Consider the following 123,546-nt stretch of genomic DNA (forward strand, 5'->3'; position numbering starts at 1 on the left):
GTCTTTATCCCATCAAGAATATATTGTGGTCTTGGGGGTCAAATGATGCTGGTTCTTATTTCCTTCCAGTTAGCCGATGGTGCTGATGCACATATTAAGTAATTGTATCTCTTCCAGTAAATTAAATTATCAGTGCTACTGTATGTTAGCTTCTCCAGGACGGGAAGCTGCCCGGTCTTCTGCAGAGCTGTTTCTGTCCTTTGCACGGTCTTTGTGGACTGTCTACCTGGCCTCCTAGCAGCATCCGCCTTTGCTTAGACAGCTCTCCTCTGTCGTTGCCCTTTAGGATCTTGGCTTTTCTCAAAGAACTTTCATCTTCTCTAAAATTTCAAGACCCATGAAAATCCCTGTAGGTCTGCTAATTGCAATTGAGTTAAATTTACAATAATAGCATTAGAAATGTGATACTTTTGTGATATTAAGCCTTCCCATCTAAAATTATAATATGCCTTTCCATTTATTCTTATCTTTTATGCTTTATGTCTTTTAATAAGACTTTACAATTTTCTTTGCTATTTATAGCTTTTGTTATTTTCATTTCTAGGAACATTGCTAACATAGAGAGCGATTATTGATAATTACATTTTTATCTCATATATGAAGTCTCATCATATTAATTCTAATAGTCTCTTGGGTTTTTTCATATACGATATCTTCAGCACAAAAGATGTTCTTCTGTCACTTTTCTCAGTGTTTATGCCAATTATTTTACTTTATTTCATTACTCTATTTTTAGAACCTCTGAGAAATGTTAAATAAAAATGATAAAACAGGCATTTCTGTTTAATTCTTGGTTTTAATTAAAATTGTGTAGATATTTTGCTACTCAAAATAATATTGCTGGTGGTTTTTAATAGGCAGTGTTTGTTGTAGCTAAGCTGTTTTGTTTTGCTTTTTCTTACTATCCATTTGACTTTAAGTTTTTAGTAGAGATGCCAGATAAGTGTTATCATCGGATACATGGCCACTTATTTATCATATGGCTTTTCTCCTGTAATATATTGATATAATGAATTATGTATTTTGTTTTAGGTTGGGATTTTGTTTTGTTTTGGGAGTGCTGTGAACCTAAGGCTTTGCACACACTAGGCAAGCATACTACCACTGAGCCTCACTCCCAACTCAGAATTATGTATTCTTAGACATCGAGGTCCCTAACACTCTTGCTGAAATTTGTTGGTTAAATAACATGATAATATATAATGATTGTTATATAATATATAAGTAGATAGATAATCCTATAACTGTGATATAATATTGGTATCAAGATCATAAAATGAATTGGGAAAATGTCCCTCTTTCCCTACTGCCTGTTCAGAACAAGCTGGGAGGCCAAGACTTGGTCCTGGGCCTTGGTCAATCACAGTCCCATCTCCTATGCAAATTTGCAGATGCAGTTTTTCTTTCATTCTTTGTGCCTGGTCCCCTCATCGCCCCCGATTCTTTGCCCTCCCCCAGCTGTGCCCATTCCTGCACCTACTCCAGGCACATCTGCCTTAGTGATCTCCTGAGATCTCACCTTTTGGAATGACTTGTCCGTCTTGTTCTCCGCTTCATTCATTTCATCTTTACATTAACTCCCATTCTCTGTTTATGAAGGCTTATTTTTTTCTGCAAAATTTGCAAAATGATTGTCTTCCTTTTTATGGCTTTGACATAATAATTTTCCTATTAATCTCTTGCTGATCCAGGATACACAAATGTGTAACTTATTCCCAGCCATGTTAAGTTTTTGTCACCACTTATTTCCAGCTTCCTTGGTTTATGAAGGTGGTCTGGCCACTTTAATTTTTATAATATGATAGGGTTTTCTTTCCTGCAAAATATTTACTGGTTGGTTGGTTGGTACCAGGTTTTGAACCCAGCAGTACTTAACCACTGAGCCACAATTCCAGAATTTTTTTTTTCCCCTGAGACAGAGTCTCACAAAAAACTATAATAAGTCTTCCTTAGACACTTGGGGGATGTACATTGCCTTTCAACAGCCTATGGCTCTTTATAGCTACTGCATGAAGTTTGTTGATGGCACTTTTCAAGTCCTGGATATCCTGACTCTCTTTGCTATTAATGAGATCTAATTCTGAGAAAGGAGTATGGGAATTCTTAATCATGTCGAGGAGCTTTTGCTTATGTGTGTCTGCTCTGTTTTTTGCATACAGATGCATCATGATGTTATTCCACCAATTCAGGTTTCCATCCGCACACAAAGTTGAGCACTTGCATTTACACAGGTAGCACTTTTAAGCTAAAATTTGAATTTGGGATTGTTCACTGGATTCTACTGCTGTCACTTCTGCCCAAATGTCTTCCTGCCCAATCCTTTATCTCAACCTCCACCTCTCCAGGTGTGCTTCTTGGGGTTTGTTGGCTAAGCAGTGGTGCGGGCCCTCCAGTGGTCCCTCCATGGTAGATCCCCACCCCAGGAAGTGCCAGGCCCGATGTTCTGGATCTTGCTGCTTCCGTCCTGGTTCCTTGGTGCTGATTTGGACGGCTGTTCTCTCTTTTTCCTTCTCACTCCTGCTGCCTCGGCCGGATGCCTTTCACCCAGGTCTCTCCTTGTTGGCCTGGAAGGCCTGCTGGGTTCCCCCTCCCTCTAAAGGTCACTGCCATTTCTGCTGTCCCAGAGAGGTCAGCATGCTTGTCCTTCAGTAAGCAGCATGTCACCTAGTCTCCACATGGTGACTCTTTAGATCTCCCCTTCCCTCTTGACTATGGATTTTCAAGTGTTTTTCTTTATCCCTGCCACTGTCAATCCTATTCTTGATTTTTGCCTCACTATTGTGTTCTTGGTAGAATTTCCCTTATAAGAACACTTTTCACGTGTCCTCAATTAGCAATCACGTTACATACTTTCACACAGTCTGTTCATATACATGGGACCCTGAGCTCAGCCCACATGAGTCTCTGGAGAGTCCCCTTCTTCTTCAGTGTTCCCTGCCAGGGGGCTCATGGCAGATTCTCCCTCAAACTGCCCCACACTGAGGGTATTCCCTCACCCAACCGCGGACCTGGGCCATGGGGCTGTGGACTTGTGGCCCCTTCTCTAGATGCTATCCCCACACCAGGCCGACAGTGCTGTCATTTAGGGATCTGGGGTCAGTCTGATGTCCTTTCTGTCACAGGAATCTTTCTCTTTGGCCTAGAAACTTGTAAATGTTTTTTGTCTTTCTTAGGACTTATAGGGGTCTGAATAGTGCCCCCCAAAAGATAATCCAGGTCTCCAGCACCTGTTTGAAAATAGTCTTTCAGATGTCATAACACTTCAGATCTCAAGATGAGAGGGTTCTGGGTTTGGCTTGGTCCCTAAATCCAATGGTTGGTGTCTTTAAGAGAAAGGAGCAGGGACAGAGCTGAGGGGCCTATGAGGACAGATAGACGGGCTGTCACCGCCAAGATACCAAGAAGCACCAGACGCTGGAGGAGGCAAGGGAGGGCACTCCCCTGAGTCTCAGAGGAATTTTGTGTCCTGTGCTGGGAGAGAAATAGGAAAGGGCCATCCAGAATGAGTCTGCATCTGTCCTAGAACTTCCGACAGCTCCCTGGCCCACATTCAGGCCGAGGGCCGAGGACGACAGTAGCCTCTTTCCCCTGTCTTAGCAGGTGGGCCTCGGGAACAAGCTGGAACAAGAATGGTGTGGAAAGGGGTGCTGGCCCAGGAGAGGGAGCCTGGACTACATGGGCCTCCCCCAAGGCCTGTGCCCCAAGTGTGGAGAGGCCTCCTGCCACAGGGACCAACCCCATGCCACAGAGGCCAGTAGTCCTCCTTGCTGACTCTGCCTCGCTGGATGGACCACCACAGACGGACAGAGGTTCACCAAGAGGAGGGAAAACCAAGGGCAGCCACTGTTACCAGCCTACAGATGGCCTCCCTGAGCTTCCTGCGACCTCGTAGGTGCCCTTTGAGAACAAGTCAGCCCACAGATGCTTCTGGGAACAACCCTTCCCCCACGGAGTCTGCCCTCAGCCTCCTCAGTTCCAGGCCAGAGCCACCGTGGGTCCATCTGAGAGGCCAAAGGCTCATCCTCAAGGAGCCAGAGTGAGAGGTCACACAGAAGAACCAGAGGGTCATTTGAGAGGGAGCAGCAGTGAGCCCAGGACTGGCAGCCAGAGTGAAACTGGGGAGCAGACCAAGCCCCCTGGGGAGTGGACCCCAGGATGGGTCTCCTGAACCTGCAGAGTGACCGTCTCCTGCTTCTCTCCTCCTTGGGAAGCAGCCTGCTGGCCCCAGGGGCCTCCCGCTTACCCCTGCCCTGGCTGACCATACCTGGACTCCAGGCTGCTGTCCTCAGGTGGATGGAGTGTGAGGATTCCCTGGGAAGGAGACATCCCAACAGGACACGTCCCATGGCCAGGGGAGTGCAGGAGGGAGTCAGGACCTTGACCAGCTCCCTGAGCAGCCACACCCTGTCTGCCACCTCCTTGTCACTTGATTCGGGCTCTGGGTCTTGGCCAGCCGGCTGTCTAGACACTGGGGCTCTGGCCAAGAAGAGCCTTTTGGAGACTGTTTTGCCAAAAGAGATTGTGGCTTTCTTGGCAGAGGTGGAAAAGAAGGGCCTTTCTGTCGCCCAGCCTGGTAATGCTCTGAAGAGCAGCTGACATTAGGACTCATGGCCAAGGGCTTTGCTCCAGCTAATGCTAGAGAACTGGCTTCCCTGGGAACCAACCTTGGCTCAGACAGTCCTGGATGCAGCAAATGGAGGAGGTGGGACCTGGCTGGGCTCCAGTTCCCTGGGTGATGTCGCCATGCGGGTAGGTGGGCATGTTCTCCGAGAACACGTCTTGTGCCCCCAGCCCACGGGGCTCAGACCAGCTCCTGGGGCACTTGGTGAGGAGCGGCAAGCTTCCTGCTTCTCCACAGGCTGTGCATGTGACAGTCAGCTCTGCTTCACCCTAGCTGCATGGGGCCCTGGGAACACTCATTTTCCCTCAGAATGTGGCCCTGCTTCAGAAGGAGTTAAGTGTCCATTGGCAAAGTCTAGGGAAGTGGACACTGGACAGGTCAGCCACAGGGTCTGCCCCAAATGCCAAGAAGACCCTTCAGCAGCCCAGTGACTCTGCAATAGAGGGCACAGGAATGCCAGGCTTCTGTGAGCTGAGGAGCAAAAGCACCCAGGAGGGGCGGGCTGTGTCCTCAGGTGGCACAGGAAGGTCAGATGAAGGACATTTGTCTCTGAGGATGGTGAAGGGTGGCATCAGAGCTGGGTATTGGGAAGGAGCTGGGGGAGGCAGTTTGAGGGTGTAGAGGGCTCTGAGAGCAGAGGGGCTGTGGAGCCCACCCCAGGGAAGGGCAAGAGGCAGCTGGGCCTCATGGGGGTGGTGGCTGGTGAAGGCCCTGGTTGCTGCCCACCAGCTTCCACTTCCTGCCTGAGGTTGGGGTGAATGTTTGAGGTCAGCCCAGAAACGAGACCTCCTCCCATTCTGTCCTCTCCAGTCCTCTACAGCTGAGCAGCCGGGCTCCAGCCCAGAGCCCGAGGCTGGGCTGGAGAGTGGCAAGCACCTTGCCATCTCTGGGAGGAGTTCAGTCAGGACTCAAGGCCCCCAGGCCAGACCAGCTCAGGCACAGGTCTGAATCACCAGCCTGGCACCTAGGGACTGACCGGGGACCTCGGCTGCGCCCTTTGTCCACTCTGACTCAGGGATCGTCCGCTCCCAGCCCTTGCCCTTCTCCTCCCCCAGACGTCCAGGTCCACAAAGAGGCAGGATCCTCGGTTTTCCAGGGCTGTGAGATGACTCCCCCATGGGCCCTGGTCCACCTGCCCCTCACCAGGTCTGCTCTGTGGTGGGAACAGCCCCTGGAGCCAGGGCCTGCTGGAGCAGGAGGGTGAAGTGATGGCCACCTCTACCCTGCTGTGATTGCCCACAGTGTCCTCGTCCCTAATGCCAAGCTGGGAGCCTCTGACCTCCCAACAGGCTGGGAGGGGCCGATTGGAGGGAGCTGAGTCCCCTCCCGGTCAGTCTCCTGAAGCCTTCCAGGATTCCCCAGGGAGACCAAGGCCCTGCAGGCTCTGGGGCACCACAGGGATCACCTGCCAGTGCATCTCACAGGCACAGGAACAAGCATGGTGTGTCCTCACAGGGGGCTGCAAGCTGAGGGCCACCCAGATCACTCTGTGTGGGCCCGTGGCATGGTTTTGGCACCAGCACAGGGTCCAGCATGTGGGTTCACTGGACACTCACTGGACAAATGAAGCCTAAACTTCCTGAAGAGAGCCATCCAGAGCTGTGTGCCGCCCCATGCGTGTTCCCTGTGCCACATGCCATTCCAGGCACAGCTAGCTCAGTTGGCAGAAGCGCAGTCCCCCCTTCTCTTAGAAGCCGCCCACGAGCCCTCGTGGAAAGTCCTCCTTGCCTGAGGACGCCCCTTTCCTTCTTGTGCACGTGTTCTGTCCCTGGCCCTGCAGGACCCACAACTCCCAAGCCAGGCCTCGAGAAAGAGGAAGCTCTACCTCCTGGGTCTTGGCACTCGCCCCTGGCCCAGCTGCCACGCTTTCGGGAAGCCATGAGGAGCGGCTCTGGCCCAGGGTCCCAGCTGACGTCAGTCCCCAGGTGTGAGTGAGGATGCCCCTGAGACCACTCTGTCCCATCACCATCTGACTCAAGAGATCTCCTCTTAGGAGCCCCCAGCAGAGCCCATGAACTCCCCAAAGGAGCAGGAGGAAGAGGGAGAGGGGAATAACATGATTAAAAATAGTAATAAAATATTTTAAATGAAATAATTTAAAAGTAAAATGATTAGTTTTGCTTTAAGTCACTGAGGTGTGGGATGACTAGATATTCAGCAATAATAAGTGGAGCACATGGTAGACTAACAGGGGCTGTCAAAACCCCGATGACAATTCAACACCTGGACATCTTCAAATAAGCCTGCCCAGACATTCTACCTTAGGAGAAAGCGGTGCACCTCTTCTCAGAGAAACCGCCGTATTCTTTTTTATTAAATCATTTTGAATCTCTTCTGAGAGATACTGCCATCCTTCGCCAACATCATGTGCTGGAGCAGAAAGAAGGGAGGTCATTTAAAGGATCATTAAATTTTAAAATGTCCATTTGCAAAGCATGCCCTGAGGGCCACTCGCTAATACCTGAGAAAGTCTATCCAGTTTGTTCATTAGCATCATGTTTTCTGTCAGGTTCTTTCTTTGTTCAATGTAAAACTGTTTGCTCAAAGACCCAATATTTGAGCTTGAGCAGGGTGTTTTTAATAATTGATCATTAAATAACTTCCACATAGAGTGTAAGTCAGAGTTAAATGGATGAATAAAAATCAACTGGGTTAATAGTATCACTGAAAAAGACATCCAGATGTCAAGCAGGCTAATGTGCTCCCATGACAAGGAGAGTCAGTCACCTCAGAACTCCTTAAAGGGGTCAGCCTGGGTCAGCCACCAGCAGAGAACAGGCCGGGGCTGGGTAGTTTTATGGGAAGGAAGTCCTTGGCGAGGGAGCAGAGATATCCTCAAACCATCCGGTGTTTGCAGAGCCTGGTCTCGGGGCCTCAGCTATACCATACCCTTGGGGATGCAAGGCTCCTGTCTGTTCCCAGAAAGATAGAAAAAATCAAACCTGTTTCAGGGAGGTTTTTCACAGTTGCACAATGGCTCCATCCAGACTCTGAATCTAAGTTCAGGACTAGCGAGGAAGAAAAGGTGCACCACTACGCGAGGATAATCAAGATTGTTGGAAAGACTTCATTGCATTATATTTCAAGACTCTGAAATTTTTTTTACAATATGCCCCTAGAATCAAGAGTGGGTGTCGATCTTGGAAGATGGATTTTGAAGTTGAGGCCAATCACAAACTTTATAAAAAGTGCATTTGCTCCTGAGATTCTTGGTAAGTGACAAGTCAACTAAGAAGAGGTTTCCATTCTCTTCTTCTTGCTTTTTTCTTTTTTTAGAGTGTGCTCAGATGAACATAACTGGGGTCAGCATAGTTTTCGATTCACCTTAAAACATCAGTGGGGCCCTTCACGTGTATCTGTCCATATCATGTATTGTGGCGACACCCTTGGCCTGCCACTCAACCCAAGGAGGAGAGCTCTGCAGATAACCACACCTGTGTGCTCTCTCCCCAGGCTCTTAATCTCTGTTCCCAGAGGCAACCATTATCTGGAATTTGGAGTTCTTTATGCCTTTGCTTCTTTTTAAAGTATTAGACGTACATATCTTTGTTCAAACATATTTTGTTTGTCTATGTATTTTGAACAATTTGAACATCCTAACCAGAACACCAAAGCAAGAAGAATCTCTTTTTGCAAATGATATTATCTCATTTGTAGAAAACCCTAAAAATCACACACCCATTCATGCAAAAACACTTAGAGCCAATATCCTTCACCACACCCCATCTCCTAAAGGTGCCACCACCTCCCCACAGTGCCCCAAGCTGGGGCCAAGCCGTTAGCACACGCGCCTTGGGGAGACATTCAAGAGCCATACTATAGCACCAGGTCGGAAACATTTACTATTAATCCTGGTTTAAAATAAAGCTTTTATTTTTTATTAGGAATGGGTAATTTTATCAGCTGCTTCTCTACATTTACTAAGATGATTTTCTCTTTCAAAGTGATGATCCTTTTTGGATTTTCTTATATTAAATTTTTGGGTTCCTAGGCATCAATCATCCTTAGCTTCCTAAGCGATTCCTAAGTATCAATTATGACCATCTTTAACACTGTAGGGTACAGTTCGCTAATATTTTTTTTTTTTTTTTTTAGGATCATTGAATCCATCTTCCCAAGGGAGACGGGCCTGCAATTTGACTTTCTTGTACTGATGTTATTTAGTTTAGGTGTCCAGGTCAGACCTGGCTCATAAAGTGAGCCACCGACGGGAAACCTCAAATAATTTTTTCTGTTTCAGCCCATTGGTCCCACAAATTAACCTACCCATCCCAGTGAGCAAGATGGGAAGAAATTCAAAACAAGGCAAGAGGGCATCTTATAAATTATCAATCTATGAACCAGCATCTGCTTTATATGAGCCCAGTGTTCTTCAACTTCAGCTGAAAATCAGAATCACTTGGGGAATTCTTTTTAAAAAAATGCTTCTGTGGCTGAGGATGTAGCTCAGTGGTAGCAAGCTTACCCAGCACGCCTGAGGCCCTGGATTGGATTTCCTTCACCACTAAATTAAAAAAAAAAGAAAAGAAAAAAGAGAAAAGATTGCTCATGAGGGACCCACCTAGGCCAGTTAAATCTGAGTCTCAGGGTCGAGCCCAGCCATTGCAGTTAGGCATGGCAGCCTGAGGAAATCCAATCTGCAATTAGGATTAGCAACAATGGCTCATAAAAATCCAGATTTTTCTTCCTCGTAGCACTCTCACAGATTTGCCATCTTATAGTCCATGGATTTATCAGTGAGCATTTGCCAACTCTGGAATATTTCTGGAAACACTTCAGGCTTGATAGTGCTCCTGGGATAGGGTCTCCACCTCCGAGTGCAGGCTCCCTGGGAGGGAAAGCCGCCTGAGCTTTAGAGGACAAGCACTGAAAATTCACTGTTACAGGGAAGCTGGACACAGAACAGACTTCATGATACCCTAGAATAAGTGAGGCTCATGTAGTCAGTGAAATCTACACAGTCACAGAAAGTTACACCAGGATGTTCACAATCTGATGTTTCTCCAGATTCCAAACTCTGGGTGCCAATAGTCAAATAACATTTTGATACAGGAGACAAAGTTAAATGAATAAGAAACAAATAGTATGTTAATTGATTTGTGCTAAAAAAAAAGTGATATACAGTGTCAGACAGAAAAATAAATTTTAGTGATCAATTGCACAGCACGGTGACAATAGTTAATAACAATCCATGGTGTATTTCAAAACTGCTAAAGAAAATATTTTAAATGTTCTCACCAAGAAGGAATGATAAATACGCAAGATAGATACACAAATCAGCTTGATTTAATCACTTCATAAGGCATACCCTGTCCTACGATCACATTGTATCACATAAATATATGTAATTGTTACTTGTCAATTCAAAGCAAAAAAAAAAAAAAAACAAGAACTGTTTTAAATTGTGTTCCTGTTTTTTCCTCTTTGTAATTGGACTTTGCATTAGAATTTCTTATGCAATGAGGAAAATAAATAAATGAAAAAAATATAATGAGACAGTAATCTGGTAGTTGGTTTTATTTAAGGTACTTTATTACAAGAAACAAATTTTCCCATTGTAACTCCAGGTAGAAAGTTGAGGGGAGGGGTACACAATCTCCACAGACATTCAGAACTAACTAGGGCCAAGTGTAGACCCAGGGACACTGAAATTCAGGGTGGCACCGTCTCTGGGCAACTCTGAGAGCCGACTCCTTCCTCTTTCTCCTCAGAAGTCATTTGCTCAAGGCTGTGCTTAAGCATGAAGGGACAGACTTCAGCCATGACAATGTGACCTTCCAAACCCAGTGCCCACCCTTTAGGCAAGTTGCAAAGTTCTGCAAACCTTCATTCATCATGTGTAAGTGGGCATGGAAGAGAAGGGCCGCGAATGCAGATACCGTGCAGAGGCCCGGAGCCCAGGGGGCCTTGTGAGAGGAAGCAGACGTGCAAAGTCCCATCTGGGGTAAGGGGCAGGTGGGCCTGGAAGAGTCTGAGGCCCAGGCAGAGGGTGGTCCAGACCCCATCCTGGGGCTGAAGCCCTCCTGCACCTCCACCCTAGGACAATCTCACTCTAGATTAACTCGCAGTCAGTTCATGAGGAGCCGAACGGGCATGCCTCCTGTCACATCCCTGGTTCTGCTTGCCTTCCAGAGACAGGAACGATGCAGGGTCTGCCCCACAGGGGCTGGGGAACTTGGGGGCCGTCTCAGAACGTGGTGGCCCACACATCAGAGGAGTCTCACTGACTCTGATTTACCCTGAAAACACAGCGATGAGGCCGGGGCCTGAGTCCCCAGCTCGGCTTATTGAGCCTGGTGGCAAAGACGAGTCCACTGCGAGAAGTCAAAGGAATAAAAAGGCGTCCTTTCTGGTGGCCTCAGCCTGTTTTTAAGACCTGGGGAGCCTCACTGATAAGACCCAGGCAATTGGAAGGGCCAGCACCAGCCCTCCATCTCCCTGGGAAGGGGCCCCTTGTGGTTTTCAATCAGGCTGTGCTTGCTGCTTAGTAGTCAGGCTCCGGCTGCTGCCCAGTCATGAAAGGCGTAAAACTGGGTCAAGCGAATGGTTGCAGGCAGCCCAGCAGTAATTTCCACTAACCAGCCTGCCTGTCTCTGGATGCTATCGGTGCTTTGAGGATGAGCAATGGTTCCCCAAGGGTCACCTCTCAGGACCTCTGGAGACCTGCCCACCCAGCCCTATCATGACGGATTCTCTAGGTTGGGCCCAGGGTTTTCTCAAAGACCTGCGGGTGATCCTAGTGGGCAGGCAGGGTGAGGAACAGCTGGGTTGGATACTCATTTGAGGAACAACTTCTAATCGGATAAAACTTAGAATACAAGTTGACTTCATTGAAGGAGTATTCAGTTTATTAAGCAAGAAGGGCAGCCCTGCAGGGAGGGGAAATGTGTGTTGGAAAGAAATTGACTGAGTGCAGCTGGGCAGGGAATGGCCTCTTTCTGGACATGCGGACTCGTCTGATGGGCACTTACTGAGTGCTTCTAAGTGCAGGCCGCTTGACCTGCAGCCCATTGTGCACCAGATCGACAGGGGCCCTGCCTCTGGGAGCCTTCAGTCTCCTAGAAATATGCATGATGTGCCCTTTAAGATGCTAAAAGCCTGGGTTTCTTTTTAACTGGAGCATAACAGGATTCAGCTCTCCTGCCTGGCACTTTGTTTCAGGTGAGAAAATCACATCAAGGTTGTTAAGTCAAAACACATCCTGTGCTCCTTTCTCCTCGAATTTATGAATGGAATGCTAGGAGGTGCTTGGGGTGACGGGGAACATCTTCATGAACATAACAGGATCATATCAAGCTGCTGCCCGTTGGGTGACGGCCACATGACCCAGGAGGTTCATTATACCATTCCCCCAACTTTCGTATGTTTAAAGTTTTCCATAATAAAAAAGTCAAAAAAAATTTAATTAAATCCATGAGTAAAGAGACAAAAAGAAGTCTTTAAAAGGCTAAAGGTCAATTAAAAGAAAAATGCCAAGAATTCAAAGTGAAGCAGAGGAGTGTGGCTGCACAGGGCTCTCTGCAGTGGGATTTCGCGTGTCATGCTTGGACCCGAGGGGGAAGTGGAGAAAACAGGTGGCCATGAAAGTCCGAGACAGGCTGGAGGCTGCACCCTGCCTGGTGCTGCCAGGACCTGGTGACTCATGGCACAGAGAAGGCCGCTTCCAGGGTGTTCCTCCCGCTTAGTGGGATGCTCATGGGGCTCAGCATCGGGACCCCACATGCCCCCACCACTCAGCAGGCAGCACAGAGAAGTGTTGGAAAACTGGTGCCGAGTCGCAGAAGTGACGTGAGCACTCGTTTCTTCTGCTAAGTCCTCTCAGGCTCTTGTGGAAAATGCTTGTAATTTGGGGATCCACATTTTGAGAGGCCATAAGCACACTGGAGGGGGTCCAGAGAGAAAGGCCCAGCCACAGGGAAGACTTACAGCAAGAGCACAGGCCTGTGGCCGGTTCCCCACAGAGCACCCAGCAGGGGGAGAGGGGTTTGTCTTCTCAGAGACGCTCCCTGTGAGTGGTGGGGGCTCCAGGCGGGGATGGCACCTCTCTGCTCCAGGCCCCGCCCCCAAGCCAGTCACACTAGTCAGGGGGCAGGCTGGGCACAGAGGGCACATGGAGGAAGGAAAGAGGGAAGAGAAGTTGTCCAACTTCTGAAGAAGATAAAAAGCCTTTGGGGCTGGGTGCAGCTGGCACCCACCTGGACTCCTAGCAGCTCTGACGACCTGGACAGGAGGGTGGTATGTTCAAAGCCAGCCTCAGCAACTCGGTGAGACCCTGCCTCAAAATTAAAAACAAATAAAATAAATAGGTTGGGGATGTGGCTCAGTGGCTCAGTAACCCTGGGTTTGATCCCTGGTACAAAAAAAGAAAAAGAAAGGAAGAAAGCCTTTTGGGATTCGGCCCCTGAATCACAATACTAAAAATGCAGGACTCAAATCCGTCCAGGAAGACGGACTCTAGAAAGAGGTTGGAGGCCCGCAGCACACCCTGATGCACAACCCAGTGGCAGTTCCCGGCACCAGGAAGCAGGCGTCTCAGCACCTGTGTCACACCTCTCCACAGTGGGGACCTCAGGGCCCCGGGTGAGAGCAGGGGAGGCCTGGGGACGGCTTCTTGATGTCAGACTAGGCGGGCTGAACTACACGTCCCTAACCCTCTCCCTGGGCCTTGTGGGGTGGACAGTGAGGGCCATTGTCCTTGAGGCCTGGAGGGAACCAAAGGCAGAAGTTCTGTGACTCGCCTGCCTGGCCAGTCTGGCCACTCACCTGGTGGCCCAAGCAGTGGCAGGGGTTGCCATGGTCTGACCCGCAGCCCCACCGTCCACCTCCACTCCTTCACCCTGGCCAGGCCAGGCGTGTTGACTCTGGGACAAGCCTGCCACTGCAGCACAGTGGCCACTGATGGAAGCCAATGCGGTCACTCCTGGGGGCCAGGAGGGAAGAGCTGAGCGTCCCCCGCTGGCTGCCCTCCCCAAGGTCTACCTGTCAGTCGAGCCACCCGCGGGCGCCAGTGGGTGCAGCCTGGGCTCTCTGGTTCAGGGAAACCACTGCCATCCTGTTGTGCTGCCCGTGGCTCCTGCTCCAGGGCCCTCAGAGGCCACCCTCTGCCCTGCCTCCTCCCCTGACTCGGCTCCTCAGCGCGAGCTGACTCCCCATGAAGGCCTGGCTTGGCAGCCGGCCACAGAGGTCAGAAGTGACCCACAACATCTGTCACTGCTCAGCCTCCCTCGTTGGCTGCCCTCTCACCTCTGCCCCAGGGGGTGTCCCCACAAGGCCCTGCCTGTCTTCCCACGCTCTCTGGCTCATCTTGTCCCTGGCACCCTTGCCACACACCTGTGGCCCTGCTGGGCTCACGCTCCAGAAGCCTGGGGACTGCCTGCTTCATCCACGTCATGGTCCCCCTCCTGGGATACACAGGTGTTCGAGGGCAGGCGTGGACTAGTGAGGGAACAAAGGGGGGGCATTTTCCTCCGTGTGCCCCGGGGGCTCGTCCAGACCGCTTCTGAAATAAGATCAGAGAACACCAACAGTGACGCTCGTCCTTTGTCCCAGGGAACCTAGTGTTTGTGGCAGAGGTGCCATGAAATCCAGTGAGTGACTGGTGGACCCAGACTTGGAAGATCGAGAGCTGGGCCACCAGGACCGTAAGCACTTGGTGTGGCTGGGGATGCAAGCAGGGTGAGGTGCTCCATCCTGGCCTTAGTGAGAGGCCACCCTCGAGCTCCTGGTGGCTGGGTTCTCTGACCACACGAGGCACCAGGACAGCTGTCTTCATCTCAATGGTGAGGTGGCCCAGAGGTGAGACTGGGAAGGTTGACCTTTTTGGCAGGAATCTGGAAATTTCAAAGCACTGGTTAGGAACAGTGTGTTTTGAGATGGGCCAGAGGTGGGAACTGGGTTTCCCAATGCCTGGCCCAAGGGGAGGGAGGACATGGCCTTTGAGCAGATTTGAACACTCTGTGGGGTGCCCGGTGCGCAGCAGGATGTTTAGGGCCATCTTGGCTTCACCTGGAGTACCAGCAGCGTCCCCTCCAGGGAGACTGCAGTGCCTCTGGGTGCTACCACACCCCCGGGGGCAAAACCACACGGTGGGCGCTGTTGCCCTAAATGTGCCCTAGACAAGACAGCTCCCTGGCTTAGCAGGCTAGGCAGTTCCCTCTGGGATGCTGAGTGATCTGTTCATCCTCTCCCGAGCCCACAAGCCCACAGTGACGATGCAGAGAGGCCACAAGGGAACAGGAAGGCATTCCCCAGGTGCACACCGCATAGGGACAGCAGCACGTCTGCCCACTGTGCCGGGCCCCCCCCTCCTCTGAGGGACTCCTTCTGACCAGCCTGGCTCTGTGCCTCCTGCTCTGTCCTCGTCCGCACCCTGCACCGTGCCAGTCTCATCAGTTGACACCACCAGCCTCAGGGCCCTTGGGGTTGTCTCTGAACTGATTCCTCCTTGGACCCTGAGACACAGGAGATTTACAACCTGCTGCAGGATGCCAGCCAGGGCTCCAGGTGGCTCTCTCCAGGCACAGACCAGGGCGCTAGACAACAAATGGCCTCAGACGGCTGGGACTTGATTAGTAACTGACAGTTTCTCTGTGTTGTGTTCCCACTTCCAGCTCAGGACCAATGAGACCCATGCCATTGGACACCCTGCTTCCAGGTGGACCGCATGCAGCTCCCCACTCCACCCGCCCATATCTGGCACACCTGGAGCTGTGCCTTCCCACATCTCGGCCTGCCTCTGAGTCTCTGCCAGGGCCATGACAGGGCTGAACCCCTTGTGCTAGCAAGCTCTGGGCGAACAGCCTGTGCTTGTCTCCTGTGGTTAATCTCCACTTCTTTTTACAACCCTTGCCCCAGACTTTCCTCCCACTGGGCACACCGTGTGGCCAGCCCTGGCCTCCGGCTTCTCCTTGGCTGCCTCTCCACAGGCTGCACTGTCCTTTATGGTTTGCCCCACACTGAGCCCTGGAGATCCTGAGCACAGCACCCCTCTTCCCGCTCTCCCTCATTCTGTTCTTCCTGCTCTGACTGGTCCCAAGGTCAGGATCACCAGAGAGAACACAGTATGAGAGTTAAATCTGAATGTCAGATAAGCTACAGACACATTTCTAGTGTAAGGATAGCCCAAATATTTCATGGTACATACTTATGCTTACCAGATCTATCTGCAAGCAAGTGTATCCCAGCACCATTTCTCCCATGGGCTGAATAAATCTCTGTTCCTCAAGTGCTCATTAAGTCAACTGGACCGTCCCGCCACTTCACTCATCGCTGAGTAAAACGAATCTTCAAAGCATCATTGACACACACTTACTAAATCCTTCTCTGAGATCTGCATTTTGAAAAATTCAAATGATACTTGGGCCCCATGATGGCATATGTCTTAGTCTGTTTTCTGTTGCTATAACAAAATACCTGAATCTGGATGATTTCATAAAGAAAAGAGGTTTAGGTAGTTCACATGTGGAGGCTGAAAGTCCAAAATTGGGTGGGCTCCTTGGTTTGATCTCTGGTGAAAGCCTTACAGATCATGACAACATGGCGGACAGCGTCATGGCAGGAGCATGTACAGGAAGGTGAGATCACATGGTATACCAGGAAGCAAGAGATTCAGGGCCTAGGCTTGTTCTTTATACAACTCACTCTCAAGGGAACCAACGGGGGTCCCATGAGAACCGTCAACCCCTTCCTTCTGAGAATGCTGCCCCCAAAGAGCTAATCACCTTCCCCCAGGCCCAGCCACACTGCCATGCTGGGGATCTGGCTTCTGGCACATGGACCCTTGGGGGCACACTCAAGCCACTTCCAAACCAGAGCAGCATGCCTGTGCTTCCAGGTGTTAAGCATACTGCAAATCAAGTCATGCTTAAAAAGCAAAAAATAAATTAAGTAATTAAAAATTTAAAAAATCCCTTGCATTTTTAGTATAGGTCTCACATTACAATTCATCCTCGGATGAGCCATCGCTGCAAAACGTCCTCTCGGGTCAGCTACCCAGAATGGCAGGGAAGCAGCCCACAGGAGGGTCTCCGGCCCTGGGCCAGGAGACCTGGGCCAGTGGGCAGGCAGCTCTAAGACCAGGCATAGGGAGAGTCCATTTCAAACTTCTAGAAGCAAAGTCCTGTTGTCCCTCAAAATTATCATCAACACCAAAAGCCAACAATGCTCCAGGAGGCCCTGTTCTCGCAGGCCTTGGCCATCGCATAGTGCAAGGAGCGTTTCCTCAGGCAGCCTCCCCGTTTCCTTCTGCCCAGCACCGGAGGGCCAGTTACCTAGACATCACTCTTGTTCTCTCCACTCACTTCTTCCTCGAGCAAATTTGTTATGATTCATAGCAATAAGAAAAAGAAAAGCCATTTCCCCTTCCCGTATGTGACACAGAGTGGCAAAACATGTAAGAAATAAACAGCATGTGCCTTGAATTACAGATGAAAACCAAGGTGCCCGTGTGGCCCGTGATGGCCCAAGGCTCCATCAAGGACACAGAGGCCAAACCCAGTAGCATACACAGCCAGGTGCCACGTCATGACCTGTCTGTCAACAAAGGGCCCCACGTGCCATGTGGGCCCCATAGATTATAATGGAGCTAAAAAGCTCCTGTCACCCAGGGACATTGTAGGACCACAGTGTCATGGTGCAAGGCATCATTCACGTGTGAGTGTTGATGCTGGTGCTAACTGCCCTCCTGCATGGACAGTCATATAAAAACACAGCATAGCTGGGCACACACCTGTGATCCCAGCAACTCGGGAGGCTAAGGCAAGAGGATTGTAAGTTTGAGGCCAGCCTCAGCAACTTAGCAAGACCCTATCTCAAAAAAAAAAAAAAAAAAAAAAGGCTAAGGGTGTAGATCCATGGTTAAGTACCACTGGGTTGAATCCCCAGCACCAAAAAATTTAAAAAAATTAAAGTACAGCACATATGATTATGTACTGTTCATCATACTTGATAATGATAGTAAATGACTACGATGCTGACACTACACTTTACCTTCATCTTTATTTTTGGGGTTTCCTTCTACTTATTAGGGAAAGGTCCACTGGGAGGTGTCTGCCGTCCCGCCAGCAGCAGCGCCCCCACCCTACGTCCCCTGCATCATTTCTCTTGGGCGTCTTCCCACGGGCCCTGAAGCATTTCCCACTCTGCACTGTGACCACAGTGCAGTGGTGAACAAGAGGTCACTAAAATGACCACCAGCTCTGAGTAAGCAACTGGATAATCGTTCTTCATTATGAGACGTGACAGCGAGCCGAGAGCCTGCAAGCTGGTGAGAGAGCCGTTGAAGAACTGAACAGGACAGCCGGGTATGGTGGCACACGCCTTAATCCCAGTGGCTTGGGAGGCTGAGGCAGGAGGATCATTCAAAGCCAGCCTCAGCCACGGTGAGGCACTAAGCAACTCAGAGAGACCTGGTCTCCAAATAAAATGCAAAATAGGGCTGAGGATGTGGCCCAGTGGTCGAGTGCCTGAGTTCACTCCTCAGTACCCGACCCAAAAAATTGAACAAGGATTATCCAAGAAATTCCCCAACTTCTCCTAGCTCAAAATCCTTCTACTGCCAGAATCATCCATCAAGTGTTTGCATTTTTTATAGCAAGCACATAGATTTCAGGCCAGCTGGGGCCTGCGATGCTCAAGGACGGTCTTTCCACGTGCAGCAGGCACTGGTGTGTACGCGGGGCCTGCTGCTGTCTGCCCGCTCGATACTCCCTGAGGAACCAGGAGAAGAGGAAGACCTGCCCGTGCCCTGCCCAGCAGCCCCCACCTCTGTGCCAGGACAAATGCCCTCTGGGTCAAGAGCCAAGGCCTCACCTCTGAAGCCAGGAGGGAGGGCTGGTGGGGGAGCACAGACGCTCCTGCTGGAGCTTTGTTTGGTGGCTTTGGTTGGGTTTCAGCCATGATTTGTTTGATGTCACATCCTTGGAATGTCAGGGACCCTCATCATTTATACCATCTCTATCCCCATGGTTCCTTGGGAAGTGCTGCCTGCTCTCCAAGGCAGTTTCTAGAAATGCACCGCTGCAAAGCGCCTGCAGGGCTTGTCCCTCGTCCGTCCCTGTCAGCTGGAGAGAGCTTTTGCTAAGTCAGGAGGATCCATCTGAGAGTCCTCTGCCGTCCCAGGCTCCCTACAATAATGCTCCAAAGGTGCAGAGGAATGGAAGGGTTGGAGGGAAAAGGCCCTGAGGTTATGCCATTTTAGAGTCACCTCCGTGTCACAGGATGCCATGGTGGAAGTTTGCAAGCCCTTCTCAAAACCACACTTAATTCCAAAGCAGTCAGTCCTTCAGAAAGCTCGCAAGGGTCTTGGAAGTCGTTGGAACATCAGCAAGTTGCAGCAAAAAACACAGTTATCTTGGGCCAAATAGAGGAAAGTCTCTGACCCATGGCACACACTGGTCCTGGTGTGTGTGGGACCTAGGACAAGCGCTGGTGGCCATCACCACAGGGGTTGTGTGGGCATCGCTGGTTAGGACTGAACCAGACTGTGAAAGGTCAGAGGTCAGAGGTCTGGATCTGACCCCTCTTGCCTCCATCATGCCTTTCCATCCCAGGCTGCTGCCAACCTGCCAGTGTGTGGGAGCCACAGGTGAGTCCTGATACCTGTGGTTGCCAGGTAGCCCTGTCCAGGGCAGGCCCAGGTGGCCAGGACATCACTCCTGAGGCCGACTTGGTGAGGTCCAAGCAGCATTGGAAACACATGACACAAATGTGCCATATACATTCATTGTCCCTCTAGAAACATGAGCGCCAGCTCACCACAGGCCAGTCCAGCCACCCTGCCGCTGGGAGCAAGCAGCAGGCAGCATGTGGGCTGGGCAGGAGAGGCCGGGCTGCACTTTTCCCGAGTCCTCTTCTTCCTCCAGGGCTCAAGGAAGGCGTGGTCTGTCCAATGCCAGTACAAAAGCTCCCTCAAGATCCCTTCATTTTGGCCACATGAAGTGTGTTGCCCTATGAATTATTCTAATTAAATGCTCTGTTATTTTTAATAGTGATACATGAGCATGGAACAAGATTTAAAAGGAAACAATGTGTTCTGGATTCCAGTGCACCAGACGCCAGCCTCTTTCCAGACCAGCTGCGTACACACCCTCCAGCATGGGGTAGGAGCCCATGCTGAGGCTCCTGGTGCTGCCTGGCACCTTGCTGGTTTGCACTTACTTACTAATCCCTATAGAGAAGCACATCCAGAAACAGGGCCCCCCCCTTGGCAACCGCACAGTGTCGTTTGCGTGCTGTGGATGCGTGAGGATGGATTCAGTCAGCTGCCTATTAGCATTCCTTCCTTTGCTCTTTCAACACTGCAGTGATTAGCTCTGCACATCTGCCCTCTCACATTTACCAACATGGATGCTGGGAAAGTTCCTAGAAGGATAATTCCTAAATCAAAGGGTATGAGCACGTTAAACTTGACAGGTATTGTCGAACTGCCACCAGAGAGTTTTGTCAATGCGCACCCCCATGGCCAGTGCTCCAGGTTCCCAGTCAATACAGTGTGACAGGGACAAAAGCCAATTGTTTAAATTTGCATTCTCTAATGAGATTGAGCGCATTTCCACATGGTTACGGGCTGATAATATTTATACATTTTGTCTGTTTCTCTGTTTGGTGATCTTTTTCTGTTTGATTGGGAGGCAGTCTTTACTTATTAAAGAAATTAGCCCTTTGATATAGCATGCTTTTCAATTTGTCTTTTGTCTTGACAATTTTATGGGCCATTTTCCAAACAGGAAATTATGATGTAGTTGAATTTATTAATCTCTTCTTTCATGTTTCTGGGTTTGGGGTCATATTTTAACAATCTTCACCACTCCAAAATTGTAAAAATCCCCAGCTCCCTACCTACCCCACATGAATAAAATGTAAGTACTGCAGTGAAGTTGCTTAGTCCCACCCAAAGAATTGCTGATCTTCTGAGCTGGAAAGGGTATGGAAGATCAACAAGTCCCGCCCCCTGATTCAGCAGTTGGAGACCCCACGAGGTGATTGTTGTTTCTAGAGGCCACCCAGGGAGTGACCCCCGCAGCAGGGCTGTGGGGCTCCAGCCCCTGTCTTCTCCAAGTTTGCACAGCCTTACAGCCCTTCCTTGATGCTCTGGGGAGACCCAGGGAGCAGCTCTGCTGGGTAATGTTCACATACTAGTTGAAATTCAATTGATTTTAAAATGACACAGTGCCTTAGATCCTGACTTTGGCAGGAATTCCTAGATACTGGTAATGTTCTGGAGCAAAGGGGAGATAGATGGTTCCTGTCAATCTTTTCAGGGACTAGAAAAGAGTGTCCTTGGGAAGACTGGCCCTGGCCTGGCTCTCCCTAAGAGAGCAACACATGCAACAGACAGCATGGGGCAGGAGCTCAGGAGCAGGCCCACACTGCACCATGCGTGGATCCCAATCCAAGGTGTCTGGGTGCCTGACAGCTATGGGGGGTGGCACAGGGCAAGATGGCCCTTAAGGCTGATGGTTGCAGCTCAGTGGTGGCCATTCTTCAGATCACCTAATTGTGGTCTGAGAGGAGCCCCCAGACTGGAGTTGGAAGGTCACCACATTGCTGGTATGCTTTCCCTTGCTCCTCTATAAGGCAGAGCCATCCATTACCCCCACCACCACACACACACACACACACACACACACACACACACACACATATATACACAGAGACACATGGGTAGTTTCTATGTGGCTCCACTGGCCAAAAAAATTCTGATGAGCTTAATGTTCTGCAGCATATATTATTATTTTAAAAGTTTTTAGTTTCATCTTATGAATGCAGAATTTATTTTCCTTAAGCTGAATAAACATGTTTGTAAAACTACATGCCCTAAGACCAAGAAATCTCCTCTAAGGAAGAAGACCCTCCCACAACACCTGCTCCCCACCCATTCCTGAAGCCCTGGGAGGCAGGGATTAGGGGATCGCCTCCCAGAACATCACTCGATTCCATCATCACCACACACGGTTTCATACACGTTACACGATATGTTGACTTTGTAATTCGTTTGGCTACCCAATGAGCCACTTTCGGGGAGGGCCACCTTTACTGATAGTGCCACGCTGGGCTGTGGAGGACAGGAGGGGAAGGAAGGAGGGAGGGAGGGAGAGAGGAAAACAAGGAGAGGAGCCTTTCCTAAACAGTGAGTGGACCAGGCTGTGCCCGAGTCACCCCCGGCCAGTGGGCCCCAGATACAACCCTCCCCTCCAAACCAGACCAAAGGTGTCTCAGTCTCAGAGATGATGTGGCTCAGCACCTGGCCTGTGGCGATGGGAACAATCCTTATTTGTGTCATCATGATCAGAGGTTTCTGCTCTAGGGAGATGCCTCAAAACAGGAAAGAATCTGAAGGGAGGAGCCTGCGTGGCTGGGAACCCAGCAGAGGGATTCTGGGGTGTAGGATGGGGTGGGGGAGGCTGTCTAGGCACAGAACTGCAAAGTTCTTGGCTCAGAGGTAGAGGCCCCAGAATAGCTGAATCAGGGATGGGACAGCAGGAGAGTGGGTGGGCCCGCAGTGGTGTGGGCGCACAGGACAGCTGTGGTGAGGTGGTGGCCTTTGTGGCCACAGCGAGGAATTTTGACATGCTTGGAATGTCTTCATTACCACCTCTCCTTCAACTTCTTCTAAAAGCTTCTTCATTTGGAGAGAAAACCTGAGCCCAAGAATCAGGATTCAGATCCCCCTTAAATCTGCCCTACAGTCTTTGATTTCCTCCTGGAAGCCAGAGGCATCTCACAGGACTTGAGTGAAAATAAAAGTAAACACTGCGTGTGAAAAGCCCTCTGGAAGGTTCTGCCGTCCAAGGAGAGTGAGGGGCCAAGCCCACCCCGGGTGGTCTCCCTGCATGTGTGGTCCCTGAGAAGCCCAGAGTCCTGGTCCCCTCCCCTCCCTCTGCTTCCTGCTCATCCAGGCCAGGAAGTGATGCTGCCTGGGCCTAGGTGTTTGTGTCCCTCACATGCTTACGTGGAAGCTTAGCCAACAAGGTGGAATGATCAGGTGGGGCTTCGAGGGTTAGGTCATGAGGTGTCGTTCAGCCCTCATGGATCAGATTTGGTCATGTAGAAAAGACATCCAGAGCTGCTGTGGCCCTTCCGCCACTGAGTCCTCAGTAAGAATCACCACCTGTCACACAGGATGTGGTCCTCACCAGAGCAGAATCGGATGGTGTCTTCTCAGACTTCCAGCCTCCAAGAACCGTGAGAAATGATTGTTGTATCTAAGCCACCAGTTTATGGTGTTTTGTTAAAACAACTAGAATGGACTCAGAAATTTGTCGGAGCAAATTTCCATGTTGAAATGAGGCACTAACACTAAGCTCTAATGAGATACTAAGCAGATGTTCAGGGAAATTCAAGAGGGGAACTCCCCCTCCCCGTAATCCCACCAGAAGACGCAGTTGAGGAGCACCACCTGCGTCAGAGCCGGACTCCTCTGACCAACAACGTTCTACTGTGCTTTTCTCTTGTTGGAGTAAAAGCATGTTTACCTGGGCATTTTTACTCCCCCCACACCTTCAAATCCACTGGTGTGAAAGTAGATTTAGTGTGTTCTTGCAAGCTTAGGTTTCCAATGATGGAATGGACCTTCTCTCTCTTACTGAGAAGTTACCAAAGACGTGATCTTCTCTTGGGCACAATGCCTTTGTTTTCATGTGGTGCTAAGGAAAGAACCCAGTGCCTCACATGTGCCAGAAAATGCTTTACCACTGAGCTACAACCCAAGCAAAGGCTTGATCATTTTATTGGTCTTTTGTAAGAATGAGCTTTTGAATTATTAATAACCCTTACTGAGCATGTATTCTATTTCATGTCTTGGTGTTTACTGAAGCTTGCTAATTGGTACCCAAATTCCTACATTCTGATTTGTTATTTTCTGATAGATGCTATTGTTAAAGTTTTTAGTATCACTGGGTTTGTCTTTTTCTTCTTGTATTGTTAACATCACTTTTCTCCATATGTCATTGCAAAGCGTTTTAAGGTTAAAGGCAGTTACATGTTTTTGCTGGGTTATTCCTTTTATAAATATAAAATACATATAGCATTTCCCTGTTTTCCCCATTTACCGTGTCTTGCCATAAATTCTATTTTATATTAGCACCCAATACCTATCATAATTTAAAATATACATACTCCCATTTATTCCAACCTCCACGTGTGTTATGTTTGAAATGAGAGGTACAGTGTCACTCCCTGCAGGCTTTTGGAGAAATAACCAAAGCCTGGGAACAACCCCAATGTGCACTCACAGGGGTCTGGTTAGGTGGGGTAGCCTCTGTCACTCTGAGAATGAAGCTCCTCTGTACTTGACAGGAAATGATCCTGGAGATCTCTTATTGAATAACATAATAAAAAGTCTAGAACAGAACATTCTGTGTACATGTCAACAGTGGTAGAACAGGGGGACATTGTACCTAGCCATCTCTATCTGCCCATTCTATCTATGGAAGGCCAGGCAGGAAATTGCTGATGGGGTCGGGGGAAGGCACAGAAGGGAGGCGGTGATTGACTGGAACCTCGGGTAGTGAACTGTGTGAATGTTTAGCCATTCAAACATAATTAAAAATACCATACCCACATCTGCATCTTGCATTAGCAAATTCGAGCTGTTTTGCATTTTTATAGTTTTCTTGCATTTCTACCATTCTCCCCTTGTTCCTTCCTTAGACTGATGCAATTTGGCTACTTTTTCTTCAATGGTTTGGAAATTATGCTTCCTATTTCTAATTACCATCTCATTCTACAAAGGGACATGCTGAAAAGTGAGTGGACGCGGTGGTGTTGGAGCGTAAAGCTGTCCTCGTCAAGCTGCAGGTATTCAGGAGCCCGTGGTTGTCACTCTGGGGGTGTTGCCCTAAGAAGAAGGGTCTCCTTTTCCCAGGGCAGCTCCCACCTCAGGACTGGCTTGATGGTGAGATATGAAGGCCCAGATCCCAACCTGCAAAGCCACGCCAACTCCCCACGTGACCCACTAGAGCTTTGTCAAGTTGTGACGGCCTCTCTCCCTGAACCCATCTGCTCCAACCCTGTTACATTCGAAGTCCCAGGTTTGGATCCAAACTTCCTCTATGCAAACTCCCAGCAGAATCTGGTTTCTGAGGAGCCTGACTTCTCCAAAGATTGATTTGCCCAACAAATTCTAACACAGGCAAATGGTACAATGCTGGTCATGGGAGGTGCCCAGTCATGAACAGGAACATGCATCTATTGGTTCTGGTATAGCCTCGGTAGCACACTTGGAGAGCTTCGTATAGCTTTATAGTTGTTGCTATTTAAAAACTGGTTGGGGGCTGGGGTTGTAGCTCAGAGGAAGAGTACTTGCCTAGCACATGTGAGGCACTGGGTTTATTCTCAGCACCACATATAAACAAATAAAAGGTCCATTGATAACTAAAAAAAAGTATTAAAAACAAAAGACTGGTTGGGTAAGTAGAGATCTGTTACTGGAATATGCTTTGTTGTAACCAAAATCCACCCAGAAAAAAAACACAGGTATTTGTTTCTATTATTAAAATGGTCCTTCTCCTGACATCAACAATTTTATAAATAACCAAAATGGAACATGAATTAATTTGCATCATGGTAGTTTCAACAGAGGACCAATGGTTTCTAGTTTTTATTATTTTTCTTTATACTTGGAAAAATCGATAATATGGAGGTTTAGCTTTAAGGATGAGAGAGGTAGGTGGCAGAAATCCGTGTTTGAAATTCAGAGTGGCTGTTATGTAATTTCATAGTCCCTGCTGTGTCCAGCTCCTGATTTTCTGCCACTGGCAGCTCAGGAAGAGTCACGAAACATCCCCTTCCCAGCAGATAAAAAGAAATTAGATTCTAAGGGCTTTGACTCAATCACTACCTCAGTCACTGCCAGTATTAAAAATTTCGTAGTGGTAGAATGTGAGCAAAAAATGACAATTTAAGCTCTATACATTTCTCCTAATCAAAAGGTTTTGTTCACTAGCAAAAGAGAAGCCAGTGATTATCAAAGTGCACTGTCTTAGCAAATCCTCTCCCTCAAATCGGCTTCCACTTCAGAACACTTGCTGCTGGGCGCTGGCCTCTCTGCTGCCTGTGTCTGCTAACCAGGCCACGTCAGGGGACCAGCACTACACCTACTTCACAGATGAAGAAATGGAGGCCTAGAAATTTGCCCAGGGCCACTCGGTAGGAAGTGGGCAACTGTATCTGTTAGCTATGGTGTCTCAGTGAATGACCTCAGGATTTAGTGGCGTGAAACGGTACGGCTATGTAGGTAGGAGAGCCTGCAGGACTTGAGGGTCTGTTTTGAGGTCCCTCGGGGGTGTACCATCCCAGGGCTCACCTAGGCCAGGTTACGCTTCCAACAGCTGTACAGGGGAAGCCAGCAGGACTCAGCACCAAGGGCGACCTTGGGCTGAGGACCTCAGTTCCTTTCAAACCAGGCATCTTGCTGTCACCTGGGGACCTGAATTTCAGGAGTGCTCCCACCACAAGCTATTTAGGCACCTTATGCCTAACACCTGCTTTTCTCCTCTGGGTCTGCAATTTTGGATGTGCCATGTAGAAGGAGCCCATGATCCTAGCAGAATCCCTGGAAGGGACTCTACCGAGCCTCCCCAGAAGACGTTTCACACATGTTGTCACAACTTCCCTGGGAGGACTCCAGGATGCCCCCCCCACCCCCGGGTCTGCTCTGCACACCACCATCTTTCCCTTTTGCCACAGCTGCAAGGATGCCTAGGCCGAGTCCTCCATGGCCCCCTGGAGCAGCAGCACGGAGGGGTGGTCTGAGAGATCCCGACACAGGAAGGAGCGTGCTGTCAGCAAGATGGGAACCAGTCTCCTGTGACCTCATCTTCACAGAAGCACCCACCACTACTATCATCCTTGCACTAGAAGCAAGTCACAGGTTCAGCCCACACGTGGGAAGGTACGAAGGCATGAGCCCCAGAGCTGGGGATCACAGAGGGGCCACTGTTGGGGCACACAATGCCTCCCCACACCAGCTACTTGGCATTACCCAAAGTGAGCAAGAACAGATGACAGCCCAGAGTTCCATTTACTGAAATGAAGTATGTTCCAGAAGCCGTGGACGCCACTACAAATTCTGTCCTCTGGACTCTCATGTGTGCACCACACGTTCATCACTCACTTATTCATTTATCAAATAGGCTGCAGACAGCCTTGGTTCAGCTTTCCTCCACCTGGTCCTGGCCCATGCAGACCCCCTCCTGGGAGGCCAACCCGTACTGTCAGCTTCTGTGTCCTTCAGCTGTTTTACACAAATTCGAAAGGACATCATGTGCTTCTGAGTGCAAGACTTCTTCCCCCATACAAGGGGCGGCACCCTGCCTTCTCAACAGTCACCACTCTAGAACAGTGGGCAGCTGCAGTGCTCCACGCAGTGACCAGGACGGACTGGACACCAGGGGTCTTCCTGGTTTTCTGTTGTTATAAAGATGCTACATCAAATGACTTTGCTGACAGATCATTTTGCACATTTGCCAGTCTGGGAAGTGGTTAGGGCTATGCGTATTTGCCATTCTTTTATTCATCTTCTCAGTATCATCCACAGTTCAATGGGAACAAGAGGCTGTAAGTAAAGTGTCTCCCTCAGTCCCCACCCACCAGGTTCCTTTGGTGAACCCCCAGCAAACACCAGCCTGTATGAAAACCAGAAACCCTCACCAAAACATTAATTCAAATGAGAAGAAAACCTCCTCTTTGTAGGTGTTAAGAATATCTTCAGGAGGACAGTCACTGACTCCCCACACCTCTGTGGCCCCAGGCCTTCCACCTCACCAGCAGATGCATCTTAAAAACCAGAGTCCTTGACAGTTAGGTTTGAAAATATTTCAAAGGCGATATTCAGAAGATGCATCAGTCAAGTGAGATGTGTGGCCGGTGTAAACTTCCATAAGAGACTGGGGTCAAACGGCCAAGCTATCAGCACTGAAGAGTGGTCCTCTCTTGGTGTGAGGTTACTGGAGAAGGCTCCTCCTCTATGGGAGGACAGTGAAGTGAGATAGGGGCAGATGCTAATAAAGGAAGACTGCTGGCAACTGCTGAGGCAGGTGACAAGTCTTTCTGCTGAATCTTGATAAGCAGTGTCCCACCCTCAGCACCCATCAGCAAGTGCAGCCATTTCAAACAGGCTCCTGTCCACCCAGCATCAGTGACAGGTTCCCTGTCAAGGCCCTCCTGGGGCCTCGCCCACATGACCCCGGCTTCTTGCTGAGCTGGAACAGTGAGGAGCAAAGCCATGGTGAGGTGGCTCAGAAGACATTGACAACTTCACAACAGTCTGCACCTGAACATTTCTTTCATCGGGCAAGACAAGAGGGTTTTGAGTTCGACATTTCCATTAGCCAAAAATAAGTTTTTCTGCCTCAGAAGGGCAAAAATTGAGTTACCCGCATATATGCATCATCATTAATAGCTCTTTATTTAAACATCTCAAGGGTTCCCAACCTCATTTAAAATAAAAAAAGACCCCAACCCCATTTAGAAATAAAAACTGAATAAAAGCACGTAAAGGCCCCGTAATTAGTATCCCAGTTCACAACAGAGTACTTACTCTGTAAAGTTATATTCCACCTTTTATTAAAAAGGCACAGAAGTCATCTGAGGTCCAGATAACAACCCCACTGCACATCCTCTCCACACTGCTCATGTGCAACTCAACACTGCTAGGAAGCCAAGGGACGTCCCCAAGACTTTATAAGGAGATATAAATTCTTCCTATAAATAACTTAAGAGACTGGACCTTAAGACCAATATAGGTCTACATCCTACAGGGGCAACTTTCTTGAGAGGAGGATGGCTTAAAGGTGAAAGCCTGTCACCATGACAGACAAGTGACTAGGAGGGGACCTAAGACACTTTCTCACGACTCCACCCAGAAGCAGTACCAATCCTCCCAGACTGCTCCATCGATCTTCCCATCAGTTTTCAGTTTTAAAAAATATATACTTTACAGCTCAAGACATTCTTAATTTAGTTTGTCACCAAGGGCCAATGGAGACCGGCCCTTGATGATATATGCATCATCATTAATAGCTCATCACGGTGGATCGGGCGCTGTGGGGTGTCCTCATCGGGGTGGATTGGGCGCTGTGGGGTCACAGCCCGGGGTGGCATCCGGAAGGCCTGCCTCCTCTGCTCTCAATTCCTCACCCAGCCCATCCTCCGGCAGTTCAGTGGTGGCTGTGCTGTCTTCGGTGAGAGCAACCCCCTCTTTCTTCTTTTCTCCAGACACCTCCAGCCCCATCATCCTGAGGTAATGGAGTCGTTCATTCTTGGGCACGAAAGTTCGAATGGAGGCCTTTCCCCGCCAGCCACACAGCACAATGGGGCACTGCAGGGCATCTGGATTCCTACAGAAGAAGACAGCTGCATGTTACATCAGCTGTGCTCATAACTGCATCCAAAGAGACATTTGCATGCACACTACACCCTCAAGGTGCTGGAAGGACACTGTGTCTGGTACTATGGCAGGTCTTCTTGAAGAAGGATCAGGAGATGACTTCCTCCTCCTCATCCTGAAGCAGCTCACCTAAGCAGGCAATGGGATGGCCCCACCTCTGCAGGCTGCACGCTAGCTCTGTGCTGGAGATCTACACCCCTCCCCTGCCTCGAACACGCTCCCCCTGGGCCAGCACACTGAGGTGAGGAAGAGGCCTCTCCCCTGGAGCCCTCCTGCCCACCTCATGGAGTCAGTGAACAAGCTTTGGGCCTCAGAGGCTGGGTGACTCAGGAGTGGCAGAACCCAGCCAGGGACCTGGTGCATGTTCTTTCCCACTCCAGGCTTCACGTGACGTGGTCTCTGGTGAGCACATCATGACCTGAGCCCCACGGCACACCGCACAGGTCTGTTGTGTCACCACCTCCCCAGGCCTGCTAGTCCCACCTCGCAGTCCCCACTCTTGCCACTGGGCACCTTGCCCCCTCCCTCCTTGACCCAGACAACGCCCCCCAGCCAGGGTTGTAGGCATCCACGGGGAAGGCTCCCGAAGGCCATGTTTAAACACAGGCTGAGGAGGGGATGCAGAGGGTTTGACTGAATTTTTAAAATAGGTGAGGAGAAGGACCCAAACAAGAAGGCGGGAACCACTAAAAAGAGTAAGAACCACATCAAACCCTTCCCATTTTTCCTGGTATAAAGCACAGACAGTAAGTTGACAAAAACCAAGAAAAATGCAAAAAATTCCCCAACCCCCACAAAACAAGCAAACAAACAAACAAAAGCTAATACTTTCTGAAGCTGTCATTTACCTGTGTGGAAACTAGTATTTATGTGTGGAAAGTGTATCGACATGTTAGAATACCCCAGTGTTTTCCAATCAGGGCCAGATGTCACCGCTATTTTTTTTTTTTTAAAAAAAAACATTTCTGGGTCTTGATTCAAACTTTAAGAAAACTGCCTCATTCAAAATATGCTGGTGGGCCGTGCTCTGTTTCCCCAGCTTGCCTACGAGCACATCTAACAGTCCTCCTTTTTACATCTTCTCCTGAGCCCACAAAACCCTTCCCATTACACAGCAGACTGCTAGCTGCCCACATCAGCGCTGCACTCCTCTGCCCCTTCCCCAACTGTCCGTGGCACCCATCCACCCAGTGCCATCAGGTATCACAGACCACCTTGGCAAATTGCAGGGACACCCCGATGTGACTCTGGCACCTACAATGTCCTCACTTGTGGCTTTGCTCCTGCCTCCCTGACTACTCCCATCTTTACTGACTACTCTCCTAAAAACCCAGCTCCTCTAAAGCCTAAGTTATCTCATCAAGTGCCAGGACTTGGAAGAGAGCTGTATGCTCATGAGACCTGGAGCCTTCTTTCCCCTTAATTCTAAAACCTCTACCCAGGAGCCTGCCCTAAAGTCCATTTCCATGTCCATTCAAGCACCTCAAAATGAGTGTTAAGTGCACCCTGTTTCCAGTCCTGGAGACAAGAAATGCTCAGCTGTGATCTCCACGTGCTCCTGCCCTTTCACTGCCCATACTCTACCCACCTGGTATCAGGCAGGGCCACCTGCAGTGCTCCTGGCATCTAATCCCTAGTCACCTGCTCTGCCACCCAGCTTATCTGTTGTTCACCCACTCTACAGTCTCTCCTTCTACTCCTTAACTCCCACACCAAGACCTCCTTTTCCCTACAGAGCACACACCAGACAGCAGTCAGTCTGAAACCTGGGAACACCTCAGACCTTGGCTGTATATCCATCCTCTCTCCCTCGCTCCTTGTGGCTGAGCCCCACCCACACAGCTCTCCAGTCTGCTCCTGCCTCACATCTGGGCTTCAAAGGTTTTTCCTTGCCCTTCAGAACTCACAGAAAACTACACAATGGCTCTACACAGCCACTCCCCAAATCAACTCAGCCCTGGGCCCCACGGTATTCCTTCTCTTGGAAGTGGTCCTCTATTTTACAAAGAAGCAGTGTTAGAGGTGAGGCTGAAATGCTACCACTTAGGAGGAAGCCACCTAACTCTTCACCCCAGTTTCCTCATCTGGCAGCTGCTGCCGATACTGGGACCTATACCTCCAGGGATCCCCGTGAGGCTCCAGGGTGAGTACAAGCACTGGACAACCTAGAAGTGAGCAACAGCAGGGCTCAGCCTGTCTTAACTAGCCTTGGAACCACGCCTGAGTGTGATGGGGACCACACCCCAGCTGAACCAACAACCTGACCTCACTGTGCAACACTCCAGTTTTCCACATAAGTCAGAAGTCAAATCAATTCCCAATGCCTAGAAAGTGTTACGTATTTTGTTCTCCACAAACATGAACATATCACACCTGCCTCCCAGCCGACTGTCCTACAAAGAAGTATCCTCATGGTAATCTACAAAGACAGTATTTCAGTTCTGAGGTTTTCATAGTCTTACCTTCGGTGTAACATTCTTAAAAGGCTTTCAAGGGCCCCGAGGTTCCCACCACCCCTCAAGGGTTCCCCCGCCTGAGAGAACGCAGCACAACCAATAGCAATGGGGTGCGCTGACTTACGCAGAATCCGGCTCATACTTCAGCACGACACTTCCTTTTGCTGGAAGAGAAAGAGACCTAAGTTTGCCAAGTGCCCGAGTCAGTGGACACAACTGATTGTGCTTCTACATTATGCTGTTTTGAGGAAATAGCAAATAATCCTCTCTTGACTACGAATCTAGATACAGTGGATAGGGCTAGGGATCAGTGGTAGCACACTTGCCTGGCATGTGTGAGGCAATGGATTTGATTCTCAGCACCAAATAAAGGTCTATCAACAATCAAAAAAAAAAAAAAAAAAAAAAAAAAAAGAATCTAAATGGGATCCTATGTGCATGTATAATTACATGGCCAATGTAATTCTAATTCATGTCCAACCAGAAGAATGAGAAGTTTTACTCCATAGAGTATAATGTCAAAATGCATTCTACTATCATGTATGACTAATTAAAGCAAAATATTTATCATCTTTAAAAAAAGGAATCTGGATGGAGAAGCCCTTCTGAATATATACAGATGCGTTGAGAACACAGCAAGGACAAGGGGACAGAGGCCCAATGAAAACAAAGGAAAACAGAATTAGAAGACCTTGCCAAAATTATTTTTATGCCTTGGAGAAAATGCCCCAAAGAAGGACCTGAAGTGGAAGTTTATGAAATATAAAAGAAAAATGTAACCAAAAACCTATCCTGGTGGGTTAGCAGAGCAATGGCCTGCTGGCCAGATGGCAGCATTTTGCTTTAACAAGGTTGGCAAAGATAGCAGGTGACAGATACCCCATTAGCTGGTCCTATGTGCCTTACAACACAGGTGAACTCGAGCACCAGAGCCTGTCCCCCTGGCTACCTGCTGATGAGTGCTGGCTGGTGGCATGGCCCAGGACTCCTGAGCTCAGCAAGCTGCCCCGAGGGCTTGCTCATGAGGCCAGCCCCCAATGCCCACAGACTCCTGTGGGTTCTGGGCTGTACGAGGGATAGGTAAACAGAACAGCACTCCTAAAGATGACTTTGATCTTTAACATCTGGAGATGCCAGATTTCTCCAAAGCCCTCCGGAAACTGACAGAGTCAGTAGAGAGTACTGTGATGCACAGTCCCCTAGTCTATGCTGATGATGGGTTCTAGGACCCCAGCAGAGACCAGAATGCCAGGACACTAAGGCCTCCATACAAAATGGCTCATAGTCTGCACAGAAACCACACACATCCTCCTACATCCTTTAAGCAAGCTCCAAATTACCTAGAACTCTTAACTGCTAAGTCAAAACTTTTGTTTTGTTTTGATACCAGGGATTGAACCCAGAGGTATTTAACCACTGAGTCATATTCCCAGTCTTTTTTAAATGTTTTACTTAGAGACAGGGTCTTGCTAAGTTGCTTAGGGCCTTGCTAAGTTTCTAAGGCTGGCTTTGAACTCGTAATCTTCACATATGACAAGTGAAAAGGTTTTGTGTTTATCCGTAACTGGATAAATCTGAGGATATAAAGCAGAAATGGAGGCGCACCCTGAAATAGTGGTTGAGAAATATGCCAAAAAAGAAGAAACACCTGTATATATATATTTTTTCATTCTCATAGAGACAACCCAAGTTGTGCCTCTATGTCATCCAAATCACTTACTCAGGTCCTTGGCTTGACTGTATGTCTCATTGCTGAGTTTTCTAAAAAATGGATTTTCTTGGGTCAACAATGTCTTCACATCTTCCATTGATATCGTAATAATTCTTGAATTAATAAATGGATACAATGTATATATTCCCTGTGGGAAGAAAGATCACCATGATGCAATCCATGACATCATCACCTGCTCACAGACCTGTGTGTGGCGTGCCCCACAGGAGGAAGCCCAAGCCCTAGAGGAGCTTGACAACCGCCAAGGTCCAACAACAGGTGGTAAGTGCAAGTCATTCAGACCCTGTTACCTGGCCAGAGCCCAACCTCATTCCCAAATGCTTTGCCTAGAATTACCTCCTGTGCCAACCGGAAGGCACAATCAAATTCTTCACCACTGTTATTTCGACACCAGACCTTTATCCCTGTGTTAATAACCTGTAAGAAAAAATATATATTCATGAAACACACAAACAAAAATCAGGATCATCAAAACATTCCCTTCTACTATGAGGTGGTGAACTGTATATGAGCAGCTCCAGGGAAGGAATGGGCCTCGCCACAATGGGTTTTCAAGAACCCACCAACAGCTGCAAATGGCCTGTGTCATTGGCTCATGACAAATAATTAGAGATAAAAACTGGACATTTTGGAAACGCAAGAATAGGTCAGCATGCATCCTGATGGCCATTTAAAGCAAGGAACTGTCACAGCATGTAGTCTTTGACAACCTAGCAGAACCACCTGGAGAGGAGCGTGCACAAGGCAGATCAGGTCTTAACAATGCTATAAAAAATGTGTGACCTGTGAGACTCAAAAGCAGGAAAGGAAATAACAAAAGGTCTACAAATGGCCAATATAAGGAAAAAGTACAACAGGACAAAGTACAAGGGCCCGCCTGAGCACAGCCAGAGCCTCCATGCCCTCACCCTCCCACCCAGAGGACCAGCTCCAGGAGGATACAGTAGGGATCCAGACTTGTGCCTGCCACCAGCTCAGAAACCACAGGCCAAGCGCAGGGGCCTCAGCCACTCTGCACACGGGCAGAGCAAGTGCCAAGATCTTGCACACCCTGAATCACAGTCACAAGCCTGCACGGTTTTACCTTCATCCTTTCGCTGTTGTTCAGCAGCACATTCCTCAGCTCCTTAGAGACCATGTAGAGTTGCCTTTTCTTCCCTTCTGTTGTTCGAGTTAGCAAATTCATTCTTGGGAATGACGGATCCAAAGCATAAAATTTCCTTTAACAAAATAAAATTGTTACACCTTACTCTCCCCAACAGCGTTCAGCTTCCACAACTGCAGAGTGGGTTAAGAGCACCCAAGCTCTGCTCCGGACTTCTACTGCTAAACTTATCTACCTTCACCTAGAACTGCCAGACAGTACTTGAGGTACAAGGTCAGGGTCCTAAATTAACAAGGGCAGCTTCTCTCCTTCAAGTGCTACTCCAGTGACAGGGACATGAGACACCTGCACTACACAGGAGCCTCAAGGGATTTTTACAGAAATGCAAAGGACCAGTTTTCCAAAAGGCAGTGGAGTGACCATCTAGTGAATGCTGCTGTGCTGAGTGCACACGTGAGCAGGGGTGCATTTACCACATGAAGCAAAAGAAGAATTAAACAGGCTGAATTAATCCTTACTCAATAGGTGGAAACAATGGGTCATCTTCAGGAATGAACACAAATGGATCCTCTTTAAATCCAAATAACTTCATTTTCTTTGACGGAGGAGGACTAAAAAGAAAATAAGGATGAGATAAATGAATGGGTACCCCGCACAGTAACCAAAAGCACAGGGGTTCCTTAGCTGAAGGCTGAAGGCAGAGGCAGAAGTGGAAGGCTTCTAGTGCCCAATGGATCCCAGCAATCATGGTGCATGCCCACTAAACTAAGGCCTGTGTGTGCAATGTTCTCACACCCCACCTGTACAAAGTCCCCACAGGAAAGGCCCTGGGCCCAACAACTCCTTAGAAGACCGTAAAGGCACCAGATGATCAGGATCACAGAATAACTCACCCACACACACCATCTTTCTTATTTTCATTATTCTCTAAATTCTCAGGTGTTGTTATTTCTGAGTCACCAGTTCCAGTGACCAGCTGACTTTCTGGCTCTAAGGCATCCACAGGTTTCCCCTCTGTGGGAGTTGCAGTGCTCAACTGTGTGGCTTCTCTGTTCTCTACAGATTTACCCTGTACCTAATGTAGGGAATAAATTTGTTTTATATAAAGATATGTAAACTTTTCACTGTTTCAAGAAAATAAAAGTTGTCAAGTTCACAAAATCAATCTGCTGTAATTTTCCATAGCACTGTTAAAAAAAAAAAAAAGTTTTTCTAAAGTAGAGCTTTTGACCTGTCTGCTGTTATAAATGGAGTTCAGAGGCAATATGCCCTCAGGGTTTAAGCTGGTCTCCTAAGGAGCAAACACTTCCTGATCCTTGGTAGGGCCCACCAGGCCTGAAGTACCAGTTCCTTCTCAAATTATAAATGCTTCCTGTGCATCAGCTCATGCAAGGCACAGTGAAGTACAGAATGAGTCAAACACAATTCCTGAACTACTAGGCAGGCGCAAAAAGATAAGCACATAAAGAAGGGAAGCAAGAGAGAGAGGAGACGAGTTTCCAGGGCATCTGGAATTAGGTAGAGCACACACCTTAGGGTCCAGGAGACACCTGATAAGAAGCACATTGCCGATTTAGGGCAATAGTATAATTTAAATTTGGTTGAGTATCAACAAAACGTTTCACTTATACTAAACTCTTCTAGGGCTTGGGCACAGCTCAATGGGAGAGTACTTGCCTAGCAGGCACAGGGCCCTGGTTCAATCCTCAGCACTCAGGGAAAAAAAAAAAAAAAAAAAAGATTTAAAAAATATGTATCCTTTTGATCCTTGTGAAGTAAGTTTACAAATTAGGATACTTTTAGGCAGACGAGTTTTATTTCCCCAGGGTCACAAAGCTATTAAGCAGAGGAGCCAAGACTCGACTCAGGCCTCAGTCCAAGCTTTTAAAACAGCTTAGCACTGCCTCTCAGAGCACCTTCCATTTCAGCATGAAAAGCATGAAACCAACCCCATGCCCTGGACAGAGCTGTCTGTCCAAATCTTGAAAAGTGCCTTCTGTCTCTTGGCCCATTTCAGATGGCCTATTCTCCACAGTGCTTCCTCTGTTCCACAACCTTCCACTGCCCTAGAAATACAGATAGCTGGTATGAATTCCAGGAGGTGACTCTAACTAGATTCTAAGACCCCACCTCATCACCAGACAGCACACACTATGCTTGCTAGCAAAACTACTGCTGAATTGAGTAAGGAACAGATGAAACGGCAGAAATTGAAGAGCAGTGTTAACATTTACCTGAGCCAGTAACACTGAGATGTTCTAAAAAGCAAGACAGTAATCATGTCAGGCTAAATAAAGTCAAAGTCAAAACCCAAGTACGTGACAAAGACATGAAGGCAGCCCTTAATGCAAGCAGGCTCCGAGCCTCAGCTGAGAAGTCTGAAAGCCACTAGCCAGTTGAGAATATACTGACCAGGTAAAATATACTAGTGCAAGTCACATGAATCGTTATACCTAAAACATGCTACCAGGGCTGGCATGTAACTCAGTGGTAGAGCATGTGCTTAGCATGAGTCCTGGGTTTAATCCTATCAACAAACAAGCAAATAACAAAATATGTGTTATTGTTAGAACATAGTATGGAAGAATGAAAAGTTTTCTCAATAATAATTTCCTATACTGGTTACTCAAAATTAACATTTTAAATATACTGGGACAAATAAAATACATTAGTAAAATTAACTTTGACTTTTTAAAATATGGCTATTAGAAAATAGATTACACATGTGGCTGGTGCATTTCTATTAGAAGCACAGCTCTAAGCATGCAGGGGCTCTACCTCGGAAATGGGAGCTGGGACACCCCAGCATTAAGATCCCAGACGAGGCTGAATCAGAAAAGGTGCCCTGGAACACATGCCCAGGAATATGGGGACCCCTAGAGAAAACACTTCCTGTTTCTCCAAAGGCTAAGCATTGTCTGTCCTAATTTTCAAGCATGGGTCTTAAAGAAACACTCATTTTTACCCTGATTCCAGGCCATGTTCTATACATGGAAAGCTGACTTATGAGATAACTTGTAAAACAAAGATAGGAACAGCACATGTCAAATGGCACCACGGGTGGAGATGAGGGGGGTCGCCTTCTAACCCCACCTGCCTCCCAGCCTCCTTGTTAAGGGTACCAGAAGGCAATGAGGATTCTTACAAACAGGCGAGGCCATGTCTCCAGGGCGGGATGAAGCCTCCACAACTCCTCACAGTCAGTGAGACGCCTTGTGGTGAAACAAGTGCTACAGACAGGCAGTGGGCTGGGGTGCTAGAGCAGAACCCAGGGGCTTCAGGTTTGGGACCATAAGGCAGCCTTCATGTTTTGTCTTTTCAACTATTTTTAGGATGTAGAAGCAACGTGTTCCCCCCAAATAGCCTTTTCCACTATCTATCTCCAGGGAGAAACATCTGCTTTTTGGAAAACTCCAAATTGAAATGAATTCTCCTTGTACAGGTTCAGACCCTCTTAACTCCAATGCCCCTGCCTCCCCCTAACCTCCCCTTTGCCTCTACACTTCTGGCACTGGACTCCTGTTACTTTTTGTCCTAAATGTACAAAAAGACACAAATGTCCTATCATGCTTTTTGGAAAAAAGCCCTTACCTTTGGTTGACGTTTATTCCATGGCATGGAAGATTTTTTCACTAATACTGCCACAAAGAACCCTCCAGTATTTTGATGATGTGGTAATATTCTAAGGCTAAAAAACACAGAAAATTCGAGTTTTATGATTGATTCAAAATTCGTTCTCTTTAGTATTAAAATAAAGATGATATAACAGAAAAATTCATGTCTTAACTGCAAACACTCACAGCCTATCCTCATAATGGCCAAAATGCAATCTTTAAAAGCACGGGAAATTTCCAAGGGAAAACTTAACACTGTAGCTCAATCAATGCCACTATTTATAAATGCTCCATACCACAGCCAAGAGACACTAGGAACACCTTGCTTGCTGGAAAGTTCCTATGTGAGGATGGCCACACTGTAGCCAGGCCTCACAGCAACATCACCGGCTTGCCTCCAACCCTCCTGCCAACCTCACGGCTCTCCAGGAGAGCACACCCCCTCTTCTCCAAGCCCTGGAGCCCACACACCTACCACCGCTCCAAGTGCATCGCCTCTAACTTCTCTGGTTCCTTTGGTGGGAACATGGTAGGTCGAATCTGAGTATGCCTGCTGTGGGGAACATCGGCCCAATCCGCAAACCACTGCCCATCCCTGGTCATAACCTGCAAGAGAGGGCAGCTTTCTAGACTAAAAGCATAACCAATGCTAAGAAAACCACAGGTGCAGGGAAATGCCCCCCCGCCAAGAGCAACTCTGCAAGACTGGACGTTTGCAAAGTCAGAAACAAAACCACCACCACAAAAGAACCATTTTCCACACAGGTTTCTTTTTATTTTTAAAACAAGCCTGACTGTTTCTGACCTAAAACTGTAAAGTGAAATTATTTCACATTGAAACAAAGCTTGAATTCCAGACCATCAAATAAAAGCAAAGTTGTACTTATGGAGACGATGACAAAGGTTTCTGTACAATAAATAAAGGCAAGAAAACTTTTCTACTGCCAGAGAAAGAAACACAGATAATACCATTTGTCATTAAGTGATTAACTGATACTAAACCACATAATAAGATGTAGGATTCTTCACATTACCCAAACATGGTCCTTGTAGCAGGATTACCTTCCACTGTGTAACGCCTGGCATCCACTTCAGCCCTGGCAATTCAGCAGACACATCAGCGAGTTCAAGAGCACCTTCACAGAAAGAAAAAAATTACCAAAAATGCAAGGCACGTTATGCCCAGTGAAAGAAGCCAGACACAAAAGATCATATGCCATGACTCCATTTATAGGTAATGTCCAGGAAAAGAAAATTCACTGACAAAGTAGATTAGCAGCAGCTATGGGCTGAGGTGGAGCAGGGAATGCATGTTAATGAGCATAAGGAACCTTTTGTGATAGCAAAGATGATCTAAAACTGGTGAGGGGTACTCAACTTGGTAAGCTTCATTTAACTGAACACTTAAAACAGATGCATACAGCTCAACAAAGTTATGTATATGAAAGCAAGGCTAACCTCTCTGAGCAGCAACCAGTACCCAAAGCAGCTAAAATTCATTATTCCCTCTTCTTATAGCTACACACCAGTCAGATGACTGGGGTCTTCATGCTGTTATATCTAAAACACACCCCAGAGCCAAAGAGAAACTCTTAAAACTGAACTATGGAAATTTTTTAAAACAGTTTTAGATCAAAGTAAATTTTCTAAAATTGCCAGTCAGGACACGGTCACCCCAATGTTAAAAATAAAGGGACAACTGTGAACACACACTCTGGCATTAAGTGTTTATAATAGTGACATTACAAGAATCTGTAATGTGGGCCCTTTTGGGAAACGATTTAAACCAGTTAGTAGGCTCAGATCACCAGTGTAGATTTTCCAGCTTCACAGAAGAGAAAAACCCAATGAAGTAAAAGAATTCCCAAGGTGGACGTGTGTCAATGAGAAATGTTATGTAAGTACCTTACTGACTTCCGTCATTTCTGAACATTCTTCCATTAAAGTTTAAAACACTCAATAATCACACAGGCACTAAAAAACCGCTTTCCTGAACTGAACCCTGTCCTGAGGCCCCATGATGGACCTCAGGGTGACCTCCAGCTGCCAAGAAGGTTAGGAGCTGCCAACACTGACCCACTATTTGTAGTCTACATAGTACTGGCTGCCTTCTTCCAGCAAAAGCTTTGAGCACTGTCGGCTGGGGAACAGACACCTCCAGTCAAGACACCAGTGACCACCAAGATTGAACCTCTGCTCTCTTAGAGGAAGCCCTATCTCTGTGTAGCGCCTCTGGCAGAGGATTAAGGCAAAGCACCCGAGTGTGGACTGAAAACAACCACACGCAACAATTACCATCAGACAGGAGCATGCGGGAAACTCACTTTCCCAATAAGAAACACCTATAGAACAGGACACTCAAGTGACCAACAGCAAGCTGCAACAAACCTGTTCAGACCTTTGCTAACAAAAAGAAAAACTTGGACTACATATCAGGTAAAAAAAAAAAAAAAAAAAAAAATCACAGTATAAAATTTAATATACATAATCCAAACTCTTCAACACAGTAAAGATTAGAAGAAAATATTGCAAAAATCAATCAAGTTACTCTAAGAATTCACACACAAACACACACACATATCCCCCCCGCCCATAAGAACTCTCCAAACAAAATGAACTGGGCCAACAGCACTGACTGCTCTCTGAAAAGTCCTCCAAGGAGGCAGAAGCCAACTCCCTGCCCCACCACAATATCTGCCCCAGGACCCTGGAGAGCTAATGATTCTTAAATGTGGATGAAGGAACACACCCCTGGGTTTGCAGAAGAATGAAGCTGTGCGGCAGAGAGAGCCCTGTGGGAAGAGCCAAAACTGAAACTCTACTTTGAGAGAACACTCTCTCACCTGGGCTGCTCCTGCAAAGGCTGGCGCATTGGAAATGAATGATGTCAGAGCATGTGGTGTTCAGGTGAGAACCTGCCCCTCTAAAACAGCAGCTATGGAGCAGGCAGGTTGGTCCTGAGAGGGGATGCTCTTATAAGACATGCGGACAGGAGTGCAACAACAAGTACTGCATGTAAAGAAATGCCACCACTGCGAGTGAAGCAGACTCGCTGCTGCAAGAGCTTTCTTCTCCTGTAATCAGGGATCCTGGCTGTTGGTCTTAGCCATGAGCTTAAAGCAGAAAAAGGAATAACCGTAATGACCCGAAGTACTCAGGCAACAAGAGACTTTGCAGAAAACACCAAATAGTTTAAAAGAATCTACAAAAACTTTACATAAGCAGCACAGGATGGGGACACGACCACCCATTCTAAGTTGAGAAAACGTTCACAAAGAAACCAGAGAAAGTCATTTTTATACAAAGGCACCAGCAAAAGAAGCATTCGAGAACCCTCGCACAAAGAAACCAGCCCTCAGGTTTAAGGGGCAAACAGCAGCTAAGCACGCCACCAGAGAATACACGGTCCGTCCTTTTCTTTCTCAGAGATCTGGGACCAGACCACGGCAAGGGACATGTGAGAGTTTGTGTTATCAAACAACCTAGACTCTCATTTTCCCAAGAGTCCTGGCTAAAGCAGGTGTAAATCCAAGCAGGTTAAGACTTCTGACACCTGACCCAAAATGCTTAGAAGTTTGATTCTATAATAGTGAAACTGCTAATTATATTCCCTCAGTCCTTTTCACATACCTTCTGAAGCAAAGTACTACCCCAAACATGGTGTGACTATGAAAAAATCATGGTTTGGCAATCTTTTTCCAAGGACAATATATAAAAAAAAACAAAATAAACACGCCATATTAAATCCTAGTCTAAAGTGCATAACCAGACCAGCCACAGATGAGATGAACCCAACCAAATGAAAGCCAAGTAGTGGACGCTGCCTCAGAAACATACGCTTTGTCACTTATAGTTCCACTTATTTCATACCTGGGAGTGTAGGAAACTGTTAGCTTTCTATTCTGAAAACATGGTAAGTTTGAATCTTCGTACTATTTGGTATTAAGAAAATATGATGGGGAAAGTGAATGCAAAATGATGTCATTCTATAGAAAACAATATGGAGGGGTCCTCAGGCAAAATATTACCATCCAGCTGCAGACCTAAAAGAACTGAAGCCAGGGTCTCTAAGAGGTATTTATATACCATGTTCACAACATCCAAAAGGTGGAAGAAATCCAAGTATCCACCCGCAGACAAACAGGTAAACAAAATGTGGTCTGTATATAAATTACTACTTGGCTCTAAAAAGAAATGAAGTTCTGACTACAACACAGATGAGCATTGGGTACTGTGTTAGGTACAGAAGTCAGTTACAGAAAGACAAACATATGACTCTACTTCTATGAGGTAGCCAGAGCAGAAAAACTGCCACAGACAGAAATCAGAATGGTGGCTGCTAGGGTGAGAGAGGGGCCTTGCTAACCGGCCCAGAGTTGGCTTTGCAAGATGGAGAATTCTAGAGATAATGGTGGATATGGCCGCACAATAACGTGCACTTAGAGATGGTGAACATGACAAACTTTATGTTCTGTGTATGTCACCACAATAAAATTTTTTAAAAAATAAATCAGTTTGGTTAGGATTTAACAATTTTCCGATTTACACAAAAATGAGAAAAGCTGCTTGTTTTGAAGTCCCATATTTCACGACATATGACAAATTCATTAAGGAAGTGTTTTAACTGAAACACGTCACTTTAGGAGTCATGGTTATAGGTTACAGATATAAACAAATGCCCAGGAAGAGATCTACAGAACATAAACCATAGCAAAAAAAAAAAAAAACAAAAAAAACAAAACAACAAAAAAAAACCCTCAATTGCGTACCTTCACTTTTCTCCAACAGAGAGGCTATGACTGCTTCGTCCTCGATGGGGTTCAGCGAGCATGTTGAGTACACCATCCTCCCACCCTCTGCCAGCTGCTCAGCTCCTCGGGTGGCAATCCGTAGCTGTAAGCTAAAGGTTGACATCAGGTCACCATAAGACTGAATATACCCACAGGGTACAGATATTGTAAGCACACATTTATTATGTCAGTTATAGATTTTTACGACATAGTTATAATTTTAAAAAGGGGCTGTGGGCGAAGCTCAATTGTACAGCACTTGCCTAGCATGCATGAGGCCCTGGGTTCCATCTGCAGCATCACAAAAAAAAAATAAATAAATAAAAAGAAACCAAAAAGCAAACACCCCCCCCCCCGAAATAAAGAACTTTTTAAGTTTATCAGTATAAACTTACATGTGCTATTTGTGTTGGTCAAAAAAAAAAAAAAAGGGCACTTATTTATGTTTTTTCTATTTTATTAACCTTTCCCACCATGTCAGTAAGCAAAGCACAAAGCTAATACTGAAATTGAAAATAACAGGTGAATTTCACTATTAAAAAGCCTCCACATTTCAAGAAATATGTTTTTTTTTTCAATGTAGAAACTGTCCTTTCATTAACTCTTATCCAAATACTTGCTTCCATTTCACACACACACAAAATGCCAATAAGTATTTGGTAGAGAAACAAAACTACCTATTAAAGTCATTTGTGGTGAATTTTCATTAGATCATCCACAGTTCTGTTTAAAAATGTGTGATTTTTCATGTTAAAAGTACAGTCTAAGCTGTTTAAAACAGGTATTTAAGCAAACTAATTCAACATGAAAAAACAAAACAGAGGAAAAAAGATGGGAAGACCACGAAGATGGAAAATGTCATTCAAGGAAAAACGCATGTTTGAAATGTTCTGGAAAAATGTTATAAAAATGGTCTTTAATATATGTGTACCTGAAATACACACAGCTTTCAGCTACCCTTGAAAGGTTTTAAATAAGCCCAATTTCTGACACATAAGCAAACTCTCACGAGGCAGCATCAAATCTCACTTGCCAAAGCTGAACTCTATACTCAAGTCCTGGGTGCTCAGCCACATCATTTCACATGTCACTGAAGGCAACTAGGTACCAGCTTACTAACCCATGCAGCTGCAAGCTGTTTAAGGTGGTCCACTTCTTCCAAACATCAATGTTTTTCCTCATAGTGCCATCTCCGCTGGAAAGAAGATATTTAAGAGCTTGATACTGCACAGATTAATCAATGACTGAAGTGTAATGGTACGAATACTCAAGATGATTAACACAACAGGCATTACTACCAATTAGAAAACAATCTGCGTTCTTATCAGCACAACCAACTTTCCATGTCTGTTTTAGGGACACTCTAAAAGCATTATACTTTCTCATTATACTTCAATTTTTAATCCAAAAATTGTTACAGACTAGAACAAGAAACCTCATTCAACTCCTAGAGCAATTCCTTTGCTTCCATCTGGGAGAAATACAGGTTGGGTAACCCTTAAATGAAATGCTTAGAACCAGAAGTATTCGGGATTTGTTTGGACTTTTAAATATGGGCTTTCTGCCCTCTTAATAACATACCTACCTACAAGGGACATCACACAGAACCCGGTCATAGAAGAGAACCTCTTTCCTTCCATCCACATCTATGGTGAGTCTAGGTATGCTGGATGCGTCATGGTTGACCACCATGATGCAGGGACTGCTCAACCTTTTGGCTTGATGAACAAGCAGATAGCAGCGTTTGTTGTCCACATCATTAGCAATCACAAATCCCTCTGCAAACATAAAATTGCAGTTGTCAGGTGAGATACAGCAGAAGTTGAATTATTCCCTGAAACACATTGTTGGCAGGTGAGAGGCAGCAATGTGTCAACCTAAGACCTGAGGTCAAGACTTTCTAACAGCATTTAAGGGGGTCCCAAAAAAGAAGCCAAGTGGTTCTGCATGGATTTTATGGACCCATGAAATTTCAAACTCTCAAGATTAATTTGTTCAAAAATTATTCACTTTGTACCAATTACTATGCCAACAATGTCTTTTCTGTGATAAGCAACTATTAATTACAAAGGAAGATGTGGAGAGAATATAGGAACCACCCATCAGGTGTTAAAATATTGCACAGGGCTTTGATAGATGGACGAATGGGCTCCTGGAGTAGGGTATTAACATTTGAATGCATAAACTGTTCTGAGGCACCCAACTGGTCAACCAAGCTAAGAAACACTGCCTGGAAGTTTACTGCAAGCTGCCTCAGGTCATATCTGATTCCTTTCATGCCTCCAGCAAAAGGACAAATATGCTCAATAACATTTATCATCAGGATCATTGTTTAAAATATGAAATGCAAAACATCAATAATACAAAGAGGAGAAACTGCTCCTACCGGCACAACCAAGGCTCTTTATGACTGATTTGGAGAAAACAAAATCAGTGAAGTAAATAAGATTTCTTAACAAAAACCTCTGAACAATATAAGAAGGCTTAAGAAAACTCCATATATACGCAGTAAACCAAACTAGAGCAGTTGTCTCAAAAGGACGGAGCCAGAGACTAAGGTGGCTTAACAAACTCTATGGAAAGTGTCCTGTCTTGTGCTTCTTTAAAGAACCCTGGTAAAGGGGTACTAGCGCTAGCATTCCTCAGTCTTATAGTACTCCTGCAAGGTGAGCACTGACATTCAGTTTCAAATGTGATGTCTAAAACTGCCACACAACTTGGCAGTAAAAAGTGGAGTATCTGTACCTAGAGAGCCTGGCAGCAGCTCTGACCACACCTCACAGCCACTCACATGATGTGAGTCAACAGACAACGGGGGAATGGTACCACTGAAATTTCAAACCACATAGGCCTAACCAAAGACACTATTGCTTTTACAGAAAACTCATACAATCCTAAAAAAGGACCCTCCATATCATGAATGTGTGGGACTGCGAACTCTTGAGGACACTGTTCAAAAATGCTCAGCTCCACCTTTGCTTAATAGAAAACTCAGCTGTGTGTCAGAAAGATTTCAAGGCCCAGCCAGCAGGCAATGCTAGGTCTCTTCTTCAGCTATGAACCAAGGTAGCTCCTACCCCTTCTAAACAAGCCCAGTGAGTACCTGGAAAGGGAACACTCATGTCAGCATGCAACATTTCAATCAACTGCGTGGTCTTTGATCCAGGTGCTGCACACATATCTAAGATCTGTTGAAAAGCAAGAAAATTATGGTTGATTTCAAAAAAATCAAATATTTTATATTTAATTTAAAACAAATTTCGTTATTCTAGTATTTCGATTTCTAATTCAAGAACACACTTTTTTAATGGAATGAATCTACAGCAGGTCCTATGTTACTTATAGAAATCCCATAATAGCTAATGCCTGACAACCATCCCCCCACCAATTCCAGACAGGAACAGAATGGCACCAGAAACCAACAAAAGCAATTAATAAAGATGAACAGCAAGAATCATTACAGCACAATGCTACAGTAGAGAACACCCTAGATTCAAACCTCAGCCCAATCACTTGTCTCTGTAACCCTGGGCCAGCTACTTGGTTTCTTCCTCCTTTCTTTGCTTCATCTGGGAAAACAGATAGTGACAGCATCTTCCTTCACAGGATTGTGTGGGTGATAAAAGGAATTAATTTATACCAAGAGTAATGGACAATGTTTGGTATATGAGCTCACTGTGATTTTCAATGTGACTTGACTAATCAAGATCACTGAAGATAATCTGTATAGTAAATAAAGGGGGATTAGCGCTACTCTGATACTAGCTTCCACTTCTCGAGCATTCCTCAGTCTTACAGTACTTACTAAATTTTTAAAAGGGGGAAAATAGTTATCTGACTTGTGCAAATTAAATAGAACTTAAAAGTATTAAAAAAACCTAATACATGCCATTCTCTATCCAAAGTGGAACAAAAAATAAGATTACATATTTTCAACAAAACAAACAGGCATGACAATGCGATGAGCTACCGGCCCCATCTGTTCAGGTACATACCTTATGATGTGGCTGAACATTAAGCAGCAGCGGTGGGATCATGCTGACGGCTTCCTGTCGGCTGATGTTTCCCTTGAGGGAGAAAAATCAGCAACCATGATAAAAATGGCAAGAGTTTCAACACTGGGCATTGTATCAAATGCAACAGGAAAAGATCATGCAATTTTACACAGAAAAGAAATTACACCATTACACAGGATATTAAATGAGAACAGACTTTTATACTTGTAGATAAGTGGCTACTGATGGCTAATTAAGGATGAATATTAGAAATTCAGGTGTAATACTAAATTTTATTACAGCCCAACTCCTCTTCTTCAGAAAGCACAAGGGGGTTGGCTGAGCAGCTCTCAAAGGTGGACCTGCTATGCAATACTGAAAGCACCGACTTTACACAGGACAGAACATTCTGTCAGGCAAGTCTTCCTTCTTGACTAAAGTCTAACCTCTATTTTCTGATCCTGCTATTTTCAGTAACCATCCATGTCGATTTTCTATTCTTCACAACTGCCTTTCAAAGTCACTGCTCTCCTCTTCCTTCTTTGGACAACTGATATCCGAAATTCCTTACTCACTGCAGTCCTCACACCTTCTCAAGGGGGCATGTGACAGGTGGATCATGTTCATATACAGTCCTGCTGCTTGTAGATCAGCACTGCCTCCACCACAGACCAACAGCCTGGAAGCTCTGCCAGCTGCAGGTGGCGCCTGTTGCACACGACTCCTGCCTCTGTGCCTGGACTGCAGGCCAGCAGCCACCACTCACCTTACACCCAGGAATCCATCAGTCAGAGCCTACTCTTAGGCTTGTACCTGCAGCTTTCACCTCCGGGTTTATGACCAGCAGTGAGTCTGTGGAGACTCTCTGAATCTTGATATACTCACTAGACACACTGATGCCAAGCTTTTGGGTTACTCTGGAGTTCTGATAAGCCTGCCTTCTGTTTCTATCCAAGTTTTCAAATAAAGCATTAAGTAGAATAGGGACTACAGATATCCAGCACTTAGTCACTTGAATCACAAACACCCTGAAGAGGTTCTGCAGCCAGCTCTGAGTATCCTAGAGAGTACCAATGTTTATTTTGAGAGCTCTCATCACACTGGCTCCTGATCAGAACACTCAACAGGATCCTTACCAGTTGCCATGCTGACTTCCCATCTCCTCCACCTCCCAGAGCTGCCAAAACCTGGCAGTTCAAAACTTACCCCATGTAACACAGTGATCCCGACAAAGCTTCTGCTCTATTCACCTGTTCAGTGCAAACCTGAACAGTGTACAACTGTTTCATAACAGTTTTGCTTATCCTTACTGGATTTACCCTCTAGATTAAAAGCTGATGAAGGTGTATGTAGCAGCACTTAGTCTTCGTTAATATTCAGGAAGGAATACTCAGGGAGGAAAAGCCAGGCAAACGTAAGTCCAGTTTAACAGTGTACAGAAAGGTCACATTAGTAGAAAATGGCTAAGAATCAAGTAGAAGTAAGAACTGAACAAAGTGACTGGCATCCCAATTGGTTAAGGCTTCAGGGAAGAGACTTGGAAAGCACAATATTTCCATAAGCTCATAGTGAAAAAGAAACATAACCTGGTGATGCACGCACACTGATCTGGTCAAAAAGAAGTAGATTGGAAAAGAGGAAACCTGGGCCCTGACTTTACATGTGAAACTAAGAAATTTCAAACCAATAAAAAGGAAATAGCAAAGTTTATGCAAACTATACGGGTACTCATTTAACTACTGCATGAGAGAAAACTATTCTATTGGGGGAAGTTGATTCTTAAGAAAATTAGTCATTAAGTGAACTGAGTTGAAGGAAATGTGCAGCAGCAAAAAAACTGGGAAGAACATCTCATGAGAACTAAAGATGTACCCAGGTGTTTATACTTTCTGGCAAAGGTAAAGGTGGAAAGAGACAATAGAGACGATTAACAGTGAGATCAAGTCTTATTTTTAACAAAAAAACAGGTTTTTTAAAAAAAAAAATCCTTTTGTCACACATTTGTCAGATGTGATGGTACACACGTGTAATCCCAGGAATTTGAGAGGCTGAGGCAAAAGGATCACTAGTTCAAAGCCAGCCTCAGCAACTTCGCAAGACCCTGTTTCAAAATTAAAAACATAAAAAGGGCTGGGGATGTGGCGGAGTGTTTACGCATCCCTGGATTCAATTCCTGGTACAAAAAATAAACCCTACACTCTACTAATATGCCCCCCAAAACCTATTATTTTACGTCTACAACAGGAAAGTAGAAGGTGCTGGGAGTGGATTAAGCAGTGGTCTCATACGTTGATACTACCTTTGTCCAAGTTGTACAAACTCACAAGAGGAGACAATAGATCAAAATGACACCTTTGACTCACATCCTTACTAAATTTCATAATCAACAATCCATGTTAGGAAAAGATCAGAAACCAAAGCTGGGCACACACTTATGGGTGTCCTTACTATCTACCTATGGCTCCCAGTGACAAGCACAATACAAATCTGACCATGATACATTTCTGCATTGAATGCTTTAAGGAAACCAACAATCCAGAGAGACCTACTTACAGATTCGGTTTCGCTAACCAGGAACTGATGAAACCTTTCCAACTGTGGAGACTTTCTCAAGATTTTCCGACTTAAATTTGTGTGCCAGGCAAGTTCTTCAGGATACCTGAATGAAAAGAAAGTAAACAGCTGTGGACTACACACTGACGTGCTTTCCTGACAACCGCTTTCTTCTACAGACCACAGGCCAAAGGACACTCCCAGTTGGTTTTACTTGCTCATTCACATCCACCTGCTCTCTCAAATGCACTTGGGAACACTCACTAATGTCACTGGGCATGAAGAGTATTTAAGGAGACCACAGCCCTGTAAGAAAGTGGTGTACTGTGGGTGGTGTGAGAAACATGTGTATGTTACTATAAAATTACAATAACAAAGACAAACTCATGGAGCCTTTTCCACTCCTGCTCCTCATAGTTGTGAGTTAACGATAGTAAGGAGGTTAGCGGGAAGAAGGCATAAGGAGGATGAATTTCCTAAAGGAATACAGGTAACAACAGAATTAAGACACAACACAACAGGTCTGGTCTGAAAGACTGCTGAATGTTTGACATACATCAAGCTTTTTTTTTTTTTTTTTTTTGGCAGTATGGAGAATTAAATACAGGGCTTTGTCTATGCTAGGTAAATTCTCTACCTCTGAGCTATATCCCCAGCCCTGATTAGGTCTTTTTAAAAATATAATTTTCTTTTTAATTTTTTAAAAATTTGTTTTAGTTAGTTATACATGACAGTAGAAGGCATTTATGTACTTTGACGTATCGTACATAGATGGGATATAATTTCTCACTTTTCTGAGTGTACATGTTGTAGAATCATATTGGTCATGAAGTTACATATATACATAAAGTAATAACATAATGCTTCATTCTGCTATCATTCCTACCCCCACATTCCCTCCCCTCCCCTCATTTCCCTCCATCTAATCTAAGGTAATGCTATTCTTCTCTAGTATCCCCCACATTATTGTAAATTAGCATCCGCATATTAGAGAAAACATTTGGCCTTTGGTTTTGTGGGACTGGCTTATTTCGCTTAGCATGATATTTTCCAACTCCAACCATTTACTGGTAAATACCATAATTTCACTCTTCTTTATAGCTAAGTAATATTCCATTAAGTATATATACCACATTTTAGTTATCCATTCATCTATTGAGGAACACCTAGATTGGTTCCATAGCCTAGCTATTGTGAATTGATTTTTATTATTTAGAAAACAAAATAATTATGTGCTAAAATGTTTAATATACCAAAAACCATTTTTTTCACCAACCCCCGTAACAAGGCATTAATTTAAATTCCTAGGTTCACTGTAAATCACACCCATCTAAGAATAAAGCATCTCCTGCCAATTCTGTGAATATATCTGTACTTTCTATAAATAATGACATCACTGATAAGAAAAGGTATGCTTTTTAAATTTGACCTGCACCTAGCCCCTAATCTACAACTACACAAATGAGTATGCTGAGGTGACACAGTAAGTACCACACTCAATCTAATGTCAAGCCATGCATAACATGTCATGCGGCAATAAATCTCACTGTGGCTCTAAGTCTGAGGTGTAATAATAATGTGCTCAATTTAACAATGCAGGGTCACAATAGTTCTGTACATCAAACTGCAGTCAGAGCGGCAACCAAAAAAATGAAAATGAAACGTCTGGCAAACAAATACATGTGACTAATTTGAAACTGATAAGTTTAGAGAAACAAACTTAGGCCTTAAAATTCAAAACACTGTTTGGGACACAGAATGACTCTCACTCAACTACAGAAAAGCGCAGTGCCTTTCTCGGAGGCATCGGAACTGCCTTTTCCTATATATGATGTTCAACAAAATGAGAAAGGGGCTGTTGAATGTCAAAAGAGCTGAAAAAAACAAGTTTGACTGTGGCTTGCAGAGAACAATAAAAAACAGGAAAACTTATTTACAACCCATGATTTCTCAGTTTGTTGGAACCTGCAGCAGAATGACCACAATGATTGGCCCCAAGAGCACACCTGTCCCTATGGAGGCAAGCTTAACCACCCTAACTGCCAAGATAAGACAAAAATGCTGTTATCTTCAAAACCTCCTGTACCCCATCCCTGCACTCCTAGACATAGGCTTAAGGAACAAATGTTTTCAGGTGATTCTATGAAGTGGCAAATCCATGCACAACTAAAAATGCCAGTCTCCATTTGAAGAAATGCATAAGAGTCATTACCATCAATCACATTTTCAAATCAAGGGAAGAGAAATCTTCAAGAGGAGAAAAACTGGATACCATGAAGGCCACCTTACTAAGCAAATAACCATAACCATGGCAGCTGAAAAACATCTTTCTTTTCCACTGACATTAGTGACCATCAACAGGAGTCCAAAATGAGTCATCTACCTGCACTATACTCTTGACCATTCCACATTCATTCAAAATGTATGTGCTATGCATACCTGTGGTACCAACACTGAAAATCCAAATGGCTAGAGAAAGAAAAGCAAGCAAAGCTACGCTCCATGACTAATATGATTACTAAAGCCAGGCACAGTGGTACATGCCAGTAATCCCAATAACTCAGGAGGAGGATCTAAAGTTTGAGGCCAGCCTCAACAATTTAGCAAGGGACCTAAGCAACTTAGTGAGAACCTGAGACTCAAAATAAAAAAAATTAGAGGGCATGGGATGTGGCTCAATGGCAAAGTGCCTCTTCTGGGTTCAATCCCCAATACCAAACACCACCACCACCACCACCCCATTTCAATACTCAAAAGTCTCAAAAGTTGCCAGAAAACACTTGTTAAATTCATTCTCATGCAGCAATTACTTAAAATGTTTGTGGTTTTCTTGGTGGGAATTCTCAATATCTGAAACTCAACCTTAAATACAGAACAATCACTATCTGCTTTGACAACTTTTGTAAGTTAACCCAGGGCTGGGCATCTCCACATTGTTCAAATATCCCAGATATTCCACAAGACAGGCTGTGCTGTGGAAACAGGGGATCCCCTTCACACAACTGAAACCAGAACAGGTAACCTAGACACCCCCCCTCCCCCCCGCCCCGGAAGTAAAGAAGGCACTGCATGGGCACTGGGAGAAAAAGTGCTGCAGACCAGCTCTGCAGGTGAAGTCTGGGCTGGGGTGGGACATGATCCACCACAGGCCATGATAACCCTTTGTCAGACTGAGTCTGTCTTTTTTCTGAATGAATGTGGTGTAGCCACTTTGCAATAATTCTGAGGTGAGAAAACAAAGGCTGTAAATGGAAACAAGAGTGGTAACATCAAGGAAGAAAAGATACTGGACCTACTAAAACAAAGGAAGTGAAGTTAGTGACTGAAACACAAAACCGCAAGTCATTTGTGAACACGTGCATACCAATGTTCTGTGGTGAGAAGCGCTCAAAGAGCACCAGGATGTCCACAAAGTCACTTTTCATGATAACAGCAAATGCACTGGCAAGAGATACATTCAGGGGACAAAAATTAAAATCTCAAAGAATTACCCAACATGACTAAACCTTGTGGTACTTACCAACTTAGTGGCTGTGGAACTTCAACTTTCTGACCATCCACCTCCAGGTCTTCCAATTCCTTGAAATACTTGTTCTTCAAGCAATGGAGAATTTCTTTTGCATGGCTATTAAAAAACAAGCAAGCTTCATACATTGCAGTCTTTAATACTTCATGTGTTTTAAAACTGAAACCAACTGCATGGAGAGAAGATGTTCCTCAGCCACTGCCTTTGCACCACATTCCTTAAAAATTTATGAACAATATTTATGAATCACTAAATGCCTTCCTTGCATTTATTACTTGCGGCTCATTTTTACTTGCATCTCATCTTAGAAAGCTCTTAACTACAGTGATTGGAAATAAACACCTAGCTATATCAGGCAAATTCGATGTCACATATTCTCTTGTTGCAAAGGCAGGATCCTCAGCTCACCAATTCCTCACCAAACCTTTCTCGGGCTCCTTTTTCACCTTTCCCTCTGGCCACCAAATGCAATGCCTCCTTGACATACATATACCTATTTCACTGACCCTTGAGCCCCTGGTCAATATTTCTTGAATGCAAACGGCCGGAAAGAGGCAGCTCTCCGGCGCTCCAACATTCCCCGGAGGAACCCCTGGGCCTGGACCTGCCGGCAGCCCTACCTCTTGTAGCCAGTAATTCTCAAAGTGGCCGGGAGGGGTTCCCGGAGTGCGCCCATGAACTGGTCCCACTCGCCCTCGGGCACGATCTTGAGCTCCTGGTAGTAGTGCTCGAACAGCTTGTTCTCCTTGACGATCTCGGGGTACCCGCCTTCCCAGCCCTGGGGAGCAAACGGGAGTCTAAGCAGGGCGCAAGGAGCCTTCCTTCGCCGACGCCCGCGGGCCCGGGGGTCCCGGGCGGCGCCCGGCCGCCGCGCCCGGCTCCTACCGCCTCGCTGCGCTTCCCGCCGCCCTCGGCGCCGTCCTCCACGCCCTCCGGCCGCTGCTGCTGCTGCTGGAGCCGCCGACCCCGCGCCCGCCGCCCCATGGCCCACGCGGCCGCGCACGCTGCGCGCAGACACCGGCCCGCCAGGCCGTGACGCTCAGGACTTCCGGCCTGTGCCCAAGGCCCCCGTGAGGGTGGGCCTGGTCCTTTCAGGGGTCATCAAGAAATGTGCCCAAAGCGCCACAACCCGTCCTCCCGGAAAACGAGCGCGAGAGAAACGCAGCACGCCGCAGGGCAGAGAGGCTCTTGAGAGGAGCTCCAAAGACGTCTTTATGCGAAGCACGCCGCTCTCTCCGAAGCGCAGGCATCTCCGCGGACCGCCTGGGAACGGCGCGTGCGCAGAGCCAGGCGGGACCCGGTGGAGGGCGCTCCAGCAGCCCTGGAGTAGGCGCGGAGAGGAGGGCTCTGAGTGCGGGGGCGGGGCTCCGATCCTGGGGGCGCGGCCGGCTGTATGGGCGGGGTTTCGCGAGGGCCTGGGCGCTGCTCCAGTGGTGTGGGCCGGGGCCGTCCGAGTGAGAGGGCCGGAGGGCGTGGCTCCGGCTTGTGGGCGGGGCTGCAGTTGTGGGGGCGCGGCGCGGCGCGCCGGGTCCGCAGGTTTGGCGGGTCCTACTGGCCGGCTGGGTGGCGGAGCAGGTGGCTGGTCCCACTCCCGGACCCGTGCTTCTACCGCGGGCCGGGAGGAGGCCGAGTCGTAGGCGGCGCGCAGGCTTTGCGTAACCCGGCCGCCCGCCCCCTGCTGCCGCCCTATATGGCACCCGCCGCCGCTTCCTGGCATGGAGCGAGCGGCCGCCTGCCGGGATGGAGCTGGCGGAGCCGCGCCTGCTGGACGCGCTCGCCTGCCTCGAGTGCTTCCTGGGCGCCCTGGGCTTCGTGTGGATCTTGCTGGTGGGCGCTCCCTATGGCCGCTACTCGCCGCAGTGGCGGGGCCGCCGCCTGCCCGCGAAGACCGCCTGGGTCCTGCAGGAGCTGCCCTCGCTGGTCTGGCCGCTCTGCGAGTGCGTTCGCGCGTCCTCGGAGCGCCTCCGCAGCTGGCCCAACCGCATCCTCCTGGCCATGTTCATCGTCCACTACGGGCACCGGTAACGTCCCCCGCTGCCGCGCGCTGGGCCGGCGGTGCGGCTCCCTGTGTCCCGCGACCCCGCAGTTAGTTCAGAAACACTGGGGTGGGTCTGGAAGAGACGGTGAGCAAGGGCAGAAAAGGAGAGAGGGGAAAAGGCGTTGAGACTTTGACCTGGGGAGTGACAGTCTCACCTTGAGTTCCTCTAGAGGTAGTCTGCAGTTTCTGACCCCAAGACATGGCGCGGGTTGCCTTAAATCTCTATTTCAGTTGTGTTACCCTTTGGGATGTTTGGCCCTGCTGGAACGTTTCCCCCAGCCACATGACCCCGCTGCAACGAGAGAACCTGGTCCAAAAATTCATACTCGCACACCAGTTCAGACTTTCTCCAGCACCTTATGCAAGGACTATGGGGATGGCTTTCCAGGCAAGGACCCTAAACATAAGTACATCTTAAGAGTGACTTCTAGTTTTTTGGGAGTGGGGGGCAGTTGTGAAGATTTTTTAAATGATTATCTGAAGTCTTTAGGTCTAATAAGTTGGGATTTGTCTGGCTTTTAAACAGCTAAAGCAAATAATTGACCAAAAATTTTAAATCAAAATGTTAATGTTTTCATTTAGGCTCTGAGAAACTGCACAGTTAAAACAATGTGCCTGCATCTGAGAAGGCTGAGTTCGGCTACTGTTGGAAAATAGGCAGGTTAAGCAACCTCTCTGATTTTTGGAACCTACCTTAAAACACCCACCTCCTAGAAAGGTTGAGAGAATTCAACTTGTGTGTGTTTATAAGACTTTTTTTTTTCTGCTGGTATCTTACATTCTACTGGAGGAAAAGGACAGAGTTTCAGATCCCGTGACCAGAGCAGGTGGCTGGGACCCAGAGGGCTTGCTGTACAGGAGTTAACTGGAGACAGGCATATTACACCTGACCAACTGCCTCTAAGCTTTCCTTGCAGGAACTTTAAACCAGGCCAGAGTTGAATAAAGGCTAAGTGAGTACTACGTAATTTAGGCTCCTAAAGAGTATTCTGTTAAGCAGAGTTATTGTCAGTCTGCTTGATCTATTTTTTTTTTGTTATGTGATAGAGCTTTACTGCAATTTTAATATCAGTGAGACTCCCGTCTATATATACTTTTCCATAAATACATCAGAACTTGTGTTTCTCTACTGGATAAAAGCAAGCTCTGGAGTCAGACTGTTAGATATGTTGACCTAAATAACAGATATTCTCCAAAGATTAATAAATTTGAGAATAGCAGAGCATTGCAATGAAGTCTGTGTGCTGTAATATACTATATGCATATCCAAAGACGTTCCCTGGGGGAGGTTTTCAAGACAAAAAAACAAGTATGATTATGTGAAATATTTTCCAACAATGGTGCTTGACTACAAAGGTCAACAACAAGGGTAGTATCAGCACAAGAATAAACAGTTGTTGGACAGGCATCCTTGTAGAAGTTATATTTTGGGTAAGGTTGTGGTGGCCATTGTTCAAAGTTGTAGGTCTGGCAGTCTTTTTGCTGGTTCTTGGTACTGGGCACGTATACATGAGATCTCCTTCCTCAAAGCCTATCTGCTGCATGATCTGCTGGTGGTGTTTATCAGCTGTATGATCTGCTGGTGGTGTTTATCGGCTGTATGATCTGCTCCTGGTGTTGTTAGGACTTGACAGAAGTGACTTGTTGCTGATTTAACACTTTCACATTTCTCCCTTTGGGTCAGGCTTTTTCTCTGAGAGCATTGCCACTCGATCATCATGGACTTGGGTTTGATTGTTCCTAGGTGCCAGGACGAGCCTGTCTGGTTGTTGGTTTGATCTAGTCTGGTCAACACTGAGGAAAGTGTAGGTGAGAAGTCTGTCAACATATGACCACATTTTAGCCACATCTGAGCGATAAAGAGGTTTAGAAAAAGTGAATCTCAGACTGTTTAACTGAGTCCACTATTAGTTCATTTTTCCCCCTATTTTGTAGACATTGACTATCATCAAAGTCCTGGGCCATCATTATTCTGTTGTACTTCTGTAGAAAGTTGTCAAGCAATAGGTAGGAATTCAAAGTGAAATAATATAAAACAAATCCAACAAAGTGTAACAAATCCAATTACATAACAATTTAGGGGCCTTGAACCAAGGCATGTGTGAGGCCCTGGAGTTGATCCCCAGTGCCACACAAACACACAAAATTAAATGTCCAATGGGAACTGTTGTAACCATTGAACCTATTCGCTTATTTCTCTTATTTTGTATGGTTGGGTCTCAATTTTCACAAAAGGATTTATCCAGATACAACATGTGTTATTACCACTGGCACAGAAATTTTATCATTCAATAGCCTGTAGCTAGGTTGAATTGAGAGTGTTATTAAAATGGACCATTAGAATAAGTTGAACGAAAAGTTGAGTTGGGGATGTTGCCAGAGCTACCTTCTAGGTGTGAAGTAAAGGATTCCTTGGATTCTGCCAGGTTATTTACAGTAGGGAGATTGTGAAATATTAACTACAACAGTATCCTATCATGTGATAGCAACAAGGAAAGATTCAGAGGGCAAGGACACTGCATTGTGATAGGGAGAATTGTTCCACCTTCTTGGGAAAAGCTGTCCCCAGGCTGACCAGCCAAACTTCTCATATTGATTTGTAGTTGGAGTCTCTGGTTAAAGCATCAGGTGGTTTGATAAACTTTCTGTGTAGCCTGTACATCAAACACAAGGCTTATTTCTTGAAATTTGTATCAAGCTATATCGTTTCAGCTTTTAGCTCTTTAGAAAAGAGCAGTTCCCGTTCTTAGTTGGAGAATTGTAGCCAGATATTAGGGAAAAAGCTAGAATGATTTAGGATCTAGTCCCATCTAGAGGTAAATAGTAGGAACCCGAAAACAATGAATAAAGATGCAGTCTAATAGTGAGTGTACTGTAGTTTGCTTCTAAAACATAATTTTGTATTTGCAGTCTTAACAAAATTGGAGCAAAAGTAATCAAAGAAAAACTAATTATTTTGCAAAATAAGCTTAGTCTTACCAATTTGGATTATTTACATTAGCTCAGCAGGACATGTGAGTTGCCATTTGTAATCTCAGATTTTGAACCCTCTGAAGGTAGGCTTCAGGTTTCACATGTAGCACCACGATGCCTTAGAGTCCCAGGGACTACAGAAGAGTGACAGTTTTTATTTGCTCGCTCTAAGGCTGGGAACCCTTGAAGCCAGGAATTCTGCACATATTTTTCAAATATGGCATTCCAATTGAAGCCATTGTTTCCAACTGTAGACTATAAAGAGAACAGATTCTTACTAAACTTGTACAAATTACTATATTTGCATAAAAAATAAAAGTATGATTAGTTTCTGAATGATTGAAGTACCAGGTAGGGAAGAAAAATGTGTTTCTGTGTTCACAAAAGCGTACTTTACCAAATTGCTGTAGACTATAAGAAAGTTGTTTTCTCAAATCCAGAAGACAAAAGCATTTAAGTAAAAAAGCCAACAACTATTTAAATAAAAATAAAAAATGTAAGAACGTGTAAATTGTATCAGTTTAGTCCATCTCACAGGAGGGGTCCGACTCAGTTTGATCTTGGCTAGTGGTTTCATGAACCCCTCAGTTTCTTTATTGAGTCCTGGAAATTCCATTGATCTTCAGGAGTGCTCTTTAGAGTCTTTCCCAGGGATCTGTGATTGCAAACGTGTAGGAAAGGATCAGAATGGGGGATGACAAGAGACTTAGAATAGCCTGCTTAGCATCCTGACAAGAGTTCAGCAGAGGATGAGGAAGTAGTGATTTTCATCACACCCAGGATTTTAAAATACAATCGTCTGTCAGCATGACTGACACTAGGAATATCAGAATTCATAAATTTTACATCAGTAATCATACAAATATAACTTTAAAAAAATTTAGCATTGGGGCTGGAGATGTGGCTCAGCGGTAGCACGCTCGCCTGGCATGCGTGCGGCCCGGGTTCGATCCTCAGCACCACATACCAACAAAGATGTTGTGTCCGCCGAGAACTAAAAAATAAATATTAAAAATTCTCTCAAAAAAAAAAATTAAAAAAAAAATTTAGCATTGCTTTATTATTTAAAGTGTTTCCCATTCAACCCAACATTCCAGGTAAGCAGAGTTGGTTTATTACAAAATAAGGTTTGTGTCCCTTTGGGGATGTTTGGTGGCCTGTGTTAGTCAGTTTTCCATCCCTGGGACAAAATACTTGACCTAAGCAACTCACAAGGAGGATAGGTTTATGGTTCATGGTTCAGAGATTCAGTTCATGGTCGGTTGACCACGAAGCGTTGGGTCTGTGTGAGGCAGAATATCATGGCAGAGCAAGTGGAGGGGTAAGCAAAGAGAGAGGGCAGGGCCCAGGTCGCACTCTCCCTTTACCCAGTGACCAGTGACCTTCCTTCCACTAGGCCCTTCCATCTAAAAGTTCCAGCACCTCCCAGGGGCACCATCAGCTGGGGACCAAGTCTTTAGCACATGGACCATTAGGGGACACTCAATCCACAGCCCAGCTGGAAAATCTCCGTTAACTCTACATGAAAAGACTCATTTAGAACTTTGATTCTGGGCAGAATGTTCCACGTGTCAATATTTTAGAAACATTTAAGAAAAATAGGCTTAAGATCAATATCAAATAATAATCAATTATTATTAAACAAGAGTGACAAGTAAAATAATTCAATAGCAAATAGATGTGAAAAAAAGAGGGCCAATTTTCCTAAGTAACCAAAAACTTATAAAGACACCATGAAACACAGGAAATTATCTTTTTTTATATATATTTATTATTATTATTTTTTTGGTTGTAGTTGGACGCAGTACCTTTATTTATTTTTATGTGGTGCTGAGGATCAACTCCAGGGCCTCAAACGTGCTATGCGAATGCTCTACTGCTGAGCCACAGCCCCAGCCCAGGAAATTTTCTTGATATAGCAAAATCTTTTGTTTCTCAGGTTGGTTACCAAAAGGTAGGAAAAAGATCCTCCTGTGGAGTGCTTGCTTCTGTTGGTAAGCCTGGAAGGTACCTGGAAGTCAAGCCTGGTGAGAAGGTGCTGGGGATTAACTAGAGCCTGGAGGAGCATGTGTTGCACTTTAAGAGTGCATGTCAGAATGACAAGTGAGAACCAGCTCCGCTTGCAGCACGGTTCTCAGCACCTCTCATGGAGGTGCATGAAGTCGTCTGGTTTCAGGACAGTATGTCAGGAAAACACATTGTTAGCACCAGGCTGCAGTAGCTGAGCCAGGGCTGGAGAGGAAATCAGAATTCCACAGGAGGTGACTCAAAGCTAAGAGGTACAAAATTCAGCGGAGACTACAAGACCAGAAAAGTTGCCCTGCAGGAGATGGTTGAAATTGTAAAGACACCAATTTCAGAATTAGAAACTGAAACCTAGTGCAGGTCGCAGTAGCTCAGTGGTAGAGAACGTGCCTGGAAGGGCCTGGATTGCACCCCCAGCACTCTAAAGGAAGCAGAGAGGAGCTCCTGTTCATCTTCATGGAGAACAGATAGGCATTTCCAGAAAACCTGTATCTTTAAACAGAACACTAGATTCTGATTTTGTATTGGTGTGTTAATGCTCAAGTTTTAGAAAAACCTGTGAACGTTTTTCTCTACTTGGCACCAACTTATCATACACAAAGTTTCTCTCATAAGATTCATCCTTCTCAAACCTCCCACTCCACCATCTGCCCAGACCCGCTTCATCTCTAGCTTTGCCCTGTATTTATTTTTTCCCATTTTAGAACATTCTAGTTGATACCAAAAGCTTGGTCCTTGTCCCCAATGCTTAGGACAAAGTTTTAAGAAAACAGAAAACAAGAGTTTAATTGCTTTACTAGCAAACGGGGAGGCAAGGGGCTCTGTCATAGAGGCTGCCGGTCTCACTGCCCGGGGAACCGAGGGCTCACAAGGGGCTGCCGGGGCTGTTCTCCCAGCATCATTATTAGCAGATCCAATTCCTGGTTGTCGTGCTAGGTCTAGTTTCTTTAAGCTTGTGGATAGTGAGCACACTCGCAGTAGGACAGGAGGAAGTGTACCCCTGCTTCCCGGCAGCTGGGGAGGGATTGAGAGAAAGAGGGAACAAAACCTGCCAGTTTTAAAACAATCCCCCAGTGGTTGAGCAGCAAGGTTTACCTTCAGAAGATGAAAAGGACCCTATTACGTGACAGAGGCCCTGTGCACAGGGTTCTGCTTGGACTACAACCTTCATCCTCCCACACAGAATTCCCTCCCCTGTCCCACTCCTTTCTCACACACACATACACTATCCATGTATCATTTTAACTTGTCAAAAGTGCATCCTGATACCTACCCCTGTTTTTCACATCTCTTTCCAACTTGTATGTTCCTTTCTGTCTTGTTTTTATTTCCTTCCTTAAATTTACATTTTGAAAAGCTTTTTTAAAAACACTCCCTTTTAGACATGACACTTTTCTTTGATAAATGAACTTAATTTGTCATCAATCCATCTTAATTTTCTTACATTCTTTGCATATAGAATTACAGTTTTAATGATTTTTAATTCTTACTAGCTTTAGTTTCCAGTGAAGACCCAAAAGGAAAACAGTCAGTCTTGAATTGTTTGTTTTCAACCAGATTTATGTCTAGAAACACCTGCTCCCTCCCACTTGTTTGGTGTGGAACAGGGACTTGGGGATAAAGGCTTCTCTGTGGATTAAGGTTTAGACTTTTATGAGTATCTTACTTAATTTCGCATAACAACTTTAACATTCCAAGTTACAGGGAAAGTTCACTTATAAACATTTATCTCATTTACGTTCACGTTATGAAAACTTGGGTATTAGAAAAATTCTTTTAGCGAAGTTGCTGCGCCTGACACACAGAACAGTGGATGTTGCATTGCGCTCTTGTTCGCACATTTATTTTTAGGTAAAACTTACACCTCATGACCTTAAGCATCTCACGGAGAAACCCCAGCAAGGTGTATGCTAACACGGTTCAGAGGACACTTTCATTTATACTGATCATTGTGCCACATCCTAATTTCTATAGAGCTCCACAGAAGTGACTCCATTTTGATTCTGACGGCCTTTACAACCCATCACTTGTGACCTGGGAGAAGTTACTGAACCATGTGCGCCAGGGTTTCCCCACCTCAAAACAGGCACAGGGATGGCACTGCCTGGCATGCATATTACACCAGGCGAGTCCCTGGGCTGCCTGTGTGGAAGGACCCATCCAGTGCTCAGTAATAGGCATCAGTACTTGGCCTCGCTCTGTGATGGGCACATCCTGCATGTACTCTGTATGGTTCATGCACACGGCTGCCAGCTGCAGTGCCAGTAAAGACCTCTGCAGGCGTGGCATTGGAAACTAAGGGGGCACTTCCTAGAGTCTTGTGTCAGTGGAGGCATCGGGATGGGAGGCATCCCTCAAACGGAAGAGTGAACACTGACTGCCCCCCAAAGACCCAGAGTCGTCCCTAGAGTGGTACAACCTGAATAGATCCTTGGGCGCAGGCAAGACTGCACAGAGCAGGTGTGGGACCAGGGCTGCTGAATGCGGGACTGCTGGTATTGAAGCCCCTGATCCCTGGACTAGTGGGTTAAAAACGCCATTCCAAGAGGATTTGCTGGGCCAGGTGTAGTTTTTAAAACTGCTGTATATGTTGCCCAGAGCCCATGTGGTTCAGGGACACTGATGTTGTCCAAAAAGACAAGAACATTTTCCGTCTTACCCAAGCAACTAACTTATTAAATAGTCATTTGACCTGAGTTGGCGAGAACTTGGAAGAGACCTGGGGTGGAAACAGCATTCGGCACTGGTGATAAGCCTTCTTCGCTGGCCTTGCAAACTTTAGAGAGCCCCTCCACCTGGACAGAGCACCACAGATGATACAGGACCCAGCACAAGAACAGAAGAAACCAAGCCCAGGTGGGCACAGGGACACCAAGAGGGCAGCAGGTGGGCTGAGGTCTAGAGCCAGGTCCTGGGGCTGGCCACAGGCAGGGGCATCCAGTGGTGGCTGCAGAATGACAGTTCTTCCAAGAGCCAGTGACAGTACCTGGACAAGGAAGGTGGACCATAATCTCAAAGAGGGAGGGCAAGTAAGGGGCGGGTGTGTTTACTTCTGGGGTAAGGGACCCTGCCTGCTGATGTGCTTGCTCAGCCCGCGTGCTGAGGGCGATTGGTGGGCCTGGCAGAGACAAGAGGCTTCCTTAGGTCTGGAGGGGTGCCGGGCAGGGGGTGGACCTGGGCAGGATCTTTTGACCTATTGAATACCAGGGAATAAAGGGCAGCCTGCCTGGAAGAGGAGAGGGTATGGTGTGATGAGGAACGATCTATGGAGGGCCTGTCCAGTCCCCCAAGGATGGCAAAGGACTTTTCGGGGGATGTCTTTAATATGTGACATGCAGTGGCCCTCAGTAGTTGTAGCTGTCCCCTGCATTCTGTCGGTGCTGAGGCCTCTTCCTCCTGCCCCCAGGGTGTTTGAGTCTTGAGGACAGACATAGCTTCCTCCCCTCTGTCCTGGGTCTTTCTGAGCAAGAAGCAGTGTCTGATGTGCTGCCAGCTACCTCAGACAGGTGCTTCCTCACGGCCTCTTAGCTGGCCTCCCAGGTTTCCATGTAGGTGAGTGCGTGAGGATTACATGAGTGACCTTGACCCCAAGCATCAGTAATGAGGGTGGCGTCTGCCCAAGATGAAGCACTCTGCAGTTGGGCAGGCATCTTGCCCAGGGTTTCCTGTGCGGGATGGAGTGGCTCCTGTCACGCTGTGGTCTGGTGACAGGGGGCCTCCTGGTGTGCAGCCAGTGGCAGGCAGAACCCTCCCTCTGCTCTCCTGCTTGCCTGAGACTGAGCTCGGGTTGCAGCAGCACTCCCTCCCCTGCCTCCCTGTGCTCCCCTCTGCCTCCATGCTCTTCTCTCCTGGGCCAGCTCCTCCTCACCTGCTCGCTCTCCTGCTGTACTTCCTCCTCTTCCCCCTGCTCCTTCTCCACTCTCACCTCTAAACCTGGTCACCTGACATTGGCAGTGGTGTCCTGGTGGTACTACTCCAGCTCACCGCAGCTCTGCATGTGTCCCTGGGTAGCTGCTGGCCCCACAGACTCATGTTCTGCATCTCCTCCTGCTGGCCAGGTCAGCTGGGGCCTTCCCTGACCAGCTGCTCTGGCTCACGGCTCTCCCCTCCCACCCTCAGCACTGACTTTATCAGGGGGTTATTTCTTCACTGAGCTACAAAGAGGCTGAGCACGAGGTACTGATGCCATGGCTCTCCCTTGGTGGCCACCTTTATTATGGCTGGCTGTGGTCAGAGGTCTTCAAATGGCCCCAGTATGCAGGGGTTCAAATGCCCAAGTCCTGACATCTACACCAAGGTCTGTTCTCAGCCATAGCCACGTGGATCTTGATTCTCTTTTTCCTGATTTTGGTGCCTCCAAGAATCTTACCTGCTTCTGACTCATGTTTCTCCTGTGAAACTTAATGTCCCTTCAGAGAAACCTCAGTGTTTTGTTTTTTGCTTTTTGTTTGTTTGCTACTAGGGATTGAACCCAAGGACACTGACCCTCATCCCCAGCCCTTTAATTTTTTTAATTTTTTATTTTGAGACAATGTCTCCCTAAGTTGCTCAGTACCTCACTAAGTTGCTGAGGCTGGCCTTGAACTTGCCTCCTAAGTCGCTGGGATTATGGACGTGTACCACCGTGCCACTTTTAAACATGTCATGTGACATGTGTGATGCTAAAAAAGCAGGGAACTGAGACAGTATTAAACTAAGGGTATTTAAGGGTATCAAAAGATGAATGTGAGTGCACTGAATTTTTAAAGACTATTTGAGCAGACAACAATTCATGAATCAGATAGCTTCAACTCCCTGGTGGTTAGGACCCCCTGAAGGGGCATGAAGGGAAAACTTTTATTAAGTGTCCCAGAAGCAAGACAAAGAGAATATTTGATTGTTTAGAGTGGAAAGTCCCTTGTTAGCGGTTAGTTGGTGGTTTCTGATTGGTCAAATCTCCTGTTAGTAGTTAGGTGATGGTTTCTGATTGGTTGAGTTTCCAGTTAGAGGTTAGTTGGTAGTTTCTAGTTGGTCAAGTCTGATTTTAACTGTTTACACTGAACTGGGTTTGGTTTTGTGAATATAAGAATATAAGAATCCTAAGAACTGGAACTGTCTGAGCCTAGTGTCTTCCCAGTTAATTGTGTTTATCAAGGCATACTGACTCCTCTGCCCTGACCTTGTGGATCCAAATGATCTGAGGGAGGAAAATATCTTTTATGTTAAGTGTAGAAGCATGAAAAGCAAAATATTCATTGTGACCATAATATTGCCTTGAAAAAGCCAAGTGCATATTTAAGTCTTACATAGTGAGATCTGTGCAGTTTCACCATTACTGCAGAAGTGTTCGATGTCAGGCCTGTTGAGAGCTTAGGTGTCAGTTTGTTGAGGAAAAAAAGTAATAGCATTATTATCCATTTCAAAATGTAAAATGGTTACATGTAGGCTGTGATAGTGGTTCAGTGGTAGAACACTTTCCCGGCATGCATGAGGACAGCACAGCCCCCCCCCCAAAAAAAAAGGACTGTCAGAATATGGTGACTAAGATGAACCTGGCGCTAAACCATTCGTAGACGACCTTTTCATATGTAGCAGAGCAGCTCCCTCGCTGTGATCTATTGAAAGTCAGCCCTCCGACACAAGGGTTTGTCACTCACTGGTGGGTGCGCTCCCTTCCTCCTGTCTTCCTCTCTCGCCCCCCCCCCCCCCCCCCCCCCCGCCACCACCCGGGTCCGTGCTGGGGGTGGGTGGTGGCAGCGCACTTCCCAGCAGTTCCCAGCACCAGACTTAGAAAGCATGAAGCTCGCTCCTCAGTGAAGTGGGTAACTAAGAGAAGTCACTGAAATTTAATACTGGACAGTAAAGAATCCCTATGGACACAGAAATTTGGAAACATTGGACATAATATAAGAAATAGCCCATTAGAGACGTGCCCCCTTCGCTGAGTGGAGGGGCGTGCAGGCAGAGGGAGGACAGCAGCATTAAAAAAAAAAAAAAAAAAAAGTGGCCTGTGGGATACAGAGGGAGCTGATCTTAATGGACCAGAGTTGGTGGGGGAAGTTGTTGAGTGGAAAGCAACAAAAATCACTCAGCCCACAGGCATATAGCTCAGCGGGAGCCAGGGTGCGGTTGCTGTGACTGTAGACTGTACAGTGAACAATGTAGTGGACACCTTGTGTTTAATGCCTGATCTGGCTCCCGGTTTTTATTGTTGGTGCTGATGTCAAATGCTGGCCTCAGCATTCCTATAGAGGTGGCCATACGTTTTATAGGTGTCAAAGTAGTCACTGGACAGATCTTAGGCTGCACAGGTGTTGCTGTCATGAGTGCTACCCCTGGCTCGCCCTCCCTCTAAGAAGGCTGGGAGTGATCAGTACACTTCAGGTTCACAGACTAGAGATTCTGCTGCTGAGCAGTACTCACAGCTCAGCCAAGCAATAGCAAATCTAACAAAGATCTAGCCCCACCTGAACCTCAAAAATACTTCAACACGTAGAACTAGGGAGACAAAAACCTCAAACCCTCAAACAGTCCCCAAGTAGGAACAAATAGAAGGGGACCTCCGATCCTACTCCTGAACATCTGCTAGTACATCAGAAATAGAGAAGTCCCAAAAGAAAAAAGATAACCACACATAAAAGGACACATGTATAAAAAAAGTAAGGGGAGTCCATCTCAATTGATGCGCAAGTCTGAGCTTTCTGAAAACTTGAGGAAACAGGCAAATCTGCCCCCCAAAATTCACTGTACCCCATTAAAGAATCCCACAGATATGGAAGTGGATGAAATTTCAGAGGAACTCTAAAAAACAGATTATTAAAATGTTCAATGAAGTTAAAGAAGAACTAAGAAATGAATTGAGAGAGCAAATATAGGAGATAAAAGACCATTTCAATAAAGAATTAGACTATGAAAAGAAACCAAGCAGAACGCCTAGAAATGAAGGACGTAATGAATCAAATTTAAAATTCACTTGAAGGCATCATCAACAGATTAGATTGTGTAAAAAATAGAACTGTAGATCTTCAGCAGAACTTCAGGCCTTGAAGACAGGGTATGTGATCTTGAATATACAGTGTGCAATAAAGGAAAATAAAAATAAAAAACCATGATCAGAATATTCAAGAGCTCTGAGACAGCACAAAGAGAAGAAACCTGAGAGTCGCTGAGATAGAAGAGAACTCGGAGATACAGGCTAAAGGCATTAAGAACATTTTCAGTGAGATAGGAACAAAAAGCTTTCCATATATTAGAAATGAGCTAGGGTCCACAGATATATATAGGACCCCCAGATAGATAATATCATAACAGAACCTTTCAAAGACATCATAATCAAAATGCCTAACATAGAAAATAAGGAAAGAATATTGAAACCTAAAAGAGAAAATCATCAAGTCACATTTGGAGGTAAACCAAAAGTCTCACCTCTGACTTCTCATCTCAGACCCTAAAATCAAGGAGGGCCTGGAATGAAATATTCCAAGCTCTAAAAGAAAACAATTGCCAGCCAATATTGCTATATCCAGCAAAATTGATGTCTTTCAAAATTGATGGAAAAATGAAAATTTTCTATGATAAGGATAAACTAACAAGAATTTGTGATCACTACAAAGAATACTGAAAGATAAACAGCACACAGAGGAACCAAACACCAAATAGATGATCTACCAAACAGATGGAGATCATAGAAGAGCAACCAATTAAATGAAAATTAGGACAGAATTAGATACAGTAAACAAACAAAAATGTCAGGAAACAACAAACACACACTCATAGTAACACCAAATGTCAATGTTCTCGACTACCAAATTTAAAGACATAGATTAGCAGAATGAATTAAGAAATAAGGTCCAACTGAGCTGTTTACAGGAGTCTCATTTCATAGGCAGACACCCATAGACTAAGAGTGAAAGAATGGAAAAAAATATTCCATTCAGATGGGGTCAGAAAACAAGCAGGAGTAGCTACTTTTCTCATATCTGACAAAGCCGATTTCAAGCAAAAATTAATCCAAAGAGACAAGGCAACTCTACATACTAGTAAAGGGAATGATCCAACAAGAAGATTTGACAACAGCGAATATATATGCCCCTAACATCAGTGAACCTAATTACATTTAAAAAATGCTTCTTGACATTTAATCCCAGATAAACCCCAATACAATAATACAGGGTGATTTCAACATACCCATATTACCAATATATAGGTCATCCAAATGTAAAATCAATAAAGATATTTCCAACCTAAATACTGTAAATCAAATGGACCTCACAGACACTAGAGAACGTTTCACTCTAGAACAGCTGAATTTACCTTCCTCTTAGCAGCTCATGGAACCTTTTCCAAAACAGACCACGTTCACAGTGTTTTCTATCACAATGTAAGTCTTAGTTAATATGAATTTTAAAAATCCATAGAATCGTGTGCATCCTGTCAAATTATAATGGAATGAAATTAGAGATTAATGGGAAGAAAAATAATAGAAACAACATAAACACTTGGAGATTGAAAGATACACTTTTAAATGAAGAATGGATGATAGAAGAAATGAGAGAGAAATCAAGAAATTCTTAGAAACAAATTAGAACAGATATGCAACATATGGAATTCTCTGGGACAGTATGAAAGCGGTTCTAAAAAGAAAAATAGGATTGAGTGCCGTTAGGGAGCTGCAAATGAATCATGGGTCTTGAACTGCCTAGAGAGAGAGGCAATACTTCTCTTGGGAATTTCACAGTATAAAGGTGCCAATGGAAGATTGCTTAATTGCTATGGTAATGCCCTCTTCAAAGGGGACTTCTGTGCCAGCCCCAGAATTTATCAGTTCATGACCTAGAAGGTGGTGTGTGCCCCCAGCCCTGCCGCTGCCCAGCGTGCAGTCTCCATTGGCACGTTACTGGTGTTTTAGTCAGCTGTCTCCCTGCTGCAACCAAAAGATCTGATGAACAATTTTAGGAGGAAAAGTTCATTTTTAAGCTCATGGTTTCAGAGGTCTCAGTTCATAGACAGATAGCTCCATTCCTTAGGCCTCAAGGTGAGGCAGAACATTATGGCAGAGGAGTGGCAACAGAGAGCTGGGGGCACACAGCAGGACATAAGATCAGGAAGCAAGGGAAGAGCTCTGCTCAGCAAGGACAAAATACAGAGCACAAAGGCAGGCCCACCCAGGGACCCACCGCCCCCAGCCACACACCACCTGCCTACATTTACAACTCAGTTAGGCCCTGTCAGGGGATTAATGCTCTGATTAGGTTAATATTCTCGTAACCCAGTTATTTCACCTCTGAACTTTCTTGCCTTTTTTCATACATGAGCTTATGGGGGACACCAGTATTTAAATAATAACATTCCACCCCTGGCCTCACGAAGCTTATTTCCATTTTCAATGGCAAAATACATTTAGTCCATTTCCAAGAGTCCCAGTAATCTTACAGTTTTAGCATTGCCTAAAAGTCAAAGTCCAAAGTCTCCTCTGAGACTCAAGGCATACTCTCAGCATGAGCCCCTATAAAAATCAGATATGTCCAGTATGTAAAGGCACAGAGTAAACATTTCCATTCCACATGGGAGAAATAGGAACACAGAAAGCAGGGATGGGAGGAGAGCAAGACTGACATGGAGCTGGGTGAGCAAGTCCTGTAGCTCTGTGTCCAGCATCTAGGGCACGTGGCTTCCTGATGTCCTTTCCAAAGGGCTCATGTAGCTCTGCCCCTGTGGCTTTGCTGGTTGCAGCCCATGTGGCCTTATTTCTGTTCAGTTCCTGCAGATGGCCTTGGCAGACATTCCCCAACACTGCCATGTCTTAATCTTGGTGTCTCCAGTGCTCCTTGGCTTCCTCCTCACATCTCCATGCGTTGCCCTCTGGGGGCAGCCCGCAGGGCCTCCACCGCTGCAGCACTTTGCCTGGCCTCCCAGGCCTTCCTTTGAAATCTCCACAGCAGCCTCCACGACGCCCTAACTCCAGCATCCTGCATTCCTGCAGAACCAGCACCCCATCATTCACCACCAGGATACCAGGGTTGATGCCAGGGTCCACCCCCACCTGGAGCAGTAGCCAGCTTCCAAGGACTGTGGCTGCAGCAGTCTCTGAGTGCCTGGGTGACTGGTGAATCAAGTTACTAGGCTGCCCTTTGAAGCAGGGTGTCCTGTGAGTCTAGTCTCAAAAGGCTTTGTCATTTACACCCTTGCGCCTGAAATGGGTGTGTTCTTGCCAGTTTTTGAGATGCCCTCAAACCATCCTTCTTTTTGTCTCTGGGCAGTCTTTAGAGTTTCTTAGTGGCTTTGATGTCATTAACAACCAGGATTCCTTAGCCCCAGTTTTGCTCCGTTTCCTGGCAGAACTCCAAGTTTTTCAGATCTATCTGCTTTGCTTTCCTCTCCAGATTATCACAGTGAACTTGGCTAAAAGCCATCACTCCCTGAATACTATGCTGCCTAGAAATTTCTTCTGCCCTTTAAAAAGTCCATTGCCTAGGGGCTGGGGTTTTGGCTCAGCGATAGAGCGCTCCTAGCACGTGCATGGCCCTGGGTTCCATCCTCAGCACCACATAAAAATAAATAAATAAAATAAAGGTGTTGTGTCCAACTATAACTAAAAAATAAAATATTAAAATAAAAAAGTCCATGGCCTAAATTCAGCCTCATAGAAAGTCTTGGATACAGGCAAAATGTAGACAATTTCTTAGCCAGAATGTAACATAAATGGTCTCTAGTCCAATTTCTAAAGTCCTCCTTCTCCTGAAACCTTAGGAGCCCCATGACCACTGTCCACAGTCCTGTTGGCATTCTGGTCTTCTGATCACCCCCCAGAATTGCCCATTAATCTCTGCTTACAACAATCTAAAGCTTTTTCAGCTTCCATCTCTAAATGTCTCAAAATTCCTCCCACAAATTCAAATAAGCTCCCCAAACTTCTAAGCCACATGGTCAGGTTAGTTACAGTAATGATCCCACTTCTCAGTACCAGTTTCTGCTTTAGTCTGCTTTTTGCTCCTATGACCAAAATACCTGACAAGAACCTCTAGAGGAGGAGAAGTTTATGTGGCAGCTCAAGTTTCAGAGATCTTAATCCATAGACGGCCCACTCTGCTCCTCAGGGCCCCGGGTGAGGCAGAACATTATGGCAGAAAAGTGGGGTAGAAGAAAGCAGCTCAGACAGTGCACCCGGAGGTAGAGAGAGAGAGCTCTGCTCAACAGGAACAAAATATAACCCCAAAGGCACATCCCCAGAGACCCACCTCCTCCAGGCACCTGCTTGCCTTCTGTTCCACCCAGTTAATCCTGGGGGGGGGGGGCGCGTAGTGCACTGATGAGGTTAAGACTCTCATAACCCAGTCAGCTGGAGTGGTGCCTCTGAGCCTTGTATCCTGATCTGTGAAATGGTGATGATGGTAACAGTTTTGAAGTGTGAAAAACAGCACTTAGTGTAAGATCAGAAACCATTAGGAAAATGTATCAGGAACGTAGAAGCACGTTTATGTTGTGCCTATGCTGTCAAACTCAGCCTGTAAGAGACAGATAGCAGGGTGTCCTGCCACTGAAGCATCAAAGAACTCTGGCTTCTTTCTTAAAGCGCTTGGCTCAGCGCTTTACACCCGTCTACAAACCTGTGGATGCAGAGGTTTGCAGATTCCATGGGGTGAAATTTGAGTCTTGTTTCTTTATGTGGAAAGGAGAGAAAATAGAAATGTTGTAACATAACAGAGAAAAGTGTCACAGTTTATCTTACACATAATCTGATTACTTGGAAAATAGAATTTCTTTGTAGCTCCCTGGGAACTGATTTTTTTTTTATATCTTTGGCTAATTATCAGAACAGAAAATAGACTTAAGACATATTGCCTGGATAAAGTACGTGTTAGTCCAAGTACTTCATAGTTTCCCTTAAAGATAGTTTCCATCTTATAGGATTTCCATCTTCTTGGTCAATCCTTCTTTTCTCAGAGAACAGTAATAGCCATTTCCCACAGTTCCATGGGCAAGGGTGGCTGAGTGTGAAGACATTTTTAGTGATGAGATTTAAAATGCATGTTAGTACCCAACATGCACAAGGCCCTGGGTTCATTGCCCCCAACTGCAATAGAAATGTGCACGTGCAGTTTCTATGTGTTGTGTGTACATGTGTATACATGTGTACATGTAACTTACAGTACTAATGAGAAGGACTGTAAGGAAGAGGAGTGTGAAGATAGAGAGAGGCTTGGGTCTCACCTTCACAAGGTGCAGCCAGCATTTGCCACTTGTTCAGATTTCAGCCTGAATTTGGAGCCATACTGGAAGATATTGACCAAAAGTTTGCGGTTTACAATTCCCATGTCCTGGAGGAACAATCCAAGTGTATTCCTTCTGGGTCAGTTTTGTTCATCTTTGTCTTTCAGGGATTTTGACAGTTGCATCAGGTTGTCAGAGTTAGTGGCACAAGTTGCTATCTGCTTTTCAGGACTGTAAGATTTATAGTGACGTGCTCTCTTTGGATATATGACACATTGACATTTAAGAGAACATGCAAACACAAAATACATTTTGCATCCTCTTTTCTTGGTGGGTTTCTAATTCCTGATCCTTTTGTGCCCCTCCTTAACCCTCTAGTAGGGTGCCTATAGGCCAGCGGGCTGTTAACGGGAGAGTGACATTTTTGAATCAGCCAGATTAGCACTTGAACTCAACCTCTCACTAGCCTGGTGACCTGGAACAGATTACTTCACACTGAGTCTTCCTTTTATCTGCTCAAACATGGTGACAGGTCCTCCTGCCAGGTAGCTGGGAAGCCTTGCAGCGCTCCGTGCTTGGTGGAGGGAGCCCTGGTAGCAGGGATGGATGACATGGCAGTGTGGCCCAGATCCTGTTGCCCAGTAGAACTGCCCATGGTTTTAGGATAGTGGAAAACTTAAGAGTCTCCTGAGGCCTCCCTGTCTCTAATTCAGTGTGTCTGTTCCACATGCCGCATGCACGACAAGAGTCCCGAGCTCGTGCACCGTGGTGAGCACCGCCAAAGCAGGTCAGTTCTCTCAGTGGACTTCTTAGTTACCATGATGTACTCCATGCCTTTGGCACAGAGTGCATCCATGCAAGTGTGACTAAGGATGACGTTAACCAAGAAAAACCAAGACAAGACGAAAATCCCAAGCCATTTAAACAGAATTGCAGAATGTATTTTTATTTCTTTTTAAATTTGTTTTTGTTTCCTTAGCACCTTGATTTTCCCATTCCTGATTCGAGGAGGAAAACCCACACTGCTGTATTCATGGGCGATGGCGTTTGTTTTCTGTACCTATAATGGCTACTTGCAAAGCAGATACTTGAGCCAATATGCAGTGTATGCGGACGACTGGGTCACCCAGCCCCGTTTTCTAGCAGGTGAGCATCCAGGAGATCAGCTCTACCTCCCTTTCCACCAGTGAACCCCCAAGGGAGAGGGTAGCAGGGAGTCCAGAGCAGCCAGAGGGCAAGTCAGGCTACCCCAGAGCCACTCGAGGGTAGGAAGGGACGCCTACACGGGACACCTGCCCCCGCAGGCACTGAAGCACAGGTGTTCCACAGAATGAGGACCCATAGGGAGCAGGAAGCTGGTGGTGAGTAACAGACAGGACTGGGAGACCTGGGCGCTGGCTGACTGTGTAACCTAACCCAGCCCTCGACTTCCCACTGTTTCTCCTGTCACATGAGATGCAATCAGACTGGGTTACCTTCCAACAGTGCAGGTAGACTTTAATGAGTATTCTAGCTTAAGCCAACTTTTGGGTTGGGAAGTTTTGAATTTTTAAAATGTCTACCAACTAATGTGAATTAATATGCATTTTAGAATTTTTCAATTTCTAATTTTAGCTTTATAAATTCTGAGCCAAAGTGAAAAAGAAAGCATTAGCAATCAAAAATCTTTGCAAGAGCAGGGGAAATGCTCAGTCTCAGGGTCTTGTATAGAAGGGAGCTTTTCTAGCGCTTATGGAGCATGTCCTGGAGCATTTAGAAGTGGTGACAGGCCAGGTACCGTCACCCCATGGCGGCTGCCACAAGCCTTCACTCAGCCCATCAGATTTTCAGACTCACCTGATTACATTTTGATTTCTCTCTGTGTATGAATTCATGATAATATAAAAAGTAACGCTCACGTAATTCCTTGTTGCCGACAAAGCACCTTCACGTTTCTCAGTCTTATTTTTTCAAAGAATTAAAATTTATTCCAAGGGCAGTGCCCTCATTGTCCTGAGAATTGCACAAGGAGAAGGCCATGTCCTCCTCCAGAAGGTGAAGTTTGGATGAGAAGCTACAGGATCCTCTACCCCCAGGGATAGGGGCCTCCATGGAAGGCTGGACTTCACCACACGGTCCTCTGGCACTTTGAACTTCTGATCTACCTGCTTCTCGATTACCTTATTTTCTCCTGCACCAACAGTCAGAAGAAAAGAACAGGCTTTTGAGATCTGGGGAATACACTCGGTGCCTCCCCACCTTCCTCCAAAGCAGACACGGCCAGAGGTCAGCGCTGGCCCAGGCCTCTGTCTAGTAAATGCCGAGCTGTGACTTCAGCCACCCACCCTGCAGTGGCCTGAGAATGGGCAGGAAAGAATGAAAGGAAGGGGAATTTCTTTTCTTAACAGAAAAATAGGTTTTTAAATACTTAGTTAAGACTCTTGTAGGAATCATTTTTATGATGAATTGTTTGGGTACTTTGGACCAACAACAAAAGCAAAAGAATCCTCCTGACTCGTGAATTTAAGGATGTTTTAAAGTAGCTCTGCACACAGATCAGGTCACCTGAAGGCACCTTTGAGGCTGGTCTACAAACTGAGACACTGATCAGTCGTAGACAAACCCCTCGATTTCTCTACCACTGAACAGAAGAATTTGAAAATGAAAAAAAAATGTGTCAGTGGGGGACAAACTAGGTCATCTTCTTTGGTATGTATATTTTCACAAAATTATGTTTTGTAAGGAGCCTCACATGAAATTGCATGGATAATTAGTTATACTTGATAGTTACAATTAAGGGCTAGTAAATAATAATCAAATTCTAACAAGTTTTCTAGAACAGTAGAAGTGGTTAACCTGAAGAATTTGTCACCTAAGTGCCATCGTAGATTCTCGGAAGAACAGTGTCATATACTTACAGATGGGCTAGCACTGCACTGGGATGTGTGTGCCATTGTAGACCACGTGCACGTTCAGGGAGGTTAAGGCAGGGGGAAGACTTCAGGGCAAAATGAGGAGGATTGAGAAGATATTTTGAAACAGTGGTCTTTGAGAACAGGGATCCATAACAAGGGTGGCATCAGTCCACGCTTAAGCAGATGTTTGGGGCCAGACAACCTTGCTGAAGTACTTTATGTGTAAGGTGGGTGGCCACGGTGTGAGGCTGTGGTTTAGTCTTGTCGTTCTTGTTTATCAGGCACATGTGTGAGACTCCCTCCTCCGTGACCTCCTGATGACTTACTACTTACTTTTGTTAGGACTTGACAAAAGTGACTCCATCCTGACTCTACAACTTTCTCAGATTTCATACAAAGATTTTGCAATCCCGACAAATAGAATTAAGTGTTGGATTCACATAAGCAGCAGTCATCTTTCAGTTTAAGCAACAGAGAAATAAAGTGATCGTGGAATTGAGACAACAGGATTCTTCTAGACCCTTGTTATCAGTGTTGGAGAGCAGATCCCTCACAGCACAGTGGCGGCAGCCCTGCGGAGCTCTCTACCAGCACCGCAGTGTCTCATGCTAACAGTGGCCCTCGGAAGGGCTGCTGAGCTCTGCCAAGTCGCCTGGGGTTCTTAAATCTTGCAGTTCATTCGTGGTAAGGATCTTGTGGTTTTTCTCTGTAGGTTTTGCCTTGTGGTTATTGGGCATGCTGATCAACATCCACTCAGATCACATCCTGAGGAACCTCAGGAAACCCGGGGAGACTGGATACCGGATTCCCAGGGGTGAGTGCCGAGGGGAGACGCTGTTTGGAAGTCACACTACGTGATGCCCGGCCGTTTGGTTTCTCTGCTCTGGTAAATCGGGCACAGCGTGTGTGAGCTGAAAGTGTCCCAGTGCATGTCACTGTTCTGACTGTTTCATTAGAATAGTGGAAGAGGTGTCTCTGGCCAAGGGTATGGTTACTAAGTACAAAGAAACATCTGTGTTTGGAGACAGGGTGAGGAAGAACTTGGAGCTCACAGGAGCATCTGATGCTTCTGTGTCCAGCAATATGAAGAAAGAGATTCCTTGTCAGACACTCTCCCTGAAAATGACTTAGAATTTTGTGTGACCTTTTTTTTTTAAAAAAAAAAAATCTTTTAAAATGCATCAATGTAATAATAGAAAAAAAGAAAGTAATCAAGAGAGGACAAAGCCTAAGTGGATGCCAGAATCTACATAGCAGCCCTCAGAATGTGTGAGAGCAGCCAGTCACAGTGAGGCACACCTATGATTTCAATGAGTCAGGAGGCTGAGATGGGAGGATCACAAGTTCAAAGCCAGCCTCAGCAACTTAGCCAGGCCCTAAGCACTCAGTGACATTCTATATAAAAGTAAAAAACAGAAAGGGCTGGGGAATGTAGCTCAGTGATAAAGTGCCCCTGGGTTGGGTCTTCAGTACCAAAAATGAAAAAAACAACATGTAGAAACTCTGAGAACGCGTGGCCAACAGGCAGCCTTCCTTCTAGCCCAGGTCCCCAGCCCTACAGTGGTCTGAGAGCCTTAAGCCTTTAATTAAGGTCCATTTTGTCCTAGGGGAGTGGTGCACTCACACATGTGGCCATCAAAAGCCTCTGACCCCCAGGGGACCTGCTTTCAACTCAGGCTCCAAAAGCAAACTCGCCACCTTCCCCAGATCCAGGGGCAGACGCACTCAGAAGCTGCAGCACCACGAGGAGATTGAGGAAGAGCCTGGAAGGCCTAAAGGACTCACACCTTAGAATTAATGTGTGCAGATTATAAAGCGAGGGCTTGAGATGTTTTAGGAAGGGGTGGAAGCACTAATGAGTAAAGGAGTAAACCACTGTAAAAAAGGCTCAGCAGATGCAAAGAAACCAGGAGAGTTCTAAAAGGAAAAGGGAAAAACGTAGGTAAATATGCCTTAAACTGTGACCCAGACAGCCTGGAGTCGGCAGGACCAACCTCCAGAAACTGCAGTCCTGCTACAGAGGAGGCAGAGAAGAGAAGACCTCCCAGGTCCCTGGCTGGCTGCTGACGGCCTGTGCAGCCTGGCAGAGAGAAGACTTCCTGTCTTAGGTGCTGGGCTTGGGAGCAGAGAGCACCCGCCTGTGGCTCTCTGAGGAGCCCTTCCCTGGAGGCGGCAGAGCCCACTGGCCAGTGCCTTCCCTCCTCCCCTTGCACCCCACATGCTGAACCCTTGATTCCAAATTCAGAAGTGGTGCACATACTCAGGAGGTGCTCTGCGTCAGACTGAGATGGGACATGCCACAAGCCCCTGAGTCAGAATGAAAAGATGCCGGAAATGCCAGAAGTCATGCAGGTGGCCGACTTGAGAAACCTGGTGTCAGAGAGAGGTCATCCCCAGAGAAGGCAGGATCCCGGGCAGGGGGGGGGGGGGCCTGACCAGCCAGGCTGGCTGTAGAGAGGTCCAGAGGTGCCCTGGTTCAGAGAAGCCCCGAACTTGCCCACGTACAGCTGCAGAGGTGCCACAAAAACTTCTCTGGCCCCTCCCTCTGTCTCCTGCTCCAGTGGCCAATTTGTGTTCTAATCAGACATATTCAGACCTGGAGAACAGGAAAGCTAAAATCACACCACTTTTGCAAACATTCTATAGTGAAAACACAGCTTCCAACATGATTACAAAATGTGAATGAAGCAATTGCAGGGGTGATGCCCGTTGATCAGAGAGCAAAGCTCATGACCTCTGCGCCTCAGTCCCCACAGCCCAGCCTCCCCCCTGCATTGAGGAATAAGCCCTCCTCCTTGGGCTGCCTCTGGTCCCTGGCCCACACTTTCTGGGCATCCACCGCAGCTCTGAGCACAGATGCAGAGACTGGGCTGCCGCTGACAGCAGGAGGTGCTGCAGGTCAGCAGGGAGAGCAAGTGGAAACCCGTAAAACCTACAGAAGATATCACTTTAAGATTCTTTATTTCTAATCCTTAAATTAAGAGGCACGCGAAGAAAAGCAGAACAGCAAAAAAAAAAAAAAAAAAAAAAAAAAAAAAAAAAAAAACAAAACCCAGAGACCACAGAAAGGACTTAGAAGATAGAAGTGAAGAAACAGGATGAAATGGGAGCTGTGTTCCGCGATGGCTGCAGAGGGTGGGAAGAGGGACCTGTCCTGTGCGTACTGGAGGATGGACAAGCTGAAGCACTGGGAGGAACACATATGTTTAAAACTAACCGAAGAAAACTGTATACAGGAAACAAGTACACCTCTGAAAGAGCCACAGTGTGGCAGGGAAGTCTTGTGCCAGGGGAAAGCCAGGGAGCAGGGGACAGAACCCCTGGGCTCTGGGAGCTCCTAGAATGAGGGCTTTGTAACTGATCACCTCCTTGCTCACGGAAATTCAGGAGGCTTCTCCATGTGACACAGTGGCAATCTCTGACAGGCTGGTGTGCCACCTACAACTGCTCTCAGAAACACTCTCCAGACCTATTAATGGTAGTGTCATTGGCCAAGGCCAAAGGAGGGAGGGTACAGGGTGAACAGGTGAGTGGTTAAGAGCAAGTGCACAGCACAGGTAGGATGCCCAAGTGTCCCATCATCAGAACACACAGGCTACACTAGGGTGGAGGACAAGTGCTGTGGGGTAGGCATGACAGTTGCGGTGTGCTGTCTTTAAGCCGTCTGTGTGTGCCTTAAGGGCACACTTTTAGCAGATTGGCATCTATGGGTTTTTGGTTTTTGGGTTTTTTTTTTTTTTTTTGTACCAGGGATTGAACCCAAGGGGACATTCAACCACTGAGCCACATCTCCAGCCATTTTTATATTTTATATAGAGACAACTCTATATTTTATATAGACACGACTTTTGCTGAGCTGCTTTGGGCCTCACTAAATTGCTGAGGCTGGCTTTGAACTCACCATCCTCCTGCCTCAGACTTCCAAACTGCTGGGATTACATGTGCTACTATGCCCAGCTATGGGGTTTTTATTTATTTTTTAAATTTTTTTAAATTTTTTGCCATTGTGAATTGTGCTGCTATAAACATGGGTATGCATGTATCACTGTAGTATGATGACTTTAATTCTATAGGATAAATACTGAGGAGTGGTATATCTGGGTCATAAGGTGATTCAATTCCTGGTCTTTTGAGAAAACTTCATACTGTTTTCCATGGTGGTTTTACTGACTTACAGTCTCACCAATAGTGTAAAAGTGATACTTTTTCTCCACATCCTCTCCAGCATTTATTATTGTTTGTATTTTTGTTGGCTGTCCTTCTAACTGGAGTGAGATGAAAATCTCAGTGTGGTTTAAATTTTTTTTTGTAGTTATAGATGGACAGAATGCTTTTATTTTATTTGTATAAGATGCTAAGAATTGAACGCAGTGCCTTGCACATGTCAGGCAAGTGCTCTACCGCTCAGCCCCAGCCCCAGCACCCCCCAGCATAGTTCTGATTTGCATTTCCTTATTGCTAAGGATGTTGAACTTTTTTTGTATACTTGTTGGCCATTTTATTTTTTCTTTTAAGAAGTATTTTTTAGTTCATTTGTCCATTTATTAATTGTGTCTTTTTTTCTGATTTTTTTTATTGGTTGTTCAAAACATTACAAAGCTCATGACATATCATCTTTCATACATTTGACTCAAATGGGTTGTGAACTCCCATTTTTACCCCAAATACAAATTGCAGAATCACATTGGTTACACATTCACATTTTTACATGATGGCATACTAGTGTCTGTTGTATTCTGCTACCTTTCCTATCCCTACTATCCCCCCTCCCCTCCCCTCCCATCTTCCCTCTCTACCTCCTCTGCTGTTGTTCAATTCTCTCCCTTGTTCCCCCCCCTTTCCCCTCACAACCTCTTGTATGTAATTTTGTGTAACGTTGAGGGTCTCCTATCTTTTCCATACGATTTCCCTTCTCTCTCCCTTTCTCTCCCCCCACTCGTCTCTGTTTAATGGTAATCTTTTCCTCATGCTCTTCCTCCCTGTTCTGTTTTTAGTTGCTCTCTTTATATCAAAGAAGACATTTGGCATTTGTTTTTTAAGGATTGGCTAGCTTTGCTTAGCATAATCTGCTCCAATGCCATCCATTTCCCTGCAAATTCCATGATTTTGTCATTTTTTAGTGCAGAGTAATACTCCATTGTGTATAAATGCCACATTTTTTTTATCCATTCATCTATTGAAGGGCATCTGGGTTGGTTCCACAGTCTAGCTATTGTGAATTGTGCTGCTATGATCATTGATGTGGCAGTATCCCTATAATACGCTCTTTTAAGATCCTCAGGGAATAGTCCGAGAAGGGCGATAGCTGGGTCAAATGGTGGATCCATTCCCAGCTTTCCCAGGAATCTCCATACTGCTTTCCAAATTGGACTCACCAATCTGCAGTCCCACCAGCAATGTACAAGTGTTCCCTTTTCCCCACATCCTCGCCAACACTTATTGTTGTTTGACTTCATAATGGCTGCCAATCTTACTGGAGTAAGATGGTATCTTAGGGTGGTTTTGGTTTGCATTTCTCTGACTGCTAGAGATGGTGAGCATTTTTTCATGTACTTGTTGATTGAATGTATGTCCTCCTCTGAGAAATGTCTGTACAGGTCCTTGGCCCATTTGTTGATTGGGTTATTTGTTATCTTATTGTTTAATTTTTTGAGTTCTTTGTATATTCTGGATATTAGGGCTCTATCTGAAGTGTGAGGGGTAAAAATTTGTTCCCAGGATGTAGGCTCTCTATTTACCTCTCTTATTGTTTCTCTTGCTGAGAAAAAACTTTTTAGTTTAAGTAAGTCCCATTTGTTTATTCTTGTAATTAACTCTTGGGCTATGGGCGTCCTATTGAGGAATTTGGAGCCCGACCCCACAGTATGTAGATCGTAGCCAACTTTTTCTTTTATCAAACGCTGTGTCTCTGATTTGATATCAAGCTCCTTGATCCATTTTGAGTTAACTTTTGTGCATGGCAAGAGATAGGGATTCATTTTCATTTTGTTGCATATGGATTTCCAGTTTTCCTAGCACCATTTGTTGAAGATGCTATCCTTCCTCCATTGCATGCTTTTAGCCCCTTTATCAAATATCAGATAGTTGTAGTTTTGTGGATTGGTCTCTGTGTCCTCTATTCTGTACCATTGGTCTACCTGCCTGTTTTGGTACCAGTACCATGCTGTTTTTGTTACTATTGCTTTGTAGTACAGTTTGAACTCTGGTATCCCTATACCTCCAGATTCACACTTCCTGCTTAGAATTGCTTTTGCTATTCTGGGTCTTTTGTTTTTCCATATGAATTTCATGATTGCTTTATCTGTTTCTACAAGAAATGCCATTGGGATTTTGATTGGCATCGCATTAAACCTGTAGAGAACTTTGGGTAATATCACCATTTTGATGATGTTAGTTCTGCCTATCCATGAACAGGGTACATTTTTCCATCTTCTAAGATCTTCTTCTATCTCTCTTTTTAGGGTTCTGTAGTTTTCATTGTATAAATCTTTCACCTCTTTTGTTAGGTTGATTCCCAAGTTTTTTTTTTTTTTTTTTTTTTGAGGATATTGTGAATGGAGTGGTTTTCCTCATTTCCATTTCAGATGTTTTGTTGCTGAGATACAGGAATGCCTTTGATTTATGCGTGTTGATTTTATATCCTGCCACTTTGCTGAATTCATTTATTAACTCTAGCAGTTTCTTTGTAGACCCTTTTGGGTCTGTTAGATATATTATCATATCATCCACAAATAGTGATACTTTAAGTTCTTCTTTTCCTATTTTTATGCCTTTAATTTCTTTTGTCTATCTAATTGCTCTGGCTAGTATTTCAAGAACTAAATTGAATAGAAGTGGTGATAGAGGGCACCCCTGTCTTGTTCCAGATTTTAGAGGGAATGCCTTCAGTTTTTCTCCATTTAGGATGATGCTAGCCTGAGGTTTAGCATATATAGCTTTTACAATGTTGAGGTAAGTTCCTGTTATCCCTAGTTTTTCTAGTGTTTTGAACATAAAGGGATGCTGTACTTTGTCGAATGCTTTTTCTGCATCTATCGAGATGATCATATGGTTCTTGTCTTTAAGTCTGTTGATGTGGTGAATAGCATTTATTGATTTCCGTATATTGAACCAGCCTTGCATCCCAGGGATGAATCCTACTTGATCATGGTGCACAATTTTTTTGATATGCTTTTGTATTCGATTCGCCAGGATTTTATTGAGAATTTTTGCATCCAAGTTCATTAGAGATATTGGTCTGTAGTTTTCTTTCTTTGAAGTGTCTTTGTCTGGTTTCGGGATCAGGGTGATGTTGGCCTCATAGAATGAATTTGGAAGAGCTCCTTGTTTTTCTATTTCTTGAAATAGCTTGAAAAGTATTGGAATTAATTCTTCTTTGAAGGTTTTGTAAAACTCCGCTGTATACCCATCCGGTCCAGGGCTTTTCTTGGTTGGAAGTCTTTTGATGGCTTCTTCTATTTCTTCCTTTGTTATTGGTCTGTTTAAATTGTGTGTGTCTTCCTGACTCAAACTGGGCAGATCAGATCGTATGACTTAAGAAATTTATCAATATCTTCAAAATCTTCTATTTTATTGGAATATAGGGTTTCAAAATACTTTCTAATTATCTTCTGTATTTCTGTAGTGTCTGTTGTGATATTGCCTTTTTCATCCCGTATGTTAGTAATTTGAGTTCTCTCTCTTCTTCTCTTCGTTAGCATGGCTAAGGGTCTGTCGATCTTATGGGTTTTTAAAAATATATATTTTTTAGTTGTCAGTGGACCTTGATTTTATTATTTATTTATTTGTAGGTGGTACTGAGAATTGAATCCAGTGCCTCACACAGGCTAGGCAAGTGCTCTATCACTGAGCTGCACACCCCCAGCCCCATATATGGGGTTTTGTTTTGTTTTAGCTAATTGTATATATTGCTATCTGTAGGGAAAGGTCACTGATGAAAATGTGGACCGAGATGTCTGGTCCCATTCTCCCCTCTAGCCCTGGCCTGGGCTGGCTGTCTTAGGTGAGGTAGCTTTTACAGAGGGGGTGCCAAGGCCCGACCACCTCTGGGATTTAGCTGCCGATGAGAGACATACAATTATGACAAAACTATGTAGAAAATGGAGGCAGTTACAGAAATAGGTTAATAAGCAAGTGTGACGGCCCTGATGTCCAGAGCTCAGAGGGAACACAGCTTTAGAAAACAGCTGGCCTCTGCAGACACTCATGCCACCCTGGTTTTAGACAAGCGTGTTACGTTTTCATGCATTGTGTTTGATAAGTTTACATTTTAATTATCACCAGAGACTAGTGAATAGACATTGGCATTATTTTAAAATTACGTGTTCAAGCTTACAAAAAAGTAAAGAGCACAGTGTTACCAACTTACGCCCTCACTGCCTTCCTCAAGTAAGAATTGTCAAAGCATTTTTCTGTCTCAGCTCAGCAAGACCCATTCCTCTTTTGAAGGAATGGATGTCCCTGGCCAGGCCCTATACATTCAGTCGTTGCGAGCCCAGAGATGACGGCTCCACACAGCACTGGAGTTTCTGTTGACTTTCAGGTGTGATCAGATTTTTCAGTTTTTTTACACATTTTTATCGGTGCGTATAGTTGTACCTGTCATGGGCTTTGACATTACATGCACACAATAGAACCATATAATTTGGGCAATATCACTCCCCAGCACCTCTCCCTCCCTCCCTCCCTCCCTCCTACCCCTTAGCCCCTTTCCTCTACTGATTTTCCCTTGATTTTCATGACATCTACACCCATCTTTCTTTTCCTTTTCCCTTTCTAGCTTCCACAGATGAGAGAAAGCATACGACCCTTGACCTTCTGAGTTTGACTTATTTCGCTTAACATGATGGTCTCTAGTTCCATCCATTTTCCTGCAAATGCCATAATTTCAGTTTTCTTCACAGCCTGGGAGACAGTGGTGAGCAAGAGTCGGGAGCAGGTCAGCCAGGCCTCTCTGTGAAATCTTTGAGCAGTTCTGTGCACTTGAAATTGTCACCAGCCACAGCCACACCCACCTCCTCCACCCCAGCAGCCCCACTGGGCCTGCTGCCCTCCTCCCTCACATCCTGGAGTGGAGAGCAGCCATTGCTCTGCAGCCTCGGGGCCTTTGCTATGGCCCCTTTCCATACTCAATTGCTCCTGTCCCCAGTGAATCCTGGCCCAGCCCTCACTGCAGCCTGGGGGGACCTTCACCTTCTGTGAGCCTGTTCCCTGCCAGTCTCTGTGACTGCCCTCCCATCTGCACCCCAAGGCCCCTGGCCCTGTCTGTGCTGCAGGTTCTCCTGTTTGTCACACTGGGGTTTGTGGTCGTGAAGGGGGAGGGGCTGCTGAGCCCCCACAGCGGGACCACTGTGACGGAGACCATGTGTTTGTGAAGATTGGATAAGTGAAGGAGCAAAACTCCCCGAAGGTGAACGTTTCGTCACTGTCAGTCAAGAGTTCTAGAGACATCTTCCTTGATACGCTGGGTCGCTGTGTCCCCGTGCTGCCCGGGTGTGGTCAGCCTGATGCTGAGCTGGTCAGTTGGTGTGTGGCTGTCTCCCACCATAACTGTGGATCCGTAGCCGGGCGTTGAGGCAGGTGTGCAGTGCACCGTGGAAGCTGCGGTGTGAAGCACTGGAGTGTTAACGTGGAGTGCGTTTTGTTGCTTCATGTTCTTTAAAAGTTGTGTTTTTCCACAGTTGAACTTGTATTCTCTGAATCAGTATTCACTAGTGTCTCTGAAGTCAGCGTTTGAGTGGTATTATGTTGTGGTAAATGCACTATTTTGGTCTGTTTTGTCTAGGAGGCTTATTTGAATATGTAAGTGGAGCCAACTACTTTGGGGAAACCGTGGAGTGGTGTGGCTTCGCGCTGGCCAGCTGGTCCCTCCAAGGCGGGGCGTTTGCTCTCTTCACCTTCTGTATCTTATTGGCCAGAGCAAATAATCATCACCAGTAAGTCTGAAAACACTTGTACCATCTTTCATTTGTTCTTTGATCTTAGTGTAACAATTTCAGGTTGGATTTTTGAAGTGTTATGCTCACTTGCATTGCGAGTCCCAGTGTGTGCCTTGCTTTAGCTAACCACGGATAAAACCACGCACGACCACAGGAACCACGCCCGCTGTGTGGCTCAGCATGAGGGACCATCGGATCCTCATCAGCGCAGCTGTTTTCTCTACTACATTCATAGCCTCTGTGAGCTTGTGGTGCTGGAATCCATGGTCAAGTTCAATGCCAAGCAGGTGATTCAGAGATCTGAGGTAGAAACACAGATTAAAATCAAGAATGTGGGCAGACAACAACATATTTACAAAAGGCTCACCTAGTCCCGCAGCCTGCGTTCATCAGTGGAAGGCTTGGTCCAATGTTACTAAATACACCTAGCAAAGTCTTAGAAAATGAGCCAAACAGAGCCGGGTTTCAGGTCACATCAGTGACAGGGAGGCAGCTAGCCTGGTGCCCATTCTGCGGCTCTAGGGTGCCCAGGGCCAGGGACCTCCCAGGGCCCCGCTTGTGGCCGTCATCACCTCCGGGGGAACAGGCAGTTCTTCACATTCGCAATATTTGGTATGAAAAAGCAAATAAAGGTTTGTTTCTTATAATAAAAACTAATGAAATAACACTGACACTTTTTAAGATTGGATCAGGGGAAGATTGAACAAGAGCTTGCCATGTCTGTCATAAGGAAGTTTTTTCAGAGGAAGATGGAGCAGGAGAATCTTTCTCCATATTTGAATATGAAGCCAATAGAAATGGAAAATAAATAATCCCACTCCCCAGATGAAAACCTCTTTTAATGAAAACCCAAAGGTGTTCTTTTTAGAGTCCTGTGTTGCAAAAGGACTCTTTGTCATTCATTTGCTGTTTAAATTCCTATCAGTGTGAAATCATTTTTAAAATCCTAAAAATTTAATCAGTTTTTATGTTCAGAAATGTTGGGCTCATTAGCTAAGGACAAAATAAAAGCTATCCTTTTAAAAACAATCCAATAAGCTCAACTAATTAAACCATCAAATTGATTTCAAAATAAAGCACTCCATGGAGCTATTTCTTGTACTATATTTATTGTAATGTTCTAGAAACAATATTGGATGACAATGAAATTTTAACTATGACAACTGGTATTTAAATTCATAAATATTGTGTTGACAGTCAATTTGTAGGTCAGGAACACTGGATCAGCTGTGGTGGGTTGCTGACAAATACTCTCACTTTAGGGTGAAACTTAAAGGAATTCTAAGGAAGTGGTTATCTCTTTCCCCAGCCTGGAGCAGCTATGCTTAGCAGAGGGCTGTGCAGATGGCCACCATCTGCAGCTTTCTGTGACATGGTGGGCTTGGTACAGGCATGTCATTTTGCTTGAACTTGAGGCCAGCCAGGAATAACCCTACTGAAGTTAAAAAAAAATGCTAACCTATGTGTTATATTTAATGTCACTTTAAAAAACTAATTCAGTACATCTTTGAGACACTATGGATGATGGGGTGATGCTTTAGAAAAAACAAGGGCAGACAACAACATATTTACAAAAGGCTCACCTAATCCCACAGCCTCCGTTCATCAGACTCAAATGCAGGAAGCACGGTTTGTGAAGCCTGAAAAACATTTGCTAATCACTCAGTGACCTCAGAGCTAAGCCCACCCAGGAAGACATGGGAGAGAAATTGGGAGCACTGAACTGGGAGTCATGAAAACAAGAACTGCTCTCAAGAATAATTTCAAGAATGATCTCAGGTTTAGCATAATCCAAAACTAATGAGCAGTCCCCAGCCCCACAAAAAATAAATAATGTAGCGAATGGGCATCCCTTGGTTAGGTGGCCTATTTGGGTTTCAACCCAAAGGCCATGGAACATTAGTTTAGACTAAAAGTAATGAATTCAAGGCAGAGATCAAAGTCAGCCCTGTTCAGGGTCCTATAAGTCACCAGGTAATGCTAGGCAAAGAAAAAGAAAAAGAAGTCATGCTGTTTGCCACTTTTAAAAAATCTCTACATGGTCACATTTTATTAGCCTTAACATGTGACCTCACCTAACAAAGCCTGTCTTACTCCTGTTTGGTGGTTTCTGTGAAGTGCATCCCAGCTGACTGGCAGCAAAGCCGCTGTGACCTCTCAGGGCCCCTTTGGCCTCTGGAGGAGCCCGGCCTGCGGCAGCACGGGGAAGGGAGTCTTCACAGCTTCAGCTGGGGGCAGGGATGCTGGCGTTGGTGACTTGGTGACGTGCTGTTTGTCTCTGGTGACACATGCCGTCCTGTTTGCCCTGCCTTTGCCCTTTGAGGGCCGCTGTGTCACCTTCCGTACTCAACCACCATCTTTTCTGGGAGTGCCCTGTGCAGGCATCTCATGGGGCGGCTCTTAGGAACACGGTGAATGGCCAGACCCTGCAGACCTGTGGGGCCTTCAGTCAATGACAGGTGCGTTGTCCGGGATGTGCTTCCTCATATTTGCCACTTTGTTATTCACGGCCTGCCTCATTGAAAAGCGGACACCTCATCATCCAGGGTCATCATCAAGGTCATCACTGACCTATACAGCTGGAGAGGCTGTTGTCACTGGGCCTCCTGCCAAGGAGGTGACACTTGTTCTGTTGGGGACTGACCAACGTCTCGGAATTGTTCTTATCTTGTGCCTTTTGGATACATGGACCAGCATGGGAAAGTAAATGTGGCAGTCGGACATGTTGAAGTCTATCTTTGTGGGTTACAGAGTTCAATTTGTGTAAACTGGCAGGATTCTGCTGGGTCACCTTCAAGCCATTGTCTTCATGTGTTTCTGCCACATTAACAAAAAGCTAAATGCTTCCCATTAATAGGTGGCAGAGAGACCTGTGTGGGGGAATGTGAGGTTGGGGGTGGTTCTTTGGCCCAGGCCTACTGAGCTGACCCCACTTGCTGATTTTGAGGGGAACTTGCCTGAGACCCCTCTGGCCCTGCCTGGCTCCAGTGGGATAAGCCACATCCTCAGCAAATAGCCTGCTGTGCAGGAGACACGAGGGCCCTAGAGACTCCTCGCTGATGATGAGAAGAGCACGGTTACCCTGGAGGGGGACTTTTGTGACCTTTCCACAGACCAGATTCCAGGACTCAAGCACAGCCCCTCAGCCACAAAAATCTATGAAGCAAGTTCCAGTTAGAACCCATCAGCAGGGCCAAGGTGCCCCAGAGTGGTCTTGGATCTTTGGCATGCCATGGTGACACTAAGATCTGCCCATTGTGAGCGAAACCACAGTGGGGACTGGGGACACCAGGGCAGCCCAGCTGTCGGTCAGAAGTCAAGAGGTGGGCCTGGGCGGAGCTGTCTGGAAACCTCCCGGACCCTCTGTGAACTGGAGGGCAGGAGGGGTGCCTCACCATCCACCAGAGGACCCACCCTCCTTTCTCCCTTGAGTGTTCCTGTTTTCCTTTTCCTTTCCCTGCTGACGAGCACCTCCCTGCAACTCTGCAACCTGGCAACACCAGCATGATTTTGGCTGCATATGGGAACTCCTTTCTCTGATAATGTCTCTATTTTGACGGGGGGAAAAAACACATTTTTTTAGATGAGGGTCTTGCTGTTGCCAGGCTGGGCTCAGACTCCTGTGCTCAGGGATCCTCTTCTTCAAACTCCAAGACCTGGGACTATGAGCACACATCACCACATCCAGCCTTACATCATGTTTAATCCTTATTCCATCTGTTTATTTGCTAGCCTTCCCAACTGGCTTTTACCTCCAAATGAATGAGTATGCCTGTGTTGATAAAATTCATATCAAAACTGGAAATATTGTTTGTTTTGAGCACAGGGTTAGTTACAGACCACACCAATTCCCTTTTCCCAGTTTATCCTGAGTCCTTCCTAAGAGCTGCCCAAGAACCTGGCACTGGCTGGCTGCCCTCTCTTCAGACCTGGTGTCAAGGTCACCTGAAAGGACAACCGTGCATCTGCCCCACTGCCCCAAGTCCATGCACTGCCCTGGGAGCAGACAGGCAGTACCGGTATGGTGGTCAGTTCCTTCCCAGTGGAAAGATTAATTGCACAAGTCACCTCTGGACCAAACTTCAGATATGTGTAATTTTTCATGATACTGATAAAACTAAACTGTATTTGAAATGCCAAGGTCCTTATTATGATTTTTAAGTCTCAATATTTCTTAATAATGAAAGATATCGCTTTTACTAGTTGTGAAACGTTTAAGGGACCAAATGATGTTCTTTTTCTTTTTTCTTATTTTAGGTGGTATCTCGAGAAGTTTGAAGATTATCCAAAGTTCAGAAAAATTATAATCCCATTTTTGCTTTGAACATGTTGTCAATGAAATCATCTTCAACTGGAAGTTCTCAGTGATGTTTTTCTGGGGACCTTATAAATGAGCATCTCTTTAATTTCCCTGCTTTTTTGTTGTTTTTAAGATACGCTGGTTTTTTCCTCATACCCTTGTGATCTGCCTAATTATAAGCCTATCAAACTGAAATCCAAGTTGAAGGATCGGGCTGCATTCCAGCTCAGGACTTCTGAACTACTGCTGATAACTGCTCAGTCACTGCTTTCCCTCTTTGGGCTTAATGTGTGTAAGACCAGAATGTACAGCTGTCTTTGATGGCTTCTCAGGGGCAGCAGGTTTCACTGTCCCTTCTGCAGCTCCCTGTGTTGATGGGTTCAAGGTCAGGGGCAGTGTGGACCGACCCTCCCCAGCCCCCCTCCAAGGGGAAATGCTGTCTGCACACTTAGACCCTAGAGGCCCGCCGGTGGGGACAGCGGCGGTTCGAGGACAGCGGGGAGCTAGGCCACTAAGGCTGCGCCCTGGCATCTGGCACTTGTTCCAGCCCAGGCCCAGCAGCGCAGGGCGGTGCAGGGGCTGCTCCACAAGAGCAAATGGAGGCGAAAGTGGGCCGGGGGCAGCCACTCAGCCTCGGGCAGCCTTGCACACTGCCCAGGTGCCTCCACATGCTGCATGGCTCTTTTCTTCCTTTAGTCTGGAAAGAACTGGAATTTTCTAAGGCCCTTTTTTTCTTGTATCTCTTAATATAACACAACAAAATCTTGAAACAATTTAAGTTTGATGCGCCCAAGGATACACGGAGACAAATGACAGCAGTTAGAGGTGTCCACTGCCTAAGTACAGATTTTGAAGCAAAAGCTCCAACTCGGGGGACCCTGAATCCCTCCGCGACTTTGTGAGAATCCATGAACACGGCAGGAAGGTCCCTCCCGCTGGATGCTTCGGCCTCACTGACGCGGAGGCCAGCGGCAACTGGAGGATGTGGTGCTGATGCTGCCGTTTTGCCCGGTGGCTGGGCCTGGTCGGCTCAGCTGGCCTTCGGCGCCCCCACAGAAAGCGCTTCCTCTGCGCGGTGGGTGGCGGTCTCTCGTGGTTCTGGAATCGACAGAAAACTATACGGTGTGGCTGTTTCACTGTAACAAAAAGCAGTGTTTTTGCAGGGGAATTTCGTTGTTAGATAAACTTTGCTCTTTTTCTGTCCAAATAACTGCGTGAAATCCTAAAGCAATAAATATTCTGGATATCCTCAGGAACACTGGAGTGTGAGCTGGTCTTCATGGATCCGGGCGGGTGTGTCCGCGAGGTGTACCTGGTGGGCGAAGGTGCTTGACTGAGACCCAGAGGTGCTCACTGTTAGGTTTACTCGGTTGGAGCTTCCCCGCCCCCTGGGTACCGGGTCGAACCCAGAGGTGATCTACCCTGAGCTACGTGCCCAGCCCTTTCTGCTTTTTACTTGGAGAAGGGAGCTTGCGCAGGCACCCAGGCTGGCCTGGAACTTGCAGTCCTCCTTTCTTGGCCTTCTGAGTAGTTGGGTTGACAGGTAGGCACCAGGGATGTCTCTTTTATTGAATGACTTGTGGGTGCAAAAGTCTAGGTTAGCTACGGGCTGGATGCTGCCGCCCCCCTCCCCAGACCCAGTAGGTGAATGATTAACTCAGGAAGAAATCCTGTCCTGTCTTACATGTCACTGCCCGCCTTTTCCTAAAATTGTAGCTTGCATCATTAAGGAGATGAGTAAACTGACAGCTCAAAGTCCAGTTGTGGGTGGTAGACTTCGTCGTTAGTCTGGAGGACCGCGTTGGTTTCAGCCCTGAAATCTGCCGGCTCTGTTTCCTGGTGCCAGGTGGGCCTTCCCTCAGCCGCTGAGCTACGTGCCCAGGGCTGTGGAACGGCATCACTCAACAAAAGCACGTCCTGGTGCATTTTTGTTAAGGTTTTATTCTTACACATTTGATTTTGTTTCCTGTGAATGAGAATTGATCAGTGGTACATTTTTTAGGATAAACTAAAGCTAATGTATTTGTTAGCTCTGCTACTGAAATTATATAGTCCATTTTTCCTTTCATTTTTCTATTTCTCAGGATTTCCAGTGTTGCCATCATACTCATTCACAGATATATTAATCATGTTTTGCAACATATAAAACTGTTTCACTGTCATTTGCTTCTGCTAATGAAAACTTGGAGAACAATATTGAATATTAGATGGATTGTCAAGATTCTTATGTGATTTCACCAGGAGTGTCTTTTTTGAGCTTACTGTTTTGAGCACTCTTATTTTAGGATGATTATAAAGTCTTGTTTCTACTTTAACCATTGGTGTCTTGTCTTTGCCGTGTGTGTGTGTGTGTATGTGTGTGTGTGTGTGTGTGTGTGTGGTGGCTGGGGACCCAACCCAGGGCCTTGTGCATGTGAGGCAAGCCCTTTACCAACTGAGCTATATCCTCAGCCCTCTTTGCCTCTTCTTTTTTTTTTTTTTAATAAAAAAATGATTATTTCTTTCAAGATTTTTAGATGCCCTCCATGCAGACCAGAAATGTGGATGAGGGCTTCACAAGAGTTCCAAAGGCAATGGAAAACTGGAACGTGTCTATTTTGTCGTCTAGTCTAGTGGATTATTTTCTCATTCAATTTTCAGAGTTGCCCTGTTCTTTTAGTCCAAGCTAACCATATTAAGGCAATTGCCTCTGCATGTCTTATTTTTTTCGGTTTCTGCTTTCTCTTCATCACGGTCCTAATTTGGGATGGGTGCTTCTGTTCCACCCAGAACTGCTCTGAAGGGGTACTGCATTTGTTCTGGTTTTGAGGTTTGTATTTGTTTTTCTTAGGAATCACATTTTTTTGTTTGTTTGTTTTAAGACTGTGTATTTCTTATAAGTAATACTGTATTTCCTAAAGTTCAATAATGTGCTTATAGTTCTTACCCTAAGTAATGTCCAGTTTTACTTGTTAAATTTTCTTTGAGCCATAAGTTTTCTCAGGATAATAACTTCAGAATTATTATTATTATTATTTTTACCTTTTACCCATCTGGGGGATTTTATTTAGGGTTTTTTTTTTTTTGTTCTTCGTTTTCTCATGTGCAAATGGAGTAGAGATTATTTTCTGTAAATATTCTTCTTTGTGGGTTTTGAGTTTTCCTTTATTCCTTAAAGAATAGTCACATTTTATTGGACCTATTTTCAAATGTGGGCTCAACTAACTACCAAATTGGTGATCTAGGAGAATTCACTTCTCCGATGTCAATTTTTTTATGTAATGAAAAAATTAAAACCTCTGAATAGTTTTAATGTTTAATGTCTTTAGACTAATGCCTAACATACCATAAGATCCTAATAAATGCTAATTTTTTGTATTAAGACTATTCATATTAATTATACTCTTTTGCCAAATTAGGAATTAGCCCTATGACTTATCTATGCCATGGCATAATTTAGGTTCGAGGGTGAGGAGAGTAAAAATAAAGCATTTACTATTAAAAAAAAAAAAACAGTAGTCACATTTTATAACAATGACACAACCCACTTAAGTGTGTACTGTTTGTTCTTGTTTATTAATCCAGACATATTTTTTAAAATTCTCTACAGTCTTATTTTTCTTCCACATCTGATTTTCCTTGCATTTCTAATGCTTTCTGTTTTATGATTTGAAGCTGTTGCTTTGCAAAACTTCCTACCTGATACATTATAACTGTTATCAACTCAAAATCATCTTCCTGTTCATTGTATCATGGCTTGAATTCTGCATTGATAAGAATATTGCCATACTTCTTTTATTGATAGACAAATTCAGCTGGTATTCATCTGATATTTCCTTGCTTGTCTTGGAAGTTTTTAAATGTCTTTTGTTTTCGTTGTCTCAAATAAAATAATAGATGGACTTTGCAATTTAATAAGTTAGCTCAAATTCTTTGGCTAATCACTATTCTTTTATCTTGTTTTCTGTTTTTTTTTTCTTTATTGTTTGGAACTCCTTTTTTTTACTATCTAATAATCATTTGGAAAGGAGACTTCCTTTAAAAAAACAAACCTCATAGTACTGGCTCTTATATTTTTAGAGGTACCCTTGAGAGCTTCCAGTTCAATATGATGAACTCAGTATATGCTCTTATTCCCCTCTCCTCATCTGACCCCTGTTAAAATCACTACAAAAGATTTAAAGAGGGATTGTGGCTCAGTGGTAGAGCACTTGCCTGGCATGTGTGAGGCACTGGGTTCAATTCTCGGCACCACATATAAATAAATGAATAAATAAGATAAAGGTCTATGGACAACTAGAAAAATACATATTAAAATGCCAATGATATGTTCCTGAATTAATTATTAAAAAAAAAAGAATTAAAGAGCAGGGAGACAGTCCTTAAAGAGAAAGAGAGTGCCCCCTGCCATTGAGCCCCAGCACAGGTGGGCTGGGGACTGACAGAGCTGGGCAGAGGACCAGGGAGGCTGTGGGCCTGCTAGCATGGGAGGTCCTACTTGGGCTGACAGGGACGGGAGGGGAATGGCATCTCAGAACAAAGGCCTATCGGGTGTCAGTTCCTGCTTCCCCCAAAGAACACATGGTTGGGGTGAACACTAGTCAGTGCCTGGGAAAGCTGCTCTTTCCAGACCCCTAAAGAATGCAGGAAGAGAGGAAATGGAGAGGGCAGCTGGCCACTCCCTTTGTCTCCAATCTTCAGGTGAGGATTAGTAAGGTGACTTAATAACAGCAGAGTGGACTTGGTGGTAAAGGAATGTACTCATAAAACATCCGGAAAACTCCACCTGCGCAGTGGGCAGGTACCCCAGCCCATATATCCTCCCTGTTGGAGGCTCAGGGTGGCCCTCCATTGATTCCGCCTGCTGCCCGCCAGGAGCAGATGAGTAAGGGAACATCCAAACCCTCTCCACTGAGTGCTCTCAGTTCTTTCCTAGGGGTTGGAAAACAGTAGCTGGGGCCTTTGCATCTCTGGGGTTGAACACATATGAAGCCCAGAAATTAGCTATAACCTCATTCCCAGGATAGAGCAAGGAGGGCAGAGGCCAGCAGGTCTTTCCAGCAAGAACTAGAGGTTGGCATCCCGGGGAGAAATAGTCTCTACGCTGGTCTTCAAGGACCATGCTCCATAATGTCTGGTTACCTTCTGCCTCACACTTCAGGAAAGCTTGGGGTCACGTGGTCCCCTGCTCACCTTTTCTGGTGAATTGTGACCAAGAATCACTGGATAATTCCAAAGTTAACCTCAAGAAAGAAAAATGAATGCCTCTAGGTAAAAAACATCACCTCAAGAACAAAAGGGATGTTTTTTAAAAAACATTATAAATTCAGAGAGATTGAGCATCAATGGATGAGTGGCAAATTGTCACAAACCATGGGACATCATGCACTGGAGTACTACTCAGCATTGGAATTTATGTTTATAAATCATCTGATGAGGGTTTTGCATCCACAACATGCGAAGTACTCACAAAATTCAATGATAAAAAATATGAAAACAATTCTTTAAAATGACAGAAAATCTGAACAGATACTTCACCAAAGAAAGGTACAAATGGCAAATAAGTCTGTGCCAAGATGCTTTAAGTTGTTAGGGAAATGCCAATCAAATTATGAGATGTGACCAACCTTTCTAAAAGTTAGAATCTACAAGAATTCATACTAAAAGTAAACTGAGGCACAGTGGAAATTTAAAGAGCTTGAGGAAACAGTCCACAAACTAGGCAGCACCCAACCAGAAGAGGATCGTGAGCCCTGCGGAGGGCACCAAGGTAAAGGTGTTCAGAGGACTGGCAGATGGAGAGCACCTGCTTGGCCACCGGCGTGCACTGGCCGGCTGCTTCTGAGTGGCTGGGCTTGAGTTCCACTCTTGCTTGACATGGGCATTCACAAGAAAAAGCTCGCGTTAAATGTTCCTTATGTTTGCAAACCCAGCAGGGCTGAGGTCACTCAGGGTGGTCTGGCCGGCTTTGTCTTTCCAAGGGTTCCTCAAATCAGATCTCCACTTTAACTTACTTTACAGTTGTAAATGTGATAGATAACACCCAAATATGAACATTTCCCCCATAATACTCATAGCCAAAACAAGTTACTTAACTTTCCTCTTAAGAGTTACATTGACTTCATACCCCTAACGGTGGATCTGCTCAGTGAAAGGTTCATGCCTGACTTACCCGAGAGAAGCAAACATGGCTGACTAACAGTGGACTTTTACTAGAAATTTATCCTTATAGGGGTCTCCCTTATGTACAGTTTTGCTTTCTGCAGTTTTAGTTATACCCTGGTCAACCAGGAGTTGAAAATATTAAGGGGAAAATTATGGAAATCATTCATAAGTTTCAAATTCCACATAATGAAGTCTTGACTTGCCTCACCCAGGATGCTAATCATCTGTTTGTCCAGGGGATCCACACTGTATACCCTACAAGCCTTTAGTCACTCTGTAGCCATCTCAGTTATCAGATTGATCGTCAGGGTATGGCAATTCTTGCATGTGTCCAATAAACCTTTATTTTACTTAACATTGGCCCCCAAGTAAAGATCAGTGATGCTGGCAATTCTATTATAATTTTTGTATTACATATTGGTTATTGTTATTAGTTTTTTTGTGTTTAATTTCTAAATTAAACCCTGTCATAGGTATGTATGCATAGGAGGAAACATACAATATATATATTGGCATGCACTGCGGGGTCTTGTAAGACATCTCCTAGAGAGAAGAGGGGATGACTGTAGTTTTTTCTAATTTAAAAAAAAAAAAAAAGTTTGTCCAAAAACTAGTTTCATTTTACAAAGATGCTTCTTTCCCAAATTATAGTAAAAGTGACTCAAGCAGTTTTCAATTTAATTTTCTGCCACATGCCTTAGCATTCCTTTGGAATCACTGACACGAGAACAGTGTTTGCAGAGTGTGTGGGGGTAATGCCAGTCCGAGGCTAATGAGCAGGTACATATTCAACAACAGCAGAAGGCTGGAGCCGGCAGGTTAATGGTTTCACACTAAGTATTTACATAGACATGATTCATTAACATAAAAAAAAAACAAGTCTGGAGGCCGCTTCATTCAATGTTCAAAGGGTTATTCATTCCCATTTTCTCTAAGCAAATCCTTTTATAAAATCTTACGTTAGACTCTGGCATTTTCCCAAGGCATGGCCTGAGCCGCGAGCCCCGCCACAAGGGCTCCCGCTGCATTTCTCCTGGACCTCGCTGCCCCCAGCCAGGGCCTACTGCGAGTAGTAGGCCATCTGCCTACCAGAAGCCCTCCCTGAGACCTGATAGGGAACCTGGGATAGAGCCAGCGTCCCAAACACATGTGAACAACAGAAAGTTGCCCACACTGCTTCTTGCTTAGGCCTGGTGCTTTGCTGAAAGCCCTACAGGGAGACAGAGCCAGGTCTGGGCCCTGAGAAGATGGCTGCATGAGTGTCCTGTAGGAAGGATGGGCTAAGGAGCACCTGACTGTCCCTGCCCCTGGCTAACGGTCACTCACATCTGTCCAGCCAAACATAGCTGGTCTGTGAACTTTCAGGTCCGGGACAGTCCTGTAACTGTCTCCTTAAAAGGGAATTAGTGAGTGTACAAGGGAGCCCCCTGGGGCAGAAGTTCAAGGTTGCCAGGCAAATCACAGTTCGAGATCCTGCAGCTTAAACCAGATCCGTCATCTGGGGTCCTTCCAGCCTCCTCTGCCCCCAGACCAGGTCCCGTCTCAGTCTGTGTGCATGCGGAAACAAAAGACCACATAACAGAGGGTTTATTAATGACAGAAAGTAGCTCTTCTAGCTCTCGAGGTGGGAAGTCCAAAACTAAGTCTCTCAGCAGTCTGTCTCTGCAGAAGGTCTTCCCGGGTGATAGTGGGCACCTTCTCACTGAGTCACATGATAGAAGGGAGGATGTCTCTCAGCCTTTTATGAGGACACTAGTTCCACCTAAGAGGGCCCTGCCCTCCCAACCTGGTCACCTCCCAAAGGCACCTGCCCCCCCCCAAGCTCTTGCTGAGGGGGCCTAAGTTTTAACATCTGCATTTGGGGACACACACATGCTGGAACAGCAGGACAGCTGTCTGTTTTTCCCAGCTGAATATGTGTCCCCCATGCCTACCATAGCCAGCTCTTTTCTAAAAAATTATCACGGGAACCCTGGCCAATCCACCACAGCACGCCTCTGGACAAGCTGCTGCTGAACGCCCGGACAGCCCTGCACGGGCCCCAGGGCTTGACATCTCTGAGTGGTCAGGCCAGTAGCCCTTCCGCAGCCCCTCCTGGGTCCTGGATCCCAGGGGTTTCCTGCCTCCAGGAGCCCAGCCCACAGAATGTGCCCTCCCGCCTGCACCTCAGCTTCTCACGGAGTCCCCTGCCCCGCCATCTGCAGGCCCCTGTGGCTACTGCTTTCTCACACTGAGTCCCCCCTCGGCCTGTCCTGGCTAGAGACAGAATTGCCCTGCAGGGACTGTCCACTCAGCTGGGATACCAGCAAAGCCCTTGCCACATGGTCCCTTCCACTTCTCTCCCCTCTTCCCTGCCCAGGACAAGAGAGTTCAGGGCAAAGTCTCCCCCCGTGCCTGCCTTCACTCCACTGTACCCCAGGGCTGCGGGGACAGGCTTCTCTCTCCTCTCAGGCCCAGCTGGACTTCTTTCTGATGTCCTCTGACTTCAGCCTTGTGTTGGACAGGGTGCAGGAGAGAGGGACTGGCCTAGCAGGCATGGGTTTAAATCAGACAGTATTTCAGCGATTGTCATCCTGCTGCTCGTTTTAAACCAAAGTGCCTTCCCAAGCCCCAGGGCCCCCTTCCTTTACTGACTCAGAATCCCCCCAGCACTCTCCGGGGAATAATGCAAAGCCTCTGCCACTTGACTGGGTGGCCGTTGGCACTCTCCTGGCACAGACTTCCAAGATACCCAGCACTGTTCCTCTTCCTTCCTGGTACCTGTTCTCTCTCAAACCACCGCCTTCCTGGCCTGCTCCCACACAAGACCCCTGTCACCTGCTATCTGCAGAACTCGGGGCCTGGCAGACCATTTCTCCCCTTTCCTCCTGTGTCGCAGGAAGACTGGCTGGCAGCTGCCTTGTCCAGAGCTCAGATCCAAAAGAACACAGTGTTGGACCTCTCCTTGCACTAAGATTCTCCATGGCCAATGGCACATGTGAACACTGTATTTCCAAGCACAGTGCTGGCCCACAAACAGCCCCTGCCCAAGTTAGGTGACAGCAAGAGACGACTAAAAAGGTGACCCAAATCAAAATGAGGCCAAGAGGGTTGAACCAGATGTCTGGTCCAACCACCACCTCCTCCCCTGGCCACTGCTGTGACCAAGCCTCCCCACCTGATATCCATCTGGCACATTCCAGGCCCTCTCTACACCATCGAGCCCTGGGACATAAGAAGTTGCCTCCAAGTCTCCTTCCCTGCAGTGTGTAGCAAGCAGGGCTTCATTGCAGGACACCCCTTCTCAACTCCTCCAGTGACTTCCAACTCCAGTGGATCCAGGTTGGGATTCAATCCTGGATTCCAGGGTCTCGCAGCTTAGATATGAGTTAGCTTTCCATTACTGTAACAAATTTGAGATCATCCGCTTATAAAGAGAAAAGGTTTTATTTTGGCTCACAGTTTCAGAGGTGCTACTCCATGACCAAGTGGACCCGTTGCTTTTAGGTCTCTGTTGGGGGATGGGAGCAGCACAGCAGGAGCAGGAAGAGTCAGGAGAGCAGAAAGGGGCCAGGGCCTCCAACCCCTCCAGGGCACACCTGATGACCAGAATGTCCACCATCACCATCTGTTAGAGCACCAAGCTGGGACTAAGCCTTGAACACATGGGCCTTTGGAAGCCATTTAAGATAGTGCATATTGGGACCACCGAGTCCATCCATAGCCCCTGCCTGTTGGGCAGGCCCCTCTCGGCATTACAGACCAGAGGAGAGAAAGGCTGCAGGGACTGGATGTGGAATGGGTCTGTCATCCTGGGTAGCTGTGGTCAGCAGGCAGCAGCCCTCTCCTCTGGCCACTTATAGAATGGCTCCTGCTGACCAAGTCCTCCATGATACCTGCTTGCAACCTGTGCTCTGAGCTCTGCCGTCACTGCTGGGAGCCAGAGAAGGGACTTCGAGCTCTGAAAGACACTTGAATCAAGCCTTCACAAATTCAGATTCTAAAAGCAATGAAATCCAGTAGTTCAGAAATCCAGGTAGATTTTAGAACAACTGGGAGGTGGGTAAAGAAGACATCAGATATGGTGCAAATAAGAAAGTGAATTCTTCAGAGAAAAATTCACCTCTTATTTTTTCTGGAGGTGTTGGGGACTGTTTTGAATGATCCTTTGAGGCCATGATTCTCAGTACTTTGACCCCAATAATCACCAGACCAAGCACCCTGCTGTCCTGCCTGGCCACTCTGCTGCAGCTGCCCATGCCCAAGCACTCTGATTAGAGGCTCTTCCACCCTGCAAGAATGCGGACCACTCATGGTCCTGGAGCCACTCCGTCTCTATCGTCCAGCCTCCCCCTGGGCTGCTCACCCAGTTCCCAGTACTGGCTGCACCTCCTCACCCTGCTCCTCACTGGGGCTCAAGACTCAGACCCAAACACTTCTGCCACCAGGCAACGCCTCATTCTTCCCCCATGTCCCAGCCTGCCCAGGGGTACAAAGTTTCAGGGGCACCGATGAGCCATAAATGAGAGGAGTCTTCTCTCCACCTCTCCCATTCCCAGCCTCAGCCCCCAACTTAGTGCAGAATGCTGGCCCAATGCCCAATGCAGCGATAGTGTGATGGTGTGCTTTGTTTGTAAGCCACAATTGATACAATTGATCAGGAATAGAAAGCTTTTCAGATCAGCCAAGACGTGCCTGACCCACACGTCAGGGCACGATGTCAACTTCTGGAAGAACCAGACTACTTCCTCATAAGACTGCATCCTGTCTATCTGCTCTCACTCCTGGGGCAGTACAGACTCTAGCACATTGTCCTTGCTGTCTGAGGTCATTTCAAAAGCTGACTTGTCAGAAGAAAATGAATGGAACTGCCAAGTCAGCAAAATAGTTGATTTGAACTTGTAGGGATAGAATCTAATGAGCTCTATCAGTCCACTGCAAACCAGTTTAGGAACTGTGGGAGCAGACCACTCCCCAGTTTTTTGGGTCAGCTTTTTTTAATGACATTCTCCACTTTTCTCTGAAAGACAGAGAACTGAAAATTCATATCTTTGTCACTGCTGACTAGCAGGATTCCAGGACATCTTTCAGAATGCTTGCCTTTCATTTGCAAAAGCCTCATCTCTGTCAAAAACAATGCAGACGAAATATTGTATGTTACTTCTTCAAGCCCTGATTCTTCTAAAGTAGTCAGTTTTTCCATAACATGAAAATACATCCAATGGAGAAATAGAATTGCCTTTCAGCATTGGGTGTTCTCTGCGTGACTGTTGGCACGGGGACAGGTGTCTGCTGCAGAGATATGAAGGGTCAACTCTTTTTTCCTGCAGTTCTCAGTTCCTTCTTCAGGACAGTGCTCCTCAGAGCAGACAATTCTAGGCTAGAGACTGAAGCAACTCCAGGGCCACCGTCAAGCTGGCCACGGGAGCTCCTGGCTGTTGTGCTATGATTTGCAGCTGCGGGCAGTCCCTGCTGTGCCCACATCAGTTCTCCCTTGCCAGTGCAGCTGTAAGCTCCTCGAGGTGGGGCATAAGCCATGGTCTTTGCATCCCTCACTGAAGTGTCACCTTAAGGTACATGTTATTTCCTCTGTCTTAATACATACTGTACAGACACTAAATTTAACTGCTTCCGTTTAAGAGGTTTAAAACAAGTTGGTTCTCTCAATGAGATATTGATTCCCTTGCTTTCTTAAAATTTAGCTGATCTGGCCTAAAGTACATTTGAGAGGCAGGACTGAAAATATCTCCAGCTAATTAGTGTCTAGCTCACTGCAGAGTATTCAACAGCTGGGGCTGACTGTTTTCCCCATTTCAAAACTGTAAAATCTGTTCTCAAAGACTGCATGTAGCTGGGAAAACACCATTCCCAACTCAGATCCTCTGGGAGGGCATCAATCACTCCTATTATTCTATCATTGATTGTGCTGCCTCATTGAAAGCATCTAAAAAAGGAAATGAGCCTTGGCATTAGTCTCCTTCCCTGTCAATTGTGAAAGATGTGTTAAGGGAATATTTGGCCCAATCCGTCTAGAACTATTTCTCCCATAACAATAAGCCCGTTCTTTTTACTTGGAATAAGAAACATCTCCAGTAAACCCATGGTAGAGGGGTGGGGTAAAGCGGAACTGAGAGGCAAGCATATGAAAGATGCTCAGTGTCACAGGTCACTAGGAGATGCAAACTGAAGCAACAAGGAGATTCCACAATACACCTGTAAAAATGGCCAAAGTCGAACACAGCGACTGCAAAGACTGCTGGTGAGGACGTGGAGCAGTGGAAATTTTATTTACAGCTGTCAGAATTCACAATGGTAAAGCCATGTGAGAAGACATTCTGGCAATTCTTAAATTACAAAACTAAACATAGTCTTATCAGTTGATCCAACAGTGAGCTTTTAGGTTTACACAAAGGAGTTGAAAACATATTCACATAAAAACCTGCAAACTCTCAAAATTGGCAACAAGGGGAAGCAAGGGGAACGTGCTCCAATACAACAGAGGTGGGCGAAGAGACTGTGATACCTCCATACAACAGAGATACTAAGCTAGGAAAAGGCAAGCAAGAACTAAGTGCAAATGCTAAGTGAAAAAAAACCAATCTGAAAAGGCTGCCTACTGTACATATGGTCAGAACTGTGTGATGTTCTTTTTTATTTTTATTTTTATTTTTTGGTACCAGGGATTGAATTCAGGGGCATTTGACCCCTGAGCTACATCCCAGCCCTATTTTGTATTTTATTTAGAGACAGGGTCTCACTGAGTTGCTTAGTGCCTAGCTGTTGCTGAAGCTGGCTTTGAACTTGCTATCTTCCTACCTCAGCCTCCCAAGCCACTGGGATTACAGGCATCTGCTACCACACCCAGTCTCTGTTCTTGGGGAGTCACTAGCAAATCAGGGATATAGGAATTTGTATATAATAAAATAAGGAAGAAATCTCCAGAGTCACAGCAGCTGCCAACGCCGGGCCAGAAGCACCATCCAGTGAGGTTCCTCCCTGAGCAAAGTGGAGGGATAAAGGAACCCGTTTTTTAAGAATCCTGAGGCATGTTGGAGGGGAGCATTTAGAGATCAAAGACATTGCACAATTAAACTGAAAGGTGTGCTGCACATATCCTTGTGCAGGACAGAAACCACCATGTCCCCAGGCATCATGCAGAGGACAGCGGACGGAACGGAAGCATTGTGCAGCTGCAGCACAGGGGCCAGCCGCAGAGGGAGCCCACTCCTGCATGACATAGAGTGTGCTTAAGTGACCAAGGGGAAATTAAACTGGGAGAGGGTTTTATACAGGAGACAACTGGTCATGGAAACCCACGCAACTCTCCCCCTCCCCCTCCAATCCAGCTGCTCGCAGGACCAGCTGAGAGAGACACATCTGGCTGTGAATTCGAAAGGCAGGGGAGGGAGGGAGTTTGGAGACTGAACCCAAGACCAGGAAATGTGGGGGCCACAGGTGACGTCAGGGACTAGTCTAGAATTGGCTCTTCCACCACGTGAGTGGAACCCAGGGGAGATCCTGGGGTACAGTTTTCCAGCATGAACTGGCAATTACTGAGCCCTGGACGTGTTGTGCTGATTTAAAATCTCCAGACCAGTTGGCATTCATCAAAGATCCTGTAGCCCACCTAAGCCTAAACCCTTCTTCAAGGAATTCCACCTACCAGATTACCGCTCTCCCTCCAGCGATCCAGAGGGTGGAGGATCATATTCCAGATAACCCCACCTAAAACTGCTGAAAACCTTATGAACTCCAAATGAAAGAATTCTTTAGCTTTTTATTGAGATTCTGTTTTCTCTTTTTTCTTTTTCTCTAGTTAATTGTGACCTTAAGAGTACATGGACATTTATACATACTCATATTTGTCTCTTGTCTCATTTCTAGCATTTTTGAAGCCAATTATTTTTCATGGGTAAGTTTTTGGAGGAATAGGATGTCTGAGTTGTTTGATTAGTATATTTTAGTTTATATATATATATATATATATATATTTTGTTTTTCTTTTACCTGTTCCCCTAATTCTCCTTCTCTCATTTCTTCCACTAACAGCCAATCTATATTGTTCTCTCTTTCACTCTTCCTTTAAGTTTTTACCTCTATCTTCTCTCCTTCTCCCTCATAATCATCTCATCCTATATCACTTCTATTCTTTCCCTGTATACCATCTGAAATTATAAACTCTTTTGCAAACTTACTGTTTTAATTGTGGGCAATAACTGATCATATCATTTCTGTTGATTGTGATAATTAATATTGTAGGCATCATAGTAGGAACTATCTGGTTTAAATGTTTTATATTTTTGCACTGGATGTTGTTATTATTTGCCTCCTGTGAAGAGTAAGGTGTCAGAAAATTTAGAGACAATATAAGTCCACAGGGCAGAAACTCTATTCCTTCAGATCCATACTGTTAAATGGGTAGACACAAAAACAACATGAAAAAGCAAGGGAACAAATAGCCCCAAACAAACCAAAATACTCCAAAAACAGAATCCATCAGCATGACAGTGGAAGAAATATAAGAGAAGTAGTTTAGAATGTACATAGTTAAACTGATCTGTGAGGTAAAGGAAGGAGTGAAATCAGAGAGAAAATGCATGGTGTGAAATATCACTTTAATAAAGAGAGAGTCTGAAAAAAATCATAAATCCTCAAAATGAAGAAATCAATAAACCGATTAAAATAATTGAATGCATCACCAACAGACTAATCACTTAGAAGACAGTTTCAGACAATGATGACAAAATATATAATCTTGAAAACAAAGTTGACCATGGAGAAAAGATGTTAAGAAATCACAAACAGAACTTCCAAGAATTATGAGATAACCTGAAAAGACCAAATTTAAGATTTATTGGGATAGATGAAGGCTCAGAGATACAAACAAAATTTCTCAATGATATAGTGTCAAAAAAATCCTAATCATGAAGAATGAAATGGAAAATCAAATACAGAAGGCTTACAGGACCCCAAATATCAAAATTACAACAAATCCACACCAAGGTACATTATTATGAAAATGCCTAACATACAAAATAAGGATAGAATTTTTTAAAGGCTTCCAGAGAAAAATGACAGGTAACATTTAGAGGAAAACCCATCTGGATCTCAGCTGATCTCTCATTCCAGATCCTCAAAGCTAGGAGGCCTTGGAATAATATATCCCAAGCTCTGAAAGAAAATGGGTGCTAGACAAAAATTCTATACCCAGAAAAATAAAGCTTCAGAATTAATGATGAAATAAAAACTTTCCATGATAAACAAAAGTTAGAAGCATTCACAACTAGCAAAGCTGCACTATAGAACATACTTTAAGATATTTCTTGAAGAAGAAATGAAAAATAAAATCGAAAACCAGCAAAGGGAGTAACTACACTAAAATATCAGTGAATCGATGGAGAAACAAATTCAAATTTAAAAAACAGAAATAAATCAAAATTGTAAGGAATAAAAATCATATCTCAATAATAACATTGAATGTAAAAGGCCTAAACTCATCAATCAAAAGAAATAACCTGGTAAAATTGGATTAAAAAACAAGACCCAACAATATGCTCTCTCCAAGAGACTCACCTCATAGGCAAAGATATCAACAGGCTAAAAGTAAAAGGATGTGAAAAAAACATAACATTAACATGAATCTCATAAACAAGCAAGGGTTTCTATCCTCTTATCAGACAAAGTGGACTTCAAGCCAAAGTTAATCAGAAGGGACAAAGAAGGATGTTTCATACTGTATAAGGGAATTATATATCAATGAGACACAACAATCGTAAATATGTATGCCCCAACAATGGAGCATCTATGTACATCAAACAAACATTTCTCAATTTCAAGATGCAAATAGACCACAACACAATAATACTGGGTGACTTTAACCACTTCTATCACCATTGGATAGATCCTCCAAATAAAAACTAGATAAAGAAGCTATAAAACTAAAAAATACAATAATAATAATCTAGACTCAACAGACATAATTAGAATATTTCATCCATCAGTGACTGAACACACTTTATTCTCAGCAGCACATGGATCCTTCTCTAAAATAGACCATATCTTAGGCCATAAGGCAACTCTTAGCAAATACAAAAAAAAAAAAATAGAGACAATACTTTGCATCCTATCAGATCATAATGGAATTAAGTTAGAAATCAACAATAAAATAAAAGTTAGAAGCTACTCTGACAACTGAAGACTAAATAATATGCTATTGACTAATGGATGAAGAGCAGAAGAAATCAGGGATGAAATTTTTAAAAATAGTGGTAAATGAGAATAGCAATGCAACATATCAAAATCTCGGGGACACTACAGAGGCAGTTGTTTTAGTCAGTTTTCTTACTGCTGTGACTAAAAGACCCCACTAGTACAATTGTAGAGGAGGAAAAGTTTATTTGGGGGGCTGATGATTTCAATGGTCTCAATCCATAGAAGGCTAGCTCCATTTTTCAGGACTCAAGGTGAGGCAGACCATCATGGCAGAAGAGTGTGGCAGAGGAACATGGCTCACATGATGATCAGGAAGCAGAGAGAGAGAGACTCTACTCTCCATGTACAAAATATAAACCCCATAGCCACACCCTCAATAAGCCATTTCCTTCAGCCACACCCCACCTGCCTGCAGCAACGACTCAATTACTACATCAGGGATTAACTCACTAATTCGATTAAGGCTATAACCCAATGGTTTCTCCTCTGAACTTCTTGCACATTGTCTCATGTGAGCTTTTGGGGGACACTTCACATCCAAGTCATAACAGCAGTGCTGAAAGGAAAGTTCTGTTGCGTTGAGCTCATTCCTTAAAAGAATGGAGGGCTGGGGATATAGCTCAGCTGGGAGAGTGCTTGCCCTGCATGCATAAGGCCCCAGGTTCAATCCCCAGCACCACACACACACACAGAGAATGGAAAGTCAACAAAAAACCTAACATTACATCTCAAAGCCTGAGGGCAGGGGGGATCAATACCAAAAGCAGTGTCATACAGGAGACAATTAAAATTAGAGCTGAAATCAAAGAAATCGGAACAAACGAAACACTCCAAAATATTGCCAAAATGGCCATACTACCAAAAGCACTCTACAGATTTAATGCAATTCCCTTTACGGTTCTGATTATGTTCTTCATAGTAATAGAAAAAGCAGTCCTAAACTTCATCTGGAAAAATAAGAGGCCCAAAATAGCCAAAGAAATCTTCAGTATGAAAAGTGAAGCCAAAGGCATCACCATACCAGACCTCAAATTACACTACACAGCTATGGTAACAAAATGGCATGGAAAGGGCACCAAGGTAGACGTGAAGACTAACGGTACAGACCCACATAAGTACAGTTATCGCATACCAGACAAACGTGCCATAAACATACATTGGAGAAAAGATAGCCTCTTCAATAAATGCTGCTGGGAAAACTGGAAATCCATGGATAGCAAAATGAAATCAAACCCCTATCTCTCACTCTCTCACAAAACTCAACTCCAGTGGATCAAGGACCTAGACATTAGACCAGAGAGCCTGCACCTACTAGAATAAAAAGAAGGACCAAATCTCCATCATGTCAGCTTAGAAACCCAATTCCTCAACAGGACTCAAAGCGCAAGAAGTAAAATCAAGAACCAATAAATGGTATTGAATCAAACTACAAAGCTTCTTCACAACAAAGAAAACAATAAAGAATGTGAAGAGAGAATCTACAAAATGGGAGAAAATCTTTGTCACCTGCACCTCAGGGAGGGCATTAATCTCCAAGATATACAAAAACTTAACACCAAAAAAAAATAAAAACCACAAATAACACAACCAATAAATGGGCAAAGGAGCTGAACAGACCCTTTTCAGAAGAAGAAATATGAATGCTCAACAAATACATGAAAAAAAATGTTCAACATCACTAGCAATTAGAGAAATGCAAATTAAAATTACACTGAGATTCCATCTCACTCCAGTCAGAATAGCAATTATCAAAAATCCAAGTCAAGGGCTGGGGTTGTGGCTCAATGGTAGAGCTCTTGCCTCACATGCATGAGGAGCTGGGTTTGATTCTCAGCACCACATATAAATAAATGAATAAAATAAAGGTTCATCAATAACTAAAAAAAAAAAAATACAAGCCACAATAAGTGTTGGCAAGGATATGGGGGAAAAGGCATACTTACACATTCCTGGTGGGACTGCAAATTGGTGCAACCACTCTGGAAAGCAGTATGGAGATTCCTCAAAAAACTAGAAATGAGACCATAATTTGACCCACTTATCCCATTCCTCACCATATACCCAAAGGACTTAAAATCAGCATACTATAGTGACACAACCACATCAATGTTCATAGCAGCTCAATTCACAGTAGCTAAGCTCTGGAACCAATCTAGATGCCCTTCACCAGATGAATGGATAAAAAAATGGTACATATACACAATGGAATATTACTCAGCCATAAAGCAGAATAAAATTATGGCATTTGCCAGTAAATGGATGGAACTGGAGACTATCATGTTAAGTAAAATAAGCCAATCCCCAAAGACCAAAGGCTGAATGTTCTTTCTGATATGCAGATGCTGACTCACAATAGTGGGGGGAATGGAGGTTCACCAGATTGGACAGGGGATTGGGGGGAAGGGAGGGGAGATGGGAATGAGAAAGACAGTAAAATGAATTGGACATAACTTTCCTATGTTTATATCTGACTGCACAATCAGTGTAACTCCACATCAGGTACAACCACAAGAATGGGAAGTTATACTTCATAATGTATGATACATAAAATACTTTCTACTGTCATGTATGACTAAAAAGAACAAATTTTTGAAAAGAAGAATTATACTGCATTTGATGCTGCCTCCTTGTTCTTCCAAATTCATTCCATCCAAGCCTCTAACCTAGTGGATGGTACTGCCCACGCTTAGGGAGGGTCTCCACTCTAGTTCATTATCCCGCATGCCAGTCATTCCTACACACACCCTCATGGACATATCCAGAAGCCTCTTCATCTTAGGCATCTCAATCCAATCCCGTTGACAATTCAAATTAACCATTATGGTAAGTTAACCTTACTGATTACATTTAAATGTCACTTAGTTTTTACTTTATTTTAACGGTTACTATATTATTAATCAAGTGTAACAAAGGTACTACAGGATGTGTGATACTGAGCATAGGGAAAACTTTCAGGGAAAGAGAGCTAGATGAGAACTCTGTAGTTTTTGCCCAATTTTCTATAAAATTAAAACTCAAAAGCACAAAATGTATTCATTAAAGGAATAGTAGCTCAATAGTGAAGAGAGGGCTTTTGCTCATTCGGCAGGCTTTGTACAACCACACGATGAGTCAGCTGGGTGGGAGGAAGGGAAAGCCAGCCAGCCTGGCCTGGAGACTTCAAGTCTCCTATGCCCTGGTCCCTGGGGCTGAGCTTCCCTGCCTCCTGTCCAGGGAGCTGCATTGCAGTGGCTCTGGCTGGACAATCTCTCTAAGGCAGGTGCATGGGCTATAACCAGAGGTCATTTTCCAGGGTCAAGTTTCCATCCACAAGGACCACCCTGTGCACAGCTCAATCCCCTCCCCAAGCCGGTCCCCGGAGGGGAGGGCTGGTGTGCGGCTGGCCCCTGCAGATGCAGCGAGCTCAGCTGGGGCTGTGGGCAGGTTCTGAAAGGTGCCCTTGTTCAAGACACTCTACGTCTGTCTGACAGAAAATTGTCGCAACACTCCGAGTGTTTTAGACAACACACTTCCATGTAGATGAGCACAAATGTGCAAAGTCCGTGCCCCAAGGCATCTCCCAGATGTGGGTGCCTCCCCATAGACATTGACAGGTCAGGTCATGTCTTCGAAAGCCTCAGCTTCCATGCCCACACACCCATCCTTGAGAGCCAGAGACATCTCAGGGGATTTCCAAATCTCTGCAGGCAGACTCACCTCCAGCCCTCTGTTTCTGAGAGTAATAGGGAACTAGTGGGCTTTCCCCCTCATTCTGCACCTTTCTATTAGTTAGTTGGAAATAGTTCTGCCTGAATGGGAAGGTTTTCTATCCTGGGGTCCTTGAACAGAGAGGTCTCAGAGCACAATCCTGAGCCGTCAGGGTACAGAGAACCTCCCACCACCTTCCCAGGATTAACTGGCCACTTGGGTCCTGAGAATTTCCAGTGCCCCATATTTAGGGGGCTTTTGTTGTATTAAAAATGACAACCGCATTCAAGATGAGAGGTGCTGTTCCAAGAAAAGATAAAGTAGTCTCTACTGAGAACTTTCATTGTTTTGAGAATAATGCACCTCAAAATGCTAAGCCCCCAAGTGTGTGCCAAGTATGGGGGCTGGGAAGGGAGTCCTCTTCCCACTTGAATAGCTGAAAAAGATCATAAAGAGGCTTTCGTTTTTAGTAGAAAATATGCCACACACAAACCCCCCAATTTTCGCTTCCTGCCAAGGACAGACTCTGAGGGCCACTTTGCTTGGCCTCCCATCTATCTCATCCCATGACAGACACTCTCTTCACAGACCCTGGCACTGGAGCTGCAGAGGAAGGAGCCTGCCTCGATGAGTCACTGCCTGGAGGAGGATGACCTCCTTGAACGTGAAATGGATAAGAAATAATCTTTGATTTTGTTGAGTCACTGAAATCTCAGGGTTGTTTACAACAACTGGAATGAATTATTTTGTACCATGGATATTGGTATTCTGACACAGGTTTCTGCTCTTACAAAAACGTGTGGCCATTTTCTTAGCAGTTGGGCAAGAGGTGGGGAGGACAGCATGCTGGGTCATCTATGATACTGTGTTGAAACAGTTAGCAGATGGCCACCTGCAGGGACTTGGGGAGCACACATCATTGCTACAGGATCATGAGGGCATCATTGCAAAATGGATTTTTAGGAGTGTGTTTTAACTGGAATTGATAATGTTCAGAATTGTGAGAGACAAATGAAAGAAATAAGCTCAGGAAATGATTAGCCCTGGGCTTGAGCAGCATGCTGTGACTCGGCAGGGGCCTGTGTTCTCTTCCTTGGAGAAAAGGTGAGCAGTTTCAGGATATCCGAAGAAAAATAAAGCAACATGGTGACCAAAAGGGTGGCCAGCTGCTGAAATACTTTTATGCCTACATGAATGGTTTCATTTTTCTCCTGGGATCCAGGAGATTCCATTTCCCAGCTCTGTGGCATGTGGGTAAGCCAGGTGATTGGTTTTGACCCACATTCTAGGGTTAGAAGTCACAGGATCTTGTCATGGCTTGTGGCATAAAATACTGCCACAAGTTTCCTCCTCGTGCTTCCTCAGTGAACTTAGAAGACAGGGTTAAGGATGGCAGTGTCCAGAGATGGAAAGACCTGGACCTCGGAATCAGCATGTGGAGGAAAGCTTCCCAGGAGCACCACCCAACCACAGCATCCAGGGAGACTGGTGTGTGAAAAATGAACTCCTACCGGGTTAAGTCACCGCCATGTGGATGATCAGGAGTTCACAAGGTCAACACGGGAACGAAGCAAAGTATATCCGGTTTGGTAAGGACAAAAGTCCTTCAGCATGCTTATGAGGGGGACTTCATGGTGGGTGTGGAACTTAGTGATTCCACGGGCCAGGTAGACAGACAGCAGGGACAGATGACAAGGAGTCCTCAGGTCCCGATGGAAAGTCCAGAATGTCATTGCCTTTCCCAAGATTTGGAAACACAGATTGTAGGCCAGATTTCATGACAAAATATTGCCTTTTAAAATACTTCACCAGACCAATTGATGAGACATTCTGGAGTACCTATCTGATATTCTTCAAACATGTCGAAGCCTGGCTACTGTGCACAGCGGAGGAATCAGCCTCTCTAACCCACAAGATGAACAGCCCCCAAGTCTGTACCTGGTGGGGACTGGACAGGGCCCCAAAGCCAAACTGAAGGGCTCGTTCAAATTCCTGTCGGGAGCCAGGCATCTCCAGTGAGTGGGGCTCAGAACAGTGCACTGGACTCGAAAGGCCAGCAGACAGGTGCAAAGACCCTCGGCAGGCAGTGCCCGTCCGGGCCTCTCTGCTTCCCAGACCAGACTTGGTGTGTTGCTGGTGGCAGGTTTCACAGTCAGGCCTGGGAGAGCAGGAGCCGAGTAGCATCTCAGCTCCATCTCCTGGGTTGACTTCAGTCTGCCGTGCCATTACCAGCTTTCTCAATGGATTTCATACTACATCCAGTAAGATTGGTGACCGGGCTCTCTTCTCAGGGAAAAATTTTGCTCTGAAGGCCTTCAACTGTTTGGACAAGGCCCACCCATGTTATCAAGGATCATCAGTTTTACTTTAAGTCAACTGGTTATAAATGTTAATGACCTGACCAACTCCTTCCCAGCAGCACCTAGCTTAGTGTCTCACAAACAACGGGGCACTGAAGGCTCGCCAAAGTGAAACATAGAATCATCCTGGGAACCCTTACAAGTATGTCCCACCCTTTCAAAAATTCAGAACTTGAAAACATCATGGTGCACACAAAATAATTCACTGAATTTTGATCAGAGGAACTCCTCATAAGAGTTCGTGGCCCTCTGCACAAGTGGGTGCCTTGGAGAAGGGCAGAGACCCAGCCTAGGACCCCAGGAAGGCGGGCATGCTTTGCCTGCAGAAGGGACCCTGCAGGGTGCACAGCCCATGGTGGCTCCACTGCGTCCAGGGCACAGCCGGGGGCCGGGGGTAGGCGCCACAGGCCCCTGGAGTGGGAGGAGGCTTTCTGCCTGGGAGAAACCAGGGTGAGGAGGCCAAGGTTCTACCCTGCAGCACCCGAGTCAGAGGGGGAAGTGGCCAGAAATCCCCCAGGCCCTGGGGGTGTTCTGGGAGGCGGGTTCTGGAGGCTGAGCTTCTGTGCCCAGCTGAGGCTGGGGCTGGGAAGGAGCAGGGAGAGGTCTTCCTGCTGCGTTGGGAAGTTGAGGGGGCTTAGGGGAGGTGCCCCCAGGAAATCCTGAGGGTTCTTTAGCACCTTCACAGAGATCACACCAAACATCCTGAGGCTGTTGGTCACAGACCGAAATGATGGCAGGGCTGTGTGGTCTGCAAACAGACACCGGTTCCTCTCCGGGGGGTAAATAACAGAAGAGTCCAAGCTGAGCCGCTCGGAGCCCTAGGCCCAGCTGCCTCCCTCTCACCCTTCCCTAGGTTTCTGATTTAAGGCCATCCGAATTATCTCCAAGAGTGTTATATAACCTCTTTAAAGCAATTAAGCACCGGTGCCAGGGCACACGCCTGTAATCCCAATGACTCTAGAGGCTGATATAGGAGGATTGCCAAGTTCAAGAAGAGCCTGGGCAAGCTAGTGAGGCCCGATCTCAAAATTTAAAAAAATTGAGAATTTAGCTCAGTGGTAAAAGCACCTTGGATTTAATCCCCAGCACCCAATCCAAACCCCCTCAAAAGAAAAACAAAGACAAAAAAACAGTTAAGCACATTTGATATTTAGTATAAGACAGCTTAAGGTTGAGCTAGTCAGAGGAATGTAATTAAAAATCAAACAAGCAACCATGGCATTCACCATTTCCAAACAGGACGAGAGTCCTCCGGGCAGCGTGAAGCAGGGGGATGCCAGATGAGTGAGCTCAGCGCCTTGAAGAGCCAACCAAGGCGCGTTCCAGACACTGGCCAGGCCAGGAGCAATGTCTGAGCGCATAGTGAGTGCTTGGGCCTTCGTCTGTGAGGGGAATCAATGACCTCATTATCACGCTGCAGTGATTTATCAAGTGTCATCTTTGCTGAGCAAGCCCTGAGGACCTTGGAAAGCCTCGAGCCAGTGCATGTGACGACAAATATGTCACTAGGAGTCTGGCTAGTCCACAGATGGGACTCCAGGCCACAGCGGTGGGATAATAGGGAGGACTGACTTGGAAGGCCTTTCCAATATGGCAACGTGGCAGGCGAGACAGGAGGGCAGGCACAGCGGGTTTCCAGAAAGGAGATGAGGCTCCAAAGTGGAGCGGGAGCTGGCTAGACCTGCAGAAAAACAAAGGTTTGGGGCTTGAGGGTGTCCAAGGAATGTCACCTCAAAATATAGTGCCCTGGAAGGCCCATTATTAAAGACACTTGGGGGTCAGCAGATGCTGAAAGAGGCCTCCCCAAGTTCCTTCACCTACCTAAGGCCAGATCCACAAAAGAGGAGCTCAATCACGTGGGATCTTCTGTCTGGAATGTCATTCACCAAGGAAGGCTAGACGCATGTCACAGAGGAAGAGACACTAGAGCCAGGACCTTGTTCCCCGGCCCTCCTCCCCCTAAAAGGCCTCAACTAGCCCCTTCCCCTTTCCCAGGCAGGAGGGTGTATGGCTCCCGAGTCCCACTGAGTGCTGAGAGCTCCGCTTCCTGCAGGCCCTGGGGCTTCTCTGTGTGCTTCTCCTCCTGCTGACCTGTTATCAGATTGTCTCAGTGAAACTTCAGAGGGTCCAGGGAGGGTCCTTCACCCCTTAGGTCAAGCTTGTTGGAAATCAAGGGAAGACCCATGGACTTCTCACCCAGAACGTGTTCTACTTTCCTGGTGGATATTTGCAGTCTGTTTGGCAGGGCTGGACACCTGGAATGCTTTCTCAGCCAAATGATTTCAAGAGCTTGCCTGGAGGTCCCAGAGGGGACCTGCATACCCTCCCCTTTGAGCATGCAGCTTTGGGAGACTCCACAGGGAGCTCTGAGGGAGGAAGGGGACACCTATCTCACCAGCCAGGCTCCCCGAGGCAACCCTGGTGATCAAGGAGGTGACCGATGCCACAGTCAGACCACCCTCACACCCACAGGGAATCTTGACGTGAATTCCTTCAAAGTCAGCTGGCTATGCTTCCTTTTCTACTCACAACCAAGGCCGGTTCACCAGGCAGTTTGGCTCAACCTGCTGGGACGGACTCTTCTCACTACATTAAATCTCTAGTCTGTGAAGCTGACGTCTTCCCTGGTGCTTCGATTTCTTGCTCTCGGCCAGAGGTGTAGCCAGACCTGCTGTTGGAGGGAAGGGAAGCTGGGTCCTAGGGTCAGTGGTCCTGGAGACCAGCTCTGCTGCAGAACAGCTGTAGGCACCCAAACATCTCTGCAGGATTGAGGCCCAAGCCAAACCTCACTTTCTGGATTGTCCTAGCTCCAGCTGCCCTGCTCAGGTCCTCAGATGTCCAGGGAGGAGAGCCAGGACCAACCGGTGTTCATGCCAGCAAATGGCCGGGTTTCTCCAAGGTTAGTAAATGATTCTTTCCTTTCTTCCTTTCTTCTCTCTCTCCTTCCTCCCTCCCTCCCTCCCTCCCTCCCTCCCTCCCTCTCTTCCTTCCTTCCTTCCTTCCTTCCTTCCTTCCCTGAGTTCCAAGTTCTAAGCCGGAAGGTGCCTGTGAGGTTGCACAGAGCCCTTGTGGAAAGCAGTGCTCTCTTGGGTGTGCAGGTGTCCTACCACCATGGACAGCGCCCCTGGGTCTTCCACCAGGCCCTGCACCTGGTCCAGTGAAGCAGCACTACACAAGACAGCTTCCAAAATCAAGTTCAAGTTTGCATTGTATGTGACTAGGTTTAAAAGTAGACCACTCAGCCTTGCATGACTGGAATGTGATGAGGAGACATGAAAGCGTGTGTTGAAGTGCACACGCCCATCTCTGTGGCCAGCATTCCTCTGTGCACTTGGCCAGCTCACCAGCACCGCGAGGATGGCACCTAGGATGGAGGAGTGAGGTGGGCTCAGGGCTCAGGAGCAGACAGCCAGCAGGGGCCCCAGGCTGCAGGGTGGCAGGAGGCTGGCTTTGGGCCCAGGTTGGGCTGAAATCTCCAGAAGAGTCCCAGGTTTGATTCCCACTGTTTCTGCTTGTGATGAGAGAGTCACTGAGGACCAGAAGCACTGGGCTCAGGGGACATGGCAGAACACCGAGTGCTGTCCTGGAACCACTTGACTTGGTACTCCGTTCCTTTACTTTCATTTTAGCTTTTTGAAAAATAAGATGCTTCTTGCTGGGCGCAGTGGCACACGCCTGTAATCCCAGTGGCTCAGGAGGCCAGTACAGCAGGATCACGAGTTCAAAGCCAGACTCAGCAAAAGTGAGGCGTTAAGCAACTCAGTGAAACCCTGTCTCTAAATAAAATACAAAATCAGGCTGGGTGTGGCTCAGTGGCTGAGTGACCCTGACTTCAATCCCTGATACCCTCCCCCACGAAAAAATAATAAAATAAAAAATAAGATGCTTCTTAAATGGATTATTTCCTCCCCCTCTGCACACACAACCTCTACCCCCACACCCATGTTCAAGCACTCACACACACACACTCACACACTTATCATGGGAAGGGAGATACCCCTGAGTTATCCAGTGCAGCCCAGCGTGGTCACACGGTCCTGGTAAGAGGGCAGAGGTGATAAGGTGATGGCAGCAGGGAGCAGAGCACTGCCTTCAAAGGGGGAGGAAGGGACCAGCAGAAGCTGAAAAGGAAAAGGAAAGGGACTCTTCTCAGAACCTCCAGAAGAAAGCAGCTGAATCGATGCCCTGACTTGAGCCAGAAAAACGGAGTCTGGATTCCTGACCTCAGAGAACTAACCTCTGCATTTATGTGGTTTTAAGTTACTGAGTCTGTGGAGATTTATTACCGCAGCAGTAGGAATTTAAAATGCCATTTTATGCCACGTGGGTATGTATATTTATTTTTCTAGACAAATGGAATATACAAAGCAGATTGTTTTCTTGATATTGTTGTAGTCAATTCCTATAGCACTACAAAGGGCTTTTACAAAGGGCTTTCTGGCATTCATTTGCATGGACAAATATATTGTATTTAATGTATTCTCAATCCATGCATAATCAATTCTGTTTGCATGTCCACTATCAGAAATGATGTTACCGAACAGTGGAATAGCTGGGACAAACGGTGGTTCCGTTCCTAGTTTTTTGAGGAATCTCCACACTGCTGTCCAGAGTGGTTGCACCAATTTGCAGTCCCACCAGCAATGTATGAGTGTGGCTTTTCCCCACATCCGTGCCAACACTTATTGTGGCTTGTATTTTTGAAGATTGCCATTCTGACTGGAGTGAGAGGGAATCTCAGTGTAGTTTTAATTTGCATTTCTCAAACTGCTAAAGATGTTGCCCATTTTTTTTCATGTATCTTTTGAGCATTCATATTTCTTCTTTTGAGAAGGGTCTGTTCAGTTCCTTTGCCCATTTATTGATTGGATTATTATGGTGTGTGTGTGTGTGTGTGTGTGTGTGTGTGTTGACCTTTTTAAATTCTTTGTATATTATGGAAATTAACGCCCTATCTCAGGTGCAGGTGGCAAAGACTTTTTCTCATTCTGTAGGTTCTCTCTTCATGCTCTTGATTGTTTCTTTTGCTATGAAGAGCTTAGATTTAACATCATCATATACAGTGACACAGCCACATCAATGTTTATAGCAGTGCAATTCACAATAGCTAAACTGTGGAACCAAACTAGATGCCCATCAACAGAAGAATGGATAAAGAAAATGTAGTATATACACATAGTGGACTATTATTGAGCCATAAAGAATGAATTTATGACATTTGCCAGTAAATGGATGGTTTGGAGAATACCGTGCTAAATGAAATAAACCAATCCTCCAAAACTAAACTCAAATATTTTCAATGTTTTTGCTGACTCTTATTGAGCCATAAAGAAGAATGAATTTATGACATTTGAAAGTAAGTGGATGGATTTGGAGAATATCGTGCTAAATGAAATAAGCCAATCCCCCAAAACCAAAACTCGAATGTTTTCAATGTTTTTGCTGAACCATAATAAAGGGTGGGGGGGGTGGCAAGAGAAGTTCAGTAGATTAGACAAAGGGGAATAAAAGAAAGGGAGGGGATATGAATAGGAAAGACAGTAGAATAAATCTAACATTTTTCCTATGTATATATATGAAATTACCTAAGTGAGTCCCACCACCATGCCCACCCTCAAGAATGAGGTCTTAATTAGCCTAAGATTCATCGTATACTTGTACAATTTTATCAAAATGGGATATACTGTCATGTACAACTAAGAAGAACCAATAAAACAACATTAAAAAAAAGAAATTCTGTTGCAATGAACATCCAGCTTCATCTCACTTTGGCCTCCAGCTGGGTTTCTGCAGGATGGGCCCTGAGTGGTGGAAGGGTGCTCAGGTTTGACAGACACCATCAAATGCCTTATCCACTCAATTATAGCACACACCTTACCAACAAGAGCTAACCATCCTGAGTATTGTATGTATGTATGTATGTATGTATGTATCTGTGTATGTGTTTTGAGGTTATTGTAAATGGGGTAGTTTTCTTTGTTTCCCTTTTAGAGGATTTGTCACTGATATACAGAAGTGCTTTTTATTTATGGATGTTGATTTTATATCCTGATACGTTGCTGAATTCATGTACTAGTTCTGGAAGTTTTCTAGTGGAATTTTTGGGGGCTTCTAGGTATAGAATCAAATAGTGCTAATTTGAGTTCTTCTTTTTCTATTTGTATCCCTTTAATTTCTTTTATTTGTCTGATTGCTCTGTCTATAGTTTCAAGAACTATGTTAAATAGAAGTGGCAAAAGAGGGAATTCCTGTCTTGTTCCAGGTTTTAGAGGGAATGCGTTCAATTTTTTTTCCATTTAGAATGATGTTGGCCTGGGGCTTAGCATAGATAGCCTTAATGATGTTGAGATAAGTTCCTGTTATCCCTAGTTTTTCTAGTGTTTTGAACATAAAGGGGTGCTGTATTTTGTCAAATGATTTTTCTGCATCTATTGAGATGATCATATGGTTTTATCATTAAGCGTATTGATGTGATGAATTACATTTATTGATTTCCATATGTTGAGCCAACCTTGCATCCCTGGGATGAATCCCACTTGATTGTGGTACACGATCTTATTGATATATTTTTGTATTTGATTTGCCAGAATTTTATTGAGAATTTTTGCATCTCTGTTCATTAGAGATATTGGTCTTAATAGGAAAGACAGCTAGGTTTCTGCAGGATGGGCCCTGAGTGGTGGAAGGGTGCTCAGGTTTGACAGACACCATCAAATGCCTTCTACACTCAATTACAGCACACACCTTACCAACAAGAGCTAACCATCCTGAGTATTTATTTATTTATTTATTTTGAGGCTATTGTAAACGGGGTAGTTTTTTTTTGTTTTCCTTTTAGAGGATTTGTCACTAATATACAAAAGTATCTTTGCCTGGTTTTGGAATCAGGGTGATATTGGCCTCATAGAGTGAGTTTGGAAGTGCTCCCTCTTTTTCTATTTCCTGAAATAAATTGAAGAGTGTTGGTATTAGTTCTTCTTTAAAGAACCCAGCTGGAGGTCTTATAGAACTTGGCTGTGTTTCCATCTGGTCCTGGGCTTTTCTAGGTAGGTAGACTTCTGATGGCGTCATATATTTCATCACTTGAAATTGATCGGTTTAAATTTTGTATATCATTTTGATTCAATGTGGGCAAATCATCTGACTCTAGAAATGTGTCAATGCTTTTGATATTTTCTATTTTATTGGAGTACAAGTTTTCAAAATAATTATTAATCTCATTCTGTATTTCTGTAGTGTCTGTTGTAATATTTCCCTTTTCATCATGTATGTTGGTGATTTGAGTTTTCTCTCTCCTTCTCTTTGTTAGCATGGCTAAGAGTTTGTCAATTTTATTTATTTTTTTCAAATTATTTTGTCAATTTTTCATTTGTTTTTTTTGTTTCAATTTCATTGATTTCAGCTCTGATTTTAATTATTTCCTGTCTTCTACTGCTTGTGGTGCTGATTTGTTCTTCTTTTCCTAGGACTTTGAGATGTAATGTTAAGTCATTTATTTGTTGACTGTTTCTTCTTTTAAGGAATGAACTCCATGCAATGAACTTTCCTCTTAGTACTGCCTTCATAGTGTCCCAGAGATTTTGATATGTTGTGTCTGTGTTCTTATTTACCTCTAAGAATCTTTTAATCTCCTCCTTGATGTCTTTTGCAACCCATTGTTCATTCAGTAGCATATTATCTAGTCTCCAGGTATTGGAGTAGCTTTCATTTTTTATTTTATCATTGATTTCTAATTTTATTCCATTATGATCTGATAGAATGCAGGGTAATATCTCTACTTTTTTATATTTGCTAAGAGTTGCTTTGTGGCATAATATATGGTCTATTTTAGAGAAGGATCCATGTGCTGCTGAGAAGACAGTATATTCGTTCATTGAATGATGAAATATTCTATATACATCAGTTAAGTCTAAGTTATTGATTGCATTATTGAGTTCTACAGTTTCTTTGTTCAGCTTTTGTTTGGAAGATCTATCCAGTGGGGAAAGGGGTGTGTTAAAATCACCCAGAAATATTGTGTTGTATTTGACTCTTGAATCTAAGAAGAGTTTGTTTGATGAACATAGATGCTCCATTGTTTGGGGCATATTAATTTATTATTGTTATGTCTTTTTGATGAATTGTCCCCTTAAGCAGTGTGAAATATCCTTCTTTATCCCTTTGATTAACTTTGGCTTGAAGTCTACTTTATTTGATATGAGGATGAAAACCCCGGCTTCCTTCCACAGTCCCTGTGTGTGGTATGGTTTTTCCCAACCTTTCACCTTCAGTCTGTGGATGCCCTTTCCTGTGAAATGAGTCTCCTGGAGGCAGCATATTGTTGGGTCTTTTTAAAAATCCAATCTGCCAGTCTATGTCTTGATTGGTGAGTTTAGGCCATTAACATTCAGGGTTATTATTGGGACAGGATTTGTATTCCCAGACATTTTTTGTTTGTTTTTGTTATTAAACTTGACTTGATTTCACCTTTGATTAGTTTTTCCTTTAGTGTAATACCTCCCTTTGCTGATTTTCATTGTTGTTTTTCAATTCCTCTTCATGGAATATTTTGCTGAGGAAGTTCTGTAGTGCAGGCTTTTGAGTTGTAAAATCTTTTAACTTTTGTTTATTATGGACGGCTTTTATTTCATCATTCAATCTAAAGCTTTAATTTTGCTGGATATAAGATTCGTGGTTGCATCCCTTTTCTTTCAGCGCTTGATATATATGTTGTTCCAGGATCTTCTAGCTTTCAGGGTATGGGTTGAAAAATCTGCACATATTCTAATTGGTTCCCCTATATGTAATCTGATTCCTTTCTCTCATGACTTTTAATATTCTCTCCTTATTCTGTATGTTAGGCATTTTCAATATAATGTGCCTTGGTGTGAATCTGTTGTGATTTTGTACATTTGGTGTTCTCTAAGCCTCCTGAATTTGGTTTTCCAATTCATTCTTCATGTTTGGAAAACTTTCTGATGTTATTTCATTGAATAGATTGCTCATTCCTTTGGTTTGGACCTCTATTCCTTCCTCTATCCCAATAACTCTTAAATTTGGTCTTTTTATACTATCCCATGTTTCTTGAATTTCTGCTCATGATTTCCTACCATTTTTTGTGAGGTTTACATTCTTTTCAAGATTATGTGTTTTGTCTTCATTGTCTGAGGTCCTGTCTTCCACGTGGTCTAATCTGTTGGTGATGCTTTCAATTGAACTTTTAATTTGGTTTATTGTTTCTTTCATTTCAAGGATTTCTGTTTGTTTGTTTGTTTGTTTAAAAAAACTCTATCTCCTTATTGAAGTAATCTTTTGCTTCCTATATTTGTTTGTGTAGCTCTTTGTCAAAATAATCTTTTGCTGCCAGTATTTGCTCTCTTATGTCATCCTTTAATTCACAGAACATTTTATTCATGTACATCCTGAACTCCTTCTCTGTAATTTCATCTGCTGTGCTGGCCATGATTCTAATAATGTGGTATCCTGATTTGTTTGGGGCACTTTTTCCCATGTCTTCTCATGTTGCTTGTGTGTCTTTCCTTCTAGCTCTGTGGATCCTAGGCATACAGTTTTTACCCTATAGGCTTATAGTGCCCCTGTAGGGCTCCAATAGCTCTCCTTTGAGGAGAAGGACAATGTTATCAGATCCCAATATAAACAATATACACCCTAAAAATAAATTTTTGCTAATAAGATGTTTACAGTTTGGTTACAATGTACAGAATGGTGAATTCAATTATTATCTACAATATATTCAGTAAGTTTGAAAAGGGTTTACAGTTTCTGATGATGGACAAAGAACCAGGGGTGAGGAGTAGGATGATATGCTGAGGATTAGGAGGTGAGGATATAGAGTTGTTATATCTTAGGAAGTGTGAAAGTAGCAGGAGAAGGGTAAGAAAGTAATTTTTGGTAGTCAGGTAAATGGGAAGACAGTAGAGTACATAAAACAAACACACATGTATATCAAGAAAATTTTAAAAATGTTAAAATAGCAAAATTGGTAGGAAAAAGAAGAAAAAAAAGAATATACAACACAATTGTACTATTCAGACATCCCATCCCATTCCTCAAAATCCTAATTCATGCAAAGTTCTTGGTTTCCCATATGCTGGGGATGTGAGGGCAGGATAAAGGAGAGGGAGAGGGGAAAAAATCTTGAAGGAAGACACAGGGCTTGTTTTGGTTGGAGGTCAGTATCTTTCCTGCTTTCTTTCTCATCCAATAGGTGGGGTCATCTGTTAGTTGGTATCTCCACCCTCAGGATGCTGAAGATAACTGGGGTGTGTCACTGTGCTGGGTTAGCAGCTTCCGGGGCAGGGGGAAGTTAGAAACTGGGTACCTGGAAGATGGTGACGAAGGTGACCCAACATGGAGGCTTCTGCTTTCAGTGGTGGGGTGTCGGGTCGAGTGGGGGGTGTCAAGTGATGGCGTTGGACGATGAGTTCTGAGATAAGCTCTGTGGCTTGCAGTGTTGTTGGCTGACTTCAGAGCCTGTGTGAAGTTCCTGGGTTCAGGCAGGCTACTGTGCATAGGAGACTGTGTCCACTGCTGCAGAGTCCCAAGATGGCCGCAACTGGGAGAGCCCCAAGTTGGTAGATGGGGGTCCACACAGGAGTGGTGGCCAGAATTCCTGTGTGTGGGATGCTGCCAGATGTCCTGCGTGGGAGCAGCGTGGTGATTTCTGCTCAAGTGGGGGCTGAAAGTTCTGTGCGGGTGTTGATGGTCCTGCTTGGGTACCCGGTAGTCCTGTGTAGGTGAGTAGTTGGGAGACCTACTCTGATGCTGAGGCCTAGAGCCCCAGGTGGGCACAGTGGCCATGATTCCCGTGTGGGAGCAGGAATATTGCTTGCAGAGAAGCAGTATTCTCACTACTTGAGTCCCAGGTCACAGAGTGACACAGAATGCTGCCACCCTCTGGCCTACCACCTTGGATCTCTAGAGCTAACCATCCTTTATTCATTTTCTCTACTAGAAATATTCATTCATTTTCATTCATTCATATTTATCCATTTTCTTAATGATTGACATATCTTTATGTATTAAGTACATTACTCGTGCGTCAGATTAGTTGCAAAGATTTCCCCTCTTTGTCTTTTAGTTTTTCATAGTGTCTTCTAAGAAAATGTGTTCAGTTTTTGTTTTAGATGTTTTAGATGACTTGTCTTACTTTGTATGTAATACTGAAATATTTTATTCCCTGCTATATCTGATATTTGTGCATGTTGCAAAATAGGAATGTACCTGATTTTTCCTAAAGAAAGGCCAATACTTCATCTTCTCCTCAAATATTTGAAATACTGCCTTTATGAGATCCCACATCTAGCTGGGTTGGTTTCAGTGTTCATCCTTTTTTATATTTATTTGCTGAATGTAAGATACTTGAAACAATCTTATTATATATATATATTTTACTATCTGAAAGAGGCCTCCACTAATTATGTTTCCTTAAAAACTTCTTGAATGCTTACATGTTTTTTTTTCTATTCTTCTATGTCATTTTTAAATATATTCCACTTTGATTTCCAGGCAGTGAGAGTATCCAAAGCAGTGCTCATACGCTTGCCAATGTGAGGCACGCTCGCAGGTTGTCCTGGTCCAGCGCAGTGGCGTGGGTGATGTGCAGAGAGCGCCACTGGCTGGGACATACTGAAAAGGTCACGCCTGCTGCCAAAGGACGTTCCTGGGGGTGACAGGGCTGTAGATGACCGGCAGTGGACACAGAACTGCTAAAACATTAAGAATGAATTTATTCTCCACGGAGAAGATCTGGAATGGGAAAAACAGCAGTGAGATACAGCCTGTGCCTGTGAGGGGTCAGACTGCCTTCAACATATAGAGAAGTGGAGGGAGGATCCACATCTGTGGGGTGTGCCTGTGTGTGCCTGTGTGTGTGCGGTGTGCCTAGGAGGTGATATGGGCCGCCAGTGGTAAATCAAAAGCTAACATTTAATTCTTAACTTTGAAAATTAGAGAAGGCTATCCTATAAGCTTATATTTAAAAATCACCAACATAACCATTTCTAGAATTAAAAGTCCAAAGACATA

At 45.3% G+C, this 123,546-nt stretch overlaps 2 protein-coding genes across 2 annotated transcripts; one reads left to right on the forward strand and one right to left on the reverse strand.

The window, feature by feature from the left end:
* Window positions 1-28,001: 28,001 nt before the first annotated feature.
* On the reverse strand, window positions 28,002-54,001 carry Nsun2 (NOP2/Sun RNA methyltransferase 2). The gene is made up of 19 exons (XM_026397065.2): window positions 53,666-54,001; window positions 53,401-53,558; window positions 52,775-52,879; window positions 49,255-49,360; window positions 46,702-46,773; window positions 45,810-45,894; window positions 44,292-44,484; window positions 43,827-43,901; window positions 42,686-42,816; window positions 38,979-39,052; window positions 38,392-38,522; window positions 37,894-37,990; window positions 35,196-35,377; window positions 34,821-34,913; window positions 34,282-34,417; window positions 33,534-33,614; window positions 33,186-33,324; window positions 31,590-31,629; window positions 28,002-28,959 (listed from the first exon to the last, which is right to left on the reverse strand). Exons 1-19 carry the CDS (start codon window positions 53,762-53,764, stop codon window positions 28,677-28,679), a joined length of 2,280 nt encoding a protein of 759 aa, XP_026252850.2. The 5' UTR covers window positions 53,765-54,001; the 3' UTR covers window positions 28,002-28,676.
* A 279-nt stretch (window positions 54,002-54,280) lies between these two features.
* On the forward strand, window positions 54,281-91,131 carry Srd5a1 (steroid 5 alpha-reductase 1). Its single transcript, XM_026397068.2, has 5 exons — window positions 54,281-54,801; window positions 72,985-73,151; window positions 75,612-75,713; window positions 84,684-84,834; window positions 89,095-91,131. The coding sequence occupies exons 1-5, from the start codon at window positions 54,521-54,523 to the stop codon at window positions 89,159-89,161; spliced, it is 768 nt and encodes a 255-aa protein (XP_026252853.2). The 5' UTR covers window positions 54,281-54,520; the 3' UTR covers window positions 89,162-91,131.
* Window positions 91,132-123,546: the final 32,415 nt, after the last annotated feature.

Source organism: Urocitellus parryii, chromosome 1 (assembly GCF_045843805.1).
Source record: "Urocitellus parryii isolate mUroPar1 chromosome 1, mUroPar1.hap1, whole genome shotgun sequence".
NCBI lineage: Eukaryota > Metazoa > Chordata > Mammalia > Rodentia > Sciuridae > Urocitellus > Urocitellus parryii.

Coding starts and splice junctions, on each gene's coding strand:
- Nsun2 (XM_026397065.2), bottom strand. CDS start 53,764: ATGGGGCGGCGGGCGCGGGGTCGGCGGCTCCAGCAGCAGCAGCAGCGG. Junction 38,523..38,978: donor CAGGCGTTACACAGTGGAAG/GTAATCCTGCTA, acceptor CCTCTCTTGCAG/GTTATGACCAGGGATGGGCA. Junction 33,615..34,281: donor ACAACAGCGAAAGGATGAAG/GTAAAACCGTGC, acceptor TTTTTCTTACAG/GTTATTAACACAGGGATAAA.
- Srd5a1 (XM_026397068.2), top strand. CDS start 54,521: ATGGAGCTGGCGGAGCCGCGCCTGCTGGACGCGCTCGCCTGCCTCGAG. Junction 54,802..72,984: donor ATCGTCCACTACGGGCACCG/GTAACGTCCCCC, acceptor TTGTTTCCTTAG/CACCTTGATTTTCCCATTCC. Junction 75,714..84,683: donor TGGATACCGGATTCCCAGGG/GTGAGTGCCGAG, acceptor TGTTTTGTCTAG/GAGGCTTATTTGAATATGTA.